The sequence below is a fragment of the Chionomys nivalis genome, chromosome 5 (assembly GCF_950005125.1).
Source record: "Chionomys nivalis chromosome 5, mChiNiv1.1, whole genome shotgun sequence".
In the NCBI taxonomy this organism is placed as follows: Eukaryota; Metazoa; Chordata; class Mammalia; order Rodentia; family Cricetidae; genus Chionomys; species Chionomys nivalis.
The window spans coordinates 58,239,392-58,362,099 of NC_080090.1; the positions used below are offsets into that span (position 1 = coordinate 58,239,392).

General features: G+C 40.3%; 2 protein-coding genes across 12 annotated transcripts; one reads left to right on the top strand and one right to left on the bottom strand.

Annotated features, from left to right (window-relative positions):
- The first annotated feature begins 3,112 nt into the window (after window positions 1-3,112).
- Window positions 3,113-73,440, top strand: Prrc2c (proline rich coiled-coil 2C). 10 transcript variants are annotated; one of them, XM_057769103.1, is made up of 36 exons: window positions 3,113-3,310; window positions 20,747-20,912; window positions 22,189-22,366; window positions 24,104-24,213; window positions 25,017-25,142; window positions 26,848-27,068; window positions 29,733-29,815; window positions 30,291-30,424; window positions 30,525-30,612; window positions 31,585-31,729; window positions 32,735-32,788; window positions 35,158-35,734; window positions 36,514-36,683; window positions 37,073-37,331; window positions 38,390-38,597; window positions 39,793-42,039; window positions 43,944-44,152; window positions 46,985-47,139; window positions 47,732-48,548; window positions 49,034-49,119; window positions 52,291-52,479; window positions 52,601-52,852; window positions 53,895-53,987; window positions 56,976-57,077; window positions 60,242-60,443; window positions 62,448-62,651; window positions 64,016-64,128; window positions 64,476-64,612; window positions 65,203-65,434; window positions 65,762-65,884; window positions 67,065-67,283; window positions 67,918-68,021; window positions 68,367-68,493; window positions 69,295-69,531; window positions 71,015-71,067; window positions 71,522-71,726. In XM_057769103.1, the coding sequence occupies exons 2-36, from the start codon at window positions 20,801-20,803 to the stop codon at window positions 71,592-71,594; spliced, it is 8,439 nt and encodes a 2,812-aa protein (XP_057625086.1). In that variant the 5' UTR covers window positions 3,113-3,310; window positions 20,747-20,800; the 3' UTR covers window positions 71,595-71,726. The 10 variants fall into 10 exon arrangements, with proteins under 10 accessions (XP_057625086.1, XP_057625081.1, XP_057625083.1 ...); XM_057769098.1 differs by lacking the exon at window positions 71,015-71,067 and having other exon boundaries at window positions 71,522-73,440; XM_057769100.1 differs by lacking the exon at window positions 71,015-71,067 and having other exon boundaries at window positions 65,762-65,869; window positions 71,522-73,440.
- A 19,278-nt stretch (window positions 73,441-92,718) lies between these two features.
- On the bottom strand, window positions 92,719-104,750 carry Myoc (myocilin). 2 transcript variants are annotated; one of them, XM_057770324.1, is made up of 3 exons: window positions 104,092-104,750; window positions 95,092-95,217; window positions 92,719-93,975 (listed from the first exon to the last, which is right to left on the bottom strand). In XM_057770324.1, the coding sequence occupies exons 1-3, from the start codon at window positions 104,690-104,692 to the stop codon at window positions 93,191-93,193; spliced, it is 1,512 nt and encodes a 503-aa protein (XP_057626307.1). In that variant the 5' UTR covers window positions 104,693-104,750; the 3' UTR covers window positions 92,719-93,190. The 2 variants fall into 2 exon arrangements, with proteins under 2 accessions (XP_057626307.1, XP_057626306.1); XM_057770323.1 differs by having other exon boundaries at window positions 92,719-93,978.
- Between the last annotated feature and the right edge of the window lie 17,958 nt (window positions 104,751-122,708).

Consider the following 122,708-nt stretch of genomic DNA (forward strand, 5'->3'; position numbering starts at 1 on the left):
TTACATGTGGGAACTGGTTCTCTGTCCCATGGGACCTAGGGATTAAACTCAGGTCATTGAGCTTGGTGGCAAGCCTCTACTTATGGCACTGAAAGTAGTATTTGGCCTTCGACATTAAAATAATACATGGCGACTTTCGTCAGATTCTCCCCCCTCCCACCACCCAAAGAAATGGGAACAAAACACGACTGCTCTCTGAGAGCTAAAATTTAGGACGGCATACAATGAGTAAGAGCAGAAATAAGCAAACTCACCTTCAAAGCACAAACTGACCTGACTCACTGTGATTTGATTTTTATTGAAAGAACATTGCTAAGAGGTAACTATGGAAACAGAGGAAGGAACACAGGGGCACTCCAGGGCTGGTGGCTATCCAAATGCTGTCAGGGAGAAAAGGAGCCTAAATCAGGAGCACAGCAGGATGTCCCTGCTATACTGGCAATCAATGTAGAAAATTGCAACCACTAGAAACTCAATATATACTTCAACCTTCGGAACAAAATCATCCTCTTGCAGAACTAGATAAATCAAGAAATATACTTACATATAACTACTTGTTCTGAATCTATGCTCACCAAGCATCTTCTGTCAACAGATCTTATTCTTTTTGGTTTTTCAAGACAGGGTTTTTCCACTGTATTATTAAAAATAATACATGTATACTAGGCTGGCCTTGAACAGAGATCTGTCCACCTCTGCCTCCAGAGAACTGGGATTAAAGGCATGGACCACTATGGAGCCTGTCCTGGAACTAGCTCTTGTAGGCCAGGCTGGTCTCGAACTCACAGAGATCCACCTGCCTCTGCCTCCCGAGTGCTGGGATTAAAGGCGTGCGCCACCACCGCCCGGCTCAGTTTTTGTTTCTTAAGTAAGTTTAGCTACATAGAAAATGTTCTAGCTAGCCAGGAGTAGTGGGTTCATGCATTTAATCCCAGCACACGGGAGGTAGAAACAGGTAGATCTCTAGTTAACCTTGGGTAGTGACCTACACCTTTAATACCAGCACTGGGGGAGGGGAACAGAAACAGGTGCATTTCTGTGAGTTTGAGGCCCACCTTGTCTACATAGTGAGTTCCAGGTTAGAGTCACAAAGTGAGACCAAGTCTTAAAAAAAGGGAGGGGGGGGGGAGAGAAAGCAAAAAAAACAAAGGAAGGAAGGAAGGAAGGAAGGAAGGAAGGAAGGAAGGAAGGAAGGAAGGAAGGCACAGTTATAAGCACCTGTGACAGATTATTTTTGCTTAATTTGAAGTGGGAAGATCTACTTCTAAACCTGTATTTTTGAGCTGGGAATCAAACACATTTAATCCAGGTATTTTAAGATTGGAAGACCCACCTCTATTCTGGGCCATGCCTTCTGCTGAATGCCTAAATAAAGACAACGATGAAGGAAATTTTCGCTCTTTGCTTGCTCTTGCCTCATGCAAGTCCACTCCTTTACTGGCATAAAAGCCTACTTTGAGATTTCAGAATATACGGAATACCAGGAGAGACATTCAGCCTTGTGGACTGAAAACTGGACCTTCTGTTCATACAAAGCCATTGCTGGATTAGCTGGGCCACAGTGTGTAAGTCATTTTAATAAATCTCCTTTCTATATATACATATATAGAGATTATTTCTATAAATTCTGTTACTTTATCAAACCCCAAGTAAATACACAACTCATAGAAGCTCATGAATTAACACTGTACATGTCAGTCTCATAACCTGAGCAAACGTCAGCTCAGTTGATTGTTGGAGGTATTCTACATTGCTCAAGAAAGAGCTTTCAATATAAAAATACTAAAGACCAGATTCTAATGGATTGTGGGAAAACCACCAAGGAGTTTCCTTGGTGAAAAGACTGGTCTGTCTCTGGCCTGTCATATCTATCAGACAATATGCCCCATTTTAAATGATCATAAAAGGGGCGGAGGGTTATAGTTTATTTGGATTATCACTGGTTTAACTTGTGGAAGGCTCTAGGTTCAAGCCCCAGCAGTGTAAAACAGTCTAGAACAAATAATCACGTTCAGTGGCGCACGCCTTTAATTCCAGCAATTAGGAGGCAGAGGCAGGCAGATCTCTGTGAGTTCGAGGCCAGCCTGGTCTACAAGAGCTAGTTCCAGGACAGGCTCTAAAACTACAGCAAAACCCTGTCTCAAAACAAACAAACAAAAGACAAAACAGCAAAAAACAAATGTCAATTGGAAGGACATTGCTTGGGGTTTACTATTCTCTGATTTTATTCTAGCGTTCTAACACTCTGGTGTCATCCCATGAAATCATACTAATTACCAGCGCAGACGTTTACTCAGACCAGGAGAGGCTGACAAGAGATCTTTGAATTTATTACACATTATGAATACTTGATAAAGTAGACAAATATCACACATTCATGAATTATTTTCTTTCTTTTGGGAAAGGGGATCGAACCCAGAGCCTCGGACACATAAAGCAAGATACTACATAACCAGCTCCCAGATACGCTATCATTGCCCTTCCTCACTTAGGGTACTTTCTTGTCTCTACTTTGCACTTCCCTAGGAAATACCTGCATGCATGAATCTTAACTGTTAGTTTTCTCTGCTAGTTGGCCCAAGAGATTAAACCCTGCCAGAGAAATCCTAGAAATAAACAGTGCCTTATTTTACACCCATAATCAACAAATGCCAAAGGCGGTCTCAGCAAAGCACACCAGTCCTTTTGTTCCTCACACTTGGGTTACATCTGCACGCTGAGGTGACTTCAGCCTTTTCAAACCACCACACCGGGCCCTCTCCCTTCGCCCCCTACTTCACCAAGAACAGTCTAGCAAAGCGCTGCTTGTAAATTTATATGCTCGTCCGTCGGCTGTGTCAGTGCACGGAGACAAGCCAAGTTGTATTCCAGACGACTCACGACTTCTGGAATCTTCCCAGGCCAAAAGCTTTGTCTCCCTGAGATCGTTCTGGTTGCTGGAACGCCCTCTTTCCAGTAGGAGGCAGCGTTACCCTCAGCCGCAGTGGAGCTGCCACGGAGGCGTCACGTGACCCCGCAGGCCCAACTCGCCCCTCCCCCCATAGGGCGGTCCTGCGGAGATTTTTCTTTACGTGCGCAACGTCCTGACGTAGCACGTAGGGGCTGGCTAGCCGCCATCTTGCTTCTTTTTCTCGCTTGCTCTCACCCTCTCAGGAGGTAGCGAAAGTGCTTTGGCGGTTTTTACGGCCGCGGCTCGGGCTTTCCGTACCGGGCGGCCTTGCGGACGATCCGTCGAGGCGCCCTCCCCTGCCCCTGATCCGTAGCTGGCGAGTCCCTGGAAGCGCGCAGACTCGGTCCTCAACCCTGGCGGGTAAGGAGAGCCAGGGCGTCCGGGCGGTGAGGAGGCCCCGATGGAGGAGGACGGGCGCGGGAGGCCTGGGGGGCCCGCGGCGCCTCTGCCCGGGCTCCCCGGCATCGCGGCGTCCTCAGGGCTCCGGCGCGGGCCCGCCGCCCATGTGCGCTGCGTGTGCTGCGGCGGGGCGGCTCTGCGGCGGCCGGGGGACCCTTCCACCCGCGCGGGCCTGCGCGCGCCCTGCTCCCACGGCGTGGAGGAGGCTGCCCGTGGCTGCCCCGAGGTCCCTTCGTGCCCGTGGACGCTCCTGGGGTGATGCTCGCGTTCGCAGCGAGCAGGGTGTGGGGGGCCCAGGCCGATCACCGAGGCTCTGCGGGGACCCAGGATCAGCCCTACTTCCGCTAGGAACATGCTGGACAACTTCTTGGAGGATTGGGGTAGTCCTTCCTCCCGCTAGGCCTCTGCAGCCCCGCATTTGCGGGGAGAGCGCCCGACTGCTGCTTGTTTTATAGAGAGAGCGTTTAGTACCACTGGTTGCCAGGGTAAAGGCCCCATGTAAGACTGTAGAAAAGAGCAAGGGAGTCAGTGAGGACTCTCGTTCGGTTTTGCACATAAGGAGCGCTCTGATCCCTTTAAAGAGATGTATATTTGTTTAAAGTTTATTCAAGATCTTTGGGGTGGGGGAGATCTGACTTGCCTAATAATTCCTGGCTGTTAAAACTACCCGGATTTCCGCATTGACTGGTCTTCAGCCTAGGTTCATAAATTCATACCCCCGTTAAGATACTTCTAATTGTACAGTAGGCGGCTCTCCTGTTAGGATTACTCTTTTGGAACGCGCCAGAAGAATCGGAGGATGCTTGATTCTGTGCCTGCTAGTCAATTCCAGCAAATAGAAAGTGGTAGGTAGGATGGTAATAAGCGACCACCACGTCAAACCGCCAGCGTTTTTAAAAAGTGGATTTAAGCTTAGATGTTGGTCCTTAAGACGCGGCTTTGGCTGGAGCCATTTTTAGGTGTGTGTCACGGATTCACTGCAGCATCTTTTCTGGCTTGCCCCAAATACACGGCTTCTCCAAAAATTCGAACTAGATTGAGTTTGTAGATAAGGAAAGCAGTATTTGCTTTTCTGGAATGGCTTTTTCGAAATAAGCTGTTTAGTGGGTTTGGGCAGTTGGGTTTTTTGTTTGTTTTTGGCGGGGTCTGTAGGTGTGTGTTGAGCATAGAATGCCTACTGTTCCCCCCTTTCTTACTTAACCTCTGTACTAATCACAAGACCTTTATATACATTGTCCTTTTTTGTTCCTTCTAGTCTTTGAGGAAGGTGCTCTTTTACTTGATTCATAGATGAGGGCATGGTATTTTGAGAGACTGAAGTAATTTGGTCAAGGTCACACAAATTTTTGGTGGTACTGTAGTCAAAGCTGTACTTTGAAAACCCAAAAGGGATGCAGGGAACCATCAAAGTGCCTGTTTGTTCTTACACTTTTACAATCTTTGCTAAACTAAGGTCCATTATTAGCTGGTAGTTTTTCTTTAGCTTGCCTTCAGTATTTGAACATTGTTGCATGTGAAGGTTAAAGTGTTGCCAGGTATAACTGCGTTTTATCTGTTTGGCTTGGGAAGACTAGAAGACAGTGATGGGCTTGAGGTCAGCATATGAGCCTGCATAGTAAGACTAGGTGAATACTTAAAGGTACTTTTTTAAAAAAAAAAAAATTCTGAGAAGACCATTTCTTCATTCAGAAAGGAAAGGTGATAATGGCAGCCCCTCGCAGGCTTGCTGGTGAATGTAAGACTGTGTAAAGAGTTTATTACTATGCTTAGTGCGTGGTTAAAGAAAGCAGGCAAGCAAGAAAAGGACAGCTAACAATGGAGGGAGAATAGAGTACTGGTAGAAAGGAAAAAAAATGCTCTTTTCCAAGCAGAATAACCTGTGTTCTCAAAATAACCCGTCTGGGTACTTAGGTTGTTTTCTTTGCCCTGTTCTACTTCTCTTTACACTTACATACTGGGTTTTAATTCATAAATTCCTCCCTTGTGCTCTGTATAGTAAGTAACCCTGGGATCAGTTCTAGCTCAGAGCAAGGAATTTGTTAACTGTCTTAGATAATACTGTATCCTTGAGTCTGTGCACTGTCCCCTCCCACACTTCAAGTTGTGAGTTAGCTAGGTGATATCTTTCTATGCAGTTTATGTGATGCTGGTATCTGTAAGAGTTCATCGTTGGTAAAATTGCAAAAGAAATCAATTGCATATTTAGAAAACTATTCTCTCTCTATTTTGAGATGGACTCTCTTTGCAATCTTGCAATCCTGAAACTCACTATGTAGACTAGGTTGGCCTCCAATTCAGAGATCCTCCTGCCTCCCAAGTGTTAGGATCAAAGGTGTGTGCTACCATGCTCAGCAGAGAACCGCAGTTTACAGTGAAAGCAGCCCTGAAGTTTGTATCTAAGTTCTGACTAAGACTTTTGACTTCAATAAAGCTAGACTTGTCTGTTGCTTTGTAAGTGGAGTAGCACAATGAATGCTTATCTCAGTTGATGTTAATTGTTGCTTGGAAGTCTGAGTTAGTTTCCTGAGTCATAGTCCTAGCATCTTTGTGGATCAAAGTGTTCTTTAGAGAGTCACTTTTGTATTGTGTTTTCCTTCTAAAGCTAACTATAAAATTGGGGGGTTTTTTTGCCACATAGATTTCTCATTTTGTTCTAGAGATTAGCAGGCCAGCCATGGTTAGGGGCCTATGTCTGCACCTATTTACGGAGTCAGTCAAATGAGTGCTATTACTGAGGTTCAACAAGCAACTTCTGTGTCGTTGGCAGGCACATTTGGCAAAAACTGTTATTGTCAGTATGTTGGATTCAATCTTAGTAGCTCTGCTGGGTGCTGAATATTAAAGAAAGGTAAGCCAACATTTATAGAGAGCATCACTAGTATTTTTAAAAAGTACTGTCTTAAGAATTTTCCATGCTTCTATCACCTACCATGTATGGTACTTGTCATATATAGTTGATCTTGCATTATGTTCCATGCTTATACACCTACCTTATATAGTGCTTGCCATAGTTTTTTTTTTTTTTTTACATTGTTAAGGATTAGAAATACCAAATAATCTATGCAAAAGAGTAAGAGTACTCTTTGTGAGATTGATTTGCATCAAATTTTTCTGGTTTTGTTTGTTTGAGACTAACTCTAACTGCCTAGAACTCACTACTGGGCTGGCCTTGAACTCACAGATTTACCTACCTCTACTTTCCTAGTGCTTGGATTAAAACTTTGTGGTTCCACAACCAGCTTAATTTTCAGTTTTATTCTACTATTAAAGAATCTTTTCACTTTGATAGATTGTTGAATGGCTTTGTTTCTTACTACCAAGATTTTTCGCCTTAAGATTAATACTAAAAGTTACCATGAGCTACCATAAATCCTAGCACTTGGGAGGCCAAAGCTCTCTTGAGTTTAAGGCCAGTTTGGTATATGTAGCAGTTCCAGGCTAGCAAGGGCTACTTAAATAAGGTGGGTGGGGGTTGCCATAGAAGTGGAGAGAGTTCTTTGTAGGGCATTCATGAGGGCCTAGGTTTAGTTCCCATTACTGCCCTTCACACCATATCTTTTATAGTCCTTGGGTTCATACCTGAGGATGAAAACAAAGGCATGTGAGAAGGTGCAGGAAATTTGGTGTAGAAAATCTACTCACAGAAAAAGATAGCATAGATGAAGTGTCTGGTTGATTACGGTAAAGGAAGACATGATGGCTAGAAGATAAAAAATAATAGTGGGGTAGGAGAGATGACTTGTGTCAGTACTGTGAAAGAGAGAATCTGGGTTCAACTCTCCAGCACTCACATAAAACTAGGCATTGCTCCCCATGCCCGTAACCCCAGCAGTTGGGTGTGGTGGTAGTAAGCTTCAGGTTCAGGGAGAGACTATCTAAAAAATAAATGGAGAGTCTGCTGGGAGACTGCTGGCATAATCTGGTTTCTGATTGCAGGCACATACAAAATATCAATAATAGTAATTTTTGTTTATTTTCTTTTTTCAAAATTTAATTCCAGAGCTCAGAGCTTGTCCATAAACTCCTACCTTAGCCTCCCTACTGCCAAAACTACAGGCATTAGTTATCCAGCTTGACTGGTGTTTTGTTTGAGGCAGAGGCTCATTATGTAGCTATCTATGGTTCAGGTGTGTTACAGTTATGGATAGTTGATTGCTCTCACTGTTAAGCATGTGCTTAACAGCTATTCAACTACTAAGCGCTATCCCCAGTCCTGTAACTTTTAACTTTTTGTTAAGGACTTTGTTCCTAGCTCTACACTAAAAATCCCAGGGGGGCTCACTCTTTAAATCTATACCAGAGTTAAACTTAGAAGTGGATTCTTTCTCCATTATAACACTAGAAGACATTTTTATGTTGATCGTTTATGGTTACCTAACTAGTAAGTAATAGTAAGGATTTTAATCATTGTCCCAGACAAGCCTGAGTGATAATTCTGTCCCAGTGACTGATATTTCCTGACTTGAAGTCATTCGCCAAATTTTAACTTTGTCTTCAGCCCATCTGTTGTTAATACTTAAGGTTATTGCTGCACCCCCACCCCCAACCATGTCTCACTGCATATCCAAGTTTTAAATTTGCCACCCTTCTACCTCAGCCTTTAGAGTGCTGGGATTACAGGTGTGTGTTACACAGTTCAGTTTTAATTTACTATCTTTTAATTAAGTGAATTTAAAAGTTAAATTTACATTTTTTGACTTTTTTTTAAACCATCTAGTATGTTTTAAAATAAACATGTATACTCTTAAGTTCTGATTTGTGGACCACTTCAAATTAATATCCCACCAGCCTGTCTTTCTACCCTTTGGAAAATAATTGCTGTAAAAATGAGTGCTGGGTAAGATCAAGCAACAGCTGCAGACAATGAAGGCCAAAGTGACTAAAGGCCTGGACTGGAATGGATTCATCAAACAGGAAATGGCAGCATTGCAGAAAAGAATACAGTGTAGTCTTAACGCATGCTTGACAGCCATTTTTGTAAACTTATATTTAGATAAATGACACTTGCTAGGATGTCTAAGAATCTACAGCAAGGGAACAAGAGTGATGAAGAAATGGGCAGAAGGGAATAATATAAACATAAGATTACTAGAGTTAGCTCTAACAAAATCCCCAAAAAATTGTGGTAAACAGCCTTTGATTTAGGTGAGAGATCATTGGTGACCCTAAAAAAATAGGTCAAGTACTGGGGATGGAAGTTTAAGAGGTAGAGTGGTGGGAAAAATAATACGACCTTGATTTTTCAAGCATGTCAAACTCAGAACTATAAGGTTTAAAGCTTAGCTTTAATTCTTTTCAGTTTGTATCAGCTGTCAGGTTCAGTCTTTTTACTATGCAAAGAGAACATTACATGTGCTTTTTTATTTTTTAAATTTAATATTCTGTGATACCATGTGTCATGAGTCTTTTACTTATTTGTTTGTTTTGGAGATTTTTGAGACAGTCTCTCTATGTACTATTGGCTGTCCTGGGACTTGCTGTTGACCAGGCTGGCCTCAGTCTTACAAAGATCTGCCTGCCTCGTGTGTGTTGGGATCAAAGGTGTGCACCACCATGCCTGTCTTTAACCATATTTAAAGCACAAATAAAGAGGAGATAAGTGTCCTAAGATGAGGTTAAGTCTAGTCAGGAGACAGGCCGGCCAACTTGGTCTACATAGAGAGTTCCAGCCCAGCCAACACAATATTATAAGACACTATCAAATAAGAGATGGTGATGTATCTTCCTTCTTTCCTCTTTCCAGCTGGTAATTTAGTAAGTGCAAGACTATTGTTTATGATTGTGTGGTCAGTGCATTGCACAAAGGTTCTAGACTGAAGAAGGCAACAAGAATGTAAGTACAGCCCATGTTCCACTAGTGGAGTTATGTGCTCTTTTAATAATATCAGCTTCTCTCTGAGAACTGTAGTTATTCCCAGAAGGATATATATTTTCTGTTTGCTCGAAGGCTTTGTGGAAGCCAGTGGATGCTTTTGAAAGCCTTCTTATGGAAATAGGATACACACACACACACACACAGAGATCAGTGACTAAGCAGAGCTTATAAAGGAACCAGGGTTGGTTTTCAGCACCCACATGATGGCTCACAATCATCTGTAACTCCAGTTCCATTTTTAATGCATTTTAAAGAATGGGTATCATAACTTATTGAATATTTTTAGTAAGAATGAAAAATGATATATTAAATACCATGTCAAATTTCAAAAAAGTAAGAAAGCATTTTGAGAGTCCTAATTTAATTACAATTTCATACTCATTTTGTTTTGATTTTTCAAAATATGACTATTGGTGGTCTATAATTCAAGAAACTACTTTTAGAATTAAGTTTAAAATTTTTTAGATCTAAATTGAAGAAGCACAATATGGGAGGTATAGAATTTCTGTTGAAAGTTAGAGATGTGAATCATATAAATTTGTTTAAAGGTGGGAAAAGAAAGCTGAATGTGGTTCCTGGCACCTGTAATGCCAGTACTCTGGGATAGTGAGTCAGGAATATTGTGACTAGTTTCAAGCCAGCCTGGGCTACCTAGCAAGTTATTTTGTTTTAAAATAAAAGAGCAGGGTGGTGGTGGCACACGCCTTTAAACCCAGCACTTGGGAGGCAGAGGCAGGCGGATCTCTGTGAGTTCGAGACCAGCCTGGTCTACAAGAGCTAGTTCCAGGACAGGCTCCAAAACCACAGAGAAACCCTGTCTCGAAAAAAAAAAAAATTAAAATTAAAGAGCATTACTGGATGGCGGCTTTGGAAAGAGATTTGAAGTTTGGTTATGTTGTTTTATGAGTTTAATTTTTTACTAAATAAAATTGAACTTTTTGTTTAGTTTTGTTGTTTTAATACTGCGATTTGGGTATTTACTGCAATTAGTATCAAGTTGTAGAAAGACAAAACATCTCCCAATAGTCAAGAGGAATCTTTTGATATTGAAGACAAAGGTGTCATGTAATATTTATGACATTCTTGAACTTGGAAAGACTGAAATTAGAAAGTGTAAGCGGTGAATGTACTCCCTTTATTGTTTGAAGACCAACATTTCAATGGTATTGGAAGAGTTAGTAACTTAGATGGCTATGTTTGAAATTCCATTCCCTGTTGTAACCCTTTGGTTATGTTAAAGGTTGGTAAGAACAGGGGCTGGAAAGGTGGCTTAGTGGTTGAGAGTACTGGCTGTTCTTCCAGAGGTCCTGAGTTCAGTTCCCAGCAATCATCTGGTAAGAACAGGGGCTGGAAAGGTGGCTTAGTGGTTGAGAGTACTGGCTGTTCTTCCAGAGGTCCTGAGTTCAGTTCCCAGCAATCACCTGGTAGCTCACAACCATCCATAATGAGATCTGGTGCCCTCTTCTGGCCTGTAGGCATATATGCAGTCAAAGCATTGTGTACATAATAAAAAGTATTTTTAAAAAAGACTGATAAGAAGGGTGAGCATTTGAAAAAGAACACTCTTTCCCCATAGCTGAAACCATTCAAGTCCTCCCATAAAATAAGATTGGCTTAAAAACTGAAATCAGTCTTAAGAGTAATTGTATATAAAGAATAGTTAAAATATTGTAGGTTTTTAGTAAGGATGCCCTGCTAATCACTTGACATAAATAGTAAATGCAAGAACTTTTACTTTCCTAGAACAGGGCTTCTTTGTGTGTATGTGCAGTGTGCGTGTTTGTGGAGGTGGAAGCTAACATTAGATGTTTACCTCAAAGCTCTCTATGTTACTGAGATCATTTCTCACTGAGCCTGCCTGTATCTCACTCTGACTAGCCAGCAAATCCTAGGAATCCTGTCTTATCTCAGCACAGGATTAGAGGTGCAAACAGTATCTCCACCCCGACCCCCCACTCTTCCCCAGTGCATTCTGGTCCTCGAAGTCTCATCATTGCTTGCAAAGTCCGTATTTTACCACTAAGCCATCTGTCTCTTCAACTGCTTAGGACAGGGCTTCTTAACCTTTCCACTTACAACTCCTTTTGTCTGTGGCCCTGGTATATAAAATATACAAGTCAAACATTTAATGATAATCATTTTTAATTTATTTAAAATAATTTTTTGTTATTTTACTATTTAAAGATAACTTTATATGCTAGAGATAACTTATTGTATAACTAAGTCTTTTTTAAGTATTTGATTTGCAGAATGTAAAGATCTTCAGCATTTTTTAGAGGTTGACTGGCACAGTGCTAAGAATGACATTTTACATAAATTCATAATCCAGATATCAGAAGTATGTTAAACACCATCTTAGAAATTTGTAAAACTGTGTTCTAAACTGAAACGAGCTTCTCAACAACTTGAGAAGCGATTTTAAAACCAAGAAGTATTGCGTATTGCAGTCCAAAGGTAAACTAAGCTGATACATGCTGAGGACTGATAGGAAAATATTCTTTTTTATAACTAAACCGTTATGTTTCTATACAAACAGAAAGCTAAATGTCCAGAAAAACACTAGAATTCATAGCACACAGCCTTCGCTAATTTTAACTAAGGTGTTAGAGGCAGCATTTGGTGCATGGGATGAGGGTATGTATGTACAGAGAAGTTGACCAAACAACATTGTTGAGTGCTGCCAGAAACACTTTGGGTTCATTGTAGGATTACAAATTAAGAAGCCTTTTACTATTACCAAATTTTATGTTGTGACCCATATAAAAAGCTGTTTCAGCAGTGGGTTTTTTTTTTTTTAAGTATAGAAGATTTGCTAGCTAGATTGCTTTTCTAATTATAAAGGTTGTTTTCTGTCCTGAAAACATTATTTCCCTTATTTCCTTTTCATTTTTGATTTTGTTTGAGATGTGGTCTCAGCTGGGCGGTGGTGGTACATGCATTTCATTCCAGCACTTAGGAGGCAGAAGCAGGTGGATCTCTGTAAGTTCGAGGCCAGATTGGTCTAAAAGAGCTAGTTCCAGGACTGGCTCCAAAGCAACACAGAGAAACCCTGTCTCAAAACTCCCTCCCCCCAACAAAAAGAGATGTGGTCTCATCCAAGCTGGGCTTGAACTCCTGATCCTGCCTCCATCTCCCAAATGCTGAGATAATAGGCATGCACTACAGTACACAATACTGTTGTTTTTAGGTATGGCCTGACTACCAGTCTCATTCTGAGAATGAGATGATAAGTTTTGGTATTTAGAGGTCTTTAACATATTATGATACTCTTAACTTTGCTATTAGAAACAAATGTAACTTAAAACCATTTGATAGTTTCTACATAAAGAAATGAACCCTTGAGATGGTAGATATGACAATTGCTCTGATCTGCTAAGTTGTGTGTATTAATGTAATAAGTGAATTGAGATATCATTATACCTCATGTATGTTAAGGTGTGTAAAAAAGTCTTTGGATGTCATTTTAGACATTCAAATTACTAGTTGGTTATAATGGGCATCAGACCTTAGAAGGTGGTCAGTACAATAGCCTGCCTTTATTAGGAAGCCACTTGCAATTGCGAAGTCAGCAGTCAGCGTGTATCGTAAATAAGATATATATATATATATATATATATATATATATATATATATATATCCCAAATAGCAAATACCACAATAGCAGTGACCCCCCCCAAAAAAAAAATCATTTCTTTTAAGCTCTCTTTTTTCCTAAGAAGTTGGTAGGTTCTTTTCATGGGATTAAATGCGCCACTCTTGGTTACCCACCACACATACACTGAAGAAAGTCATGGGGAAAAGGTGTCCAGGATATGGGGGCATAGGAAGAAGTCATTTGACTTGTTTGCTAGATGCAGCCTTGTAGAAACAGAATAGTCAGTTCTATACTTTGACAAAGTTACTTCACAGCTCTTGGAGTTATCTGGCCAATTCTGAAAATAGAGAATGGGACAAGTCTTATTTTTGATAACTTCCTCCCACTTACGGACAGTTGAGTAATTACAAAGTTTGTGACCAGGTTATTTTGTTAAATACTGTGTTAATAATGATCCTTGGAATTGAACATAATTTAAAACTTAGTGTGATAAGTACAGACTCGGTAGAATTATTAAATCCCAGATCTTTGCATTTGATTTCTATTAACAGAGATTTATTAATAAAGTAATACTGCTATAATATTAGCTGTCTTAAAACTAGAGGCTTTTCATACAGACAGGTTGAGCCCATATACTGCATTTAAGAAATTCATGTTTATGGGGTGGTTGTTTTAGAGGCCCTACCTGTGTTACCCAGTTTAGTTACCCTTCTCTTGGCTTTAAGCAATCCATCCCCCTGTCTCAGCTACCTAAGTAGCTAGGATTATAAACTCCCACCACCACATGTTACTGACAGAAGTTTTGGTGACTTTTACTGACCAATATTCCTCTCCCTTATTTATTCCTTTTTGCTAGCTGTTAGTTCTGTTGTAACATACACAAGATAGAAATTTGCCCCATTTGTAGTGTCTGGTAAGAGCCAGAGGTTTTGCTTTCAAAACTTGAACACCGTGTCCTCTCACTTGAAGTAGTAGGGGTAGACAGGCACAAGAAGCCCACTGGTTAGCTTTTTCTTTTCCCGTTTACTTTTCAGACCTTTGCAACCTCAAGATTTCCAAGCTCTATTGCTGGTTAGTATATGACTTCTCCATTGTATATGATAGTCACTGAGAAAATATTTGTAAGAGAGAGTAGGGGTTAAACATTTTGAGCTTGAAGCTCTGTCTTGAAATGTGCATAAGCCTGGTAGTGGAGGCACACTTTTGATTGCAGAGGCAAGCGGATATGAGTTCGAGGCCAGCCTCGTCTATAGAGCTAGCTCCAGAATAGCTAGGACTGTTACACAGAGAACTCCCGTCTCAGAAAAAACAAAAAGTTTCATGATGTTTTAGTATATCAGCAATTAAAAATATGTATCAAAGATTGTAGTATGAAGGAAGTTTGGGGAAACCCTGAAAAACAAAAACGAATATTTTTTGGAAATGGTTGATATCTGTATAGTAGATGGTCCTTCTCCTGCCATTACCACTCCTGGTGTGGGCCCGCACACTCACTTTAGTTCCAATCTAGGGCTTCTTGCATCCTAGGTAAACATTGCCACCTAAGCTATACCCAGTGACTGCAGATTTGTTTTATTTTAGATTTATTTTATGTGTAATTTTGAGTGTTTTGCCTTCATGTATGCATGTCTGCACCACATGTGCACAGTGCCCAAGGAGGCCAGAGGCGAGGGATTTGGATGGTTATGAGTTCTGGAGTCACACCTGGATCCTCTGTAAGAGCAGCTTGTGTGCTTTTAACAGCTGACCCAAGCCATCTCTCCAGCCCCAACAAGTCTTATCTATCTATCTATCTATCTATCTATCTATCTATCTATCTATCTATCTATCTATCTATCTATCTATCTAATTTGGTGTGCCTTGGTGCATTGCCTGCATGAATATCTGTGTCAGGGTATAGGATCCTCTGGAACTGGAGTTAGAGCTGGCATGTGGGTACTGGGAATCAAACCTGGGTCCTCTGGAAGGGCAACCAGAGCTCTAAGCCATCTCTCCAGCCCCCAACAGATCGTTTTTTAATGTTGCCACATATAAATCTATAGGGCATCAGACTATCTTTAGGGGATCTAAGTTATTACATAGGAATAATGAAAATGATAAACATTTAGAAACCTCATGGCCAGAAACATACTTTTGTTATTTGTGTTGGGGAGATTGGAGTTTATTGAAATACAGGGGTTATCTTTATGCACATAATAAGTATTAAAGATTATTTAATGTTTGCTGTATTAAAATAGAGAATTTTTTACTTAATGAGCTGAAGGAATTTTAGAGATTATAGCTAATCTTATTTCAAAAATGTAGAAACTGCTTAGATTGTTTTCTCCACATAAGCATTTGAGCTGAACATTCGTGAAAAAATTCATGGTTAGCGCTGTTGAGTAGCGTCCTTTCATCTGGAAGGGCTAATCATTGTATTCTGATAAACTGCTTCCCAAATGTCATTCATTTAGATCTTTTGGAAACAAGGTACTTGGCTTTAAAAACCAAGGTTCCCCCATGTGCATACCATTTCTTTATATAATTGGGAGGGGGGGTCGTTGTAGAAAACAATCTACATTTTTACAAAATCTGGAAAATGCATACACAATATCTAATTTCAGTGGGAAAATCCTATTTTTATTGGGCTTTTTAAAGCGCTTCTGATTTTAGAGAAAATTGTTATTCTCAGGGGTAAAAGCAAGGAGGGGTTATTTAAAAGACTTTGTTTTTAAAGATTGAGTTCTTCAGATGTTTAGGGACCTTAATGTGAATGACTTTTGAAATGTATTGTTAATTTTATACAAGTGTAGAGGATTTCTTTCTATATTTACATAATTTCTCCTCTAGTTATTCTTACTCCCTCACATATTCAAAGCCTCTTATGCTTTGATTATTATTGTAACATATATACATATAATTAGAAATACAATATGGTGAATCTCTTTAGTGCTGCTCCCATGTATATGTTAAGTCATGCTCCTTGGGATCCATCCGATAGCCTATAAGGGTCCCTTTTCCCTGGAGAAAACTGATTTCTCCTTCTCTCAGCAGCTGTTAATTGCCTGTAGCTTTTCATTTCTGGGTATTCCTTCATCCATGTTGGCACACCAACTGGTGTTGTCACAGTTTGGGTCTTCAGTAGGTGACCTCTTTGTGATTTCCTGGGTACAGCTTTCCTGTCCTATATAAAAGACATCATCTTGCAGTAGAGATCTGGTCCTCTGGCTTTAGAATCTCTCTAACCCTTGAAGGGGTGTTTTAAAATTAGAAACGATACACGTAGAGAATATAGTGCTTTTGATCCCCATAATTATGCTGCTGTGTTTTTGAAATTAGAAGCTCAAAGGCTGATAGCAAATGCTTGAACTTGCTGTTTGAAGGGTTTGGGGGATTACTAGTTACATAAATTGTACTGATTTGTTAAGATACTAATGTCAAGTTCAGCCACGTATCCACACAGCAATTTTTTAAACTAGTTTTCCTCCATTGGCTCTTGGCATATAGAATATCCACAAAGGTAGCATTTCTTGTTCACTTGGCAAGCTCTATAAAATCTGATTTCTGTCTGCTTTAACTTCCTCCATCTCCTCCATTTCCCCTTTAGGCATGAATTTTACAGTTGACCTTACACTTCTGGGCTAAGGTTCAGTGGTTTGCAGCTGTGACTACTGTAGAGACTTGCAGGGGAAGGTTTCCAAAGAATGCTTTTATTCAGCCTGGCCTGAGCAATTTTGCATAAACTGGCTGATGGAACAGTGTTTGTGTGCGTGGTTGTATATGTGTGAAGAAGCCAGAGGAGGACTATTGGGTGTATCCTACTCTGTACCTGGAGAGCTAAGTTAGCCAGCAAGCCCCAGCTCTCCTTTTGCCTTTTCCCTCACTACTACAGGCCTACATGACTATGTCTGGTATCTTAACTGGGTGCTGGGATTTCTAGCTCAGGTCTTCATGTTTGGGTGGAACCTACTGAAACCATCTCATGCCGTGGCAGATTTTTTTCAAGATCTCTGATAAATTTGTGCTTCCTGAGTGAGAGCACTGATTGATTTTTCTTTAGCTGGTGTCACTTCAGAGAAGCCTTCAAAATTTTGTTGCCTTTTTACCCAGTTGATTTTTTTTCATTTACATTCTTATTTTACTTATAGATTGTTGATTACAGGTTCCATAAAGTATGACCTGTACAGCCACAAACAAGTGAACATAGGGTAATAATCTCAAATTCCTGACCCCCTTCCTCCACCTCCCAAACACTTGGGACTCCAGACGTGTGTGACCACAACTACTGTTGGACCCATTTTAAAACGTGTTTTGTCTAGGAATAGAAACACTTGGAGTGCAAATATGATTTATACTCATTGTTTTGATAGGGTATTTTCTGTTAAAATGTTTAGCAGTATTGGTTTTGATTTTGCATGTGTGAGTCTTGTCACCGATTTTTTTAAATTGATTCTCTTTTGTGTTTATGGGATTATAATCTTAAACAGTTTTCACGCCAGTTCCAGAAGCAAAACAGCTTTTGAGATTGCCATTGCTATGTTCTGAGATGTTTTTTCCCCTCCTCTATTGTCTGTTGCATACTAAAGAACTTCACTCAAAGGAAAGTGTTTCTAATTTTCTGTGTGTCTTGAGACATTGTCTTCTTGACGTGATCAGCTCTGTGTCAAACAATAGACATTTACTCAGCCACAGGTTCATCTGTGTGGTTGCAGGTAGCGGTATCAACTTTATTAAGTCAAAAAATTTCCATGTTTGTGTTCACCACAGTTTCTTTATCCATTCATCCTTAAAGAAAGATACACTTTAGCCAGGCAGTGGTGGCACTTGTCTTTAATCCCAGCACTTGGGAGGCAGAGGCAGGCAGATCTCTGTGAGTTCGAGGCCAGCCTGATCTACAAGAGCTGGTTCCAGGACAGGCTCAAAAGCTACAGAGAAACCCTGTCTTGAAAAACAAAAGCAACAAAAAAAGATAAATACACCTTACACTTTGAATGTTTGCTTGTTTTAATTTAGTGTAAATATAGTATGAGTATCTTTATGAGGCAGTAATTTTATTTCCTTTGAAAAATATGCAGAAAAGGAAATTTAGTTTTGAGGAGTCCCTATGTTATTCATAATGCTCATATTAAATTATATTAACTCAGTAATATTCAAGGGTTTCTCCAACCTTGAGAAACTTACGTTTGGTAGATGTCTATTAGAGCCTATATTTCTGGGTCCTCTATATGTCTTAATAGGCCAGTTCTGTATTTTATATTGGTTTTGTTTGTTTTTCAGGGCAGGGTTTTTCTGTATAGACCAGACATTGCCGCCACCACCAGCTTTGTAATACAATTTTTGAAAAAGGGAGGAAGAGATCTTCAACTTTGTGCCCCCTCTATAGTTTTCAGTCACATCATGGCTTCCCTATGGTCCCAACCACTCTTATGCACAGGCGTTCAAAATTAGCAACTGGGCGCTTTCCTGAGACCTCTATCCCACCCCAAATGTCTTGGGGGGTGTCCTATGTGGATCTTTCATGGTATTATGTTAGTGGAATTTTGAAGTCAATCAATTCAACTCCAACTTCTCGAGTCTGTTAATTACTTTGAATCAGGTTAACAATAATATTTTCCTAATACATGAACATGGGATAGCTTTCTGTTATTTGTATCTTTAATTTTTCTTCATCAACAGTTCACAATTTTAGTGAGCATATATTTTCCTTCCTAAATTTAAAGCGTGCTATCTTAGAGTATGGTAAATGTCCCCCACCTCATCCTCAGAGATAGGGTTTTCCTCCACAGCTTTTGCTGTTCTGTAATACACTATGTAAACCAGACTGGTGAACTCACAGAGGTCTTCTTCCTCCTGAGTCCTGGAATTAAGGTGTGTGCTTACTTTAAGGGGTATGGTAACCTGTGCATGCCACCACCCACATGTGGAGATCAGAAAACGTTTGGGGCTCTGTTCTCCCCTTCTCTGGTGTGGGTTTCCCAGGAATTAAGATCAAGTTAGCAGATTTGATAGCAAGTTAAATTTGATTGGTGGTTGTTTATTAAGTCAGTCTTGCTTCCAATAATAAATTATATTTGATTGTGGCATATGGTCTTTTAGTTTGTGAGACAGGGTTTCACTGTGTATCCCAGGCTGGCTTAGAACTCCTGAGCCTCCTTTTCTACTCTCAGATGCAGGGATTACAAGCATGTTCCACCCATGCTTGACTTTCTGAATTGACCATTTTAACACATTTGCTCACTGGTTTTATTGCTTGGTGAATTCTGTTCATAGATTTCCTATTTGGGTTTCTTATGTTGAATTCTGCTTAAGTATTTATATCCTCTGATTTAATTTTAAATATCCCTATATTCTATGTACAGTTGAAAATGTTCTCAAAAGAGTGGGATGCATTCTTCAGTAGTACTTAATTTTTGGATGATTGGTTAGTATTGGGAATAATAGGAATTTTGATGAGCTTCCTTACAGAGAGGTAAGTGAATCGAGACAAGGTATACCCCACAGTGGGAAAAATAGATCTTAATTTGGTGTGAGTGGAAAGATCCAGTGGTTCTTAAGACTGTTTACACATTAGAATCACTTGAGAAACTGTAGAGCTGCCTATTGCTGCTCAGCTTTCCATAATGAGTCTTAATATATTTGTATTTGTTCCTCCTTGTCTCTGTATCATGAAATTGATGAACACTTGACAATGAGTTAGATTGTGTTTCTCCCCACCCCAACTCCAGCACCTTTTGAAACAGGGTCTTAGTGTGTTGCCATGGATGGCCTGGAACTCTCTGTAGATAGACCAGAATGGCCATGAGTCAGCCTGTTTCCTCTTCACAATACTGAATTTGGGCCACCATGCCTGACCATACTTATTAACACTGTTGAGATTAATTAAGTGAACATATTTGTGTAGGTAGATATAGACAGACGGGCATCACTGAAGTTGAATGTGTAGTTCTTCTGATGGCACATGAGTCTCATAAACTATCAAAGGACAAATAGATTATTATTATTTTTTTTTGTAGCTTTGGATCCTGTCCTGGAACTAGCTCTTGTAGAGCAGGCTGGCCTCGAACTCACAGAGATCTGCCTGCCTCTGCCTCCTAAGTGCTGGGATTAAAGGCATGTACCACTGCTGCCCTGCTAGATACGTTTCTTTTAATGTAATCTGGAGGACTGGGGTTGTAGATAGTTCCGATGGTAGAACATTCGCATAGCATATTATGTCAGGTACTGGGTCAGAGCCTCAGAACTGCAAAACAAGCAAACAAAACTCTTGTGACAAAACGTGGCTGATACCTCATGAGTTAAACTGTATTTGTGGAAAATTGTGCTATCCTTAGCTCTTCAGCTCTGTTCTATGCTATTAGTGGTTTCTGTTGTGGAATTAGCCAACCCTGCTTTCACCTTAACTAGCCTCTCTAATACACACACACACACACACACACACACACACACACACGCGCGCGAACATTATCTCTTTAAATTGGAAGGAAGTTGCAAGTAAAATAATTTGTCTTTTTATTAATAGTTAGCTTTAAGTTAGGGCATCTGTGGGATTTTTACCATTGGAGGAAGTGGTGCCATCTTCCTATCCTGAATTCAATCTGATAGCTTAACATGCCAGTCATTTCAAAGCTTAAGTTAAGTAGATAGTCTACTAGGTTCATCATATCTGAAGTATTCATTTTAGGATTATAACCCTCATCCTCTGGTATACCATTTAACAGCTATGAACAGTTATTAAATAATGTATTTTTCAAGTGCATAATGGTTTTATTTTGGTTAACATTGGCTTGTATTAACAAGGTCTATGAAAATATTGGAATGTATATTGAAGATAAATATCTCCTTCAACCTATCTTTTAAATAAGGTCCTGAGATACGAATTTATTAAACTTTTTAGTCAGCTAATACTAAAACTTTCCTCTCATTTTTCTCTCTTACATGCATCACAAAGACTACTTTTAAGGGGTGTGGCAGGAGGTTTTGGACTCGATGAGTTTCCACCGAAATGTCGGAGAAGTCAGGCCAGAGCACAAAAGCAAAGGATGGGAAAAAGTATGCAACACTCAGTTTGTTTAATACTTACAAAGGAAAGTCCTTGGAAACTCAGAAGACTACAGGTGAGTAGATCCAGTAGCATTTATGTTGTTTGTGGATTTGTTAATGTTGATGATACTGTATCTACTGCTTTTGATTAGATGTTAGGGCAAGCCTATTTATATTGACCTTTGTATAGATTCACTTTTCAGGGAATAGGAATTAAATATTTTACCATTGAAAATTTGCACTTTTATAGAACTTTTGGAAGATTTGTTCTTATTTTTAAGTTATGTAGGTGTGTGTGTGTCTTCATACGGGTGTGTGGACACAAGTGCAGGGAACTGCAGAGGTCGGAGATGATATATCCCTGGAGCTGAAGTTACATATGGTTGTGAGCTGCCGCACATGGGTGCTTGGAATTGAACAGTCAGTGTTCTTAACTTGAGCCATCTCTCAAGCACCTCACAGAACCGTTTATACATACTTTAGTCTCCCTTCTGGCTATAGAAAAGAAAGACGCAGAGCCATGTGTATACTCTTAACTACAGGAAAGGAAAGTCTTGCCTTTTTAACTTGGGTCCCTTGAGCCAATATGTACAGTGAAAAGTGGAACATTTGTAATATTCTTTTGTTTGTAAGTTTTGTTTGGGGGTGGGGGTTGAGACAAGGTCTTGATGCTGTGTAACCCTACCTGACTTACAAAAAAAAAAAAAAAAAAAAGGCCAGCCTCTAGCTTACAATGATTTTTCTGCCTCCAAATTGTGGAGTTAAAGACATGCGCTACCACTTTGAGCTTTCTTCTCAACTTTTTTTTTTTTTTTTAATGTAGAATGAGTTGCCTGAAAACATTTTAAAACTACCATTATCTCCGGGCGGTGGTGGCGCACGCCTTTAGTCCCAGCACTCGGGAGGCAGGCGGATCTCTGTAAGTTCGAGGCCAGCCTGGTCTACAAGAGCTAGTTCCAGGACAGGAACCAAAAGCTACGGAGAAACCCTGTCTCGAAAAATCCAAAAAAACAAACAAAAAAAAACCACTACCATTATCACCACCACCCCCAGGCCCATAGTATTTTTAAAAATTGGGGGATGGAGAGTAGGGGTGGTTGGTTGTGGGTGGTTTTTTTTTTTTTTTTTTTTTTTTTTTTTTTTGCTTTTTGAGACAGGTCTTGCTTGTTCCCAAGATAGTTTATCTGTTCAGTGTCTAGTTATTTTTTACTTTGAATTTAAGTTACAGGTGTGTAAACTGAGATTAGGGACTATTTAGAAACTCCATTGACTCTTGATTGTCTCCATTTGAAGAATAAAATGGATAATGCAGTAGATGTGCTAAGAAAATTGATGTTATTGATCTTTTAGTTGCAGCTCGACATGGGTTACAAAGTCTTGGAAAAGTTGGTATTTCCCGGCGGATGCCTCCACCTGCTAACCTCCCAAGTCTCAAAGCAGAGAACAAAGGCAACGATCCTAATGTGAATATTGTGCCCAAGGATGGCACAGGATGGGCATCAAAACAAGAGCAGCATGAAGAAGAAAAGTGAGTCAAAATCTGTTAGAATAAAAACACTTATTGCTTTGTAGGAAACTTCTGTGTTAGTAACCACTGTAAGTTGAGAGTTATGTCTATAATACATATTAAAAACACTATGACAAGATAAAGTTTCAGAGAGATCTTTCATCAGATTGAAAAAAAACAAGTTAACTTGCTCTTTCATGCTCATCTGATGTCTTCTATCTAAGAATGATAAAATCTTGGCCTTAACACTACTTAGCAACACCGTGAAAAATAACTTAAAATATCCTAGGAACAAATCTACAAGCCCTGCCTATATCTTCTGCAAACTTTTATCTGAAGGTAGGACCCAGCACTCTGCTTTATAGTAGGTCCTAGATTAATTGTGGTGGTGGTGATACACACTTTTGATCCCAGCACCTGAGAGGCAGAGACAGGTCTATGAGTTCAAGGCCACCCTGGTCTACAGAGTGAGTTCCATGACAGTCAGAGCTATACAAAGAAACCGTGTTGCAAAAACAAAAAGACACACACTAAACACATATGTTATGCGTATATACATATATTGAATATACATATATTAGAAACCATGTATATATCGTGTATGTATACTCTGAAAATGAATATATAGTAGACATACAGCTGTAGTAAATGCATTATAATCTTTAGGCTCTTGGAGTCTAGTGGCATTGTCAATAGAATAGATGACATAGGAACTAATCAACAAGTTTGCTTATATTACATGGCCTGTACTACACTCCCTCCTCCCACCTTCTTCAGATCAGGCATTCTCTTTCTAATAAGAGTAGAAATTGATTTGAAAGAAACAAAGAAAAGAAAAATTGGTTCTGTTGGCTTAAATTCCAAGATGCTCAAGAATTCTGTCTCTAGCATTAAAACCGCTTGGTGTATCATAGGTGCTCAAGCATTATTTGTTAAGTGAAAAATAAGAATTAATACTGTCTGCCTTAATGATCATTTATTCAGTAAATATTTGTCTTCTGTTTGTCAGAATTTGAGCCAGATTATTAGCTGGGCTAAATAGTAAGTTTTAGAACTCGAGTAAGTTATTGGACACTTGATAGGATTTACATTGCTCTGTTTGCACAGAACTTAACAGATTTCTATATTTCTGCTTAATTAATGTATTTTTGACCACCTTTGTAGAAACTTAGTTTGTTGTAAAATTATTTTATAGTAACAAGTAAGCTAGGTCAAGGTGTACCAAAAATACTGTGCTGGCATTCTGTAGTGTTATGAATTACCTTTTCATTTTTAAATATTACCATATTACAAGGATTGCATAAAACTGTAGACTGTTAATCATGTTTTTTCATGAGAATGGATTAGACAGATTGGTATTACATGTTTGAATTGTAATGTAGTGATGGATCTGACTGTCATTGGAGTTTACCTACTCTTCACCCCTAGTTATCGCAACTAAACTGTATTTCTGCATGTAGTTACATTGCTGTTTATATGCATTTCTTTGAAACATTGTACTGGCAGCTATTTTGGTTATGAGTATTTTTTTAGCAAAATGAAAAATAAGCAGAGCTGGGTTATTCAAAAGTAGAGCTGAATGGGAGAAAAACAGCCATAACTTTAAAGGTAACAATACTGGTACAAACCATTTATGAGATATGCAGCTATAATCTAGAAGTAGTAAACTTATAGCCCAAATTAGCACACTTAATTTATATGCATTAAAAAATATTTAACTTGTAATGTCTGAAATAATGGATTAATATTTTTTTAAAGAGCACCAGAAGTACCACCAGCACAGCCAAAACCTGGGGTTGCAGCTCCCCCAGAAGTAGCACCTGCTCCCAAGTCATGGGCCAGTAACAAGCAAGGTGGGCAAGGAGATGGTAAGTGGACATTAGCTGGGGTATCTGATTAGGTTTGATGGTTACTGAACAGCCATGCAGGAAATCAAGGTAGAAAACATTACCAAAGAGAATACATTCATATCCTTATAAACTCTGTGATAATTAAATTTCTTTGTCAAAAGTTATATATGATCTAAGGAGAGCTGTAACTTATCCTCTCCCCTTAAAATAAGTATCAAGACAGCTCAAAATTTATCAATACAAATACATTTTATAAATAGACATTGTATTCCTTTCCCTAAACATCCCAAACTTTTTTCACATACCCTGTTAGGACTTCTGGGTGTTGAAGAATTAGAGAATGTTCATAAAGCACAGTAGTAACTATAATATTCCCTATAAAAATGAGCAAGTATATAAGTGAATAGTGAGGTGCCCTCGTTTAGTGATAAATTAAAGTAGTAAATCAAATGGAAACAACAGCCTAGCTTGGTACTTGGTGGTATTTAGCCAGAAAGTCTGTTTCAGTAATACAGTTATTAAAAGCTTTTGGCAAAGAAGTTGGATTTGAGTAGAAGGAGTCATAATAAAAGAAACAAATAACACTTTACTTTAGCCTCTCTTAATCTTCTGTACTCTTATCTGGCAGGTTCTTTTCTTAGAGTTTTGTCTCCTTATGGCTGTTCATTAACTTTTCAAAGGCTATGGTTTAATAGTTTTATTGATATAAACAATCATTGGAATAATTCATCCAAAAGAAGTAAGAGCTCTGTCCTGGGAGGGTTGTTTGAATTTTCTTCATTATAAAAGTTCCCTTACTTTTTTTAAAATAATTTTTTTAGGGATCCAAGTGAATAGTCAATTTCAGCAGGAATTTCCCAGTCTGCAGGCAGCTGGAGATCAGGAAAAAAAAGAAAAAGAAGCAAGTGATGAAAACTATGGACCCGGCCCCAGTTTACGCCCACCAAGTGAGTGCTTTGTACTGTTTTATCTTGTGATAGCTCCTCATGTGTGCTTATATATATCACTTTCCTACTTTCTAGAGTCTAGTGCTGTATTTACTTAAAATACTGTTTTTAGACCAACAGTAGTACCACTGTAACTTTAGAGATCGTTGAAAATGTACTAAATAAAAATTTTCAAGATGTCCAGGTATCTTCTATTAAAATTATATTTTGTCCTGTCCATTCCCTTCCTTCTTCGTTTGTATGCATCTGCCTTACCCTCCCCAGGTCTGGATTATAGGCATATGCTATTGTGCCTAATCATATATTTGATCTTTTTACAGTAACAAGCTTTTAAGCATGTTTTCCCCGTTGTATAAGATTTATCCATTTCTTTACTCTGTATTGCACAGTTCTTTGCTTTCTGAACTCACACTGAGGAGATAAATGATTTTGAATAATGCAGGATACTTTATGTGCATTATAAGGTAGAAACTATCAGTAGAAGTGTGAAATGTTTGAGAGACATGTAAATGTCCTAGTTTCATATTGTTATCACTAAACATTTTAGCAAACACTATTGATGAGGTTCCTCTGACAAATATTTTTTAGGTCTATATTTTTAATGTCATATTTCACATTTTAGGCCTATTTCTTTTCAAATGAGACTATATCATCTGCTTTTATTTTTTTAACCCTCATAATGCAATCAATTAATTCATACTAGAAGTTGTGTTAGCACCACTATTTCTACAGTTGGTTAAATTTTGACCCAGAAGTTACCTTGCCCATATGGCGGTGTGTGTCAACAAACTGAACCCAACTGTTTTCTGAAGGATAGGAATCCAAAAGAAACCTAGTTAGAAGTTGGGATTGAGGATTCTCTCAGCCCCTTTTGCTGGTACTGCTCATGACATGTCTTTCCCAAAATACATAAAAGGTTGGACTGACATGTCTTTCCCAAAATACATAAAAGGTTGGACTTTTTTCTATAATGGAGATTCTTTCTTTCTTTCTTTCTTTCTTTCTTTCTTTCTTTCTTTCTTTCTTTCTTTCTTTCTTTCTTTCTTTCTTTCTTTCTTTCTTTCTTTCTTTCTTTGAATAATCTGTTCAATGTTTCCTTAAAACCACACTTGGTTAAGAATTTCAACGAGATAATATCATTGGGTCTGCTCATCTGGGCCCATGTAATGGGTAATGTAATGGTTGACTGAAAGTAAATGGATGTGAGCGTCTCACCTCACCTTTACTTCCCTCTAGAGCTCTCATATGTCTTGAAACATGACTATCTGACAATAGACCAAATATGAGCAGTGATTTTTAACCTCTACAGATTCACTGATAACACTTCATAGAGGTTCTAATAGTTCTCCTCTGATTTGTCATGGCATGAAGCCACAACTCTCGACTTGCCTAAATGCGTTAAGAGCTTTAGACTCTCACATGGAGGTGTCTTCCCCCCCATCTTTACTGTATTTACTTGATGACATTTTTCGGGGGAGGGGGGATGTTGAGACAGGTGTAGCTTTGGGGCCTATCCTGGAATTAGCTCTTAGAGACCAGCTGGTCTCGCTCACAGAGATCTTCCTGTCTCTGCCTCCCGAGTGCTGGGATTAAAGGCGTGCGCCACCACACCAGGCTTTTGATGACATTTTCTTGAAATGTGCTTAGGTTGGTTGGTGTCACGGTTATATTACTAAATATTTTCTTGCTCTTTTTTTTTGCTCAGATGTTGCTTGTTGGAGAGATGGTGGTAAGTCTGCTGGCACACCTTCCTCTGATCAGGATGAAAAGCAACTTGGCCAGGATGAAAGCGCGGCCATAACATCAGAACAAAATGATATTCTCAAAGTGGTAGAAAAGAGAATAGCTTGTGGTCCTCCACAGGCCAAACTGAATGGACAACAGCCTCCCCTTGCTTCTCAATATAGAGCTATGATGCCTCCATATGTGAGTATTGCTAAACATGCTAGCACTTGAATATTCTACTCTGGGATGCAAGAAGAAAACTGAACTAAGGGAAAAAGAAAGTGTGGGTCTTTGGTCTCATTAACATCTAACTAAAAAATTAATTATAAGTATAGTAAAGGAAGCAAATCCCATGTATCTGCAGCACAGGTAGGTTTATCATTAATCACGTATTTTTACAGTACATTACACTCAACATTGGATCCATGGGTCAATAAAGAAGCGTATATCGCATATCCGGTATTTAGGAGGCAAAAACGGGTTTAGCACTATGAGTTTGGAGACAGACTGTTCTACGTGAGTTCCATGACAGCCAGGCCTACATAGTTAAACCCTTAAAAACAAACAGAGAAGCGCATATATTAATTGTTATATCACAGCTTTTAATTGTGGAAATAATAATTTTAGTATATTAGTTTTTGTATCTGTGTGTACTTTGGATTATGGATTTAAAACTTTTTCCTGAAAATAGGTTCATAGAATTTATTAAATCGCCCAAGCAGTAGTTGATAACTAGGGGGAATAAAGTTAAAGACTATCTAAATTCTAATTAAGTTTTTAAATCTATAGTGTGGTCTTTTTTGACACTATATTTGTATGAAATGCAAGCAGATTTAAAAATTAGCCATATCTCAGGCTACTGAGTGATGAGGTTATAGACATGCTCTGTTATGGCTTCCTTACTTAATTTTTACAGAAAAACAGTAGTAAATGCCCATTCTCCATGATTTTAGATTATGAAAGCAATCATGGATACTGTATTTAATTTACAGGTTTTAGTTAGTTATTTTCAAAAGGAGACCACCTAATAAAGTATATAGTGTTATTAATGCAGCTAAAATTAAAAAATGAATTCTTAGCACAGCAGTGGTGGCACATGCCTTGCCTTTAAATCCCAGCACTTGGGAAGCAGAGGCAGGCAGATTTCTTGAGTTTGAGGTTAGCCTGGTCTACTGAGCTAGGACAGCTAGGTTGTTACACAGAAAAACCCTTTCAAAAAAGCAAAAAAAAAAAAGAATTTTTAATTAAATATTAGGTCATTGTCAGGGTCCAGGCAATAATTGATTGGGGGGGCGGGATCAGTTCATATTTCTTGTTATGGATCGTGGTACCTGTGTCTGTCTCTTTTATTTTTTCTTTCATTGTTTTATGTTTGAATTGTAAGTTGTTTGTGCTCTGTTTCTTTTTTCTGTCATGTTTAAACCATTCTAGAAAAGCAGAGGAAAATGAATTTTCAAATATTTTTTTGAGGGTTACAGTTCATTATGCATGAGGCCCTGATCTTTACTCTGAAGCTGAAAGATAACATCCTAAGAAGTATAAGAGTATGATTTAAAAAAAAAAATTATATAAACTGACCTGATTTTAAAAAATGATTACACTCTTGCCTCGTCATTTTTAAATTTTGCTTATAGTTTTTTGAGCTTCCAGGTTTGAATGTTGGAATGTAAAAGCAAAGGAAAGAGAGAAGGCTTCACTACCAGTTGCCTCTGATTTTGGTTGAAATAGTGTTCTACTTGTTATGAAAAGCAAACATCTTTTAACAAAAGCATATATTGAGAATTTGGGGTTGCTTCTGCAATTAATGTATGACAGACTCCAAATTTTAAGAAATAAGCCAGAAAAGATTAATCATGTCTGAATAATCAGACTTAAGATGATTTGCCTTACATGCTGCAGCCAAAACTCCTGTTTCCTCAAAAGTTCATAGTTGAATCTGGTGTTTAATTTGACCTTATTTCAACCCTATTTAGTAGGAACACTTTCTTTGACAGCATAGTCATACATGCACAGCCCTTTTCAAGTATAATTTCCTTATGTAAAAAAATTTTTGTTTTTGTAGTAAGATTTTTTTTTTTAGCAGAAGCTAGTCTGGTTCAGGATACATGTAGAGTATTTAAGATACACAGTTGATATTATTTATATGATTTGGCTGTGTGTCTGTAAATGAATAAGTACTTCTTGAGACTGTCCCTTAGTTGTCAGTGTTTTCATAACCTACCCCCAATCCCCCCCCCCCTTTAAAGCTTTCCTTTTCAAAGCTGAGATCCCACAAAAATCAACTTGACCTTTTTTCAGGTTTTAATTTATTACGTAATCTGTGTAGTAACTTCGCTGAGAACCTGTTTTCTATGCCATGCTTAATGTCTTTCAGGGTGCTCCTTTACCCATCTCTTTCCCTAATTTTCCTTTCTGTAATCTGAAGTGAGTTCTTCTTTATCAGTGTGTCTTTCCAGATTCAAAATTTCATTACACAAAATTCCTACTTGAATAAGACTTTCTGGGGTTCATGTATTATGAATTTGTGACTTACTTTGTCATTTCATAAACTAAAATTAAATTAATGAGAGATTCTTCACATGCCCTAGTTAATACTTTTATGTTACAATTTGGGGGGGATGGGATGTGAGGGGCATGTCTTTAAGCAGGCAGATCTGTGAGTTTGCAACCAGCTGTTTTAATAGCCTTTAAAACAAAAGAGTTTCTCATATCATTGTTCCTTTAAATGGTTTGTTGCTAAAGTGGTTTGTTAGTGAGGATGAGTGGTGTCTTTATTAGCAAAGTTGATTATTCACATCATTTGCTTTAATCATTCATACTGAATTTGTATATCATTACTTACTAAATTTCTTGTTTTCTTCACAGATGTTTCAGCAGTACCCAAGGATGGCATATCCTCCTCTGCATGGTCCCATGAGGTTTCCACCTTCTTTGTCTGAAACAAACAAGTAAGAGTATTAACGCCTGCAGAGATACGTGCATATTAAGGTTTTTTTTTGAACATTGGGTATCCCTTTTTCTGTTCTCACAAGGACAATTGCTCTTAAATAATTAGCTGCCTCTTTTAAGATAAAAACTAAAATACTTCAGTAGTTGAAAAATCCAATTGACAGAAAATTCTGAATGCAGATAAACATGATTCTAAAACCAGTGATAATTATTTCTCCCCTTTTCTTGTCATGTTTGTCACCCCATTCTCTCCATTTGAGATTTTTAGTATCCTCTTAAATAATGCATTTTAAATGAGTTTTTGTACTATTTAAGCTACTAATTATATGTTTTCTTTATAGTCATGTCTGATGTATATCTTCCTATAGAAAACACTAATGTTGAATTGAAATGAAAAAATTCCAGTGCTTTAATACTCTATTCAATATAATTAAAACATGCATTTTTTTTTTTCCTCTGCAATCCCATCATTAGAGGCCTTCGAGGAAGAGGTCCTCCTCCTTCATGGGCTTCTGAGCCTGAACGCCCGTCCATCCTTAGTGCCTCTGAACTGAAGGAGCTTGATAAATTTGATAACCTTGATGCTGAAGCTGATGAAGGATGGGCAGGTAAGAAACAAAATTCATTGGGCATTTTAAGCTGATTCGTGTTTAGATTAACATAATTGGTGTCTTTTAAGGCTCATCTACATTTTCATTTGTTTAACAGGTGCTCAGATGGAAGTAGATTATACAGAACAGCTGAATTTCAGTGATGACGATGAACAAGGAAGTAGTAGTCCTAAAGAGAACAGCAGGTAACTCATGACATTTTTGCTATTAACAGTGTGGTTTTTGCTGATAGAACATGAGCTGTTTCTGCAGGGAAGCTTTATTCATAGACATTTGGGTTTGTATATAAAATTTCTTCATTTTTCTCTCAGAGTATTACTGAGTTTAAGCCTATTATTGAGTTTAAAACTAATTAATACCGTACAACTAATCAAGGAATTAAGGTTTGGTACTTCTTTAAAAGGTACATTTTAAAAAGACTGGATACTCAGTGTCTAACTGCAGATGAGTATCTGGCACCATTTTACAGGCATAACCACAAAAAAATTCCTTAGACTACTTAGTTACTTTGGATTCTTGATTTTTTTTTTTAAGTACTTTGGAAAATTGGGGCCTTTTATTTTATCTCTTTGATTTATTATTCTTGCAGGGGCATCCAAATAAGAATATATGGGTTAATGTATATTAAAGAGTTAGGCTTTTATATGTTCAGTTGGTAATTTTCTCAGCCATGGCACTGTAGTATGTTCTAGTTATATTATTGATCATCTGTGAGATGCCTGTGGTGTGGTGTGTTTTTTTAAATAGAATAATTTATTTTCCTTACTGAACCAGAATAAATTAGAATATAGTCAGTAATAGTTCTAATATCACTTATTTATATTCAGGTGATTTTTTGAGAGGACAGAAAAAGAAAAAATGATATGTTAGATTCATTTGTATCACAGATGAGTATCCAGTTGAAGCAGCTGCCGTAGTGCTATGTTAGTTATACTTTGATAGTGAATTTGCTAGTCTCAAGCCACTACAGAAACATAGTGTGTATTATTGAATGAATTAACATTACTATGTCACAAACCTATCTTGCATTACACGTTTTCTTCCCCTGAAATCATATGTAAAACATTTTTTCTTTTTTACACACAGAAAAGTAATTTGCTTGTGGTGTAATTCTTCTACTTTGCTTTTTTGATTTCTTCTCCATTTTGGTTTTTAAGTGAGGATCAAAGTTCAAAAACACCTGAAAGCACAGAAAACCGAAAAGAAGTAGATGAAGCTGCTGGCACGAAATCCTCTTCTCAGATACCTGCTCAGCCTCTAGTAGCAAAAAGTCCTTATGGGAAGGGACCTCCATTTAATCAGGTTTGTTGGGGCCGTGCAAATTCTTGTCATTACCAGTACTTTGACTGAATTAATCTTAGGGTCAAAATTGGAGGTGCTTGGGAAAGGGAGGGGTTATGTGGTTTGCAGGCAGGAGTGGGGTAGTAATGGTAGTTTTGTGTTATTGTTTATTTGATGGTGAACTGTCAGGCATATGTTACAGTACTTGACTGGAACTCTGTATTTCTTTGTTTTTAATTAAACCTGAATCTTTCCTGTTTTCTGTTTTTATTGCGTGTTAATTGGAATTATTGATATGGTAGCTAAAATTATTAAGCCAAAGTTTAGGCTTCACTTTTGTCTTTATCAAGACAAGTCAGAGTAGAGGGATTATTTTCTCAAAATAAAATGAGATGCTTTACTGTTTACTGAATATTTTATAAATCTTGGTACTTAAGTGTGAGAGTATACATTGTCTTTGTAGAGAAATCATATGTAGAAAACGGAGGTGCAAGCCTTTAATCCCAGCACTCAGGAAGTAGAAGCAGGTAGATCTCTTGAGTTCAGGGACAGCCAGGGCTACACAACGAGACCCTGACTTGGGAATAGGGGATGAGGGAAAGAAAGAAAATAGAGTTTTTTTTACAACACCCAAGTTATTCTGAAAACAGATTGTGAAAGAAGAGAACTATGGTGTAGCAATGACTATACTGCAAACTGAAAGGGGGTTTATTCAAGAAATTTATTGTAATTCTTAATTAGGAACCATTGTGTAGGCAGCATATGTTTGAATTTGTACAAAACAGATGGAAGAACAAACCCGTCACTAAGCTAAAAGGAGCAAGCAGGCAATCATTTACATAAACCGTCCTGAACTGGCAGCCTGGAGAGTGGTTCTGTAGAAAGTCATTTTACAGTGACTCTTAATAAAATGAAGACAGGGCTGATTGGTTGGCTATGAACAGTCTTGTGTTCTCATTAAGGAAAGTAGTACAGTGCAACATAAGTATTTTGGCTAATTTTTTAATCTTTTGTTCTTCTTTACAGGAACGTGGACCTTCCTCACACTTGCCACCCCCTCCCAAGTTGCTTGCACAACAGGTAGATTTTAGATAAGTGTTGGAGAGTTGTATGCTGTATTTGGTTTGTTTATGGTTTTCTTTTGATATGCTGTATGTTTATAATAACTTTTATAAAAAGTATTGTATATTGTTCGCTGTGGCTTTGACATGTTTTTATTCTAGTTCTTTTCATCATTTTTTTTAAATATTTATTTATTATGTATACAATAGTCTATCTGTGTGTATGCCTGCAGGCCAGAAGAGGGCACCAGACCTCATTACAGATGGTTGTAAGCCACCATATGGTTGCTGGGAATTGAACTCAGGACCTTTGGAAGAGCACGCAATGCTCTTAACCACTGAGCCATCTCTCCAGCCCCCTTTTCATCATTCTTATCTAACAACCACAATGTACATCTCACTAAGGGATGAGAGGCACCCAGCTGATAGCTTTCACTTTCACACTGGTAGTCTGTCTGTCTTCCTGCTGTCCTTGCTTCTAAGGACAGCCATTTACTTCTTCCCTGGTCGGTCCTGTCGCTTACTACAGTGTTATTTTTTGCCATTTAATAAAATCAGGCTGTCTATATACCACCTTACTCTTCATCCTCTTGCATCATCTACTCAATTTCTTTGTTCTCCATCACAGCAGCATTCCTTTAATGAGTTCTTAAACTTAGCTGTATGAGTCATTAGTTACCTCCACTTCTGTGAATACATGTGTATTCACACATGTACACGCTTATTCCATTTTCTAATAGATTAAATTTCCAAATACTAATATAATAAATAACATACTAAATTATGTTAAGAAAAAGCACTTTATAACAATAATGCAAATAGCTCATCAAAATAATTTTAGCTTCACAAAGGAAGATACTGTGAGTATGGTCTGTGACTGAAGTGCTTGCTTATATGTACCTGAGGATATGAATTCAGATGGCCAGAATACACACACACATACACATATTCATGTATGTGATGCGCCCAGTGATGAACAACAGTGCCATCTATTATAACTAAGGTACAGGCCAAAGACTGACACCTGTGTTGTTCTCTGACCTCTGTACACATGCTTTGCTCATAAGTAATGAGCACATTCATGTATATCATATATACATAAATTCACAAAAGAATATGTGAATGGCCAGTAAGCACATGGAAATGGTTTTGTATCTTTTAATAACTATGCTATATGAATTTAAACAACAGTGATATTTTTCCTATGCATCCATCATTGTCATATAGGAATAAGGATGTAGGATAGCTTGTACACATGGTACAGTGCTCTGAAATCTGTAAACCGTGTGAATAGTGCAGGAGGGCAGCTTGGCAGCTTCTTGTTAAGGAAACGTGACTTGAGAGTGTCACTGTTAGTTTTTTATTAAAGAGGAATGAATGAAAATATACACATTTGTGTGTTTTTAACTCTTGTATTTACTTAGACTAAGAGCAAACTAGGATAAACATCTGTCATAGTTTCCTGTACCAGTAGTGGAATACTAAACGGCAGTAAAGTGGTATAAGCCACCACAAAATAACCTCCAAACCGTTACAGTGCACTGAAAAAAACAGCACCAAAGACACAACTTTCTCTGCTTCAGTGAAATTCTAGGACAGGGAAAGCTGTTATGGTTAAGGTATTTGAAAGTCATGGGTGATAGCAGAAGTATGAGAAAATAAGTTTCCTGTGTGTATCATATCGTTTGTAAAATTATTTCTACTTTTTTAGCTTGTCTCTGATCTGTAGATGAAGCCATGAAAAGAGATTTATAATTTATATAAGTATACTGGTAAACTTTCATTTTTATATGTTGAGAATCTTGAGTTTTATTGTTTCTTTATATTTTTAGCCCTTCATGTGCTTTTCCTCATCCTATCTTTGCAGGTTTCCAGCTATGTTGTTAAGCTTTTAGTCATCATTTGAAAGCATCCATGAAAATCCTATCACTCACATGCTCCTCTAACTTTCCATTGTCTTCTGGAATCAGTTATCTCTCTTCCCAGACTGAGTTGAGAATTTACTTGGGGCAATTTCTTTGATAGCCATCCCTTCCATCTTGTTTCTTGTCCTGTAGTTCATCTTTTATTTTAATGTATATGCTTTGGCGGGAGAATTAATTTCTTTTTTCTCTCTCTCAATGGACCCTTCCCACCTCTCCATATTTATGGCAACTAACAATGGTCAAAAAAGTTATCAGGCTAAATGAGATGGCTCAGTGGATAAAGGTGCTTGCTGCCAAGCTTGATAACCTGAGTACTCTGGGGAATCCCTCCAATAGAATAATAAGAGAACTGATTCCCACAGGTTCTCTGACCGCCAAATGTACATATATGCACGCACAAATATTTTAAAAAGTTAGTCCAAAAATTGAATTCTCGTCTTTGTTTGGAATTTTGGTCTTTCAGCATCCCCCACCTCCAGATCGACAATTACCTGGAAGACAAGGCCCTTTTCCTTCAAAGCCTCAAGTACCTGATAATGATGAAATCTGGAAGCAAAGACGGAAGCAACAATCTGAAATATCTGCGGCAGTGGAGCGTGCTCGTAAACGGCGTGAGGAGGAAGAGAGAAGAATGGAGGAACAGAGGAAGGCAGCGTGTGCAGAGAAATTGAAACAACTGGACGAGAAGCTTGGTATCATAGAAAAACAACCATCTCCAGAGGAACTCAGAGAAAGGGAGAGAGAGAAGGAGAGAGAAAGAGAGAAAGAACTTGAAAAAGAAAAAGAACAGGAACGCGAGAAGGAAAGGGAACGAGAGCTCGAGAAAGAGCAGGAAAAACAGAAAGAAATGGAGAAGGAAAGGGAACGAGAGAAAGAGTTAGAACAACAGAGAGAAAAGGAACAAGAACTGCAAAGGATGAGAGAACAGGAGAAAGAGGGTGAGTTGAAGGAAAAGGAGAAAGAAGAAAAAGTCGAACCCCAAGAGCCCATTTTAGAGCCTGTGACAGAAAAACAAGAAAGTGAAAACAGCTGTAATAAAGGTATGATATCCGGCCCACATTTTATAAATAGTTCATCTGTTCTACTCTGTTTGTTAGTGGTGGAGATTAGAAGCAGGTTTTTGCATATACTTGTGACATGGCATTCTCTAGAATATATGGAACTGGTTTTCCTTTGGGGAAAAAATTTATGTCTGACATGACTACTAGTCACCCCCTTGTAAGTTTGTTTTCAGCATAGCTAGTGAGTGATCTACTCCGAGTTCTTCATATTTGTTCAGATGCACTAGTTTTAGTCATACACTTTCCATTAGTTCAGTATTTGGGACGAGGTACATCGGTTTTCTTTAGATAGGGTACTGGCCTGAAAATTGCTGTGTAGACCGGGCTGGCCTCAAACTCAGAAATCTGCCTCTATCTCCTGAGGACTGGGATTAAAGGTGTGTACTACCACACTTGACTCTACCTGCTTTCTTAATATATATAGGTTACTTGGTTTTCATGTGCTCATAACATGTAGATATTGAGTATCACATTAATATTTATTGAAATAAATGGGAAGTATTTGGACCTGAATATTTATTATGAATATATTTGTGTATTGAAAGATTTGAATCTGTGATCTCTGTAAAGTCCATAGAATCTATTTTGATAACCTAATGGTCTGGTGACGATTTCCAATTTTAGTTTACAGAATGAAGATTTAGGGTGTTATGGAGAAATGCCTTTTCCTCTTTAATGTGTATTATGCCTCATTTTATCACAGTACAAAAAAAAAACGTGTATCTGATAGGATTATCTTGTACTATTTCTTTGAGCAGAAGAGGAACCAGTTTTCACTAGACAGGACAGCAACCGCAGTGAAAAGGAGACCACACAAGTGGCACAGGAAGTAGAACCTGAATCAGGGTCTCAGCCCCGACCTGCTGTATTATCTGGCTATTTCAAACAGTTTCAGAAGTCATTGCCACCACGATTTCAGCGACAGCAGGTAATAGTAAAATCAGAGATACTTCACCACTTACGTGTGATTGAAAATATTATTGTTCAGTTTTCTGATAATTAAATAAAACAGAAACATTAAGCATAGAAACTTCCCTTATTTTTTTTTCAGTACACTTGTTGAGAATTGGTTTTACTTTGACTTTCTTTTTAATGCCATTTTATCTTAAGTTTTATTTATATATACCTCTTCTATTTCTAGGAAATGAAGAGTTGCTCGTGTCCATTATAAGAAAGTACATTTTTTAATCTTTTGCCAGCTCTGTGCTAATTGTCTTTGTCTTTAAATATCACAAAACACCATTGTTTTCAAATATAAATGATTATATTAATTGATCATAAATAGAAACCTTAACATGTGTGATTTTTCTTGACCAGGAACAGATGAAACAACAACAGTGGCAGCAACAACAGCAGCAGCAGCAGCAAGGTGTACTTCCACAAACTGTTCCTTCACAACCATCTAATGGTTCAGTCCCTCCTCCACCACACAGGCCTCTTTATCAGCCAATGCAGCCCCACCCTCAGCATTTGGCTTCTATGGGTTTTGATCCAAGGTGGCTCATGATGCAGTCCTATATGGATCCTCGAATGATATCAGGAAGGCCTGCTATGGATATTCCACCTATTCATCCTGGTATGTTGATAGTGGTTTGTCTCGGGATTTTATTCATATTGTTTTGATTTTTTTGTTTTGGCTTTTATCCTTTCACACTCTTTTTGTCATAATTCGAACCTCTAGGTCTTTATCATAATGTTATAGCTTTTAGTGTAGGCATTGGTGCTAGTTGTCTGACAAGAACAAAGTGCTAGCTCTTTTTTCCATTTTATAGATGTATTTCAAATTTTTGAGATGGAAATTATTCTTGCTAAAATCTTATTAATATTCTCACTTGGCCAAATATTTCAGCATTTGAATTATATCTCTACATATGTATCCCTTTCTTTGAGTTTCTTCATTTACCATCTTTAACACTCGAATTTCCTCATAGATTAGCCAAAATTAAGTTAGTTAGCCCTTTTAAAATATATCTATTATCAGAATGATACTGTGGACAGTTAGGAGTGATTAAAAAGCTAATCTCAAATTATTTCTGATTCAAAGCATGGTGGCAGATGCCCTTAATCTCAGGACCCTAAAGGCTTAGGCCACAGAATAGTGCACTCAGGGCTATCTTGAAGGTTTCGTTTGTGTGTCTATATTTAAATCTCACCTTGATACTAAATATACAGTATTTGACTGCTGGGTTACATATTTTAATAGGATATTAAGCAAATAGGATGAATGAAATTTTCGGTGGAAAATAATTTTCTCCCAAAAGTTGCCTTATTGGTATGATTCTTTTTAGCTGTTTTTAACACACATAATTTTTTGCTTTAAAGTGGACCCATTGTGTCCCCCCCGGGTTTTGTTCTTACTAAAAAGTTTTGTTTTTTTTTTTTTTTTGGGGTTTTTCGAGACAGGGTTTCTCTGTGGTTTTGGAGCCTGTCCTGGAACTAGCTCTTGTAGACCAGGCTGGTCTCGAACTCACAGAGATCCGCCTGCCTCTGCCTCCCGAGTGCTGGGATTAAAGGCGTGCGCCACCACCGCCCGGCTTTACTAAAAAGTTTTAAACAGCAATCAGTCTGTATGTTTTTACCATGGTTTTGTTTCCCATATTCTGTAATTCTCTGTGTGTGTGAACTTTTTTACAGGAATGATTCCTCCTAAGCCATTAATCAGAAGAGACCAGATGGAAGGGTCACCAAATAGTTCTGAGACATTTGAACATATAGCACGGTCTGCAAGAGATCACGGAATTTCCCTTTCTGAGCCTCGAATGATATGGGGGTCAGATCCGTATCATGCCGAGCCTCAGCAGGCAGCTACTCCCAAGTCAGCTGAAGAACCTGGGGATGCTAGGTAATGAATTATTTAAATGACTAGAGAATTATTAGAATATTGTACTTAAGAAAAAACTTTATAGTCTCTCTGAAGATCTATCTAGGGGACAACAATATTACTCAGGGACAAAGGTGCTTGCCATTAGGCTTCATCAGTGTTTGATGCTTGGAACCTATATGGTGGAAGTAGAGAACCAATTGGTAAAAATTGTCTTTTGATTTATACAGATGTACCACGACACAAGGTCTTCCCATCTTCTGTCACACACACATGCTAAAATTTTTTTTTTTTTTTAAGATGATCTGATGGATCATCTTTTTTTTCTTTGGACATACTTTTACTTTTTGTTGGGCTGAATTAGATGCTTAAACTTAGTAGAGATGTTTTAAAACAACTCTTTACATACATCATATGTAAAGAAGTTTACCTTCTTATACAGTCTACCCAGTGGGATGATAAAATTCCTATAGTGGTGAAAAATGAGACATTTTCAGTCGTTAGAGAAAATATGTTAGACTACAAGGTAAAGATAAATAGTAGTTTATAGTGGGGCAGTTGGTGGTAAACGCTAATAATCTACAGCCAGAGAGTTGGGTTTTCTTTTATGGGATGTAGTTTAATGATTATGTTGTATAGTTATTCATAATTAACTGGAATAGGCTTACTGACATATATTTGTTAGGAAATTGTCTTGGTGCATCAGAAATTCATATCTACATGATGTAAACATTTTTTATTTAGTTGAGAGTGTAACACCCATTTGATAACTGTACAAGGCAGTATTACTGCCTGCATTTACATCATTTTATAGCAGAGCTATAGAGCTTCATATTGCATGACTGAAACAACCCCATCATCTCTACATTTCAGATTACTTTGAACCTTCTACTAAACCTTATTCTGTATTCTACTTGAATGAGTTTGATGACTTTACACACACCTCATTTGTCCCTGAGTAATACTGTCTGTGTATCCTGTTTTCATCATTCACTCATTATATAGACCTGCTCTGTTCTTCTCTTTGCTAAGCATTCTGTTTGTGAACAACTGTGTTCTTTGTGGTTAGGGTTCTTTGTTTTATATTTCTTCTTTATAATTTAAAATTGGGGCATTGTGGGAATAATGTTGTGGGGGTGGGGGTGTATACACACACACACACACATGTGGGAAAGATTGTTTTGTTGGTTATACCTGTGAATTCTCATCATCACAGGCCTGAAACTGCTTTGGACCATGAGCAAATTACTGCTGCTTATTCTGTGGAACATAGTCATCTGGAGACTCATGCAAAAACAGATGTTGTTAGAGACTCAGCTGAAACAGAAGGACAAAAGTTTTTAAGCAGATCAGTAGAAGATGTAAGACCTCACCATGCTGATACAAATGATCAGTCTGCTTGTTTTGAAGTAGTTGATCAAAAGAGCTTACCTACTCCTTCAGAAGAAAGGATCTCGGCACTAGAAAGTCAACCTGCACGCAAAAGAAGTGTTTCCCATGGATCTAACCATGCTCAAAAGGCAGAGGAGCAAAGAAATGAGCCCTCTGTCAGCATTCCTAAGGCTACCAGCAGATGTATTGATTCTAAAGAAACTGTGGAAAAGCCAGAGGAGAAACCAAGAAAAGATGGTTTTCTGAGATCTTCTGAAGGACCAAAACCAGAGAAAATATACAAATCTAAATCAGAAACTCGTTGGGGTCCAAGACCAAGCTCCAGCAGAAGAGAAGAAGGTAATGATAGGCCTGTGAGAAGGTCGGGTCCCATTAAAAAACCTGTCCTTAGAGATATGAAAGAGGAGCGGGAGCAGAGGAAGGAGAAAGAAGGTGAAAAGGTTGAAAAGGTCACTGAAAAAGTTGTTAAAACAGAAAAAACAGAAAAGAAAGATCTTCCTCTGCCCCCACCACCTCCAGCACCAACTCAGACACAGTCACTGGTTCAACCACCAGTTCAGCCAGAACCAGAGAAACTATCATCAACAGAAACTTCAGTTTTGGCTCAGAAGCCATCTCCAGATAATGAGAAGCCTTTGGAACCTGTGGCTAGTGTCCAGGTAGAGCCCGCAGTTAAAACTGGAAACCAACAAAATGTTGGACTGCCAACAGTCAAAGAAGAAAAGCAGCCTGAGAAAGTCATCAACAAAGACCTTGGGGCAGAACGACCTCGACCAGATTCTAGACCAACTGTTAAAAAAGAATCCCCTTTACCTTCTAGGACCTACTGGAAAGATGCTAGAGATAGAGACTGGTTTCCAGACCAAGGATATAGAGGCAGAGGCAGAGGAGAATATTACTCCAGAGGTCGAAGTTACAGAGGCTCTTATGGGGGTCGTGGCAGAGGAGGTAGAGGGCATACTCGTGATTATCCTCAGTATAGAGACAATAAGCCAAGAGTGGAACATGGGCCTTCAGGACCTCTCAGACAACGAGAAGAAAGTGAAACACGAAGTGAGAGTTCCGATTTTGAGATTGTTCCCAAAAGAAGGCGACAGAGAGGTTCAGAGACTGACACAGACAGTGAAGTTCATGAAAGTGCAAGTGACAAGGATAGTTTAAGCAAAGGCAAGTTTTCCAAAAGAGAGGAACGGCCTGAAAACAAAAAACCTATTAAACCCCAATCTTTTAAGCCTGAAAATCATGTCCGAATAGATAATAGGCCATTAGAAAAGCCTTATATAAGAGATGAAGATAAATCTAAACCGGGTTTCCTCCCTAAAGGGGAGCCTACAAGGCGAGGTAGAGGAGGAACATTCAGACGAGGTGGAAGGGATCCTGGAGGCCGACCATCACGTCCTGCCACCTTAAGAAGACCTGCTTATCGAGACAATCAATGGAATCCAAGGCAAACAGAACCTCCTAAACCTGAAGATGGAGAACCACCAAGAAGGCACGAGCAGTTTGTGCCTGTACCCGCAGATAGACGGCCTCCAAAATTTGAGCGAAAATTTGACCCAGCTAGAGAGAGGCCGCGAAGGCAACGTCCTACCCGACCACCAAGGCAAGATAAACCGCCTCGATTTAGACGGCTAAGGGAGAGAGAGGCTGCTTCAAAAACAAGTGAAGTGTTGGTACCCACAAATGGCACAGTTAATAATGTCGTTCAAGAACCAGTAAATCCTCCTGGGGACATTTCTGGGAATAAGACACCAGATTTGTCTAATCAGAACTCTTCAGATCAGGCAAATGAAGAATGGGAAACGGCTTCTGAAAGTAGTGATTTTAATGAGAGGCGTGAGAGGGATGAAAAAAAAAATGCTGATGTGAGTTCACAAGCAGTTGTAAAAGCTGGAGAGAATGTTTTGCCTCCCAAAAGGGAAATAGCAAAGAGAAGTTTTTCTAGTCAGAGGCCTGGAGTTGATAGACAGAATCGCCGTGGCAACAATGGCCCACCCAAATCAGGAAGGAATTTCTCAGGTCCTAGGAATGAAAGAAGAAATGGCCCACCATCAAAAAGTGGAAAGAGAGGGTGAGTACTGTGTTTTGGATATAAAACTTGTACCTTTAAGGAAGGTAAAAATAGGAAATGTTGGAAGTTGCACAAGGGGCTAATCTAGGTAGAGGAACAAGACATTGAACTCCCCAAATGCTATTCTCTATGCTTGAGAGTACTGTGTGTGAGTAATCTTTATTTGCTAAGTCACGTCTAATAAAGGGGAAATGCTTGTACAGCCAGAAAAGAACATATAGTTTCTTCATTTGTGAGGTGCTCTTGATACTAATGAGTTTTTTTAATATTTATTTATTAAGTATACAATGTTATGTCTGTGTGTATGCCTGCAGGCCAGAAAAGGGCACCAGACCCCATTACAGATGGTTGTGAACCACCATGTGGTTGCTGGGAATTGAACTCAGGACCTTTGGAAGAGCAGGCAATGCTCTTAACCTCAGAGCCATCTCTCCAGCCCTACTAATGAGTTTTTAAAGAATTTTCAGGATCACAACTAAAGAATTTCAGGGGATCACAATTTCAAAGTCATCCTTGACTAGACAGTTCAAAGACAACCCGGGAGATAAGAGGCTGTTTTCACAAAAAAGAAAGATTAAAGTATGCTAAGGTTGCCCTTTTAAATATGAAAATGTTGATTATAATGTTAATATTGGTTTCAGTATTAAGAAGCTGAATGATATAATGTGAAGAAAAACCAGAGTGTGAGATATTGTAGCATGTAGTACACATTAATCATTCCTTAGGCAAAATTCCCAGGTATTTGTTGTGGTGGAGAATTCAGTGGTTCAGAGCTCTGACTACTCTTGCAGAGAACCTGGATTTTATTCCCAGCACCTATATGGTCGCTGACAACCCCCTATAACTCAAGCTGGGTGACCCAACTCCCTCTTCTGGCCTCCTTGGGCAATTCACTCATGTGTAGAAAAAATGCAGGCAAAACACCTGTACACATAAGAATAATTTCAAAACCATTGCTTAGGAATTCAGTACAATATTGCACTGATCTCTGTTCCTTAGTTGCATGTACTTGGTATTTCTAATTAAAATTCCAGAGTAATGGACCAAGTATGTTTTCTAAGTACCTGCTCAGCTCAGTATAAATTTCACTTTAAATGTTCAAAATACCAGGATAACAATAACAAAAGCCAAAGTAATTCTTTGACTAGAATGAATTACTAGAATTTCAAGTAATAATACTTATAATTTTGATCTGATTTTTGAGTTGTGGATAGTTTTAAACTTTCAGAAATATCAGTGGATCATTGTAGTTGCAACAGAGTTTGGAAAGGCCCATTTTGAAGAAATAATTTTTTAAGTGTTGAAAGTCATGTCAGACATTTAGTAATCATTTATCTTGAGCAGTTATATAGATTGATATGAAGACTAATCAGTAAGTTTTTTAATGTTATGTTTTTTCTTGGAATTTCTTAAAAATTGAGAATTTTTCTGTTAGGGAGCAAAAACTAGGAATGTATTTGGCTTGTGAAGTGAGTTTTTAAGTTAAAGATGTTTATATCAGTATCTCAACTTGAAGGTGTATATATATACCAAATACTATAGACATTTAGAATCCTATTTTAATATGCTGCCCATTTTAGGAGTGGATCTAATTGTGATATGATGACAGATTTTTTTTTTCCTAGATCCATGTTGTAGCTCATTTATAAAATGTTGGCAAATAGACACAATAACTTCCTGGAGCTAATTAGAATTCTAGAATCATTGGGGGAGAAATTCAAAGAGCTGGCCTGCTGTATTGGGGTCCTCAGTTTTAGTGAAGTTATACCTTCAGAGACTGCTGAGGCTGACTGGGTCTTCTCAGTGCTAGTGTGTCTTGGGGATGACTTCACAAACTACCAGGAAGAGAGAGCACTGTTCTGTTGTTGAAGTTTGTGAAAATCCTCTCAAATTATTTTTTCTAGACCGTTTGATGAGCAGTCCTCAGGCACAGCTGGTGTGGACCCTGCCAATGGTAACGCTGCACACCACCAGGAAGGAGCACCTAATGGTGCCGGACAGAAGAATTCCAAGGATGCTCCTGGGAAAAAGAGAGAAGACACCAAACCAGGTCCTAAGAAGACAAAAGAAAAAGTGGATGCTCTGTCACAGTTTGATCTCAACAATTATGCAAGTATGTTTCAGATTCTTTATTTATTTCTTGGTAAATTTAAGCAGACACTATGAAAACATAAGGAAAGAAAGTACTAGACATTTAAGTTAAATAAGAGCTGACTGAGAAATTCTAGCTTTCCTTAAACTAAAATAACACCTTTAACACTTTATGAACATTGAGTACAATTTTTGTTAATGATACTCCAGGAAGGTTTCACTGTTCTTCGGGGGGGGCGGGGTGCAGGGGGAGGCTTATAATTAATCAAACCAGTAAAATTCCAAAACAGGCCTGAGAAAGCACAGAAAAACATTGAGTGAAGATTTCAATTAGAACTAAAATTGTTCTGAACATTTCTTTTTAAAATGAAAAAAATAATAAATGGTCAACTCAGTTGTTAGTGTCTAAGAATTCAGGAAGAATCCACCAGGTAGACCATGTTTGAGCAAACAGAAAACTTATTGAAAAGGGCTGCTATTTCAGAGAGGTGGCCTGTGTGGAGCCCTAAACATGTCCATAAGGCAGGCAGAGCAAACAGTTTCAAGGAAAAAACTGCAAGGGGCAACATTGCAACTTCAGCCAATCATAACAACATAGGGTAGTATAGTTAGGGACTTTTCCAGGGTGTCAGACCCCAGCCTATTAGCGAGCCTTTGGGGTTCTGCCCTGGCTTAGTACCAACCAATCAGAGGAGGGTGAAACTTTTATAGTTAGGCTGTTTCCTAGACATTTGGGGTTAGGCCATTTCCTAGATATCTGTGGTGAAATAATTTTTTAGGGGTAGTCATGTCTCTCCCTCTGTTGAAATTGCAGCCTAAGTACAAATGGAGTTCCTGTTGCTAAGTTGAACTCAAAATAGTAATTGATGACTTTAATAAAATTGGTTTCTAAGATAAAAGCAGAGGATAACATGGTGGGAGACAGTGTTACTGTAGGCAAATTGGGAAACTTACAATAGAACAAATATCAAATATTGTGGATAACAACCAGAAAATATTGGATGGAGAAATTAGTATAAATTATCTCAAGCCATATGATTTTCCTTGTAATAGTATATGGTTTGACATTCATTCATTCATGTGAAAGCAAAGCTAAACAGTAAGTAAAATTGAGATTTCTTAATGAGGTAGTAATAGTGGAAGGTTAGCATAGGTAGTTAGTTATCCCTATATGAGATGTGTGTGTGTTTTCTCGATTCTTTTTGTGTGTGGAGTTTTGTTGTGTTTGTTTTTACTAAACCCTGATTTGTTTGGACTTGGGTCTCAGATATAATTTCTAGGCCAGTGGTTCTCAGTGTGATCCTTGACTGTTTGCCCTATTAGGAAATTGTATAGAAATGCAAAAACTTGTCTAACAAACTTACTGAATATGAATTTGAAAGCTAGCATTTGTAATTCATATGGAAAAAATGATAAAGAAATAGATGATCTTGATCGCACGTTTAGGAATTTTAACTTGGTATTTTAGAGCAGAGATTCTCAATGTGAGTCATTTTTCCACTCTGGGACATTTGACAGTTTTAGTTGTCAGAACTGGGGTGAGTTATTGCTTACATCTAGTCAGACCATAGTAAGAAGTTATGAGATGTTGCCTCTCTCTCCTCTCAAAATACCTTGTACTTTCTTCACCCTTTCTGTGATGGTGTGAGGTGGATGAGTGAAGAGCTGAAGTATAGGTCTACTGTTAATTACAGGTTACACGGCAGAAGCATTGCAGTACCTCTAATTGATCTGGTAACAGCTTCCAAGTAGCTCATGGACAGGTATTCTCAATAAGCTGTACAAATGAATGACTTAGGCATCAGGCAGGATGACGTGCGTCTTCACCATATCATTCAGAATAGCATGGAATTTAAACCTTAAGAAGTAAGGAATTTTACACTTAAATTTTTGACCCACAGCTAGTGCCCCGTTAAGTGAAAACTGAAGTAAGTTTAGGATTATGTTAGTCTAGGTTGGTGTCTCATACTTGCAATGCTAACAGCTTTAAGGTAGAGAGGGGAAGAATTCCAGGTTGCATAGTAAGTTCTAGGTTGGCTTGGTTGGCCTACACAATGTGACTTTGTCTCAGAATAACAATAAGTAATAGAATTGTGATGAGCACTCTTAATCAGTCTGAAATAATGTGACATGTACAAACGCCAGTTTTAATATTTGTTAATTCATTTTTCCTTGGTCTGTACATAAAATTTTAAAACCTAAAAGTAATTGTTAGGCTCTCTGTAAATTCCTACAGTACATTATAGCCTAAAGTCACATTTTTTTCTAACTTTGAAGCATTATTTAACAGATTTAGATTTGCTCTACTGTCTAAAGTGTAATAACTTCAGCCAGAATAATCATTAGTTAAAAATATATGGAATTATCAATTTCTAAATAAACTTATTTTATCCTTTAAGAGACAAAATTATTAATTTCCCCCTTATTAGAATGGTGAGATGTATATGAAATAAATTTACTACTGCTTAGAGCATTACATAGTTCTGAGGCTGAAAGACTAGAATACTTTTTATTTGCTTTTGTTTTTAAATGAATTAAATAGTGTTCGTGTTTTATACATCATAAGGAAGAAAAAAGTTCTACTAAGAACAGTGTACTCTCAGTGCTTGACAGGTTAAAAGCAGGATGGTCTGGAATTCAAGGCCAACCTCAGATGTACAAGTTTGAGACTATTGGGCTGTATGACACCTTGTTTTAAAAAAGAATGTAATTTTAGGACTTTATTTTTTGATCTTCGGAGGTTTTTCATTAATGTGAAATAGTTTTGAAGTTTCCTAGTTTTTATGGGCCATCTTATAGGGTAGGAATTAAGTTATACTCAAAAATTTTTTGAAACCTTTTTTCATGCTTATAGGTGTTGTTATAATTGATGATCATCCTGAAGTAACTGTAATTGAAGACCCCCAGTCAAATTTGAATGATGATGGCTTTACTGAAGTGGTATCTAAAAAACAGCAAAAGCGTTTACAGGACGAGGAACGCCGGAAGAAGGAAGAACAAGTTGTACAGGTTTGAAGCTCACCATTTTGTTGCTAGTTTGTTTGTTGTTCCTCAGAGCATATTATCAATGGTCAGGGTTTCTATCCATTCATAGTCATTTGTGTTTAAATAAAGAGTTGAGTGATTTTTATCTTCAGCCCTGGGAACTCTAAACCAAAATTTAGGTAATTTTAAAATTAATTAATTACTACAGCTTATTTGCCTTAAAACAGACTCTCTTTTTCCAACAGTAAATCTTATGTGTTACTAATTTGTCCCATGGTAGGTTTTAAATTATCTTGGAAATTGAGTGAGCATAGTGTAGTGATCCAAAAATGACTTCTTGTCTTTTGGGGGAAGGTCAAATTAACTTCCAACTTGGTTGAGTATTTCTGATTTGGGGGTGGAGGGTAAGCCTGTATATAAAACTATATGTCTTGTTTCTCTTTATCATCTTGACTTCTTATAGTTTTAAATCTTATTAGTACCCTGACAGTGTCCAATTTTGGAAATTGAAATAAATAGCTAAGTTAGAAGTAGGAAGTAGAAATTACATACATGGTGCATTGTTTCTTTAGACATATTATTGACCAAAAAAATGGTTCTGTCATTTTTTTTTAAGGTGTGGAACAAAAAAAATGTAAATGAAAAAGGAAGAAGTCAGACTTCTAAACTCCCTCCAAGGTTTGCCAAAAAACAAGCCACAGGGACTCAGCAAGCACAAGCTCCAGCCTCAGCTCCAGTTTCAGTCTCCTCCTCAGCTGCAGTTTTAACAGCCCCCGCACCTTCAGTTCCAGCCTCCACCCCAGCTGCAGTTCCGGTTCTGGCATCAGCCACTACTCTAGTTGCAGCCTCCACCCCAGCTCCAGTTGTAACTTCAAGCCCGGCTCCAGCTCCAGCCTCAACCACTGTTCCAGTGTCCACTTCATCCTCAGTCACAGCCTCTTCCTCACCCCAAGTCTCAGTTCCAGCTCCGACTCCTATCCTTGCCTCTCCATCAACTACAGCCTCCGTCCCCATTGCCTCAGCTTCAATTCCTATCCTTGCTTCAGCCCTAGCACCAGCTTCAGCGTCATCTCCAACCCCAGTAGTCTCAGCCCCAGCTGTCTCAGCACCAACTGCCCCAGCCTCAGCCCCAGCAACCTCAGTTCCACTTGCCCAGACCTCTTCAGCAACCACTGCCCAAGCCCCAGCCACGCCAGTACAGACTCAGATACAGACCCACAGACCAGTCCAGAGTCCACTTCCACCTCCAACACCATCTTCGAAACAGCCCCCACCTTCAATTAGATTACCTTCAGCTCAAACATCTAATGGCACAGACTACGTAGCCACAGGAAAATCCATCCAGACTCCACAGTCACATGGTTCTCTAACAGCTGAATTATGGGATAACAAAGTGACTGCTCCAGCTGTGCTGAATGACATCACTAAAAAATGTAAGTAATGCAACAGAGAAGTATGGGGTAGGAAAATATATAGAAATACCCACATTTGTTTTCTATTTTATTTAGAAATTCAATTAAAACTTTTTTTCCTAGTAGGAAGCAGTAGGAGCAATTGTTTCTTAGTTCCTTTCTTGAAATGTTTATTTCTATAATAAGCATAGTTAACAACATACCTAGTTAGAACGACTATTTTCAGGAAACCATTATACACACCTGGTCAGTTAGCTCAGCCAATATGAAAGTCAGTATGCGTGCTCTTCAAAAAACTAAAATAGTATTAATTGCCATAGGATTCAGCTCTTCCATTCCTGGGCATATATCTAAAGGGACTTGAGTCAGTAGGGATACTCAAGCTTTAGTGTATTTATGGTGTAGAGAATTGTTTTATTGTCGGGCTACCATTGAAACTAAGGGTTGAGTGTATTAGACTTTAACATCTAAATTTTAATGGTCACATTTTTTTTACTTCCTTTTAGTGGGTCCTATTAGTCCACCACAGCCACCTTCAGTCAGTGCATGGAATAAACCCTTAACTTCATTTGGATCAGCATCTTCATCAGAGGTGAGAATAGACTTACTGGCATTAATGGAGTTAGTTACAAAGTTTTTTAACTGATTTCTCAAACTTCATTGTATCTCATGATAAACCTAGGGGGGGCATTGAAACAGATTAAACTCAGAATTTCTGATCTATTAGGTCTGGGTTGGGTTTTGAGTACATTTCTGTTAAGTACCCAGGTGATAATAATGCTGTTGGTCCTCTATATTTACAAGCTATTTTTCACCTTTAGCTAAAGGTTAGACATTTATTCTGATATCCAGAAAAGACATGTGGTACAGGACATAATACAGTCACTATTTTCCAGGCTTTCATTATAGTCATATATAATATAACAGTTTACAAGTTCTATCATTTCTTATGTATATGCAGTATTGGTAAATAGTGTTGTTATCAGTGAATGAATGTTTAGCAAGTACTTTTTTGATGTGCTAACCATTCTTCCTTCTGAGTTTACAAAACTAGCACTGAGATAGAACTGAAAAGCGCTTGTTCTCATGGGTCTTATTATAGTGTAAGGAGAAATCAGCAATAGTTCTGTTTAATGAAGAGAACAGACAAGGATTTTTTTCAACGTATATGGAGGTAATTCAAAGTGGCCAGGAGTTTCTACTTGTGTGACATTTGAATTAAGAGTTGGAGAAGAGGGAGCTGGAGAGATGGGTCAGAGGTTAAGAGCACTGGCTGCTCTTCCAGAGGTCCTGAGTTCAATTCCCAGCAACCACATGGTGGCTCACAACCATCTGTAGTGAGATCTGGTGTCCTCTTCTGGTGTGCGGGCATACATGCAGGCAGAATACTTTATACATAATAAATAAATAAATCTTAAAAAAGAGTTGGAGAAAATAGAGAGTAGGCTACTCAAATATCTGAGGAAAAGAAGTCAGTTACCAGTTCAGGGAATAGCAATAATGAAAGCCATGAGTTAAAAACAAATCTGGTGTATTCAGAGTAGTCAGAGAAGTCCATATGCTGGAGTGAACAAAGAAAGAACAGAGTTCAAGAGGCTATGGGGCTTTGGAAGATGTGGAGAACCATTTTAAGGTGTCATGGATGCAGAAGAGCAGCAGGGTATGACTATAGATTGTTCTGTTAAGAACTGTTTGTGTGGGTGAAGAGGCAAGGGAGTTAAAAAAGTTGACAGTAGTCAAATGATAAGCCAGAGAAATGACATTGAGGATCATTGAGCTAACATGGTAAAGGTAGAATGTCAGGAAAAGAACCATTAACCCCAGGCTATTAGTATGAACAGAAAGAAAGAAAAAGATGCGCATCATTTTAAAATGAGCAGTACAAATGGATCAGGATTAGTGGTGAGAATAAGAAGTTGATATAACTATATCTAAGATGTTATTGCCTGAGCACAGGTGTTAAGAGTGCTTAACTGCTCTTGCATAAGACCCAAATTTGACTCCCAGCATCCACGTCGGGTAGATGGATCAAGTTACCTGGAACTCTGGCATCCATGGACACTGGTACTCAGGTGTACATATCTGCCCACACACAGATCATTATACATGATTTGAGTGGAAATGTCGATTTAGTTAACTCTTAAGACTGTAAGTCCGAACTGAGTCTGATTTGAAGATTTTGTTTGGGAAGTCATTAACATATCAGTAGCTTTGAAAGGTAAAATGAATTATGAAGATAGGAAAAGAAATGAAAAATAAGTGAGACTTTCCAGCTCAGAGAAATGTGGGAAGTGTAGATGCCAAGTAATGAGGGAAGCATCTGAAAAGCCAGGAGAAAGAAGGGCTTAAAGAAGAGGAGGTTAATTAAATGTGTCAGATGCTGCTGATAGAGCAAGTGGTACATGTGCTGAATTGAAGTTGAAATCAATGATATAGAGGCCACTGGTGACATTGGCATGAACATCTATTAGAATAAAATGTATGTGTGGGTATGTGTGCCGGTGTGGGTACCCAGAGACCAGAAATATCCTCTACCATAGAGCTGTAGTGCCTGGCATCTTTGAGTCTGCTGACCTGGGTACTGGGAACCAAACATGGGTCAATCTGCACAGGGAGTAAGTGCCCTTAACCCCTGAACCCTCTGTCAGGCCCAGCTGCTACTTCCTTAGCCCTTTGGTTATCTTAGAGAACAAAAGTTACTGTTCCTTCACACACGATTTATAGAGTACTCTTAAAATTGACTTTCTCTAGTGGTTACTGTTGGCCATTCTCTTCATTTAACTGCATATGAGATCTAACTATTTTCTACATCATTAGTCATTTTCAGTTGTAAATTGCTGTGTCATTGTCTTTTAAAACTGGCTGAAGAACACTTCTATAGAAATTTCAGTGTTTACTAAAATAAAATTTTGTTCTAAATTGTCAATTGTGGCTAGGCTTAAAAGTGACTTTAGTGAAGAAAAGTCATTTGACATGCATAATATAATTATCCACACTAAGTTCAGTAATGTCCAAAAATCGCTAATATGAAGTAGCAATTTATGAGTTTCTATAAATGCTTCATGCATCAAGCCTCGTGCATGCTGCCTTCTATCAGTCACTGTCCAACTGTTGTGTTCTGGCCTCGTTTGCCCTTTGTGCTGTTAACTTTTACACTAACTGTTCCAATTTTTCTGAAACACTTTCTATTGGTAGTTTTCCTTTCTAGTATGTTTTGCTCAGGAATTTCCTCTACCATTCTTAAATGGTCATTCGTTTAATTCTGTCTTAGCTTTTCTTAATGTCCCCTATCCAACTTTTTGGTCCTTTATTTTATCCAAGAGAATCTAAATGATACTGCCTAGCACAAAGAATGTGTCCTGTCCAGAAAATTAACTTTTTAATTAGTGACTTGATTCCATGGGTGTGTATTCCATCTCACATTCACATAGTACTTAATTTTTTTATTTAAGGTTTCTCTCAAAGCAGACTTCCAAGAAATTGTTGATACTGATAATTAATCTTTTCCATTTATACCTTTGGCATTTGTTGATTTTTGCATATGTTGTGCTAATGAAATAACTTGAAGCTTTTGTTGATTTTTCTCATGATCACAGATCTAGGACTTTGAACATTTAAACTGAAATCTCCTATTCTCAGTTAATATGTAGAAACTTAAACCAAGCTTCTATCTTGGTATTTATGTGGCACTGTATATGTATTTCAATCAGGTCTGAACTCCGTTTATTATAATATACCAAATGTTAAAACATTATTTTATTAGGGAACAAGAACTGGTCAAGAGAATGGTGTTGAAATTGGAATTGACACAATTCAGTTTGGTGCTCCAGCTTCAAATGGGAATGAAAATGAGGTGGTTCCTGTGCTTTCAGAAAAACCAACCGACAAAGCTCCTGAACCTAAAGAACAGCGTCAGAAACAACCACGTGCAGGGCCTATTAAAGCTCAGAAGGTGAGTATTATTGTAAGGAAGATATGATTCTGAAATGAACAAAGAAAATTGTTTCAAAATTGAATTTAATTTTTAATAAATCTTTCACTATAATGTATTTTGTCATAACCATTGACTTTAGCTTCCAGATTTGAGTCTGGTAGAAAACAAGGAACATAAACCTGGTCCCATTGGAAAGGAACGATCATTAAAAAATAAAAAAGTGAAAGATGCCCAACAGGCTGAGCCAGAAGGACAAGAGAAACCCAGCCCAGCTGTGGTCAGAAACACAGACCCTGGAACAGCAAAAGAAACCAAAGCAGTCTCAGAAATGTCTGCTGAAATAGGAGCAATGATCTCAGTGTCATCAGCAGAATATGGTACTGATGCAAAGGTATGCAATGGAAAAATCAATAACATTTTTATGCTGAGCATTGGGTTATGCTGCTTGTTCTGTAGCGTATTTTGTGGTATGCTTTTATATAAATATCTCTTGAAAATGTTACATTTTAGTAGAAGTTTATTTTGTTGAATAGCTTAAATAGAAAATTATAAGATCAGAATTCTTTCCCTTGAGATTTTAAGCATTTCAAAAATGTTTCTGTCTGGTATAGCTTTATCTTGCCATATAATTCTAAATTTAACAGTGGGACACACTTGGAACAAATCACTGTTTCTGTGATTGAACACTAAAAATACTGACTTGCTTTTGGTTTCCACCTTGAATGAAAGGTATATATGTTTTAAAATACAATCAGCTGTCTTATGTTTGTGAGTTCAGAATCCATGAACTCAAATCTGGATCAAAAATACTATTCCTAAAATATAGGGGGTAGTTGCTGTTGTTATTAGAGATTTTTGCTTGCTTTTTTTTTTTTTTTTTGTCTTTTTAAACTCTTTACATCTGATGGCAGAATATTACATGTTATTAGTAATGTAGAGAAGATGGTAGTTTGCATAAATATACTGTATGTAACATTTTATGTGAAAGACTTGACTATCCACATGTCTGCGGGCCCAGTATATAACTAGATGTGCCTGTAAAGGCAAATTATGGGAAGTGACTGGAATCAGATACTTGAATTCATCTGAGGCATATATTGTTTGAAAAAGAAGGAAGGTGTGATATTTTTATGTTAATGTTTTGAGTTTTCTCTTTTTAATTGTCAGACTTAAGATTATTCTTGATAATAAATAATAACTCACAGAAATATTTAATCCTGTTGATAGCTTCCTACTTAGTGTTGTGAAATATGTTTTAAGTATGTGCAAAAGTTTAACAGCAATTGAGATGTTGTCACTTGTTAGCCTACTGTGGCATAAAGTTTTATGATCTCTTTCCTTCCAAAACAGCTTTACTCTGTTCTATTAGATTGTCGAAAGGTGACCTATAAATCTGACTTTAAAAAGAACTTCTTTTTGTCACTCCTCCATAGGAGTCTGTAACAGACTATACTACGCCTTCTTCTTCTCTGCCGAACACTGTGGCTACTAATAATGCAAAGATGGAGGATACTTTGGTTAATAATGTAAGTAACCAATCAGAGATTTGACAGGTTTGAATAGAAAACTCGCTGTCATCTAATACTCTGCTTGTCTTATATACACGTTGTCATGGCCAACATTTGACTCTTAACAGGATGAGTTGATAGTAAGTTTGTGTTTATGAGCACTGTAGTAAATATACCTACTAAAATCAAAATTAGGCTCTCCCATCCCCCCAAAGTTAGCAGCTTTCTAAAGACTTGCGCGAAGGCTTGATTGTTTTTGTTTTTGTTTGGGGGGGGCTTTCTTTTATATACTACAGTTTTATATACTTTTATATACTACAGTTAATTTTATTTGGTTGGGTAATTTTGTTCACAATGATACTTTTTTTCTTTAATGATGCAATGAAGCCATACTCATTTAAGGTCTTTTTTTTCCAAAGAATAAGCTTTGCCAGCAGTCCTTTTGTGAAAATTGAGCTTTAATATATACATATGTATTCCAAATTGGATATTTTAAGTCAGTACAGTATATCCTTTTGCCTAGTACACTAAAGGGGAAAAATAGTCTAAATATATTAAGTAACTTGCTGTGGTCACATGCACAGCATGATTTTAGGCATTTAAAAAGTTTCTTGTATGATCCTCGCTTTTGAGAATAAATAAGGGAAAAATCCGGTCATCTGATCTCCCTTTTAAATATAAACTTCTATAGTAATCGAGCGCTATAACATTTAAATGTTGATTGTTCTTTCAAAAAATACTTTTATAGCTACAGTTGAAAATTTCTTCAAAAGGACTTTATCATTTTCAGTATAAAAATCTTGATTTTTGTCTTATATTTTTCCCTCATGCTGTCTATTCGTCCCTCTAGCATCAAGTATGTGGAATTTTAGAAAGGTGAGCTATATTAGGGGTCAGTTAATTAAAGTTATAGTCAAATCAAAACACTTCCACTACATAACTGAGGAAAAGTAATAGAGTGGAATGAATTATACTTGATATTGAGCTTGATTATCTTGTCCAGCTTTTAGAATTGTAAGATTGCTTCATTGCACCAAACCTGGAATCTACCACTCCCCTCCGTCTTTATGAGAAGAATTTCCTTTATAATAGGAAACTTAGGAAAAACAGCTGTTGGTTGGGTTTGAATGCTGGTTTCACTGCTAGGTTATCAGCCATTAACATTAAAACAAAGTTTATGCTTTAATTGTGCCGACTTTGCTCATTAAAAAAAAATTGTCAGATGTCACATTTTCAGTTGGACTGCAGTGGCACACACCTTTTATCCTAGCACTCAGGAAGCAGAGATAGGCAGATCTCTGAGTTCTGTGATTTTGAGTGCAGCCTGGTCTACATAGTGAGTTTCAAGATAGCCAGAGCTACACCAGAGAAACCCTCTCTCTCAAAAAAAAAAAGGTCACCTTTTCAAGAAAGTGTATGATACTCTCTGCTGGTTTACGATCTGAAGTATAATTGGGGAAATGTGAATTTTATAATTCTCTATATCTATCACATTTTGTCATTGAAAAAATACATATATGAACACTTCAGTAGTTTCCATGTGCTCCTAAGGTCAATTAGCATGTGACTTTGTATCCTGACAGCTACTTTGGAGTAAGAAATCTAGTCTTGTGTATGCGTGAATAGGTCTACATTTGATTATTAGTAATATATCTAAGGCATTTATAAGAGTAAAACATAATTTGGGTTAGGGCTATTTAACATTCAATTTAGATGCCTTCAGTGTTGCTTCTGTGGGCCAAATGTGGTAGTGATTCTGTGCTAACTGTAACAGTTTCCCATGGAAAAAATCATACATCCTTTTGAGACGTGTTCTGTTGGAAGCTTCCATTTGAAATGTAGGACTTTTTTTTTGTATTTACACATTATAGGTTTATTTCTGTTGTGACTTTTATGTAGGCTTCTTTTTAGAAAATGTATGTTTATAAGTATATGTATAAGCTTGAGTGTGAGTTTATATGCACCACTTGATTGCAGGAGTCCCCAGAGGCTGGGAAAAGATGGTGGGTAATCTAGAACTGTATTGTTGAGAGGCACCAGGAACTGAATCTGGGTCCTCTGTAAATGCAGTAAGCATACTGAGGCATCTCTCCAGCTCCAGTACAGGCTTTTCAAATAAATAGCTTAACTTGTGTAGTAGTTAGTATTATCTAATATTAAAATTATTGTGAATTTTGAGTGTTCCACAGAGTTAAGTACAACTGATATTTTTATTGCTATAGTTTAGCTAGTTTCAAGATTTATTAAAGAATTCTTGTTAAGTAATAAATGTTTTTTGACAGATCTCCATTAGAGACAATCCATAGTATCTCAGGGTGATTTTTTTTTATATAATCTGAAACCACCCCAAGCCTTTTTTTCCTGCATAGTTGAGTGAATCATCCAAAAACAAGCATAAAACAGTACACATAGTAAAATAACAAGATCTAGGGAATATGAAGGGAAAAAGAAAATATGGACAGTGCATAATAACTAATGTTTCTTACAGCATTTGCCACAATCCTTATACAGTAGAATGGTTTGGTATGTGAGGTAAGGGTGTGTTCCTTACTTGGTTCCAGAAGTTGCTCTTGTTCTTGAATCTAATTTTAAGAGGTTGATTATATTGTAGGAAAGAGATTTTCTACCTTTGCATTGCTAGGTTAAATACTCAGGATAAGAACCTGTGGGTCCTCGTATATGCTGGGAAAGTCACACTCCTTAGAACTTGATTGCACAGTAATAATTAACACCACCTGGGAATTTGTTTAAAATACAAAATTTTGCTTCTAGTATAAAGAGCACTACCTGAGTGGTATGTGCGTTATATTCAAAGCAGGTTCTTTTTTCCTGACAATTTGTGCACACCTAAGTGGAGAGTTTTTTTCTTCAAAACTTTAACATAGTTATTGGCCTCTGCAAGCATTATAACTTAAGTAATCAGATACAGCATTTTTAGAGTACATTAGCACCGTGACTGATGGGGCTTTTGCGGCATACTTAGATTGTGATATGTTGACTTTTCAGGTGCCCCTGCCCAACACCCTACCCCTCCCTAAGAGGGAGACTATACAACAGAGCTCCAGCCTAACTTCAGTTCCTCCTACTACTTTCAGCCTCACCTTCAAGGTATGTACAGTGTCCATCTCTGAGGCTCCTTAATCATTGCTTGCAAGGGACATAAGTTCAGAATAATAGCTCTGGCAAGGTCTATTGTGCTTGTGAATTTTTTCATTAAAATAGAATTACTGTTTGTGATTTGTACTTAAATACACAGTACTAACTATGCTAAGAATGCTTTTTTCTTCCTTATAAATCATGAATAAACTGAATGCAGGAATGTTTTATGAAAAGGCTGTTAACAAAAGCATCTCGATAAGCAAAATTGTGAGGTTTTGATGGAAGTACTAAAGATTGAACCTGGGACCTTACATCCCAGCCATTTTCTTTCTTACTTATTTAAACACAGTCTCACTAAGTAGCCCAGCCTGGCTTTTAACTTTGCCCTCTGTTTGCTTCAGTTTCTCAGTTAGTGAGGATTACAGGCTATCCTGTGCCACTAGTCTTGGCATTTGCCTTGTTTTTCTCACCGATTTTCATTGTTTTGACATATGTTAATTGTTTTTTGAGACAATTACTTGAGGTTATTTTAGAACTCTGATTCACCTTGGGGTGGGTTAGTAGTTAGGTGGAGAAAATACGGAATTTTTTTAAATGTCTTTTATTTATTGGTGTTCTTTTTGTTCCTAATCCTGACAAGTATGGTATTAGCCTCAAAAGGCAGGTTTTACTGATTGGATTATAGTGAACCTTTGACATTACACAGGAGGGGAAAAAGCTAAGTTGTTTTAGTCGTGTTATCAGTGTTCATTTCTAGACTCTCTCTGCTCAACCTTAGGATCACTTTGTGGGAGTGTTAAACTCTGAGACTCTGACATAGATGCCTGTTTGTTCCCCATTCTCACTGCTTACTGCTACTTTTTGTTGGCTCTCGCTGTTGATTTTCCACTCAGGACTATATCTGGGTTTATTACCTTGTTCTATAATTCAGATAATTATATTGATTAAATTTCATATAAGGAAATGTCTTTATACTTATCTCTGAGTCAGTTGTTAATTCTTTAAAATACTTATTGCGCTTTGCCTTGTACTCATTTTTAACATCCCACAGAGTTAAAATTAAATTAGCTTTACCTGTCATTTCTTTACTTTTTTTAAAAAAATATTCCTTAGAAAAATACTTGTAGAAAGTTCTATATGGACATTATTATCAGTATGTAAAATAATTATACATACTTTTGGTAGCCTTGACTTTCCAAAGACAAACTGTTTTCTTGCTGTGTAAGAGGTAAAAGTAAGCCAAATATCTTTGTGGACTCTAACCCATGCCATAGTATTTGCCTACAGCTGAAAAGACATAGTATTCTCCCCCAAATTCCTGCCATACCAAAATGTCAGGTTACTGTTAGGATGGTCAACAAACTTAAGTTCCTTACAAGATGTTTTGTTTTACAGTTATTTTCAACAGGTTTTAATGAAGATCACAAGTTGACATATCCTAGATATGTAGATTATTTTGTAAAAAATCTCTGAGTTAATAAAAAATTATGTCGTTAGACTTTTCTCTCATCACATTATGTGTGTGTGTGTGTGTGTGTGTGTGTGTGTATACATACATACATATACACACACACACACACATACATCAACAAAGCCAGTCTTCTGTCAGAAGCTAGACAGAAACCTCAGTTGTCCCTTAAGGGATGGAGGTGCTGCCATAAACCTGACTGTGGGTTCCATCATTCAGAACAACTAATGAGAAATACAACTAAAATACTATAGTCATATTCCGAGTAGAAGCTCAAATATAGACAGTGTGGGAGCAGAGAGGTCTCTGGAGGTGCCATTCTAGGATTTAGGAAGGATCTCAGAATTGTAGGGTCAGGGGGCCAGGTTCCAGTACCATCCCACCCTTTTATTTTAGAATAAAGTACACTTGAATTGATTGTGAGAAATATGTGTGTGTCCTTAAACATAAAGGAGTTGTACAGTTTGAGTGTTTTATGATGAAAGTCAGCATATGTGTCTTTTAAAGGTGATATGGTAAAGTAAATTAAAGGTACACCTTTAATCCCAGATCAGGCAGATCTCTGAGTTTGGGGCTAGCCTGGTCTACAGAGTGAGTTCCAGGACAGCCAGGGAATCACAGAGGAACTGTTGGGGGCAGGGAGGGGGTTTAGAGATTGGCATTTTAAAGGCTAACATGTTAGTAGTATTAAAGATATTACTTAGGAAAACAACTTCTTACAAATCATCTTAGATATTATTGTGGGTTTGTTTTTTGTTTGTTTGTTTTTTCAGCCCAAAATTTCCTCTGGCTCATAGCCTTGGTGGAGGGAATCTTCCTCTGCTCTCCAGTTCAGAATTCACTAGATACCTAAAATTATTCAACATTTGAACAATGGCTGGTCTAAATTGATATTTGCTGTAAGAGAAAATAAAATAGATGCTGTATCTGAAATTTTAATATTAAAAAGCTTAGGAAATGGGTATGGTGGCATTTGTGTACAGAGATAAAAGTAGTTCAGAGTCTTCTTCCAGTGCATAATGCGTACTGTGCTACAGTAAAACAGTGGAAACAAATCAGAAAAGGATATGTATTAGGGAGTGTTTTTATATATTATTTCAATTATAGATATATTGTCTTTAACTTTTAACCAAATTAATACTGCCTTTTGTCTTTATATTTTTAAATGGAGCTGGTAGAAAATTACAAGTTACATATGTGGTATCTTTGTTATCTGAAAGTTAGTGAACAGTGCTGCTCAAATTTGAAGATGCAATTCTGTCTTTTAATAAATGATAGTACGAGTAAACCAGGGTTACAAATACAAATTACTACAGACAGTATACACTAGTCTAAAATTTTGTCCTATTTCATTGCCATCTGTATTTCAGAAGTATTGGTTTTAAAAGGAATGGAGAGAGAAAAGGTGTTTCACGAGGCCCTTTCTGACTTTCATCCCATAGAGGAATCACATTCTATTATATTAGTAGGGATATTTGTGTTTGGATAAATGCCTTGGCTATAGTTCGTTGTGCATTTCTTAAAGCTTTCAAGAAATTCCGTTTTAAACTAATGATAGCCCTTAGGGTGAGAGAGCAAGTAAAAAACTTGAGCTCTCTGACACTATTTGAAATCTGTATACTGGGATATAGAGGGTGTGGTCTTTTGGGTTTTCTTTGTTTTTACGTTTGTTTGCTTGCTTTAACAGAAGACTCTTTTATTGCAGATGGAGTCTGCGCGTAAGGCATGGGAGAATTCTCCGAATCTAAGGGAAAAGGGGTCTCCAGTCACTTCTACAGCACCTCCAATTGTGAGTGGAGTCAGCAGTAGTGCCAGTGGATCAAGCACTGCTAATTACAACTCTTTTTCCAGTGCATCGATGCCTCAGATCCCTGTTGCTTCAGTCACTCCCACAGCATCATTATCAGGTAGAAGCTCTCATAGCTTTCCTTACATACCTATTTCGTGTGCCGCACTGAGGAGTGAACATAGTTGTCTAATGTACCCTAGACAAACACTGTACCTCCCAACTGCACTCCCATTCCCTGAGCAGAAGGTCATTCTTTAGGAAAACTACTCTCCTCTTGCCTGTCCTCTTATTTGTCTCTCAAAATTTTAATGTGAATGTTTTATTAATTGCTTATTAGAAAACATTTTGCTGCATCCTCCCTCATTGATTAAAAAAAGTACCTAAATTTTTTTAAGTTCACCTTTTTGTTGTCATTTTTACTATATCCAAGTAATTTAAAACCCAGTTGAGAAATATAAATTTCCATAGCTTTCCCCCAGTATATACCTGGTTTAATGGTGCTAATGGAGTGAGCTACATCTTCTAATGGTGGGTTAGGTGGGCGTGTTTGTGCTGTTCAAGTAGGACCTGGACTTAGAATGAGCTCCATCCTTCCTTGCAGTTCTGCACAATTGCCAACTTAGAGGCTTTGTAGTTCTTAAAGAATGGCAAAGGGCCAGGTGTTAGTGGTACACGCCTTTAATCACAGCACTCAGGCAGAGAATTTCAGTGTGTTCGAGGCCAGCCTGGTCTACAGAACGAGTTACATAACAGCCAAGGCTATTACACACAGAAAACCCTGTCTTGATAGCAAAACTAAGAATGGCAAAGGTTTCCAAATGCTTGATTTCCAGGATAGCACATCCTTTTTACTTTTCCTAAATGCAACCATGCTGCTTCTGTTAAAAACAAAGTTTATTTCCCTGATGTTTCCACAGCAGTGGGAAATGGATAGAATGTATACCCTGTGTGGTATTGTTTTTCCATATTATGCCACATAGTGTGCTAATTTTGAGATCTCCACCACTAATGTTTGGGCTGTCCTATACCTATTTTTTTTTTTTTTTAAAGATTTATTTATTATGTATACAACATTCTGCCTCGATGTGTGCCCGCATGCCAGAAGAGGGCGCCAGATCTCATTACAGATGGTTGTGAGCCACCATGTGGTTGCTGGGAATTGAACTCAGGACCTCTGGAAGTGCAGCCAGTGCTCTTAACCTCTGAGCCATCTCTCCAGCCCCCTCCTATACCTATTTTTATATTGTCTGTAATTGATGTATTTAGACAGACCCAATGTAGGCACACACCTGTGTTTTCAGCACTTGAGAGATTGAAGTAGGGAGATTGGAAATTTGAGGCCAATCTAGGCAAGTGTGAAGGCACTGACTTGAAAGAAAAGACCTCAGAGATGATTCCTGTATTGTAATGCTGTGCCAAACAATGCCCAATTGTATCTTTTTTCTTTCTTTAGAGCTTGTCCAGTCGTTCCTCACTACCCATTTGTCCATTAAGACATTTTAATAGACTAACTTGAATTCTCATATACTTCAGTGGAAATTAATATAAAACATACAAGATTGGGGTAGGATGGCTTTAATGTTCCCCAGTCTTTCTTTGGAATCCTTTCTGTAGGTCTAGCTACCTCTGCTTGTTTAGTTGAAGAAATAGTAACAAGCATAAAAGTCTGTCCATACTTTATGGAGAAATGATTGGTTTTTTTGATGTTGGGTTTTTTTGTTTGTTGGGGGGGGCGGCTTTGGTTGATTTTTCTGTGTGCCTGTGTCTGTCCTCTCCTTTTCAAGGCAAGGTCTCTTGTATTCTTGACTGGCCTGTAACTAACTCTCTTGTAAATGAGAGTATGAGTCTGCCTCCACCTCCTGAGTTTAGAGATCACAGGAACTCTGCTAGAATTACAGGTACATGCCACCATGACTGGTTTATGGAGTGCTGGGGATACGGTGCATGCTAGGCAAGCACCTCTATCAACTCAACTCCATTGCCAGCCCCTGAGACACTCCAGTCTTCTCAAATAGTGTTGGTTTATTGTTGCTGGAATACTTAATGTCCATAGGACTCATAGAACCAGAAACATAAGTATGAAGAATAAACATGCTGTATTTTCTCCCTTCTTCAAATACAGGAGCCGGTACTTACACTACCTCTTCTTTGAGTACAAAATCTACAACCACATCAGATCCTCCTAATATCTGTAAAGTAAAACCCCAACAACTGCAGACAAGCAGCCTACCTTCTGCAAGTCATTTTTCACAGTTAAGCTGTATGCCTTCCCTTATTGCCCAGCAGCAACAGAGTCCACAAGTTTATGTGTCTCAGTCGGCAGCAGGTAATATTTCTAGGTTTGGTTACAGGAATTTAGAAAATAAAGACTTGTGCTTTTTTCTTCATAACTCTTTCAAGCCTGTGGAGTTTTTTGTTTGTTTGTTTGTTTTTGTTTTGCCTGTGCTTTTTAGATATGTCCTTTTGTACATCTGAATCCTATTCCTCAAAACAAGAATTCTAGAACTTTTAGAATGGATATATCTGTGTCTTTCTCCACATTTGAATCCTATTCCTCATAACAAGAACTCTGGAACTTTTAGAAAGGATATATATGTGTGTCTCCACTTTTGTCCTGTACATTTATGATAAATTAGTCATATATTATTAGTCTTATACTTTGCAAAATAATTTGTGCATGTCTTTCTATTTCACCAAAATCACCAAACTCTCTTAAAAAGTTCTTGGTTGGGCTAGCGAGATGGCTCAGCGGTTAAGAGCATTGCCTGCTCTTCCGAAGGTCCTGAGTTCAGTTCCCAACAACCACATGGTGGCTCACAACCATCTGTAATGAGATCTGGTGCCCTCTTCTGGCCTGCAGGCATACACACAGACAGAATATTGTATACATAATAAATAAATAAATATTTTTTTTAAAAAGTTCTTGGTAAAGAGAACGTTAAGAACAGCAAAATTAAAAATGTTTTGGTGACTGTTACAGTGGTCATCAAAAATGCTTAAACTCGCTGATTGTTTAAATTTTGACTAATAGAAAGTAAAGCTATTTCTTGCCATTCATAAGAGGATTTTTAGTAGTTAGCATGTTGATATCTAATATCTAAAGATACTGGATTACTAGTAATGCATAAAGCATATGAATTGTCAGTTCTTTCTTCCAAGATTTGTGTATTAATGTATATTAACTGTTTTATGGATAAGAATTTTGATTTGTCTGATAAGTTTAAGGATGTTTCTTTGACTATTAGGTATAATAGCCACAAAAATAGTATGCATATTACTACACAAAAACAGTAAATCACAAAATTTGTTTATTTAAAATCTATATCAAACATTTTAATTATTATTAAATACTAATTGTTTTGAAATATGTTATCCTATTGTAGTCAGTTTTTTAAAATTAGAGTGGCTTTGCTGGTTCAGTGGTTAGGATCAATTTTTGTGTGAAATGCTTCCAGTACGCAGCCAATTGAGAACATGTGGGTATCTTATTTTACATGACCCGGTAGTACCAGTTTTACAGTGTTAGTGTCATACACTTCTCTCTAGAAGTTCTGTGTCTTTTTACATTTGAAATCAGCTACAAAATCTTTTTTGTTGCTATCAGCAATTTGGTTTACTACTTGAAAAATTCTGAAATTTAGACAGTACTGTTTTTTGTTTTGTTTTGTTTTTTCCCCTGATGATCTGTAGCTCAAATCCCAGCCTTCTACATGGACACAAGTCATTTATTTAATACCCAGCATGCACGATTGGCTCCACCATCCCTGGCTCAGCAGCAGGGCTTCCAACCAGGCCTCTCTCAGGTAAACATTTTAATCCTGTATTTCTTGACACTTCTGTGGTTGTAGCAGTTTATCTTGGATTCTTAGTAATACATTTACTTAAAATTCCACTTTGGATTATCTTGAGGATAGGCTATTAGAAAAATTTGGAAAATATTTTAATTCCCCAAGTTACCAGAACTTAATAGTTACCAGTATGCAGTAAGTCATAGGTTAAAAAAAAAACTGGTTTTAAAGGGGAGTTGATATATACCATAAGTGTTTTATTTTTATGTCTGAAGTTTTGTTGTTTTTATTTTCCCAGTCTTGTGATTTCATGTATGAAGTTTGCGCCTGTTTTATATGCACTGTTTTTGTTGTTATTGCAGCCAACGTCAGTTCAACAGATTCCAATTCCTATCTATGCTCCACTGCAAGGGCAGCATCAAGCCCCGCTGAGTTTGGGAGCTGGACCTGCAGTTTCCCAGGCTCAGGAATTATTCAGTTCTTCAATTCAGCCATATAGGTAAAGTGCCTTAAAATTTGTTATATTTTTTATATTGACGGATTATATAGTATCTAGTGCTAATTCCTTTTCCCCCAAACCCTAAATAAATAATTAAGCATGTTCATTATATGTTACAACCCTGTCTTTGGTGATTTCAGCTAGGCCTTATTCGTTTGTTTTGTACATGGTTCAGATAGAGTTCTCATAACCTGTGGGCAACTGTCTTGAGTTACTCTTATCTAGGCATGGTGACTCACACTGGTCTTAAAAACCGTGTGTGTGTTTGTGTGTCAGTGTCTGTGTCATCGTATATATGCATCAAAGAGAAAACTAAGCTCTCAGTTTTGTAGTGAACATGTAAAACTTGAATCATTATCATAATTAAGAGGTGAAATGTAAACTGTTGTTGCTAAGAGTAGGCTTTTGTATGAAGTTCTGGTGTGTGCAGAACTATAGTCTTAAAACAGGTGGCCACAGACATTGTCTTCTCTACTTCGTTACTAATTAGAGAGGAGAATACTTGGTCTTTTGAGAATCTTGTTCTTAAGTTTTTCAAATTCTAAATAAAATTTATGAATAACATGATTTCCTGCTTAATACGTACATAGATCGCAGCCAGCTTTTATGCAAAGCAGTCTGTCGCAGCCTTCTGTGGTCCTTTCTGGTACGGCTATCCACAACTTCCCAGCTGTCCAGCACCAGGAGCTTGCCAAGGCACAATCAGGTCTTGCTTTTCAGCAGACTTCAAATACTCAGCCTATCCCTATACTGTATGAGCATCAGCTGGGGCAGGCATCAGGACTAGGAAGTTCTCAGCTGATAGATACACATCTTCTTCAGGTAAGGAGTGCTTGCTTACTCATGGTGTTCTTAATGGGCTTTTGTTTATTTAATTCAGATTCTTTTAAGCACATAAAAATCTTTTTCTGTTGTTTTTGGTTTGGGGTTTCTTTCTCTGTATCCCTGGCCATCCTGAAACTCACTCTGTGTACCAAGATGGCCTCAAACTCAAGAGAACTGCCTGCTTCTGCCTCCCAAGCGCTGGGACTGAAGGTGTGCACCACCACATCCAGCTAAGATCTTCCCTTTTAGAATGATCATGTTGATACAGATTGCATGGGAACTTCCCTCTCAGTTTTTCTTCTGTTTTCTTGTATATTTTTCTAGGCAAGAGCCAATCTTACCCAGGCCTCAAATCTTTATTCTGGACAAGTACAGCAGCCTGGTCAGACAAATTTCTATAACACTGCCCAATCACCAAGTGCTCTCCAGCAGGTAAACTATGGCATGGTAAATTTCCTCAATTTTTTTATATTATTCTTTGTATTGCTTTTGTTATTTTTTGGAAATTTTTATTGAACCAAGATAGAGGAAGTGGTTTTCAAACTTCACTGAAATGTTCTGGGGGTTCCATTAGAAGTGGACGGTGCTTCATTCAGTCCTGTCACAACCAGCTCTTCACTGCACCTCCGCCTCGAGTTCTAGTTGCACTTTTACATCTTTTTTTAAAAAACTGAGATTCCACGTAATAGTTTATAAGAGAAAATCCATTAATATGAAAGTTTGAAAACCATTTTTTCAAGAATATAATAAGTGATATACCTATTGGTGTTCAAGGTGAGAGGTTAATATAATACTATGGCACTATAAAGAGTGGCAATAAGGATAGCACCTTAACTGTATGGATACGATTAGATTTTCAATGGGAAGTGAATATCTTCTTCAGACATTATTACACATGACACAAGGCTAGAGAAGTGTGAGTCATTAATCCTTTGATTTGCCATTGTTAATGAATGATATTCATAATATCCTACAAACAAAAGCTTTTTGTATGAAAACTAAAAAGTTCTTTTTATTACGAACACTCATTTTGACCAAACCTGCAAATAATATGGCAGTTTTGGTGATGGAAACTTTTGCTACTTAAATTGTATATTGTTTATTTGACATGTGCTCTGTGGGTATCTTCAAAGTTAGTTGTCATTTCATTTAATGTAGGTTTTTCACTACAGCTAGCATATACAGTTCTGTAATCTTGATGTTCATTTGATGATGAAATCACCAAACACCGCATTTCTTAAGACTGGTCCCTGTTGTTGAGCATTGTATTGCCATATATTGTCACCAGACCTCTAATACAAGATTGGAGATAGGCCTGTGTGTGGTTATTCATACATTTAATCCCCACACTTGGAAGACAGGCATCTCTGTGAGTTCAAGGATTACATAGTGAGATCTTATCTTAAAGAGGACAAAGAAAATAGAGATACTTAACTAAAGATGTTGATGGATATTTAATGAAAATATTTTTATATTGTTAAAAGTATTTAAAGATCTATGTGTATACATACATATATATGTGTGTGTATACACATATGTATGTATGTATGTATGTATGTATACACACATATACACACACAATAATTAAAAGCAAATGATTACAGTTTCTGTTTGCTTCTTTTTGTAGGTTACAGTACCTTTACCTGCATCTCAGCTTTCCTTGACTAATTTTGGCTCTACGGGACAGCCTCTCATTGCTTTGCCTCAGACTCTTCAGCCCCAATTACAGCACACAACACCACAAGCACAGGCTCAGAGCCTGAGCCGTCCTGCACAAGTAAGCCAGCCTTTCAGAGGACTAATCCCTGCTGGAACACAGCATAGTATGATGGCAACTACAGGAAAGGTAAGTGATAATTTGGCTAGTGTCTGTAAGGATTTGCTGCTTGTAGGTGTTTGGAGATAAGAGATGTGTATGTTGTACTTGTGTTATCTATGAAGATAAAATGCATGTACGCCATGGCATACACAAAAACATAGGTGTGCGCACACAATAAAACAGATGTAACTGTAAAAGGGCTTAAGATGACTCATCAGGTAAAGTCCCCCGTTGCCAAGACTTAAGACCTCAGTTCAATCCCAGGGACTCATGGCTGAAGGAGAGAACTGATAACTCACAAAATGTCCTGACCTCCATGTTCAAGGTGAGGAAGTGTGCACACACTGAATAAATAATATAACTAATGTATAATATTAATAAAACATCAGTTTTTACAACTCCTCAGAAAACCTCACGTGCATGTGTGCTTGGGTTTTTCTTTCATTATTTGCTATTTTTTAATATTCCCTTTTTTTGTCTAATAATAAAGAACTCAGAGAATTTTTTATAGAAATGTTAGTATTATGTCTCGCTTGACTTTGAATTTTGAAACCAGTTGTGGGATTTTATAGTTTAGCCATCACATATAGGATGCTAAGTACAACACTTACTTACTTACAGTATTAAAGGAATGTTACCTTTATTTTGTGTGTTTTCTCAGATGTCTGAAATGGAACTAAAAGCCTTTGGGAGTGGCATTGATATCAAACCGGGGACACCTCCAATTGGTGGTCGGAGCACCACGCCAACATCTAGTCCATTCCGGTAAGGTGGACATGTAAATCTGCTTAGGAAATTGAAAGATAATTGAAAATTTTTTTTTGAGAATTCAGTTATCACCTAATATATTATCAGTCCCATGTTAAGCAGAAGTGAATAAGACAATTATTTTGTTAATTTTATCTACAATGTTAAGCCTGTATTTTAGAAGATGCTTTAATATAAGTGTAACAACTCCATCTCACCTTGGCTTTTCTTAATAGTGCTACCCTTGAGCTTTGTTTGTTTCAATTAACAACTAAATGTGATGGAAATACAAAAGAAAATGTCTTTGAAATTCTAACAGCATTACTTGGCACTGCTCTACTGACGAGTGACTTCTTTTCCAAGGGCTACTTCAACAAGTCCAAACAGCCAGTCTAGCAAAATGAACAGCATTGTTTATCAGAAGCAGTTCCCGTCAGCCCCTGCCACAGTGAGAATGACACAACCATTTCCTGCACAGTTTGCACCCCAGGTAGGCAGATCCGAGGGAGAATGAGCCTAGTGTTGTAAAGTGGTGGCTAATCTTACTAAGGTTGTGTTTTTATAATCATAACATAGGTGACCCAGCTAAGATATGCGCCTTTGAATGAAAACTTGTGTGGTTTAGCAGTGAATGTGTACTGCTCAGCTGTATTCATTTATTTGTATGAATAGACAGAGGCAGTAGTTGTTTAGTTTTAAAGCAGGCAGTAGCAATACTCAAGATTCCCCACACAGCTCTGACAGTTTGAGTCCTAGTCCTTTTGTCTTTTGTGAAGAAGTTTTCAGTGAAGGGTCCCAGTGCTTAAGTTTTCCCGGCCTAACGTGGGTTTTTGTTTTTATGCTATCTGTGTAGTTGAAGTAAGATTTTTCTGAATGTTTTAAGTTTAGTGTTTGCTTCTCCTTCCCTTACTGATTGAAGACTAAGAATGATAACTTAGGCTAGAATTGGTTAAGAAACACATTTGTCGAGTTACTATTATTTTGCCTTCAGATTATGTTTAGATTAGAAGTGTGCTTTTCTACAGTTGTTCCATTAAAGACTCCATGGTCCTAATTATTTATAGCTTTCTATCTCCCCCATAGAATTTGCAGCTGAAGTGCTTTGCCTAATTTTTCCTGTTAAACTTTATAAGCATGGCCTGTTTGTTTTTTGTCCTTATTAATGGAATGGCACGATCCAAAAACTTTGACTGGCAGAATGGGCACAGATTTACTCTGGGATAAGCCAACCTAGTCTGGTTGGCTTTTTTTTTTAACAGTTCAATGTTGTATGTTTTGTTTTTTCACTCAGATTCTCTCTCAGCCTAACCTGGTCCCTCCATTGGTAAGAGCCCCACATACTAACACCTTCCCAGCGCCTGTACAGAGGCCACCAATGGCACTGGCCAGTCAGATGCCTCCTCCGCTGACCACAGGCCTCATGAGCCATGCTCGTTTGCCACATGTAGCCAGGGGTCCTTGTGGATCACTATCTGGAGTCAGAGGTAATCAGGCCCAGGCTGCGTTGAAGGCTGAACAAGATATGAAGGTTAGTACAGTGTTAACAGCCACCAGAGCAAGAATCTGTCTCTGAACCATGTCTTAAAATGCCTCTGGATTCATAACCATATATCCAGGCATTCACTGTCTGTATCAGACTTAACCAAGCTAACTACTGTTATTTGTGTGCCCCTCCCCATTTTTTTTCTCCCTTCCATCCTTACCTTTTCCTCCTTTTATGAACCTCCCTTTGCCACTATAGTCAGAAATCAAATTAACATTTAAACTATCCAAATGTATTGCTTATGAAATACGTGTTTGAGGGAGATCTGAGTTTGGATGCAGTATTTTTAAGTATTAAAAAATGTAATATGGATTGTTTATTATAGGTTACCCCGTTTTATTTCTTTCCTTTTTTTTTCCTTTCCCTCCCTGGCCTCCCCTCCCCCACCCAAGTATAATACATAATCATGGTTTTGGTGAACTCTGAAATGGGTAAGACATGTTAGCTATCTTGATTTTTATTTCTTCACAAGTTATTTGAGTAATTTTCATTTCAAAACTGTTTTCCACATCTTTTTTTTTTTTTTTTTTTTTTTTGCCTCCCAGCTGAGGTGGCTATGTTCCAGAATGCAGTTAGTTATAGGTGAAGAACTCAGAAAAGCACTTTGGGATCCTTCATGATAAAAGGCATAAATAAACTTGGGTTTGCTGAGGCCATTAGGAGTCTGTGTGGGGACAGTTCTCAGCATAAATTTTATCCATCTGCTTGTATAACCAGTTAGAGTTTGTTTCTGTAATTACTTTAGGGTTGACTTTAAGAAAAGTGAAGATTAAACTTGTTTAATCACGACATGGATTAGACTAGAATAGAGAAAAGATTAGTGCTTACAAGAGCGAAATGTGCACAGTGATGCTTTACTCTGAATTAGAAACATGTTTGTGATAATACTAATTAAAGAATTTGGCTCATTAAGTTTATTGGTTGATATCCTTTGTGTTTCTAATGCTGAGTAATGAAATTCAAAGACTACCCACTAGGAGAACTCGTATGGCACATCACTTAGCTTTACTAGGCTTTGGGCCTACGGTTTCCATCTGTCTGTTACTACTAAAAGCACTAGCACCCAAAGCTTTGCAGATTGTGTAGCCTTCTGCTCCTGGCTACTTCCCACTTAATTTTAAAACATTTCTCGTGTTAGAAATGTCATTAGAGCTTAATATTATTAGTGGGATGGGAGTATACAAATTTCTTAAATTGTTTTTAGATCTTTAGATAGTGTAGGTTGGTTACCTGTAGAACATGAAGGAGTTTTTGTTGTTGTTTTGTTATGTGCAAGAGGGGTAGAAAGCTAAGTTTTAATTGTATATATTACAGTACTATAATTTACAGATTAACGTAAGTATATTCTTTGGGGCACGTAGTCAATGAAACTAAGATTATTTACCATCTCAGAATGTGGTAGGAGCTATCAGAACTTAGTGATCAAGTGAAGTTGTAGTTACTAATTTCTGATGCTCTTCCCCTGCAGAAGAGAGCTGTGGGAAGAGGACTCAGCCACAAGACATTTGGTCCTAGGTGTTGGTAATGCCACAATATAAGTGCTTCCTTTTCATTTTATTGTAGACCACATATTGATAACTAGAAGTTTTAAGTGTTACATTACATGTATGTTTTCAGATTTGCAAGCAGCCTCCCTGAATAAAGTTTAGTATCAGTGAGCTGCCAACCCCCCCCCCCCAAAAAAATAACCAATAGGAACCAGCAGCAATGTGTATTTTATTGTTTATAAGAGGGCAGATGCTAGAAAGATGGTGGGAGGTGGTCTTGCTTCAGGAATTTTTTTTTCAAAATCACATAGAAGATAGGAAGAAGCTTATGCATTAAAAACTGAAAGATCAATGGGGCCAAACCAACTTAGGGAAAAACTGATTTTTGTGACTGGTACAAAAATTTGAACTGAGATTGATTTGACAGGCTTTGGTAATGTTAGGTGATGTTGCAGTATTTTCAGTTCTTATTTTCTTATTTTTTTAAGGCAAAACAGAGAGCAGAGGTTCTTCAGTCCACGCAACGGTTCTTCTCTGAACAGCAACAGAGCAAACAGATAGGAGGCAAAGCCCCGAAAGTGGACAATGACTCAAGTAAACCTGAGACACTGACTGACCCTCCTGGTGCCTGTCAGCAAAAAGTAGAAGAACAGCCACCCCCTGCACCCACCATAACCACCAAGCCTGTCAGAACTGGACCAATCAAACCTCAGGCGATCAAAACTGAAGAAACAAAATCTTAAAAGCTTTGGTTTATTGTGGGGTATTGTGGGTGGGTGGGCAGGGAAAATGAAGTCAAACAAAGCCAGCAGCCACGGCGGTAAAATGGTCTGTGATATTATCCTGTGATGAGCTTGAAGATGCACAAGGGGCATAGAGCATTTTACGCTGATAGAGCTGCTATACCAGTTAAGATGAGGCTTTACAGGCTTGCACCTACTATGTAACATTTGTTTGGTTGACAGGCATCTCCAGTCAGTTTATATACAAGTATGTGCACACATCTATAAGTGCATACAGTTAGATCTAAAAGGAGCTTTATGATTAAATGAAAAACCAGAAATAGGAGGAAAATGATACCACAGAGTGGCTCAGTCAGGCACTGGGTGGTCCCATTGATATATCAGCTGTGATTCTTTTGATCCCTTGTGTTCTTTGGATGTGTCTATGGCATTTCTAGGCTTGAAAGTAAAATGATGCTAACTGGTGCTGGATAGAGGAGCCTTATTTTTTATTACGGCAGCTTGTTATTTTTGTAACATGGTGATTTGGTTGAACACAATAAAGTACAGAAGTAACTGATCTCCCCTTCTTCCTGGATGAGTGAGAAGACGATTAAATATTGATGTCAGCATCCTTGAGTATATTCAAATGAGCAACATTTGGCTTCTGCTTCTGTTTAAAATGATGCTGTGTTTTGATTGTGGTCCAAAGCTTTGAAGCACTACTTGGCATCTCCTTCCTTCTTTGGAGGTCTCACCGTTCAAACATAACACATTTGATAAAGTGTTTGTAAGGTGAGGTCTTGCTTGTGTCCACTAGGTCATTTTCATATGAATCCAGTGGTTATAGAGTTTTGTTTTAGGGGTAATCTTTCTTTTTTTTTTTTTCTTTTTCTTTTTTAATAACGGTTTTTAGCTGATGTTCATGGAAAGAATGAATCATTAGAACTGTGCCACTAGTGAAACGAAATCATATCTAAGAGTGTGTTTCTTTACAGAGCTGTGTCATACCATCCTTTGGGCCCTCTGCTGGAAAAGTAGAATCAAGTCTCAAATCCTGCCTTTTCAATTGTATCCTCCAGTACTGTAGATGTAGAACAGCACTGTATCATACCTCTGTGAATGTAAAATAGCTTGTCCCTGCTTTATGATACATAGTAGTGACCGTGCTTTAGCAGAGCTGTTTTTAATGATGTTGCTCAGAATGTTTTCTTTCCAGATGATGATTGAGAAGCTAATTTAAAGAAAAAATGGTGCCAGGTACCACAAAAGTAACAGAACTGTGCCGTTTTCTGGGATTTTGTTTTTTACTTTTTTTTTTTTTTAAATGGAGTGTGCTGGATGTCTCTACAATTTTGTTCAAATGACTGCAGAACCTGGAAAAGCTGTTGCTGCTATTGATGCATAACATACTGCTATTATTGGTCTTTTTATATAAATATAAATATATATATACATATATATAATTTGAATTTTTGGAAACTTTAGCTGTGCTGTCAACTTTGGAAAAAAGTATCCCAGTTTACCGTGTTGAGTTGGCATTGTACAGAAATTAACAGCCATATTGGTCTAGAAATGTTGAACTTAATTTTTTTTCCCATTTGTACAGGGGTAACGCACTGTATTAAATATGTAAGGTCTTATCTACGTGGGTTTGATTACAAAAACTAATAAAGTATTCTCTAAATAATGAATCTTGAAGCTTCTAATCCATTCCAAAATCTGAAGCAAAGCTTGTTAATGTACCAAAGACCATAATCGATGCATTTACATGCCGGTTGGTGGTGGCACACGACTTGAATCCCAGCACTCAGGAGGCAGAGACAGGTGGATCTGTGTGAGTTCCAGGCCAGCCTGGTCTACAAGTACTAGTTCTGGGACAGGCTCCAAAGCAACCCTGTCTCAAAAAAAAAAAAAGTGCATTTACACTGTAGAGGGAAAAAAAGTCTTGTCATCTGAATTTTCCATGAGTTACAAGAATTTTGAGGCTTATTCAATGTCATTATTGTAATAGTTATGGCCCCTGTTCTCAGGTTAATCAAACTTTGGAAGATGGAAACAAAAGAAGAACCAGGAGTATAAAGGTCATTCTCAGCTGGGTAGCAAGTTTGAGGCCCAACCTGGGCTGTATGAGACCCTAGGGCCAGAGCAGGGGAGGGCCACTTAGAGAGCTAGGCGTGGTGGCATATGCCTTGAATCCTAGCTCTCAGGATTAGGGCTCTGGGAGATTTTGTTTATTCCTATATGTAGGACATGTGATTTCTAGACAGACCTTTACCAGAGTTGGTCACTAAGTCATTAATAATGTATTGTGGAATACTCAGACATTGACTGAGTTTTCTGGTCTGTGGTTTTTTTAAAGTTCTGGTTAATCCAAGGGACTGGGAGAAGTATGGTAAGAGGGTTAGCAACCCTGACAGAGTCATTATGTCACGTTTGCCTTCTTACTATGTCACTTCAATCACAGCTACTTTGCATATTAAGTTTAATCTTCCTAAATTTAAAAGGTTAAAAACCTGTATAGCTTGCATTGTGTCTACCCAACAGTATGTGCTACTCTGTTTTGTAGAGCACCACTGATAACTTTGCATAAGTCAGTGGCTCTCAACCTGTGGAATCAAACAACCCTTTCACGGGGATTGCCTAAGACAGATGTTTACATTACAGTTCATAGCAGTAGCAAAACTACAGTTAGAAAGTAGCAACAAATAATTTTATGGTTGGGGGTCACCTCAACAAATATTAAAGGATTAGGAAGGCTGAGAGCCAATGATGTTAGTGCAATTTACAGATCTTTGGGGTTTTTTTTCCCCCACTTAATGTGCTCATGAAGGAGTAATAGGATAAGAGGAGGGTAGGTATAATTTGAAAAGTTCTTTTCATTGTGTAAATTTTAGAAGTAACTCTTAAACTTCAGTCTGGAGGCAAGGTGTGAAAGGTTAAGTGAGGACATCGTGGATTGTGAGTTGAAAGTACCAGAATGAACCTGTTTGGGTATGTTTTCACCGGTGTTCTTGTTTGCTTTTTCTTGTGCTACCTTTGTATCGTATTTCATAGTTTATTACCATTGAGTTTTCCGTTATGTAACCAGTTAGTCCAAAACTTAGTTCAAAAAAACAAGTATTATCCAAGTGCATATGGGTCAAGAATTGTTGCTTTGGTGTGGCGCCTCTGACTCGAGGCCTTCAGGATGAAGTGCATTGTACAGTTTCAAATGTGGAGTGGTAGCATTCTCCTGTGTTTCCAGGAATCTACAGCAGAGCCAGGTGTGTGTAGTATGGAAGAGCACAGTAGTGCAGTAGATGGCACTGATCAGGAAAAATGGTGATGGGGGTAAGGAAAATATATAGTAGGTAACAGGGAAGGGAGAGTCCATGAGTAGGGCTTTGAGGAAAAGGTGACTCAGCAGCTCCACAGTCCTGGTGCTCTGCTGAAATATAGTTGAAGATGAGTTCAGGCTAACTCATTGACGCCATCTTAGATGTTCACTCTCAAGTGTTGGAGCATGGGTCTGCATCTTTAACCCAGATCCCATCACCTGATTCATGCAACACCACTTGCAGAATTGGTCAGAGTTAAGCAGCTCTTGTGGTACCTAGTCAAGCAGCACACTAGGTTGAACGAAAAAAACAATTCATAGTGTGTAACTTAATGCCACCCTCACAAGTCAGGTCTTGTTCTGAGGATTGATCCCAGGTTTCTCAGGGGAACTGCTGAGCAAATGGCTTTGAAAAGACTCCTCTGCCACTCTTCCCCACCCCCATCACCATCCCTCTTCACAACAGTTATGTCCCTCTCTTTCAATGAAACCACTCTCCCAGCTGTGAAAGGAACCTCTACTCTTGAGACCCCATCATGTTTCTGGAGGCATGCTTATCTCTGTGAGTTGGAGTCTCCACAGACCTTGTCTACAAAACAACCAAAAAAGACCAGTCCAAATAACTCCTTTTCTGACTAGTTTGAATCTAGCCGAGAAAATGATTGTCCCTGTCTGTCAAACAAACAAAAAAAGCCAAGCATAAATAGAAGCATATCTGCCATCTCAACAAGGAAAAGATAACTGTTTTGTTGCTGATTTGTATGTTTCTTATTCTACACTATTTTTTATCCTATATATTTTCCCTCTTTTCCTCTTCCTCTGTTCCTTTTTTAATTAGTTCCTAATGTATCCGATAAATGCTTGAGCTATTTTAGTGTTCTTACTGTGGCCTTTTCAGTTAACATGCTACAGGGGCTTGTTTTCCTGAGTAGTAAGTGGACTTTGAAGCCCCAAAGGAAGATCTCCATGTGTGATGTGGAAATGTCAAAGGTGGGTTGTAGGTGTGAAAGGCTTAAACGGGGCTGGGACAATGGAGGGTGCTTTGATCAAAGTGAAGGATGTGTGAATGGCCATACAGAGACCTATAACTGTAAGAGATTGGACTCACCACAGGAAAAGGAGTACCCATAAGTCCGTACCCATTCTTGGAGAACTAGGGGAGGATGTTTCTTCCACTAATGGTGTAGTAGAGTAACTAGGTGGGAGGAAGGGGTTCAAAAGGAAAGGGAGTGTATACCAGAAAGCAGTGAGCATGCGTGAGTACAAACAGTACATTATATAAGTGTATACAGAAAATTGTGCTTAGTAGAAAATTATCAAAAAGATCCATGTGAAACCAGAAAAGATACCCAAACCAACATTTGCCCAAAAAAGCAAAGTTGTAAAGTGGAAGAGAGAAGAAGTAAAATGATTCTTCCAAAAAATTTTAAGTTCAAATTCTGAATCTAAATATTGAATGACTGAAATGCCAGGTAATAACAGCCTAATTGAAAAAGCTGATTAGTGATCTCAAAGAGGAAACAACTCGGTAAATAAGACCTGTAACAATGTGGATAAGAAATTTATCAGATAAAGATTTGGGGAGGAGAAATGAAAATCAAAGACTCAATAGATTAAAACTCGGTGAATTGCTGGACAATGGTAGTACACATCTTTAATCCCAACATAGAGGAAGAGGAAGGTGGGTCTCTAAATTTGAGGTCAGCCTGTTCTTCAAAGTGGGTTCTACAACAACCAGGGCTATACAGAAACGCTGTCTCAAAAAAATCAGTAGATCAGGTAGAAAGGATTGAAGACAAGGTTGAGGAATCACTCTGATAGCAATAAAGGAAAACTGCCAATCATAACTGATTTTCAAGACCTCTGGAACATAACTTGAGAGACCAAACATGGTCAGTGGGATAGTAACAGAAAATCAAGTCTAGGAAAAAATAGACACTTAGAGGAATTTAAAACTCAAATAGACCAAAGGAAGGAACTCTCCATGTCACATAGTGAAAATTCTTAGTACTAATCACATTCAAAACTGCATGAAGAAGCAACAAGCTAACAAAGACAAATTCATTACTTCACTAGTAATGATAAAATCTATTGATTTTAAGCTCAGAATAACTGACAAGATTGCTATATCCCGGCAAGTTATCTTGGAGTCTTTAGAAAAATAAGGAAATTCCAAGAGAAGGATGAACTTGACACCTAAGACAGCATTGTAGAATATACTTGGTGAAAACATAAACAGATCAGGAAGAAAGTTCCAATCACGAGAGCTCAAAAAGCACAGTTCTCATGAGAAGAATAACCATGAAAGTTAGAAAAGAATCAAACTTGGGGCCGCTATATTAGTCAGGGTTGCTTAAATGACCAGAATTCACAGATTGCCAAAGAGGGTGAAGGCAAGTACAAACCAAACTCTATGGCTTCAAAACAACACGACACTGGGAAGTGGATCTGGGAGGAGCTAGGTGAGTAGCAGAGGGCAAATAGGATAAAAAATACATTGTGTGTCTGAAATTCTCAAAAATTATTAGCCAAGAGTTGACTTAAAAGGTGAGCAATATTAATAAATCCTTAACTAATTAAATAAGAGTCAATAAAACTAGAAATAAACACAAGGGAGCTGGAAAGATAGATCCGTAGTTAAGAGCACTGACTGCTCTTCCAGAGGACCCAGGTTCAATTCTCAGCACCCACATGACAGCTAACAACTGTAACTTCAAGATCTGACACCCTCACACATATACATGCAGGCAAAACACCAATGCACATAAATTAAGAATAATTTATTTAAAAATAAAAGCAGGATAAGTGAGGGGAGAGACTATTTCAAAGAACTTAGAAATCAGGAACAGTGACAAGGCGATGGTGGCGCACACCTTTAATCCCAGCACTCGGGAGGCAGAGGCAGGTTAGAGGCCAGCCTGGTCTACAAGAGCTAGTTCCAGGAAACGCCAAACAGAAGACAGCATTGCACCAGCCAGCAGGCTCCCAGGATGCAGAAAGGGAAGCAGAAACATCATGCAAAGGGTAAGCCTGGCAGCCTTGTGCAGACACTGGGCCTAGTTTACAAGACAAATCAGTTCTTAATACACCTCAAACCCAGTTGCAGTATCACAGCAAGTGTTGTGTTTGGCAGGATGGTCAGTGGAAAGGAGTCCTCAAGAGGGAACCTGTTGGCTTATGACTTGAGACCCGGGAACAGTCACAAGTAAGAGACCATAAATACAATCTGCCACAGCTCCAGTGTGAGACAATCGGGAAACAGTTGAGGGGTGGCTGTGCTGGATGCTGACAAGTGGATAAAGTGGAAATCATAGGGAATCAACCCCATTCAGCAAGTGAAGTGTCTAGGTCCCACCCTCCATGCCTAGGATCAGACCTCATCAACTGAGAAAAACTCCGGAGACTCATAATCCAGAGTCTGACCTTAGCCTGTGGACCAACTTTTGGAGCCACCAACTACTGTAGAGTCCAGAGAACTCTGAATCTGCAATTAGATCATGTTGGCCCATCTCTCTAGCAGGGTAAGTATTGTTTGGTGGGTTTTGAAAATACAAAGAAGTATTGTCGAATCTCAGGGCTGTAATTGCTTTTCCGTCTCTCTCTCCCCTGCCCACAACATTGGAATGTCAGCTGCTACTACTACTAGTTGGACTCAACAACCTAGGAAATCTACAGGAAATGGGAAACCCTGCCAAGACCTCATACACTGCAATGCTATGTGCGACCTGCAGAGGTCACTAGTACATAAAGAAGGGAAGCAACTAGGCGAAGCCTGTTGAGGCAGATATTGGTTACTTATCCAAAATTACAAGTTCAGTTGACCTTCTTCCCTACACCCCCCACCTCAACACACACATGTTGTATCCAAAAAGAACCTAGCCCAACACTTTTATTCTTTTTCCCTTGCGTTTCCTTTTTGGAGCCTGTCTTGGAACTAGCTCTTGTAAACCAGGCTGGTCTCGAACTCACAGAGATCCGCCTGCCTCTGCCTCCCGAGTGCTGGGATTAAAGGCGTGCGCCACCACCGCCCGGCTTGTGTGTGGGTTTTTTAACGATTCTTTTAGTAACATCATTATCTTTTAAGATTTATTTTTATTTCATGTATATGAGTGCTTACCTGATTGTATGTATGTGTACATTGTATCTGCCTGGTGCATCTAAACTAGCAGCATTTAGAATCCCCAGGAGATATGACCAGAGAAGAACCTGTCTAGAATATATTGTAGTTGGAACACCAAAAATACAAAGCAAATAAATAAATAAAAGATACAATGGGTTCTTCCCTGCCATTCCTCTGAAGAGGCAGACAGGCCTTTGCATAATCTCTCTCTCTCTCTCTCTCTCTCTCTCTCTCTCTCTCTCTCTCTTTCTCTCTGTCTCTCTCTCTCCCTCTCCCCTCTCACTCCAGTCAATAAAACTCTCCACGTGAACAGGGGAGAAAAAAAGATGTAATGGAAAAATGCTAGCTCTGGTACAGAGGGAAATACACCAGAGTAATACATTCCACATCAGCAACTCTAAAAGCCAGGAAAGCACATTTTCTCTTTATCTCCTTCTTCTCCCCTCATGGACGTGGGTGGGTGGGTGTGGTGTGCCCCTATAGTCATGTGTGTGTGTGTATGTGTGTGTATGTGTGTGTATATGTGTGTATGTGTGTGTATGTGTGTGTGTATGTGTGTGTATGTGTGTGTATGTGTGTGTGTAAGCAGCCAGAGGTCAACATCAGATATCTTCATCAGTTGCCTTCCACCTTATTTACTTGTTTAGTTTGAGACTACGTCACCCTGGATGGCCTTGTCTTTACAGAGATCTGCCTGCTTCCACCTCCCCAATGCTGGGATTCCAGGAGCGTACCACCATCTCTGACGTTCACCTTATTTTTTGAGAAAGGATCTCTCTGAACCTGGAGCTCACTGATTCTGCTAGACTGGTTGGTCAACAAGCCCTTAGAATCTGACTGTTTCCCCATCCCTCAAACACTGGCATTCCAGACATGTGCTGCTGTGCCCAGTTTTTAATGAGTGCTGGGGATCTTAACTCATGCTTACACAGCAAACATTTTACCCACTAAACAAGCCACTGTCCCAGCCCCTAGACATGGCCCTTACAAACTGTTTTTGTTGATTTACTTGGTAGTAGGGAAGAGTGGGGTCAAACAGGTTTGTCTGGGAGTTAGCAGGTTTGCATGCTAATGAGAAAGACCCAATAGGAAGAGGAAGTTTGATTATCAATAATGATGTTGCATGAATTTTTCCTGAGGAGACAACACACACATACACACATACACGCACACACGCACGCACGCATGCACGCACGCACACAACCAGACCAAGTAATGATTGCACCAGAGTCCAACCTGGTGAACCAATGAGGTTTTATTGGGATTCCTAACGGGAGTGTGAATGAGGGCATACTTACAGGGAGCGGGGATGCCACAAATGCAGCTGTTCCACCAAAAGGCCAGGACAGGTGACTCATCAAAGCTGCAACCACGGAGCACTCTCTACACAGCCTACAGGTAGCTCCAGAGTTCAAATGTCTCAAGTCAATGCAGTTTGGCTGGTCAGCGTCTCTAGAGACATAGTGGAAGGACCAATAACAGAAACACAAAGCTTGTGGTGGAAGGATGGGGGGTTGAAGTTCTCTTAAGCTTCTTTCTGTTTTCCTCAGCTAACAGGAGCAAGTCAGCAGGAAGCTAATCAATCAGGCAGTGTTGCACAAAGGGAACACAGCTGTATCGAGAGCATTACAGACTGAGTACCCAGCAGCCTCGGAGCTCATAATCACAGTCCGACAGAGTGGGAAGGTCAGTTCTTCGGATCTGAAGCCACAGCTCCCTCAAAGGCCTGACCTCAGACCATTCCCAGCTCTGCCAAACATGTTCCTGGTTTTAGACAAGGAGCATAACATACATCAGAGCTTTAAGGAAAGTCTTGGATCAGCCCTCAAAGCCCTCAATACACCTGCTTGGGGGTGAGGTCCCGTCTGAGATGAGTATGTCACATCTTGCAGGATTCTTCAGGACAGCAGTTCTCAACCTGTGGGTCTCAACCCCTCTGGAGGTTGCATATCAGATATTCTACATATCTAGTGTTTACATTACAATGCACAACAATAGCAAAAATACAGTTATGAAGTAGCAAGGAAGTAGCTGTAGGGTTGAGGATCAGCACAACATGAGAAACTGTATTAAGGGTTGCAGCATTAGGAAGGTTGAAAGCCACTGCTGTAGGAGGTAATGGTTTTTCTAAGACAAGTACTGTTTCTGAAGTTTTTATTGTCCGTTGCTTTGGATATAGATGGACTACAACAAATTCCTGAGGGGTCCTGGCTCCAAAGCTATAAATCCAAACAGCAACACGAAAAGCAGGCCATCTTAAGCTATCAGAGGATCACGGGATACAGCTCAGGTGGCAAAGCGTTCACCTCACATTCAGAAAGACCGGTCTGTGTCCAGTCCTTAGGGCTGCATTAACTGGGCGTGGTGACCCACAGCTGTAATCCTCGTAACTGGGAGATGGAGGCAAGAGAATTGGGGGTTCAAGGTCATTCTCTTCTACAGATTGAGTTGGAAGTCAGCCTAACAAATTTGAGACAAGCCCAGCCAGGGATACATGAAATCCTGCAAAAGGAGAGAGAGAGAGAGAGAGAGAGAGAGAGAGAGAGAGAGAGAGAGAGAGAGAGAGAGAGAGCAGAAGGAAGGCTAGGGAGAAAGATTGAGAAATTCGTACAATTTTTCAAGCTCTTCTAAAATTTGCATACAGCAATTGCTTCTGGCTCCTTCAGGCAAATGAAAAGGTCGGGGTGGGGAGCATGGATCCATGATTTGAAAACCCTTCACGTTTTAGACACTTAGGACTTCAGAAATCATATGGCTAAAAGAAACAGGTAGGAGCACAATGCTAGTTAAGATTCAGGTTCAAGGGCATGAGGACTGATCACAAGGTCTTGGGTCTGAGTTTTGGCAAACAAAATAAAATAAAATGAGCAGGGTTCCTGTTTTCAAAATGTATGAAATTGGGCTTGGGAGGGCCAGGCTTACTCTCGGCAGTACAGGACTGGAAATGCCTCTAGCCACCTGTATTCATATAATCATTCCTGTATTCATTCCGGGGCTATATATATATATATACATGTCTTCAAGCATTCATTTCAATAGTTTTGAATGAGGCGAGTTGATAAAGGAGGGATTTTCTAGAAATATTTTCTCAGTCTTTATGACTACCCTAGGAGAAAACTAGCATTCTTTGACAGACACAAAAATCAAAACTCACAGTGGTTAGGTTGCTAGCTCAAGGTCACTCAACTGAGAAGAGGAATCTGGGAACTAAATGGCTGACACTTCAAGGCCCCAAATACTTGCCACCCTAGCAGAGACAAATTGTTTGTTTGAAGCAGGATCTCACTACGCAGCCTTGGCTGTCCTAAAGCCCACTATGTAGACCATCCTGGCCTCCAGCTCCCAGAGATCTGCCTGACTCTGCTGCCTAAGTCCTCCAGATGTCATTTCAGGAAGGGGAAGAATCACTGACTATGCTGGTCTGGGAAAATGGGTGCTCATGAACCAGCTTTTAAATGTGTACTCAGTAGCTACAGGTCAGGATGTTTGCCAGGCCAGTTCACCATGGGCTAAGCCGGTGCCTTCCCTGATGCTCAAGTAACATACAGAGTCTTTCCCTGTTCAGGAGCCGCAGCTTCTGTCTGCCACAGCAGGGGCTGTTTTTGCCAGGCTACGTTGGTAGAGAGCATTTGTGTCAGCTGCTGTGTGCTGCAGGTGCAAATTATAATCCCATCAGCTCAAGTTCCCGAGAGGGACTCAGTCCAGGAGGATAAAAGAGAAAAGGAAACAAAGATGCTGGTCATTTGTTGGCCCTTTCCTTCTCGGAGGAGGCCGTGCGGCTGTTCTGTGCGTACCAAGTGTAATGATAGCAGGGTTTTTTTTGATTGTTTGTTTGTTTGTAATTCTATGAGCTGCAGTGTGGAAGTGGAAGTGGCCATACATCAGCAGACCTGGGATTCAGAGGTGAGTTCGTTGTTTGTCTTCTAGGAACCAAAACTGTTCAACCCAGCTCAAGCCATCGAAATCCATGCTGTAACAACAGCAGTGTCGCCCCAGGAGTGGGGTGCAGTTATAGACTCCTGCTCCCTAAGGAAAGGCATGGCAGGAGGGCAGGACCTGCAGGTTCCTTGCCTCTGTTGTAGAGAAAACATCAGTTCTGACATTGAAAGACGCAGATTCAGGTCCTGGCTCAGTGCCTCCTAGTGAAGCCTCCTGATTTCTCTCTTGCTTGGTTGTGCCCCGATTGTCCTGTGGAGATCATAATACAGGAGAAATGGTTGCTCTCAAGGAAGCATGGAAAAGGATGCCCCATGGTGAATGGCACTGCCCCATGGGTAGGCTGCCAATTTTTCCATTACCAGCACCAACCCCGCCAACCCTCCAGTATCCAGGTCCTGAATGTGTTGCTGTAAATGACCTAACTATGCCCGAGTTTTGTATTAGTCCTTTCTTGTTCTGTTGAAGGTGAGGGCTCCAGGAAGAAAGGTTTACATGGGCCAAGAACCCAGCAAGAAAAATGATCCCCTGAAGTGACAACCAACAGACGAGATGAGGCCACTGACAAACTTCCTTTCTTTGGGCCTCCATTTCCTCTCCCTTACCAGGGTCAGTAATGGCTGTTTTGTTCCTTCACTAATGGGTTGGAATAACCACATGTGTTTTGTTAAATGGGCCAATGAGCCCCAGGTTCTTCCCTCAGCCACTCCCAGAAGTGAGTGATTATCTGCCTCTTGACCAGGCCAAGGAGGGTGAGGCTTGAGAATGTGACAATGAGAGCCCTCTTCAGAGCATGCCAGGTTGGACCCAACTGAGCATGCTGACACCTGGATCCCGTTTCTTGCTTTCCAGGTGCAACATATCTAAATTCCTCCATTGCGCCAAGTGAGGCTTGGTCCAGAAAAGCTCTATGAAAAGGATCGAGTTCACCCACATCGACCTGGTCTCTGAGGTGAACAAGCGTAGAATTGCCATGGCGGCAAGGTATGAAAAGGTTTTCTTCTAGCTTGCTTGTGAGTTAGGAGGGAGAATGGTGGCTGGGCCTCACCTGATTTGGCAGAGGTTATAGGAAGTACGGATGGTGCAAATGTATTCATCCACTGCTCTCCTAGCTGCATCTGAGCAAGGAGGGGGTTGCTTTGCCCCCCACTGTGCAGGGCAGGACTTTTTCACAGGTTCCTTCAAGGTGATGGTGTTCTGTGTTTGGTCCTTGGGGGCGGGGAGTAGAGTGTACTTTTAATCCATGGGTGCAGGGATTGTGTTTATTTTTTATTTAAAGTGTGTGTGTGTGTGTGTGTGTGTGTGTGTGTGTGTGTGTGTGTGTGGTGTCCCAGGAGTTCTGGGGATTGAACTGAGGTCATCAAGCCTATGTGTTGAGCCACCTCATCTGTGATGATGTGATGGAAATGTCTTAGCCCTAAAAGTCCTCATCTGCCCAGGGACATTGCTTGGATGGTGGGTCAAGCACATACAATAGAGAAACCTCGGTTGAATTTGAGTTTTAAGCAATATTTTCTTAGTTTAGCTTAAATCCATCTGTGCAATATAATACAAATTGGCTGTATAAACACAAAATTAACTGGGCACCCTGTTGTGATCTGGTCCTTTGGTTTGGTTTTTGACACAGGGTTTTACTATGCAGCTCTGGCTGTCCTGGAACTCACTATGTGAATCAAGTTGGCTTCAGATTCACAGAGATCCACCTGTCTCTGCATCCTGAGTGAGTGCTAGGATTAAAGATGTGAGCCACCACATCCAGCTTACCCTGCATCACTCCATTTTGGGCATGCCTGCGATGTCAACTTTGTGACAGCATCTCTGTGGAGAACAGTAAGACTCTACTGAAATTCCCCTGCTAGACACAGTTAGGGCTCACTGTTGAAGCCATGCGGGTTCCTTTAGGCAAGGGAGATGCCTTCGTTTTTTTGCAAATGCTAAGATGTAAGTTTGTTTATGTTAGTTACAAGTTAAATTACCCTTAAAAGAGACACATGACCTAAAAAAAAATCTTCAGAGACTTCAGGTTGGAATAATTCTGATATGGCAAATACAAATCAATTACAAGGAAACAGCAAGAGCTGACACTTTGCCAACATGTCCCATAAACAGTTATAAACTTTGGCTGTTATAAACCTGGGCATCTTATTCACGTTAAATCTTACAAGAGGCTGGCCAAAAGAATAGACATTGAATAGAGTTGGAAAATGGCCTTCCATTTCCAGGATTGGTCTCAGTGCTCTTGTGAGCTTAGAGTTTATTGAGAAGTAAGGTATTTGTGAGTGGATAGAATGTCTGTGTGCTTTCTTAGTGTTCACACATATGGGTGTTGAAGACCTTTACTGATAGCAGTGCACAGATAATTGGCAGGCCTAGCTTAGCTCACGAGGAAGATCCTGTTTCCAGAAGGTTGTGATTACTGGGCCCTGGTGTCCATCTGAAAAGAGAAGGGCCTGAAAGCCCACCCTAGGCCCCTCTCACTATCAAATAGATCTACTCACATTGAGAGATTTGCATTTGGTGGGGTCACATGTCCCACACAGATCACCTTCTATCTGAGCTTCTTCCGCAGAAAGCTCTAAGATCTTATTGTGGTTTGAATCTGTGTGTAGCATGGGATTGGTCTCTAGTTGATAGCTGACGTTAGACCCTGCATCTACTTAATGCTCAGGGCACAGCAAATCCGAATCAGTACTAGCTTCATGTGCTAGTCCTATGTCCTCGTGGATAGGGTTAGCCCATACCTAAGCAAGACGGGAAGGTTCTAGTACACCCAGCAGGTCGGAAAAGGGGACAGTCAGGAGGAAGAGAGATGAGTATGAAATGGATCTGAGGGAGGACTGGTCCTGAGGACAAACGGAGCTGTGTGCATCGACAGTAGACTGGCAGGAGAGAGAAAGCTAAGCAAAGTGAGACTTTGCTTTAATCATCAGAGACGCTTCTGAGGATGAGGAGGGTAAAACCTATTGGTTCCCTGGGACCAAGAGGGACTGGTGAGTTCATTCTGAGGAGGGTACCCTCATAGCTAATTATCTCATTTTTCCAAGTGAGTAGCTCTAAAGGTATGGACAGAGGATGTCACGTAAAACTGCAAAATGTTACGTGGTTCTCTTTGGTGCTAGCATCTGGGATTTGGCTTTTCTGCCCACCACTGCATATTTCTCTCTCTCTCTCTCTCTCTCTCTCTCTCTCTCTCTCTCTCTCTCTCTCTCTCTGTGTGTGTGTGTGTGTTTGTGTACGCACAACATGACACTCATGTGGTGGTCAGAGGACAACGACTTTCAGGCGTCAGTTCTGTCCCACCATCATGTGGGTCCTGAGGGTCGGATACAGATCATCAGGCATGGCAGAAAGCACCTTTACCCGCTGACCCATCTTACCTGGCCCTCTCCTGCCTTTATTTGAACAATGTGTTTTAATATGCTTTTTCTCCTAGAGATGAAACAATCACCAAGAAAAGTGGCGAAGGTAAGGAGACATCCCCCATTGTGGGCGTGGAACAAGAGTCTACCAGCAAAAGCAACATCATGGTACCTCCTGCTCCACCACCTTCGCCAGCTGATGCTACAGACATGAGCAAGTACAAATTAAGTTGTTTGAAGATGGGCTGTACACAGAGGCCAGCACGCGAGCTCATTTGGGGTCTCTGGCCTTGCCTTCGAAGACTATCATAGAAATGGTTGTCTTTCTCTTTTGTGCTCTAGAGCCACTGTTGGATGCCGTGTGTGTGTGTGTGTGTGTGTGTGTGTGTGTGTGTGTGTGTGTGTTGCTCTCCTCATTGCTGACAGAGTATCCGGCAGAATAGCTGAAGGAAGGACAGGGAAGTTTATTTGGGCTTGTGCTATGAGGTGATGTGGTATAGTAAGGCAGGAAAGGCGAGCAGTGCAGAAGTGTGGACAGCAGACTAGAAAAGAATAGGCAGGGCAGGAAGCAGGGTCAGGCTAAACCTCAGGGCCTGTCCCCCAATGCCGCTACCTCCAGCTAAGTTCTATCCCCCAGGATAGCCTCCCCAGTAATGCCACCATCTAGGGGCCAAGAGTTCAGACCTATAAGCCCCTGGGGCACAGCTTGCATTTAAGCTAGCACCCCACTAACACATTTCAAAGTAACGAGTTTTTAAGCTGAGTCTCTAAGATGTGTGTGTTTGGTTTGATTCTTTGACTTGGCCTCTGCTATCTAGAACACTGCTGGTTGTTAGATGTATTTGAGTGTGTTTTTTTTTTTAATTTTTGAGTCTTTTTTATATATAATGAAATCTGAACCAGCTGAAAATCCAGGTCTCTACGGCGGTAACTCTAAAGTTCTGGTGACTGGGGAGGTGGCTTGGTGGTTAAGAGCACTTTCTGCCCTTCCGGAGGACCTGAGTTCAGTTTCCAGAGGCTCCTAACTGACTGTAACTTTAGTTGCAGAAGACTGGATGCTCCTTCTGGCCTCCATAGGCACTCACATAACACATGCCACACACACACACACATACATATATATGTATATGCACAAATAATTATAAAAATAAATCTTTAAAAAGCAAAATCTCCATGGTCCAGAGAATCTTGGGGTGTTTGGGGTTATCAGACTTTATACCCAGGCGCTTCCATAGTCATGTAGATTTTCATACTAAGCTAGTTGCATTCCCAGCTCCTGTGCTGATGCCACAGCTGTTGGGTTTTAAATCTATTGTCAGTATTTTCAAAGTTTACTTCCAGGAGGTTGACGTGATTGTCAAATTCTGTAACAGAACACCCTACTCTTTTTTTTTTTTTTTTTTCGGACAGGGTTTCTCTGTAGTTTTTAGTGCCTGTCCTGGAACTAGCTCTTGTAAGAACACCCTACTCTTAAAGACAGCTGACTACAGAGTAACTCTGTAGGCAGCAGTCGTCTCTTGGATGGCTGGGATGATTGGCCCAGGCCCCTCAGTAGAACTCATACAGCCCCTAAGGACATAGGGAGCATCACTGAGTGATTTGAAGGCATTGGAACTGTGCTCGCTCAGATTCACATTGGAGAAAGTGCTTATCTGCCAGCCTTCACTTCATCTCCTTCTTCACTCAGTTCTTCTTGCAACAGTGCTTAGAGTCTCTAACTGCAGTAGTAGGCTGTGTTCTCTTCCGTGAACTTTGACCCTAGTGTCAGGCAGGGAGGGAGCATACACTGAAACCTGTCTTTGCCATCCGAGTGCTTGAGATATACCACCTCCTCCTTGGCCAATGAGGAAACAAACTCTGAGAGCCCTAGTGCACAGAAAAACATGTGGTTATTTAAAATTAAATTTATTCAGATCAAATAAACATGTTTTTCTACAGTTGCCCAAGCCACATTTCAAGTGTCCAGTAGCTACCTGTGGCTGGTGGCTATCCTATTGGATAACTGGATATTGCAGCTGAAGACTGTGACAATTGTAGACATTTCTATCATACACCGCTGGGACAGATGTTCTGAGAAGGGCTAAAGGTCACACAGCTAGCAAAGAGTAGAATCAAGGAGGGGAGAGGATTGGAAAGACCCACTCAAGTGTTAGTTTCCTTTCTACTTTGGTTTCTAAGCACATTCTGGGATTTTTTTGGTTTTTGTCCAACAAATAGCCAAGAACATGCTATGTGAGTCGGGCAATGTTCTAGTGCTATTGTGTGGGACGGTCAGTCTCTATCCCAATGGAGTTTGCCTTCTGGCAGGAAAAGGTTACTAATGTACCAACATAAATTTTATCATATACCCGGATGATTAAAATAGAAAATTTAAAATGATAAATAAAATAATAAAGGAGTAAAGGAGATTGTATGTGCCTTAGGATACAGCAGACTGGTCTCAATTTTAAATAGAGTTGTCTGGGCACCCCCTTTAAAACGGTGGCATTTGAGTAACTATTTAAACAAGTGACAGAGTTAAGGCAGAGTGAAGGGCGGCTGTGAGAGGTTTAAGACAAGAGCATCCATGGTGTATTTGTAGTGCAACAAGCAGGCTACTTGGGGTTGGCTGGACTCAAGTGCATCAAGAAATCAGTAGAGGATAAAGTCACCCAGGAGAAGGTGAAAGAGGGGGTGGAAGTGAGAGAGAAGATGGGGGTGAGAGAGGAAGAGGAGGTGATGAAGGAAGTGAGAGGAGGAGGAGGAGGAGGAGAGCCCCAGGGGGCTCCAAAAGGTTCTGGCTGTGACTTTGAACAAGACAGGAATTAATGCGAGTTTTTAGAAAGAGGATGATCTGGCTTGCATGCTATGGATCTGTGCTTGCAGTTTCAGGGAGAGCTGGCTGTATGGGTGAGGGGAAGGAGCAATCTAGCCACTGCCCTTGTAGCTTAGGAACGGGGCGGTCATTTGATCAAGCACCAGCTGAGGTGAAGAGAAGCACAGTCAGATTCTGGACCTGTGTGTCTGAAGGAAGTGGCAACAAAAGATACCAATAGATTGCTTGAATAGATTATAAGAGACATGGATAAAGGATGATTCCAAGATGTGAGGCCTTGGGCCAGTATGATGTCTCAGCGGGTAAAGGCATTGGCCATCAAATTTGATGGCTTGAATTCAATTCCTGCATATCTTCATGATGGAAGGTGAGAACCGTTTCTCATATGTTGTCCTCTGACCTCCACATGAGTGCCATGGCATGTGCATCTACACATATAACTAAATAAATAAATACAAGAAAAAAAAAGATTTTCAGCAGTGGGAAGGATGGAATTCCACCTGCAAGAGGCACGAGTTGGTGTGATGAGGTAGCCCAGGAACTCATCTCTGTCAGGAAACGTCCAGACGGAGATGTCGCTTGAGTAAGCAAGGAATATACAAATTTGTTGTTGGAGGATACTTACTGCACTCAAGATGACACTCTAGGTGTCCTTCCACGTGGGGATAGTATTTAAAACCCCAGTTCTAAGTAAAATTGCTGCAGAGAAGGACAGCTCTGATCCTGGAGTGTCTCCACCATAGTCTACAGAGGTTAAAAGGAGAAAGAAGTAGAACAGAGAAACAGAAGGTGACAGCAAACACAAAAACAAGAGGTGAAGAAGCAGCCAGGGACACGGGAGAGCAACATCCTGGAAGCTGAGAAAAGAAAGGTCCCTTCTTTCTACCCGTCCTTCCTTTGGGCTCTTCTTTCCCAAAGCTAGGGTATGGCTTATGGAGAGAGAAGGAGCAGAGGAGCGGCTAGGCTCCCTCACCTGTCTGTTCTCTATGAGAAATCACATCACAGTCTCTCCTGACCCAGAGACACTTCTCTCCTGCTGCTCATTCAGACACCCAACAGCTCATAGGATGAAAGAGTCTGTGCATGCTGACTTCAGGGTCTTTGGGTCTGAGAGAGAAAGTGTGTGTGGTTAAAACTCAGTTGTTAGGGCCTGCATTATAGTCTTCCACCTGAGTCCTAGGTTGAAGTTTTAATCTTAATACAAACTAAAAACTCCTGAAATTGAAATGCTTCAAATACCAAAAGTTTGAGGGCCTTTGTATGGTGCCAAAAGTAGGAAATTCTTCACCTATCCTTATGTGATGGGCTGAACAAAATGAGGTCACCCTAACAATATGTAAAATTACCTTCTAACTATGTGCATGCAGTATACAAAAACCTTGTGCAGGTAACTGACATCAAAGGAACTGGTCCCCTGGGAGAGATAGCCCATCTCCAGCAAGGACAGCGGCAGACGAGCAAAGGGAACCCATGTTCCTATGCTTCAAGCCCACTCCTAAAATGCCTCTTAACTTTGGGGAGATATAAGAGTCTTCCTCTCCTTTTCTGCCTTTCAAACAACGTACCTGAGAGATCCGGACAGCAGACTGTGGCGGCTAGCAGATGAGGAACCTATGAGAATTCAGACACCAGACGGTGGAGGCTGGGGGATGTGGAGGCTAGCACACGTGAAGCCAGCAATGAAAATATGCATGTTAGTAGCAAATGTTGGATATCTGCCTGGATCCTCCCGCATGGTGAAGCAGGCCCATCTTAAGCACAAATTACCTCAGCAAGAGCCGGGGAGATGGAAAGCTGGGTGTGACTGATGCCCCAACAGAATAAAATTCAAGCTGAATTGGCAAGATGAAATACACTACCACTATCGCACCACAGAGAAGGAAAATAACTTCAGTGACTAAAAAGCAGAGTTCCGGGATGATGGCTCAGTCTGTGAAGTGTTTGCCTTGCAAACACAAAGACCGAGTTTAATCCCCAGAAGCTATTTGGGGATTGTGATTTGGGGGAGAAGACAGGAGGAGTTCTGGGGCTCAATGACTCAACTTACTTGGCAAGTGACAGGCTAGTAAGAAAGTCTCTCTCTCTCTCTCTCTCTCTCTCTCTCTCTCTCTCTCTCTCTCTCACACACACACACACACACACACACACACACACAGGAAAAAAGTAGATAGATGGTGGCTGAAGAAAAATGTCCTAGGTAGTCCTCTGATTTTCTCACACCTGTATGAACATGCATGCACACAGATGCATACACACGTATTCACATACACACACAAACTATGCACACACAGGAAGCAATGATATTGGCACTATAGGGAGGAACAGTTATTTATGGGCTTTAGTTCTTACAAGATGAAAAGAGTTCTACATATGGTGATGATGTTGCCACAAAACCATTGAATGACCGTTATGTACATTTAAAAATGGTCAAGATGTTACTCCTTTAAATTGTCCTCTGACCACACACACTCCTTAGTATGGTTAGCAATATTTAAATGATTAAGATGGTAACTTTTACTATATGTTTATCATCATTTTTGTTTTTGTTTTTTTGTTTTTTTTTTTTTGAGGTAGGGTTTTTTTGTAGCTTTGGAGCCTGTCCTAGAACTAGCTCTTGTAGACCAGGCTGGCCTTGAACTCACAGAGATCTGCCACCCAGATTTATCATTTTTTAAGTTGGAAAAGAAGTTCTGTAAGGTGTGCTCACCTGAGAGTTGTGGCTTAAGAATCTGGTACCTAGCCAGCCATGGGGGTGCACACCTTTAATCCCAGCACTCAGAAGGCAGAGGCAGGCGGATCTCTGTGGGTTCTAGGCCAGCCTGGTCTAAAGAGCAAGAACCAGGACAGCCAGAACTGTTAACGCAGAGAGACTGTTAACCCTGTCTTGAAAAACAAAACAAACAAAATCTGGTACCTGGGCCAGGAGTGGTGGCCCATGCCTTTAATACCAACACTCGGGAGGCAGAGGCAGGAAGATCTCTGAGTTTGAGGACAGCCCAGTCTATATAGTGAGCTCCAGGACAGTAAAGGCTATGCAGAGAAACGCTACCTCAAAAAAAAATTATCTGTAACAACAGATAAAACCTGAAATGAATCTAGAAAAGAAGGCAAACTGAAGAAGAGATACCCAGATTGTTCAGGAAGAATCAAGAGCACAATTAGATGGAGGTGTGGAAGTGGGGAGGTGAGGAGGTGTGGAGGTGGGGAGGTGTGTGGAGGTGTGCATCCCACTGTTGACCTATTGCCACCTTGAAGAAAACAGGAAAGGACAGGCTCAAGCCTCTCAGACAGACAGACAGACAGCCACAGACACACCTATAACGTCTTTCAGTCACATCTTCCAACCCAGAGACATTGTTGGGTAACTGGAATCTGACTTGCAAGCAAAGATTTCCACAGATGTCAAGGACAGAATGTTGTATAAGATGACTTTATTTCACAGGGCAAAGGGTTAAATGCCACCCAACTACATGCTTTCTGAAGCTTTCGAAACTGCAGTAGACGAACCCTCTCCAGGGACAGTTCTAGCCACAAGAGTGGGTCCCCCTAGAACTGCCATTGCTTCTCAGAGAGCAGGGTGACCATACAGCGTGCAAGAACAATGGCTTTATGAAGAAACAACCATGCTTATAGCTTCTGCTCCCGATTGCTGCAAGATAAGAGCTTTATAGGATGAACACCTTTTTAAAAGCTGACAGAAGAGAACATAGTATATGCTGCTGTCCACGTCCCTAGGCTGCATCCCTGCCTAGTCAGGTGGTGACTCTGCACGTTGACTGGGTGAACAAAAGCTTGAGGAGCAGAGGGAAGCTCCATGCAGCTGGCTGCCTCTCCCTGCAGCTGCTTCACCCAGGAGCCTAACCAGGTAGGGATACGGGGGTCCTCCTCACATCTCAGAGAGCTTGATATCGTAGGTGACCATGTTGAAGTTGTCCCACGCAAAGAGCTTCCTCTCCAGGGGGTTGTAGTCAATCATGCTGCTGTACTTGTAGCGATTCTGGAACGGAATGCTCAGGGCCTTGCTGACTCCGGTGCCAGTGTCGTAGGCGAAGTTGACAGTTGCCTGGGCTGAAGAGTAGCTGCTGACTGTGTACAAGGTGCCACAAATGACAAAGGCATTGGCCACGGACTGCTTACGGATGTTGGTCTCCCAGGTACGCTCAAGTTCCAGATTCTCTGGGTTCAATCTGGAGAGGACGATGGCACCTTTGGCTTCCTCTGTACTGTAGATGACCCAGAGACCGTTTTCATCCACAGCTAAGTCGATGTCTGTGTAGCCGCCCCAAGCGTACGGGAACTGTCCGTGGTAGCCTGCTCCAGGAATTTCCTTCTCAGCCTTAACCAGTTCGGTGTTCAGCTCATACCTGAACACAGTTCTGGACTCCGCTCCCTGGAAATAGAGGCTCCCGGCATACACCACAGCACCCGTGCTTTCCAGCGCCCGCGGGAGCACGTAAACCTTTGAAGGGTAGCCCTGCTCGAACTGGCTTATCAGACTGTACTCAAACACCTGGCGGATGCCTGTGCCAACTGTGTCAATCCTCCATGTGGTCTCCTGGGTGTATGGGTGGGCGGGCTTGGGGTCTCTCATCCACACTCCGTACTTGCCAGTGATTGTCTCGGCAGTCCTCAGAGTGACTGGCTCTCCTACCCAGACTAGCTCTCCACATCCTGATGAATTAAAAAAGAAAATAAAAAGATGCCATGTTCTAGTATCTATAAGTCTTCCAAACAGAGGTAGCAGGATTGTGGGAGCTTGTGTTTGCAGTTTGCAGTTCAGTAAGGCAGAAGGCTGTACTGGGCTCTGACTGTGTTTGCAGTTCAGTAAGGCAGAAGGCTGTACTGGGCTCTGACTGTGTTTGTGATTCAGTGAGGAAGAAGGCTGTACTGGTCTCTGACTGTGTTTATGATTCAGTGAGGCAGAAGGCTGTACTGGGCTCTGACTGTGTTTGTGATTCAGTGAGGCAGAAGGCTGTACTGGGCTCTGACTGTGATTCAGTGAGGCAGAAGGCTGTACTGGGCTCTGACTGTGTTTGTGATTCAGTGAGGCAGAAGGCTGTACTGGGCTCTGACTGTTTGTGATACTCTCCTTGAACCTGGCAGGGATTTGTGGATGTTTATTACATTGCTCTTCATGATTTTCAAGTTGGGGTTATTTTATTTAAACAGGAAATCAGTTCATTGTGAGCATAGTCCCTGTATGACAAAGTTTTTCAAGCCTGACTTAATGGCCCACATATTTGATACATGCATTTAAAATATCCTAAAAACAGAGTGTGACTTTTTAAATATAATGAATAGATAGATGAGAATTTGAGTTTAGGGGATTCAAAATAAATCTCCATCCTTTCCTGCAGGCCTTGAGCTTCCTCACAAGAGGCAAACAGGGATGCTTCCCCTCAGGGACTCGCACTTTCCACGCTCCAGGACTAGCGGGGATTGTAAATAACACAGTCAGTATTACTCTCGGGAAACAACAGCCTTATTTCATGGGACACTTGGAGAGGTACGAAAGTATTTTTCCTTGGTGGACAAAGGTCAGAAATGCCAAGAGTATGCACGGTACATACCCACCCCTCCAAGGGTGGGAAGTAGGACCAACAGGGCTTATGGGGCAAAGCTGGACTTCCTGTGTGCCCATCTAGATGAGGCAGCAGAGAGGTTTTTACTTCCCTCTCCCCAGCTCTGCTTAGGGAAAGTCACCTGGCTTGGCTCCTGAAAACTGAACACAGAACAAGGCACACAATGGCCAGGTGGGCTCAACAGGGAAGAAATCTAACTTCATACCTTTGTCTCCCTCCTTGCTCCGGGGCTGGCCAGATGGACTCCCCTTCAATATGTGAGAAGCAGGAACCTCCGTTAACTCTGACTTCAGTTCCTGGAAGGCCAGCGTGTCCAAGTTCCACTGAGAGACTATATCCAAAGAAAGAGACACATAGTAGTTGGCAAAGAAGTAGCACAAGATCGGACTCTGTAGGGTGATGATTGATATGTTCCCAAATACTTTAAGATTTGGTTTGGGAGCCAGGTAAAGGAAGATGCAGAATGATGGAATCACTTCGGCAGCTTATTGGAACTGGGGTGATGGTTTCACTGGGATTCACTTTTCTCTTTACTTTTGTGACCATTTGAAAATGTGCATAATTTAAAAAGCTTACAAATGATAGATTGCATAGCACTCTGTTTAACACAGTGTTCAATATTCAGTGCAAAATAAAATACAGCAAGAGTCGTCTGTGATTTCTATAAATTCCACTAGGGAGACTGATTGCTAATGATGTATGGTTTCAGGAGTTCAAAGACAGTCAGGTATTAGGATTCTTTTCAGTGTTTGAATTTTAGCAGCTAAGTATTCACTGCAGCTGAAGGGATTTTACGTGTTCTATGTGTAAGAATACAAATAAGAATTAGATCAACTTTTGATTTTTAACTATGTTTTTATTTTTTGCTTGTGACACAATTACATGTACATATATTGATGGGATAAGGTGATATTTCCATATATGTATATGCTGAATATTGATCAGCTCAAAATAACTGCATATCCATCAACAATATTATTTGTTTGTGCTGGGAACATTTACAACCTTTGGTAGCTATTTTGAAGTGTGCAGGTGATTGGCAGCAACTCATTAAGCTTTACATGTTCCTTTCTGACATCAATTTGCATAAGGAAGATGTCTGAGTTTCCTCTAGAAATTCTTAGAAAAGGCAAGAGGCCACCACACGATGGTCACCATGAGCCACCACACCATGATCACCGTGAGCCACCACACGATGGTCACTGTGAGCCACATTTTCCTAGTGTCAGATTCCTTACTGCTTGCACTGCATAAAATTTATTTCGTATTTAGCCAAGAGGTGGTGCTGCACATCCTTAATCCCAGCACTTGTAAGGCAGAGACAGGTGGGTCTTTGTGAGTTTGAGGCCAGCCTGATCTACAGAGTGCTAAGACAGGCTTCAAAGCTAAAGAGAAACCCTGTGTTGAAAAAACAAAGCAAAACAATAAGCAAAACCCAAAAAATACCAAAACCAAACAAAAAACCTATTTCATATTTGACAGTAGGTTGGTTTACTATTTGGTGAGAACAAGAGCAAGATGTATATTAAGAAAAGAACCATGCACACCTGTGATTCAGCAAGAAGAAAATGAGTTTCTCTCTTTAGCTTCCGAGATAATAAAATGGAAAGAAAAGCATACAGCTAGGCGTTTTCAAAGATGACTTTCCTAAAAATAGCTGAAGTATTAACAAAAACACCAAAAAGTAAGTGTGTGTGTGTTTGTGTGTGTGGAGAGAGAGGGGGGGAGGGGAAAGGAGAGGAGAGGAGGGAGAGAGGAGGAAGAGAGAAAAGAGAGAGGAGGGAAGGAGGGAGGGAGGGAGAGACAGAGAGAGAAGAGAATAGAAGAGATGATCCTTAGCTATTGATAACCTTCCCCATAGTTAAACAAATCACTCACGGTGCGCACCTAGTGAGATGAAGTTCCCGCCACCACTCTGCTTGCCATTGGTCACCTCTTATTCCCATAGCAGTCCTAAAAGTAACCCAGTAATCTACCTCAGCAAATGAGGAAAGCAAGGGTCAGAAGGGCTGAGAAATCTCCCAAGATTTCACTACTAGTAAGTGCTGGGGCTGGGAGTTGAACCACTGTCTTCTGAAGTCATGGTATTTGTATCCCTTCTACTCTAGAGTTAGGGCTCTGCCAACTACAAATAAATGTATTGGCTCTCACAGCTGGATGCTCCCCTCTGCAACTGCTCTGCAGAAGTGAGCACTGCTGAACTATCCCAGGAGAGGGCGCTACAGAGACACCACAGGAGGAGGAGGGTCTGCAGCTCACCTTTGCTGGCTTGTCATAAGCACTTGAGGGCATCCTAAGGTCCCTAACTCCCGGCTGTGGTTCCTCGGCAACTTCAGCCTGGCAGTACACATTCCATGAGGAAGCCAGAACTGCTGCCTGGAGACATTAGTGCTCTGAATGTGCCCGCCCCATCTACTTGGGGCTCTTCTGTGTGGTGCCACAGGTCCCTGGGGGTGGTCCCCACCTGCACATAGGAGGATTCACCTGCTTTCAGATGGGCAGAGAGAAGTCTGCAGTCCTTCTAAGTCTGTCCAGCCTGCCTCAACCCCTGTAGCCCCAGACTGCCATATGGAGATTACTTATATGCGGAGTTTGTTATATTTGCTTTCTTACCATTGTTAATGCTTTTCATGTGGTTAGGTAAAAGGGCTCGCAGGAAGAGACAAATTTCCCTTAGAAGGGAAAGTAGAATAGAAAGTTAATGGATAGAAGGGGGTAGGGAGGGGGCTGGAGAGATGGCTCAGTGGTTAAGAGCATTGCTTGCTCATCCAAAGGTCCTGAGTTCAATTCCCAGCAACCACATGGTGGCTCACAACCATCTGTAATGAGGTCTGGTGCCCTCTTCTGGCCTGCAGGCATACAAGCAGACAGAATATACTGTATACATAATAAATAAATATTAAAAAAAAAGAAGGGGGTAGGGAGGATTGGGGAGGATCAAACTGGAGAGGGGTCAAGGGAGGGAATATAAGGAGGAACAGCAAAGTTGAAAGACTATCTGAGGCCTTGAATGGAAGCCTAACACATTTGAAGCTTCCTGCTGGAGGCTAAGCATATTTCACTGTCTCTAGGGTAAACACTAGAACAGAATAGTTGTTATTCTCTGTATCTAAGATCCAGGCTGCTGTGCAGGCTCCTCTATCAATTGGACTATATGATCCAGCCAACCTTATGGTACTTGGTCTCAGTGGCAGATAGGGATGCTGTTTGAAGTCTTTGGCAGATCCCTATAGGTGAATCACAGAAGAGACCTTTGGAATTTTAGAGCAAAACACTATCAGCATCTGCAGACAACTCTTCTCCCTTTGAAAGACAGCTCTTGGTCTGCTACTGGGCCTTCGTGAAAACTGAACATTTGACAATGGGCCACCAAGTTACCATGTGACCTAAAATGCCCATCATGAGCTCGGTGTTTATCTGACCCACCAAGTCATAAAGTAGGATGTGCACAGCAACAATCTATTATCAGATAGAAATGGTATATACGAGATGGGACCCAAACAGGTCCTAAGGCACTAGCGAGCTACATGAAGAAGTTACCCAAATGCCTATGGTTTCTACTCCTGATACAATGCCATCTGCTGCCAAGCAGTCACCTACAGCCTCATGGGCTGTTCCCTATGATCGGTTGACTGGGAAGAGAAGATTAGGGCCTGGTTTACTGATGGTTCTGTACGTTATTCAGGCACCACCCAGAAGAGGATAGCTGCAGCCTTATAACCCCACTTCTGGTACCACTTTGTCTTAGATTTTTTTTCTATTGCTGCAGTGAAATACAGAGACCAAAAAGCAAGTTGAGGAGGAGAGGGTTTATTTGGCTTACACTTCAGCATTGTTGTTCCTCATAATTGTTTTCTAGAAGTACTTTGCCCTTGAAGAAATCATGGTGGAAATCAGTGATTGTTTTCTGTGATTTATAGAGTTGTTTTTCTGAAGCAGTCTTACAGCCTTTGCATGATGCTAGTCACAAGATGGTCCTGGCACACCTGAAACTCTTTAATTATTGAGTACTGCAAACAGTACACAATAAAGACTAAAGCGGGGCAGGAATGATGAAAAACATATAGATCAGGGATTTTGATATGAGGAACTTGTTTACTCCCCCCCCCAAATCCTTGGATAACCTCCAATAAATATGCTTTTGAACAGGTGTTTGAGGTTCAGTTCATCAGAAGCTGGAACTTTCTGTTGCCGCAGAGGGCCTAAAATTTACCTTGGAGTAACTCGCTTTCTCTGATTGTCTCACACAACACAGAACACCCAAGAGTTTTCTGAATTATATACATATATAAAGGTGATCGGAATGAAATCACTAAATAATAGGGGAGACAGAGCCTCAAACAGAATGAGCTATATCTAATAGAGTTGCTGGACAAAGGAGTTTCATGGGAACTCCCAAAACAACCCAGGCTGTTGCAAAGGCTATAGGTTTCTCTCCACAAACCGATGGCAAGGTCCTATTGCTAAAAATAATACCTGTACAACTCACTGAACACAGAGAAGTTGAGCTGGTACCTATCTGGAGCCTTCACCCCTATTGGCTAGTGTTCTTGCGGGGGGGGGGGGGAAGGTACTCTGCTTGCTACCAAAGTTGAATAAACACTAATGCAGCTACAAACCCTTTGATTTACAATGGTGTCCTGCCTGAAAGATATATTAGGGCAATAGTGGTGCACAACTGTGGGAGTAACCAACCAATGTCTGATTTGATTTAAGGCCCATTCCATGAGGTGAACTCATCCTATACTGCTTGAGTGACCAAGATCCCTGGACTAGATAGGACAAGGACCTAGGGTAAAAATGAAATACTACTGTTCTACAAAAGAAGCATAGCAATAAAACAACTCTTAACAATATTTTGCTACACTCAGAGCAATACCTGACTCAGCCATCATTAGAGATGCTTCCTCCTATAGCAGATGGGAACAAATGCAGAGACCCACAGCTAACCTTGGAACACTCAGCCCTAAAGGGAATGTCTCTATCAAATCCCTCCCCTCAGGGCTCAGGAACCCTGTAGAAGAAGGGACAGGAAGGCTCTAAGAGCTAGAGGAGATGGAGGACACCAAAAAACCAGTCCCTTTAATTCAGCAAGACTGACATACATATGAATTCATTGAGACAAAGGCAGCATACACAGGGCTTGAACAACCTCTGATTGATAACCAATTGCAAATAAAAAATTAACTTTCTTCAAGGGCATCTCACTGAGGAAACAAACCACATGCCCAACAGTAGATAGATGACCAACAGAAAATTAACCCACTGTCATCTTTGGCATTTTCTTATCTCAAAATGTCACACATCAGGGCTTTTTTTTTCAATCATACAGGTTTTGCATATATATTATGGCTGGCAATTGTGTGTTTTTATGGGACTTCTGAATGATTTTCTTGGGGTGTTTTCATTCTGTTTTGTCATATTCTGATTTGATTTCGCTTTCTATTCTATTATTGTACCTTAGATGCCTGTTTTCTAACAAGAGACAGGAAGGGGGTGGATCTGGATGAGAGGACAGGTAGGGAAGAACTGGAAGGAATAAACAGAGGGAAAACCATAGTAAGAATGTATTGTATGAAAACATTTATTTTCAATAAAAGAAAAAATAATTCTGTCTGTTAAACTTCCATGGCTTAATGTACTATGTGGCTTCTGCATCCTCATTGGGCCCAGACAGTGGCTGGTGACTTCAGGAGAGCTGCTGAGCTCCTGTAGAGTGACCCCCACCTACAGCAGAGTTCAGGCTCCAGATGGTTGCCCAGGACACCCACATAGCACAATCACCCGTCAGATCTTCTTCCAGAGGCACAGGGGGATGGGGGTTCTGTTCCCATCCTCATTCCACCATGTCCCACCCCACCGTTGGAAGCAAAAGACCTCAGCTCTGGCTCACTTCCTGTCTTCCCCCAGTCTTCACCACGCCTCATGCACTTTCCTTGTGGTAAACAAGAACCGTAGTAACACAGAATATTAAGGAAAGGTTTCCAGAAGCCACTTGGTTCATTTCCAGTTGGCAGGTGCCGTGGTTGGATTAGCAACCTCTTGGTGGCCTCATGGTCATCTCAGCCAGGAGCTCTGGCAGCATTCAGAATCCCCTGGGAGAGCCATCTGGCAAGTCTGCTAAAGGAAGGCATGGAAGTTTTGTGTGAAGGGACCTGGGTCGAGCCAGAAATTATATTTTCATTTAGTTCTGCCTTGTCCCAGCTCTGAGACTTTGGGCAAATGAGTCAGCCTCCAGAGCCCCAGTATTGTGAGCTGTACAAATATATCAGCTTGTTTTTGAAGATTATACAGGAACCATAAATAAAATAGTCCAGAATAAGGATGTGTCCAAACTCTGATTTTTCTGGAATGTTTAAATCACCAACATTTCATTTTGGATATAGAAGGGATTATGAAAATAACATCTGTATTGTATCAGATATTTGAAGCTCTCGAGTCTTTTATTTTTGTTTTTTATCATATTGAGATTCAATCCTTCCATCATAAAAAGCTTTTGAGATTATCCTTAACCTTTTACTCTAGGGGAGCTGGACCTATGGATTCAGCCTGTTAGTAACTAATGTATATGCCAATGCAAACGGCACTGTACAGTTTTTTGTAAATATGTTTTATTACTGTGAAAAAGACAGTCAATGTGATTTAAATGAAGAGAATGGGTTGGAAGAATGTCATGATGTTTCCAGGTTGACACAAACACTTTAGAAAAGTAAAAATTAGCGATCAGCCTGTTTGTTAGTTGTCCTGGGTGCTGTCTTTAGATCCAGGGTCTGCTGAAAGGAGACTTTATGGTAAGTATGGTTTAAATGACTGTATGACATTTGCACATAGTGGTAGAAGTCAAGCAGAGGCAAACATTGCAAATACACTTCTTCCCCTGGGTGGCCACTCTGTCAGCTGTGACCCAGGCTGTTTCCTCCTCTTATCTCTGCTCAACCCAAGGTCCTGCTGAACACCTCTGGTACTCAGGCCCTTCCTGCCCACCTTTCCCCAGAAGTTGCTATGGCAATCTGACTCTTCAGAAGTATCACTTGCGAGGACCAATCAGCTCCCTGTCCAGGCTTCTCTGTACGAGTTCTATGAGAACCAGCCTGGCATCCTATTCCTCATGGATGGGGAACTGTCAGATCCAGGAATATGTGTTCCCTGGGGCTGAGTTTCTGTTCCCCATGGTGAACAATTTGATGAGGCTCCTTCCTTCCATTTACAATTTTTCCGTTCCTTGAATCACTTACATAGGTTTTTGTTGTTGAGAGTGTGACTTCATTCAAGTCTGAAAGCTGCTTATAATGTTTAGTGATAATTTTCTCCACCTGCCCTCTCAGAGCCCAGCTGAAGTCTTAGTGACCACAGGAGAGCTGCACAGCTCGCAGCCCCTGAGCTCCTTAGGACCTCACTTTTCCTCCATTGTCAAATTCAGAATTGGCTCTCTTCCAGTTTAAATATAAATATTTAACCATATAATCATTAATGGGAGGAGTGCAACAGAACACACATGATGTAAAAACTGAAGTGGGCACTGCCTGGGAAGGCAGGCATCAGGAGGGGTCCAGGGAGGGCAGTAGTTGGGGAGGGAGCTAGATTTTTAACACTATAATGGCATATATTAAAAAGACCATGGACACCCATGATTTTGTATGCGAACTTAAATTTCAATAACAGGAAAAATCATTCCTGTTTTTGTAGTTATTCACTTGTATCCCACGACAACGATCACAGTGTGAAATCTTTGCCAAGTTATGGATAAGAAACAAACACACTGATAACGAGATAGCTTGTCTCCTGCCAGGCTTAGCATAGAAAGCATGTACGCCATCATGTTATTTTGGAGATTGTCAACCCTGGAAATGTGGCAGGATACTGTGCTCCCCAGGCACTGTTTATCGGGCCCAACTCATGTTTTACTCTCATAAATGGTGGCCTCTCTCTCACTCTCTCCGAGAGTAAACTGCATAGTTTCTGATAGCTCAGCTCTAAGGCTTGAGCACATACATGGTTTGGATAGAGTCCCTCATAACTACAATATTACCTGAGAATGCTAATATCATGATCTCCCCTGATAATTACTTCCTATCAGAGTTCCCCAGTCATCTCAACCCCACCCCTCCTGTAACTGTTCCCTGAACATGCAGGAGCTGAGTAAGGAAGTGCACATATTTGATTCTCAGGTCTTTTATTAGACTGCTTTATCTAAAATGAACCCTTCCCCTCATTCTCATTATTTGAGGGATCTAGACAAATTGTTCCACATCTGAATTTGTCACCTCATGAAACAGGTGACCGTTTGGGAACAAAACACTCACAAAAAGTGACAACAAAGATACACTGAACAAAATACTGTTTTCCAGCCATCAAGAACAGCGTGCCCATCCCTTAATCCACCCAAAGACCTGTCTCCAAGCAGGAGTCGGGACAAATGGAAAAGCCCCTCTGTGAGAAGTGTCACTTCAGAGCTATCCGGGGAAAGCAAATGTTCTTTGATTCAGCAACAAAAGGCAAAATTTCCAAAGCCACACACCAAGGGACCTGATAGAGAAACTGTTTCCTCTTTATTTATCAAGGTAGGAGATTTAAAAATAGAATACCATCAGGCATGGTGGTGTGCACCATAAATCCTAGCACTCATGAGGCAGAAGCAGGTGGATCTCTGAGTTCAAGGCTAGCCTAGTTTACAGAATGAGGTTTTAGGACAGATGAGGCTTCACAGGAAAACCCTATCTCAAAAAACCATATAAACTAATAATGACCTTGAAAAGCCATATAAATTAATAATGATGATGACAATAATGGTAATAATAACACAAATCATATGGCATTTCATAAATAGAAGCCATGTTGGTAGGAATAACAATTTCTGAGAGAAAAAAATCTGGAAAAGGGGGCAGGGGACAGCTGGCCATTTTCTACTGATTGTTCACCATATAGCTCCCCTCTGGCCTTGTGTTTCTCATTTGGCTGCAGGGAGTGATACCTTTATCATGAATGGGCACAAGAACTCAGATCCACTGACCTAAATGAGGAGCCAACTTGCTAGAAACATGCAAAAGTGTTTGTTTTGCTCACCTTGAGGCTGCTGTTGTGTACTGGGCCTGCCATTTCAGAGAGAAAAGGCAAAACAGAAAGAGAAGCCCAGGAACCCTATAACGGGTCACCAGCAAACATGCCACCGTCTGGGTTGCGTAAACCCTCCACCCTGAGTTCTTACCTTCCCTGGAGCCTGGCAGCATGTCCTGAGGTGAATGTTGGGTTGAGGGACACTGGCCCGTCCTCAGCCTTGCTACCTCCTGGCTGCTGCCTTCTAGCCTCCTGGCCAGATCTTCATTTTCTTGTTCCAGTTGCCTCTTCTCCTCTTCTAGAGCTGACTTGTCTCGTAGGAGATTGTTATAGGCCACCTCCAGATCCCTGGTTTGAGTCTCCAGCTGATCCCGTTCCCTCCTCAGGGCACCCAGCTGCCCCAGTAGCCCCTCATGGGCCTCCTTGGTTCCAGTAGCCTGGCCCAAGGTCAGCTGGTGGAGGAGACTCTCCAGGGAGCTGAGCCGGGCTTTGGCAGACACCAGCTCTGCATGTTGGATGCCACTGTCTCTCTGAAGGTCTTGGATGGCTGACATGGCCTGGTCCTCTCCGGGACAGCTGGATTCAGTGGGGCTAGCCACAGTGAAGGTGTACTGGCATCGGCCACTTCGATCATTGGCCTTTCGTAACTGTGCTGTCCTGGCCCCCAATCCCCATACCAGGCAGGCCAGAAACAACAGCTGGAGAACTGGCATCTTAGAACCACAGCTGCAGCAGCATGCACAGAGGGACATTGGTTGGGGAGGCTGTGTGAGTTTCTTCTGGAAAGTTCTGCTGCAAGGTATCTGGATGGGTAGCCCTGCTGGCTCAAGCCTGAGGTCCAAGGAGGTTTATATGTCCTAGGGAGCCAGCTCTGGAAGGAGGGAGAGGTGACCACGTGAAGCTGGGTTGGGCCAGTCACGGTGGGGGGTGTGAGGGGTGAGGGTGGGGCAGGAGGGGGGGTGGTTACACTCACACTGTCAGCAAGATTCTTAGGAAATAAAGGCTATTTTGAATTTATCTTTTGGAACTCCCACTGAATAGACCCCACATTTGATAATAGCTCCTTTGTTTCTAGCCTGTTTGGATGTACATGTGCGTTTATGCCCACCTCATCTCACAGGAGGAGCTGGCTGTGTGCTTGCTTGGACAGGGATACAAGTCTAGTTCGTGTTTCCTTGGGGACCCCACCCTTGTCCAGTCACTGTGGAAGGAACTGAGGACAGATGAGCCTGAGAAGGCATAGCCTGTAACAGAGACAGACAAAGAAGAGCCTGAAGAAGAGGCTAGTGCCCACAGGCTCCAGACTCCCACAGAGGAGCTGAGAGCAGGGTTCGTCCCAACCTAGGTTTAGAGTAAATATGTAGACATCACTAGAGAAACTCTCTACCAACCGCCTCTTGTCTCAGGAGTCTGTGCCAGCACTCTGGACGAGGTTTCATGACCTGTGTGCCCACAGAAGCCTGCAGGTGAAACCTATACAGGCATCTCTGAAGAACTTTTTCAGTGTATAAAATATAAAAAGTCAAAGGAACACATGATACCAAGTTTACAAATATGGAACTATTTAAACACATGAAATATATGCTGTATGACATATTCAATCTAAGGTCTGATTTCAAAGTTCTTTTGAGTATGTACAGTATTTCACGAGCCCCTATCAACTGTAATATATGAAAAGCATGTGCTGTTCATGCTTAGTTCCTTCAATACTTGTGTAATAAACACTTCCAATGAGCCCTGGCAGACTGACCTGAAGTCTGAACAAGGACAGTTTGCTCTCAGTATGTTCCCGTGTGGGTGTGTGGGGGGGTCTGTACATGTTCATCTGAGTGGGTTCACACGCGTGTGGACAGGTGTGCATCTGGAGGCCAGAGGCTGGAGTCACATCTTGTCTTCTATCAGCTCCCACCTTAGTTTTTGAGACAGTCTTTCACCAAACCTGGGGTTCACTGATTTGGTTAGATTGGCTGGCCAGCGAGCACCAAGTACCCTTCTGCCTCTGCCTCCCCAGAGATGAGATTGCTGGTATGTTCCCAGCTTTTGATGTAGGTGCTGGTGATCAGTCTCAAGCCTTTTACCACCTGAGCCATTTTCCTTACCCTCTTAGCTGCTATTGTTCAGGACTTCTAAAGTTAAACCTGAGCCTGAGACGCTGACGAACGGCTGCTTGTTTACTGCTGGCTAAAAGCGCTGTTCTCACTTCGTAAGTCAGAATCACTGAAAATGATTTTTAAAAAATTATGTAGTCAGCAGGGATGAGATTCAAATCTTTTTGCCTTTACTCTTAGAGAAATTTCTTTCTTTTGAAAGGATTAAGATTGTTCTTGTCCTGCCAGCTGCATGGAAGGAAGGAATTCTGGGAAAGAAAAATGTGAGTAAGCAGGACTGCTTGGCTTCTAAAGGAGAAACACTGTCCGAGAGTAGGGCTTCTGACTTCTTTGTCCGAGAGTAGGGCTTCTGACTTCTTCGTTTCCTTCCACAGCACAGCTTGTGGTGCAACACCCACACTTCTCCAGGCCTTTGCAGACAGCTTGCGTCGCCCTGTGTTGAATCTCTGTCTTTTCACTCACAGTCTATCCCTCTTCATCACTTGCAAGCAGAGAGCCAGGCTGCTGCAGCTCAGGCCTTGTCCGTTGTGTGAGTCCTGGTCGGGGTGAAGTGAAGGATGGTCTCTGGCATTTCCACTCATTCCGACCCTGTTTGTAAATACTGGGCGCAGACCCCCCTTGGTTCTCTGCTCCCTTTCTGGTTCCCGGCAGATGCATATGCTTAGGGGAGGAATGGGGGGGGGGGTCTCTGCTGTCGAATCTGCCTTTTTCAGTTACTCTGGCTGTTCACCATCCTCTCTCCCCCACCTAGGGTGGTAGGTAGGGGCTGATGTCCACATGCTTCAGCCTTCGTCAGCCAACCATCACCACTCCACTGCTCCGTGGTTTGAGCTCAGCCTGGTGTCAGTTCCCAGCTTCTCCTCACACAGAGAGCTTGGGACCACAGGCCTCTGATGTGAGCAAACTGAAGCCGGGAAAGAGTGGGTCTTGCTTGGAGTCACACAGCCCATGAATGGGAGAGCCAGAAGGCAACCCGACTCTCTCGATTTCTAAGCTTCACCTTCTCACATCGACCATGTCAGAAAAACAACCCCCTTGCCTAGAAGTCATGAACCAATGCTCTAGGAAATGAGTTTGCTTCCTTTATCCCAGCAAATGAAAGCCTTCCATGCTGGAAGAGTCACACAACACCCTTGAGCTTTCAGTCAGTGACAGTGGAACTGCATCCTTTCACGAGGTAGAACCGTTCTCCCCTATGCACAGCAAAGAGCTCTCTGGGAGAAACAGGAGCCACTGCTCTCCACCAACTGCAGTGAACATCTGGTGAGATTTAGTCTGCCCTTTTCACCTTCCTGTCACTCCTGGCAAGCCAGTGACCCCACTCCCTGCAGTCCCCACCTCTGGGATTTCTGGACATGGAGACTCATTGAGGAAACATTGTTTGTTCCAAATTTTCAGTTAGACTATATTTCATCTCCATTTCCTCTCTGGGGCCAGGAGCCAGGAGGGAGGAACCAGGAACCAGGAGCCAGGGACCAGGAGCCAGGGAGTCTCCAGCTCAGACATGCCAGGAAGATGCTTACGGAGTGTGTCAGGCAGCTGCAGCCTGGTTGTTATTGAAAAAGTTTGAAGGGAGCATGCCTGAAGAGGTGGAGGCATCAGGGGCCTCTAGGGAGGTGACATCATTCAGGGGTGTCTTGTACAACCCTTCAAGGTTGTACTTGCATCCCCATTCCAACCCCTGCTTTTTTTAGCAGAGGGTTTAAATTGGTTGGCTACTAGGGTCTCTGTGGGTCTCCTTCATGCAAATGATGCGCTGGTACTGTTGATTTTCTTCCTTTTCCTGTTGCTGTGGTGAAATAGCCTAGCAAAGGCCACTTGAGGGGGAAGACGTCTAATTCAGCTCACAGTTCAAAAGGTACGGTTCATCATGCTGGGGGAAGCCAAGACAGTAGGGTTTAAAGCAATCAACTACATTACATCTACCAAGTAGCAGAGTGCAGCCAAGCATGGTGGTACATGCTTTTAATCCCAGCACTCAGGAGTCAGAGGCAAATGGATCTCTGGGCCTTCCAAGCCGGTTTGAGCTACATAATAAGTTCCAGGTCTATATATTGCTCTTATGATGATAAGTAATTATTTCAAGAGACTCTTTAGGAAAAACTTACAGACGGATGTCTTTGCGTTGGGGTCCCTGATTTGACTTGACATAATTTCTGGTTGCCCTTATGTCTTTTGACTTATACTATTTTTTGACCTTTCTTTTAAAAAGCCAGACTTCATCTAAACATCTGTTTGTGTCTCCTGACAAGGGTGGCAGGTACCGTGGACACATGTAACCACCTGTCCCTCTCAGCAAATAAAGCACCCCAGCCACTGGATGGCCTACCTTTGAATTTGTTGGGATTTTTATCTTTGCCAACTTGGTTTTTCTCAGCTTGTCTCTTTATAATGATCCCATATGCTTTTTATTTTATTTTGTCAAGTTTATTTATTTTTATTTTATGTGTCTGTGTGAATGTTTGCATTTATGTATGCACGCCATATACAAGTCTAGTGCCTGTGGAAGCCAGAAAAGTGAATTGGATCCGCCTGAACTGGAGTTACAGGAGGCTGTGAGCTACCATGTGGGGGCTGGGAATCGAACTTTTGGCCTTCTTGTAAGAGCGGCAAGTACTGCCCAGTTTGCTATGTAGCCCTACTTTTTGGATTTGTTTGTCTAGTTAGTTTTTTTGTTTGCTGTTTGGTCGTATAGTTTCGTTTTGTTTTGAGACAACGTTTTACTAAATATCCTTTGCTGACACAGAACTCTCTGTGTAGGCCAAATTGGCCCCCAAACTCACACAGATCTGCCTGCTCTGCCTCCCAAGTGTTGGAATTAAAGTTATGCACCATCACACCGAGACTGCCATGTGTTTTTTTTCCAGACAGGATTTCTCTGTGTAACAGGCCTGGCTAGAGGAGCCAGGTACAAATCCCAGCACCTGCATAGTTGCTCACCAATGTCTGTGACTTCATTCCCAGGGGAACTGATGCCCTCTTAGGGCCTCCTTGGGCACTGCATGCAGGTGGTGCACAGATATCCATGTAGATAAAACACCTGTGCACATAATCAAATAAAATAGGGGTGGAAAGTGGTCCACTTTGGGGCCAGATCAGGTCCGGATTTTTAGACCTTTCTCATTTCGCCTCCAAACTGGCATGGCAGTCCTTCCCTAAGGAACAGGTTCCTTATTCTTGACTTGGCACTATCTCTTCTCTGATGTATTTTCCTCATCCATTGACTGCCGGATCTCCCCATTTATTTATTTAGATACTGAAATTAAAAATAAGGGCAAGCCTCCTTTTTCTTACTTCTTTGCACTCCTGGTGTTTTCCTTGGAGAAGGCTCTGGTTTTGCTTCTGTGTCTTAGTGACTTCTTAATGGACGGAACACATGAAAGGTCATGCTTGCTGATAGAGCTTCTATCAGCAGCAACTCTGCCATTAAAGGAGACACCAGCCAGGTTCCTTGTTCCTCCCCCACCCAGGCGTACATTTGGAGGAGAGCTAAGGATCTTACCAGACATTCCCACGTGACTCATGTAATTTTCACAATAGTCCTAAATAATTGAATAATCTCCTTTGCAAATTAAGAAACTATAGAATCATGGCCATATAGCTGATAAAGGTATATATGGCTTCTCTTGATTGACTTAAGGGCCAGATTTGTTCAAATGGACATGGGATATTTGCTGTGGGATCACCCAGTAGCATGATATATGTGCCCCACACTGTAGAGGACGGCAACATGAATGACAAGCTTCCAGTGGCCCCTGACGGCATTGGTGCAGTCTTGGGTCAACCCTGAGGACTTTCCTGAGATGGTGAGAGGATGTGACATAAAACTTCCCGGGGTCACACACCAAATTCTTAGCGCCTGAGATTTAAAGTACAGATTCCCCTCCAAGCTTCCTCAAGGAAAGGGCAGAGGGAAATGTGCGCGTGTCAGGGCCTGACAGTGATGGAGGAAGGTCATTGGTTAACTAATAAAGAAACTGCCTTGGCCCATTTATAGGCCAGCCCTTAGGTGGGTGGAGTAAACAGACAGAATGCTGGGAGAAAGAAGCCGAGTAAGGAGTCGCCATGATTCTCCCACTCCAGACAGACGCAGGTTAAGATCTTTCCTGGTAAGCCAGCTCGTGGTACTACACAGAATATTAGAAATGGGTTAGATCAATATGTAAGAGCTAGCCAATAAGAGGCTGGAACTAATGGGCCAGGCAGTGATTAAAAGAATACAGTTTCCGTGTAATTATTTCGGGTAAAGCTAGCCGGATGGCGGTGGGAAGCAGCCCCGCCGCTAATTATTACAACAGAGTGGCACCCAACGTGCTAATGAACTCCACGTAAAACCTGAGAGGGCTTAAAAAGGACACAGAGAGAATTTAAGACAGCTTTTTGCTGTTTGTGGGTTGCGCGCGGCAAAGAAATTGTCCTGACTCAGCAACAGGAAAAAACTGGCTGTTTTAAAATGCCGGCTTTCTGGGCTGTGCCACCATCGCAATCTCTGTCTGGCTCCTGTGGGAGACAGAGTCTTTGAATGGAGCATTTGGAGTAAAGTGCTACGATTTGTTTGATGGCAACTAGATTCACTGTGTGCCTAAAAGGAAGTCATTTTCTGCTGCGGCTCAGAGGCACAAGCAGCTCCACCACGCTACTGGTGCAATGTACAAGAATCAGAGGCACGAGCGGCTCCGCCATGTTGGACTGGGCGGGGCAAGCAGGCAGTACCTGTTTTTGACCTAGGAATGTCACGGCTTAGATTCTTAAGCGCTTAGCGATTTAAAAGCGCAAAACAAAGTGTTCCTGGATAGTAAAAAAATTACAGATTCACAATAGAACTGATTCAGACACTGTTGGATGAATGTACGTAGGCTTGAGAGAGAGAAAAAAATATACATAAAGAATAAAGTTAATGTCTTAAAAAAAGGGTAAAGTCTTTAAAGAGACAGAGTACAGATAGTTATAGATTAAAAGAAATAAAGAAAAATAAGCCACGTAAAAATGGAAAATTCACAGAGAGTCTGGATTCTTTGTATTATTGTGTTTTCTTTAAAATTTTTCACTGTGAAGGAGCTAACTACAGAGAGACATTTCATTATATGGGCTGCCAAGCTAAACCAAAATGGATACAAGGGTATTATGATTTCAGAATATGGGTCTAAGGATATGATGCTTTGGAGAGGGTCTTCTTTTGTTTTCACAGAGGATGAGACTCTATGGATTGCGTCTATACCAATATGGTATGATAGACCACGCCCTCCTGAAAGGTTGCTGTGAACACCCTCAAAAAATTACTTTACTCAACTGCCGACTGAGATGACCCTGACACAAAGGTTACACCATGAAAGATCTGAATACAGCGCCCCCATTCAGCAGGAAGCAGTTTGGAGAGAAATAACTGCGCCCATATTCCCAAATATTGTTTATAAATGTTCTTTTACATTTAAAGGGGGAAATGATATAGGTATGAATAATTTGCATTGGTATGGATTTTAAGGTCAATTTTGTTATATGTATATGCATATTTCTAATCTTGATTAAGGTATTGTGATTGTGTAGTTCATTTAAAAATGTAATGTATAATTAAGAAATATAGATTAATGGATAATCATCAGTAGTCAAGCTTGTAGTCATGTTAGTTAGATTTTCTAGAGATATAGAGATATATTTCAATTAGATAGACATTCTTCATATCTTTCAAAGACTGCAGAATATGGCATTTAATGTTTTAATAACTTAGGGCTTTTCATGACAATGAGGCACGTCTGCTTCTGGCAGCACCAGCTACTTCAAGAGGAAGATGGGCATTGAAGAGGCTCCTTATGGAGTTTGATAGCCATTTGGGCAAGAAACTGCTCTTGCATGGACTGATGCATAAACTGGACACAAAGAACCTGCAGAGAGAGGACTGCTGAACTTGCCTAAAGGTGAGATGATCTTTCGGGGTTCCTGACTCATGAAAGAGTCTGTGAGACATTCTGCAGGACACAGCAGATAGTGACTGAACTGACTTTGGAATTTCCTGCTTCATGAAAATGTGTCTGCTGGATACTATGGGCCTGAAGGCTGAAGATGGATGCCCCAACGGTACAAAAGAACTTTGGGTGACTGTCCAGGCAGTGAGATGTCTCTGTCATTTCTAGAGTTTTGGATCTCTTGTTTACTTAGGTAATATTATATCCTTCTGGAGTCTTTGATGGAGTTGAAGAATGGTTAGTTATAGTTATAGTTTTCCTTAGTTATGATAAAGATAAAATAGATGTAAATATTGTAATTTTTACTTGATAACTGTTTTGTTATATGTAATTTTGCTGTTAAAGTTAAAGCCTTCTTTTTTTTTGTTTAAACAGAAAAAGGGGAAATGATGGAGGAAGGTCATTGGTTAACTAATAAAGAAACTGCCTTGGCCCATTTATAGGCCAGCCCTTAGGTGGGTGGAGTAAACAGACAGAATGCTGGGAGAAAGAAGCCGAGTAAGGAGTCGCCATGATTCTCCCACTCCAGACAGACGCAGGTTAAGATCTTTCCTGGTAAGCCAGCTCGTGGTACTACACAGAATATTAGAAATGGGTTAGATCAATATGTAAGAGCTAGCCAATAAGAGGCTGGAACTAATGGGCCAGGCAGTGATTAAAAGAATACAGTTTCCGTGTAATTATTTCGGGGCATAAGCTAGCCATGCGGGCGGCCAGGTGCCGGAGACTCAGCCCTACCGCACATATCACAACATGACAGCCAGTTGAACAGGAGCTGAAAATGACCTTTTATAGAAGCTTAAGTATGCTTTCCTCCTGCCTGTCAGGGTCCAGCTCGAGACAGCTGCTCCTGTGTGGAGTCTATTCTGTGCTTTCCAACACCTGGCGCTGCCTCCAGCTTCACACCGGTTCCTTATGATGGGGCCCATCTGTTGCATACTTCGGTCTGCTTCCTAACAGTCTCTGTCTTCTGAACCTTCTATCTTGAGAGGCATCTCACTCATTGGGCTGACGCTTTCTAGTGGCCACACTCGTTCGAGGTTGTCCTGTAAGCACCCAAGCTGCTCTCCTGGGACAGACACTCAGCCTGGGTCCAGCAAGTTATGCTTTGTTGAGCAGCCTGAGGCCTAGAAATAGAACAGGGAATGGAGAGAGGAGCAAAGATCCCCTTAGAGCAGTGGTTCTCAACCTTCCTAATGCTGCGACCCTTTAATACAGTTCTTCATGTTGCGGTGACCCCCAACCGTACAATTATTTGGGGGTCCCATAAGGAGAATGCGCACTTCATTCTACCCCTTCCCGAATTAACAAATCTCTCCATTCCCCGCTACATGACATGACACACGTCAGGAAGCATGACTCAAGTGTTTTTAATTAAGAAAACATCATAGCGTACTTTGTTTATGAACAGAATTGTGACCTTCCACCACGAAGTCAGGGGACAGGGGACCTCTAGGGAGGCAGGTGCACATACTCCAAATCTGACCTGAAGCAAGAACAGTTTGTCCCTCAAAAGTCTAGTTCTGGGAGGTCACATCTAATTCCCAGAGGAGGAGATTGTCTTAGCAGAACAAAATCTACCTTCTTTGTGGCCTACACAGAAGTGGAAAACCTGATGTGTTCTTGTCGCTGGCTCTGAGGAGTCCTTCTGGGAATTACAGGATCTGTGGATTATCTGTGGATAAAGTTCAGGTCCAGCCAGCCCCTCATAACCTCTTAATCCCCTGGGCTACTTTGTCTCCACATCTAGCTCCTGTGCCAGAGAATCCAGATCATTTTCTTACTAGCAATAGCAAGTCTGAATTTAAAAGATAAATCTACTAAAAACAAAGCCAGACTCCAACAGCACAGTGCAGCTCAAATTAAGTGGTTTTGTTGTTTTTTAATTTTATTTGTTAGTGTTTGTTGTTGTTTAAGCTTTCTATGCCTTTTCTTCCTCTGTCCCTTTCTTCCATTCTTTCTCCCTTCCTCCCTTCCTCCCTCCCTCCCTCCCTCCCTCCCTCCCTCTCTCCCTCCCTTTCTCCCTCCCTCCCTCTCTCCCTCTCTTCCTTTCTTTCTACCATAGTTCTGCTGCTGGTTTACAGCTTTGTCTCTGCAGTTGTCAAGCTCACTGGCAGTTCCCATGGATATACCTCTTCTGCAGCTATCAAAGCCATATCCACTCTCCTCCCCACTGTTTCTATAGCTCAACTGCTGGTCTTTTCTGGCTCCATGCCACAGTTTCTTCCTTCACAGTCCAGCTCAGCCCACTCTGCTAAAAGTGCATGAGAAATGACTACTCATAAGAAACCTTTGATTGGGCCCGGTATTGCAATATGGGCCTGGGGCAGGTTGGGGCAAGGATAAAAGATGTCCTGCACACACCCTTGACCCCAGACAAGCCCATCCTCATTCGAGTACATTCATAGGTTCTCATGCTCTTTCTTGTTGTCCTTTAAACGTGCTGTAGAGTTTAACTCAGACTGTTTTCAAGTCAGTGCAGACATTCCTTCTGTGTTCTTGAGATGGTGACAAATGCGTCCCAAATTCGTCTCAAGTCTTTCCCATGTATGTCTTATCCCTCATGTAAATTATATTTAGTGGAAGGTATTATTTTGCTCTTCTGAGCCATGTGCTTTATGTACATTATCTTTTTGACCTCACTGTGGTTCTGCAGAGACATTTTATCCCCAGTGCATTGGTGATGAAGCTGAGATTCAGAAATAACAAAACTACCCCAAGTTACACACCGAGGAAGCGGTAGCTGTAAGTGTGGAAGCATACAAGTCTCTGGCTCACAAGTTCATTCTTCTTCTGGGTCATGCACTTGCCTGGTCCATAATGCTAGACTTGGGATGTGGTCAGATGGTCATTAATGTCTCCTTGAGCATTTATCCTACACTACATATAATGTAGTCAAAGGCGAAGCAAAGGGCACAGTGGGGGAAAAGGAGAAGAAATAAAAGTAAACCCACAGGTCTACTGCTGTAAGACGAAAGTGTCTAAGAGGCCATTTATTTTGAAGCCAAATATGAATGACAGGCCCAGAAACACAGCTTCAGGTTATCCCAAATTCCGTGCTCCCTACTACATTAAAAATTTACTATTTCTGTGTATGTATGTTTCGGTGTGAGTATATGCCAAGTGTGTCTGGGTGTCCATGGGAGTCAAAAGAAGGTATCAGATTCCTTGAAGCTGGAGTAATAAGCAGTTGTTGTTTAAGCTTTCTATGCCTTTTCTTCCTCTGTCCCTTTCTTCCATTCTCCCTCCCTCCCTCCCTCCCTCCCTCCCTCCCTCCCTCCCTCCCTCCGTCCCTCCCTCCTTCCCTCCCTCCCTCCTTTCTTCCTCCTTCCTCCCTCCCTCCCTCTGTCCCTACCTGATGAAGGTACGGGAAATGAAACAGGTCCTTTTGATGAGCAGTACGTATTCTCCACTACTGAGCCATCTCTTTAGGCCCAGACTATTACACCTTTTAAGATGGAAAAAAAAAAAAACCTTAATGTGTTTCTATGCTGGGAGAAGAGGGCCAGAAGGGTGGATTATAGCAATAATAACAGTAGCTGGTATTTATTAGGCATACCCACGAGCCAAGGCCCATGCTAACTAAGTACCCGACCAGGATTACCTCCAGAAACTCCCACAATACGCTCGTAAAATAAATCCTATTATTCTCATAATGCTTCGCAGATGAAGAACGTTAGGATTCGTCCAAGATTATACAATGAGTGTGATTTACAAATAGGGGTCTGAAACACTATGGCCCCAAATGCAAAGGCATAGACTCATTCCTTGGGTGGAAGCCAAGCCCTGTTTATGGGCGCCCAGTAAACACTGGAATATATATATATATATATATATATATATATATATATATATATATATATATATAGAGAGAGAGAGAGAGAGAGAGAGAGAGATAGATAGATAGATAGATAGATAGATAGATAGATATAGATAGATAGAGATAGATAGATAGATAGATAGATAGATAGATAGATAGATAGAGATATCCCCATGTCAAAACTGGTAAAAATGACATGAATGGCTACTGACTTGTCCAAATTCTTTTTTAAATTACTGTAAAAATTATTAATTTTTTTTTGTTTTTTTTCAAGATAGGGTTTCTCTATAGCTTTGAAGCCTGTCCTGAAACTAGCTCTTGTACACCAGGCTGGCCTCGAACTCACACAGATCTGCCTGCCTCTGCCTCCCGAGTGCTGGGATTAAAGGCGTGTGCCACCACCACCCGGCCTTTTGTGTGTGTGTGTGTGTATTTTTTAAAAGTTTTATTTATGGGGATAGGAGGAGGGGAACGGGGGAGGGGGCAATATGTGGGAGGAGGGGGAGGGAAATGGGAAACGGGGAGCAGTTGGAAATTTTAATTAAAAAAGAATAAAAAAAAAGTTTTATTTATTTGGATCACATTCTTTCCCTTCTCCTAAGTCCTCCAAGATCCTATCCACTTCATATTCTGTTTCAAAACAAACTAAAAACAAAAAACAAAACCCAAACCAAACAGACTAAAGACACCAAACTTAGCAATAAACAATAAGCAAACAGTAAAATATGGAGCCCCTTTGTGTTGGCCTGCACTGGAGTGTGCCCAGTACACCAATGACACACCGCAGGGGAAAATAGACGTTCCCTTTCCCAGTAGGTATCAGTTGCAATAGCTTCTTGGTTAGAGATGGGACTTTGTGCCTTCTCTGTGCTAGGATTTTCTGGCTTGAACTTGTGTGGACCTTGTGTATGATGGCAGTCTATGAGTTCATAAGTGTGCATTAGCTCTGTTGTGTCTGAAAGACACAGTTCCCTTGGAGTCATCCAGCACTCTGGCTCTTGTAATATTTCTGTCTCCTCTTCTACACAGATCCCTGAGGGTTTAGCAAAGGCATGCCATTTAGACTGAGGGCTCCGGTCCCTTACTCTGTACATTGTCCGGTTGTGATTCTCTGTATTAATTCCCATCTATTGTAAGTAGAAGCTGCTCTGATGAGGCTGAATGATGTTCTGACCTGTGAAGTCCAAATTCATCATCCCCCATCTCTAAACACTTAAACACTGTGAAATACAGTAAGAGTGGGGTCTCTGTCTTCATCACTTGCTCTATCTGCATGTAGACATTTGTGCCAGAAGAAGGCATCAGATCTTGCTGGAGATGGTTGTGGACCACCATGTGGTTGCTGAGAATTGAACTCAGGACCTCTGGAAGAGCAACCAATGCTCTTAACCACTGAGCCATCTCTCCAGCCTCCTCTATCACTTCTTAGATAGTGAGTAAGAATGAAAATTTCCAGATCAAGTGAGTGATGTCTTTGGGAGCTGTAACACTGGTTTCATTGCCTAAAACTTTTCTGAAGAGGCTCCATTTTTATTTTATGAATAAGCAATACACTTTAAAGATACTGATATTTATAATTTGCAAAACAATGCAGGAAAATGCTTAATTTTTTGTGTGTGCATGTGTGTGCTTGTGTGTTTACGTGTGCCTATTGATGTGTGTGTATTTATTGTGAATGGTTAACTGGCACTCCTACGCATGTACATGTGGAAACTAGAAGATCAATGTCTGATGTTTCTTTCAATACTCTCTACATTATTTCTCGAGACAGGGTCTCTCACTGAATCTGGAATTTGCCACTTCAGCTAGACTTGGTGGTCCACAAGTCCAAGGGATCTTATCTCCACCTCCTGCCTCTATACACCTAGCACTAGGATTACAATGTGTACTGCCATGCCCAATTACTTTTTGTTGTTGTTGTTTGTTTACTTGTTTTTTTTTTTTTTGAGTCAGGGTCTTACTATATAGACCAGGCTAGCCTCAAACTCGAAGAGATCTGCCTGCTGGGATTAAAGGTGTGCTCCTGACTTCATGCCCAGTTCTTTTATGTGGATTCTGGGGATTGAACCCAAGTCCTCGTGCTTGAACACAAGTACTTTACTGACAAAACCATCTCCTTAGCTTGGAAAACTTTAGTTTTCTGCAATAGAGGATAGGTTGAAGAAATTTATAGCTCATACCATGAAACAAAAGAATAGTCAAGAATGAAATCTTAGAGTAATATTAGTATTTAGCGTATTTTGATAAATGCTATAAATAAATTATAACTATCAAGTATAATATAACCATGAAAATGTTTAACTTATAAGTGAATTTCCACTCATAAATGAAAGTATAAATATAGCAAAAAATGTTAATAATGATTATATTTAGATAAAGAGAATGCATGTATTTTCATTTCAATCTTTGCATTTTCAGTAATTTAATTTTTAACAGATTTGTTGATGTATAACTTACATTCAGTAAAATCCATTCACTGATAACCAAAATAAACTACTTGAAAATGCAACAAGATGAATGAATCCCAAAGGCATATACACTTGGCTGTATCTGGAATGATCTACAATCCAGAAATGGAGGGCACACCTGTGAACCAGATTTTGAGGGAGGAAGACAACATGCCCTTAATCTGGATCTTGAGGAGGGATGACACACCTTTAACCTGGGCCATACCTTCTGCTGGAAGCCTATATAAGGACAATGGAAGAAGGAAAACTTCTGCTTGCCCTTGCCTTGCCTTGTTAGTACATCCATTTACTGGCACTGGAACCTACTTCTTTGGGAATGCACCATATTCAGAAGACCAGCTGAGACATGCAGCCTCAAGGGACTGAGGAACTATTAGATTCTTGAACTTCCCATTCATAATTAGCCTAGTCATTGTTGAACTGCAGCCTGTTACACACACACACACACACACACACACACACACACACACACACACACACACACTTCATTTCATAAGTTCTGTGACTGTAGAGAACCCTGACTAATACAGTTTTGGTACCAGGAGTGGGGTATTGCTGTGATAGGCTTGACCACATTTCTGTTTTGAGGAATTTGGACTTTGGTACTTTGGGTAAGGACAGCAGAGGAATGCTTTAAGTATTGCTAAATGGGATATACTAGTAGGAACATGGACGATTTGAATTGTGTGGGCCTGGTTCAAGAGGTTTCAGAGGAGACAAATTTTAATATGTGGCCTAGAGACTAGTCTTATGATATTTTGGTGAAGAATGTGGCTGACTTTTGCCCTTGTCTGAAGAGATTGTCTAAGGCTAAAGTGAAAAGATTTGGATTAATTCTGTTGGCAGAGGAAACCTCAGAACAATCTAGTATAGACTCTGCTATGTGGTTATTAGTGTTAACTCTAATGAAGATTTATAATGAAAAGGAACAAGCTAAAAAGGGAAAATGCAAAACATACAATTTGAGGAGAAAAGGGACACCAGGAAGTGGAATGGAGCTAAACCCTGTGTTCAAGATAAATAGATTAATCAATAGAATAAAGGGAGTAATGACCTCAGGGTAAGATTCCACCCAGCTAAGTTTCCAACTTGTGAAAAGGAATAAAAGAAAAGCTTAGAGCCTGGTATGGTGGTACATGCTTTTATCCCAGCATTCCAGAGGCTGACAGATCTCTGAGCTTGAGGCCAGCCTGGTCTACAGATCTAGTTCCTTGACAACTAAGTGTAGTCAGTGAAGGACACCATGGAAAACAGAAAGCTAGTGAAGATGTAATTGAATGAAGGGGCCATGTTCTAGCCCCAGCAAGCAGCAGAACTTGGCAACTTCTGCTACATGAATCTGGCTTTAGAGTTAAGGATAGAAGAAAGGGGTTATGGAATCTTCCTTCATGACTAAGGAAAGCCTTTGAGGTCAAGCATGTGTCAGGGGTGTCCCTGAATGGAGGCCTGGAGAGGCCATTGTGTGAAGCTGTGAAGGTGAAGCCTAGGTTGCCTTGGAGATCCCAAGATGTTGGAGATGTCAGAGTCCAGGGATACCTGTGGAGGAGAGCTGCTAACAGGGAGTGGAAACAGCCCAAGAGAAAGAAGTGTGTTATAGTCTACAAAGCTGAAAGGTATTGAAGAACCGGAGTGTTTTGACATAAGACATGGAGATGCAGAATTTGGAGTCTGCCCAGCTGGTTTTTGGTACTGCTCTGGTCCAGTACTTTTCTCACTATACTCCCTTCCCTGTTTTGAAATGGTAATGTTTATCCTCTGCCGTTCTATATTGGAAGTATGTGGTCTGCCTTTTGATTTTGATTTTAGTTCGAGACTGTTATAGGCTATGGGGACCTTTGAAGTTGAACTGAAAGCATTTTTACATTATGATGTGGATACAAGTCTTTGGGGTCCAGAGAGTGGAATGTGGTAGTTTGATAGAAAATGGTCCCCAAAGGGAGTGACACTATTAGGAGGTGTGGCTTTGTTGGAGTAGGTGTGGCCTTGTTAGAGGAAGTGTGTCACTGTGGAGGTGGGCGTTGAGGTCTCCTTCGCTCACGCTAACTCAGTGGTACACAGTTTGCTTCCTGTTGCCTGGGGATCAAGAAGTATAACTTTTAGCTCCTTCTCCAGCACCATGTCTGCCTGGAACCTGCCATGTCCCACCGTGATGATAATGGGCTAAACCTCTGAAATTGTAAGCCACACCCAATTAAATGTTTTCCTTTGTAAGAGTTGTTGTGGTCATGGTGTTTCTCCACAGCAATAGAAACCCTAACGAAGACAACATCCCTGAGGACAAAACCATGAGGGCAGAGTATATGAATGTTGAGCAATTTATAATTATAATCAAAATACAAATATTCTCCAACTTATAATATTCCCATTTAGAATTTTGAATTTTTCAAGATATAAGGCAATTTGAATTCCACAGAAACTGTAATTCAAATTTTTTTGATTTTTCTGGGTCTAATATGGACTCTGATAGTCTCTTGTGATGTGAGGCAGTGGCAAGGAGCCTCAGTCTCCCATCAGAAAGATAAACGCCTGGCTCCTCCCAGTGTACCACACTCTCTAGTGCTCACCAGACAGTGTATTTTAAATGTGTTTTCAACTTACAACAGGGCTGATGGAGATATAACTCCATCATAAATCAAGGGGCGTATGTGCAGAATATTTCCTTTGCCCAAAACGTTCACCTGATGCTTTTCCTGTCAATCACGTCCCCATACTCACTGTTCTTACGCTCTACCCCCGTGGTTTTGCCTTCAGGGATGTCATGTAAGCAAAAACTACTCTATGTAGCCTATTGTTTCTGGCTTCTGTGACTTAGCACACAGAACATTTGGGACACTTGATACCCAGCGTCTAAGTAGAAGCAATTTTAAGTCCTTTATGGAGGATAGGCAAACCAAGAGTCCAATGGTGATGCTTAATTCTTGAACTGAAGGGAAGGAGGCTTAGCTTTCCCAAAGTGGTAGTATTTAAGTCTTCCCCAGATACTTATTTATAGTAAGCAAAGCATTTGTGGAAAAACAAAAAAAAATTATTTTAAATATTCAATATTTAAACTTTCCATTGTTAAGTCACACATCTGTCCTCAGCCACATCTGGGGATCTGGATCTGCTAGAAGATGCAAGGACCTGATATTTTCTTCGCAATATCAACTACAATCATAAGCTAAATGCCAAAAAGGAAGTTATCTATCTCTTTAGAGCTACTCGTGTGTCTAATTAATACAGTTTAGAGAACATCTCAGCACACGTTCCTCTCAGAACTAATGCAGACTATGCAAGATGAGACCAGAGCCCTTAGCAAGAGACAGCTTGTTCACAAAAACACGCCTGGACTGCAAGAAGTCATAAGCAATGATGGCCGTCAACCCACCCTTCTTGCAAAACAAAGAAGGAAGAAGTTGGTCCAATTCTGAAAAGTACATGGCTTAGCATTTTAGTTGTATGCTTCTGGGAAAGCTATTTTCTCCCCCATGAACTTCCTCTCCAGGAGGATAAGGCATGCTGTTGTTCAGAATACAAAGTCTGCTGGCCGCATTCTTGTGACTCTAGGTGGCCCTAGAAGCAACTGCCTTGAAAGCTGATTTAGATTGGGGAAGGGTGAAGGGAGAGAAAACCAAAATGAACGCCCTTCAAAAGTCAGCAGTGAGCTTGAAAATGTCTGGAGTTTGTTCCTGGCACAAACACATCTCCAGGCAACTTTAGGCACACACACTACTCAGCCAAACTGGCTAGGCCTAGCTGGCAGTGGACCCAAGAAAAGCCAAGTGTGAAAGCCATTAAGGGCTGGGAGTCAGGCTCTGTCTGTAGGGGCTGGTGCAGAAGAACCATATGCTTTGAGGGAGGGCAGCCGAGTGCAAACAGGGTGGGCTGTCGAGTGTGCAGGAAAGCAAAGGAAAATCTGGCAGTGCTTGAAGAAAAGACAGAGAATAAGGGAAATAAAAATAATCAACTGGCAAAACTATATGGAATACAAGGTTAAATATGAAAAATGAAAGAAAATGCTGAGTTTTGTTGTCGGCACCTGTTATTTGCTAGAAATAGAAATATTTAAACTTTTCTTTTGACCCTTCCCCCTTTGCCATGTTGAAGAAGCCTGTCAACTGGAAGAAGCAAAATGAAGCTTTCGCTTAAGAGAGCATAAACAGGTCCTGTCTAGACACAGCCAGAAGCAGTGAGGTTAAAGGTAAAAGAGAATAAAAATTTCCCAGTTCCCTTGTAAAAGAAGACGTGGCTCACTGAGTCAATAACTTTTTTTATTAAAGAAATGGCATTTTTATGATGCTAAACCATTTACTTTTTATTCTTTGTGTTATTGAGGTTAAAAAGCACCTTGCTGAATTTCTCTTAGTACTTTGAAACATGCTTCTGGCAATTTTGTCTGATTGGATGTAAGCCTCAGTGGGAACAGAGGCTTT

What these genes read in the sequence shown, in the direction of transcription:
- Prrc2c (XM_057769098.1), top strand. Translation starts at nt 20,801, where the DNA reads ATGTCGGAGAAGTCAGGCCAGAGCACAAAAGCAAAGGATGGGAAAAAG. An exon ending in GAATGACATCACTAAAAAAT is followed by an intron (nt 48,549 to 49,033) that starts GTAAGTAATGCA and finishes ACTTCCTTTTAG; the next exon opens with TGGGTCCTATTAGTCCACCA. An exon ending in GGCCTATTAAAGCTCAGAAG is followed by an intron (nt 52,480 to 52,600) that starts GTGAGTATTATT and finishes CATTGACTTTAG; the next exon opens with CTTCCAGATTTGAGTCTGGT.
- Myoc (XM_057770323.1), bottom strand. Translation starts at nt 104,692, where the DNA reads ATGTCCCTCTGTGCATGCTGCTGCAGCTGTGGTTCTAAGATGCCAGTT. An exon ending in GCTGCCAGGCTCCAGGGAAG is followed by an intron (nt 95,218 to 104,091) that starts GTAAGAACTCAG and finishes CTTTGGATATAG; the next exon opens with TCTCTCAGTGGAACTTGGAC. An exon ending in GAGCAAGGAGGGAGACAAAG is followed by an intron (nt 93,979 to 95,091) that starts GTATGAAGTTAG and finishes TTTTTAATTCAT; the next exon opens with CAGGATGTGGAGAGCTAGTC.